Source organism: Coregonus lavaretus (genome assembly GCF_964263955.1).
Source record: "Coregonus lavaretus genome assembly, chromosome: 3".
NCBI lineage: Eukaryota > Metazoa > Chordata > Actinopteri > Salmoniformes > Salmonidae > Coregonus > Coregonus lavaretus.
The window spans coordinates 55,659,169-55,803,347 of record NC_139990.1 but is presented as its reverse complement, the minus strand read 5'-3'; the positions used below and the strand labels follow the sequence as shown (position 1 = coordinate 55,803,347).

Here is a 144,179-nt window from a genome sequence, read left to right as displayed (position 1 = left end):
AGCGAGGTGAGGGTGAAGGTCCCGAGCACCTACCACAACGCCATCTGTGGTCTCTGTGGCAACCTCAATGACAACCCTGACGACGACCTGCTTCTGCCCGATGGGAAAAAGCCCATGAGTCCCAAGGAGTTTGGAAACAGTTACTGGGTAGCTGACGTACCGGGCTGCTCCCATGAGTGCAAAGATTGTGCAGTTGTAGACATCCCCCCTATAAAGCCCAAATATGTCAGCGCCTGTGATGTCATTGTGGACAAGAGTGGTCCCCTCAGAGACTGCATTGGTAGAGTGGACTCTGTTGAGTACAAAGAAGACTGCATCTATGACATGATCCTCAACAACGGCCTACTGACGGCAGCCTGTGACATCATCACCAACTATGTGGAAGAGTGTCAGGAGAAGGGAGGGAAAATCGAGGCCTGGAGGAGTAAAGACTTCTGCCGTAAGTCCTCTGGTTTTGTATCATTAGCCTTCAGGTTTATGATGAGTCGTAATTTGTCAGTTCTTTAAAACAGGAATCTGACAGTGTGTGGGTTTCTTATTTTATCTCTCAGGAATCTGACAGTAAAATAAGACTGCAAATTCGAACCCTACATTTTAAATGAAATCCATAAACTCGAAAATTGTGATTAATTCCATTGACCTCTCTTTCTCCCTGTGTGTTTTCAGACCTCCCTTGTCCAGAGAACAGTGTCTACAGCCTCTCGGCCCCGGGGTGCCCGGCCACATGTTACTCCATGACCTCCGCCCCAGGATGCACCACTCCTCCAGGGGAGGGTTGTCAGTGCAAACCTGGTTTCCTGCTGAGCGAAGACAAGTGTGTCCACATGAAGGACTGCGGCTGTCACCACGAGGGTCGCTACTTTGTGTCCGGCGAGGTCTTCTATGAGGAGGAGAACTGCCACCACCGCTGCAGCTGTAGCTCCGGCGAGATGGCCTGTGAAGTGGCGCCCTGCGGTCCGAAGACCACGTGTGTGGTGGTGAAGGGGGTCAAGGGTTGTTACATTATCAGTAGCAAAGATTCAAACAACCAGTCATGGATTCAAAAACTCCTTAACAAATATGGAAAACCTGTACATATCAAGTTTGGAGGCTAGAGCATTTACATTTTCAAATAAACTCTCATGGCTCTAAAATATCCTTTTAAAACGTCCCTTTCATGTCCAGGCTGTAGCTATTTCAACATAAAATCGTAAAAGTACCTTAAAATTACCTTCTGTATGTGATAACATATTCTGAACTATATAATGTTGTGAGGGATTATGAGTATTTATGCATGGAATTGTTATTGAACTCTGTATTCATTATAATCCAGATATAATCCCAGAATTGTGTATCACTACAACTCAGATTATCTCTGTATGTGTGTATCTCTGTCTATCCTTTACAACTTTGAAAATCCTAATAATAAATATATAGCAGCAAAATAAGTCTGTGTCATCTCTTTATCCAGCATTCAGTAGTAATGGTGGAATTACTACAGTTTTGGTTTAATCAGATAACTCAAAACCTCTCAAGTAATTAATTCAAACAAAACTGTTGAGTATATTAATCTTGAAGTATATGCCATACCATATTATATACTGCCTCTGCCCACTGGGCACAGATGTCAGTTCAACGTCTAGTTTTGAATGAATTACTTGAGAGGTATTGAGTTGTCAGCTAATGTGAATTCAATGTGAAGTCAACAACAAATGTCACCATGTCATTGGATTTAGGTTAAAAAGACAATGCCCTTACATTGATGACTTTTTATAAATCCAATCAGTTTTCCACATTGATTCAATGTCATAACATTGATTTTTGGGGGTTGAAATGACATGGAAACAACGTTGATTCAACCAGTTTTTGCACAGTGGGTGTTATTGCAAAATAACACAAATCAGTTTGGCTGTGGTACTGTTGTGGCTGTTGGAATTTTTTTCTCTCCAAAAAGCAGAAGTTTGACAGTTATAGATGTTTCATGTTGACATCAGTACTCCTCCACAACCCCCTACTCTTCAATAAGAAGAATTAGCCCGGCCACTGCTGGTCAGATAACACATAGCAGAGCTATTGGTACTACGTTCTTGGATCAAAGATTGTATTGATTATATATTTTCTGGAATACAACTCTCCTTCCTACAGGGCTAAAGCCGCTATGCACTGTCAATACATCCTACCGTTATCTCTGTTAACTCTGCTCTCCCTGACAGGTATGTTTTATCTTTGTTTCAGTGAATTATATCCATCAGTGGAAAATGAATAAATCAATGTATTGTGTGGGGGGGGGGGGGGTTTATCACAAGGACACTGATGTTTTCAGTCGCTGTTTTCAGGCACACTGGCCCAGACCTGGTCTGTTTGGTACCGTGACAAGACTGCTGTTATCTGTGCATCAAAAGGCTCATCAGTGGCATTTGACTGTACATACAGCTACCCAGCTACCCAGCAAGTTATAAGAAAGCTATGGTTCACTCCGAGAGGTGGTAAAAAACTAGACGGCTCACAGCAGGGAGATGTAGTGTATGACACATCTAGACTGATTAAGACAAGATACAGTGGAAGAACAGAGTTTTATGACCAAGACAATAACTGCACACTGAAACTCAACAATGTGACTGAAGATGACAGTGGCAGATTTTTCTTCAGATTTCACTCAAATCAGGGATTTACAGGACCAGGGGGTGTAGACCTGAACATATCAGGTAAATCTAGATTTATGTACATGTCATCATACTAAACAATGAAGGTATTACCTAACCTATGGTGGTCAGTTATTAACCCTTCAACATGTCCTATATTTGGTTATACATGTTTCTTCTTCATGTCAGTCTTATCCCTAAAGTTAAATGAAAATGGCCCTGTTAAGGAGAGAGACCACGTCACCCTGGCCTGCACCTCCAACTGTAACCCTCCTCAAATGGAGTTCCTCTGGTTTAAAGATGGCCGCCCACTCCCTGGTGTCTCTGGTGTCCCTGGTGGGCAGTATCCCCTAGGTCCACTTTCCCCTAATGACACTGGGTGCTACACCTGTGGTCTGGGGCAAGGCACATCTACATCAATACTGCTGGATGTGATATGTAAGTCAGCAATAAATGTTGATTTGAAGCTATTTTTCAGCAGTCAGCTATCTTCAAGGTGTTGTCTTCTCTTCGCAGTGGCCAATGTACATTTCAGATGGCTTGGTTGATTCATTGTCTGTATTAACGTATAAATGCAGTACTACTAACATCCAGTCAAATGAATACACACAGAACAATGTTGTTTTCTGTACGTCTGCTTCCAGATGCTCCAAGGGACGTTTCTTTTAAGGCCAGCCCGAGCCCTGAGGTAGTGAAAGGCAGTCGTCTGACTCTGACCTGCAGCAATAACGCCAACCCTGCAGCAGAGACCTACACCTGGTTTCAGAGGACAGGACTGCTAACTTCACTAAGATTAGGGACGGGGAAAGAACACACCTTCAACCAAATGTTATTTCAAAAGATATACCATACTGGCATTGACATCCACCAACTGTTGGTTTGGTTTGGTTTGGTTTGGTTTGGCCCACAGTGGAAAGCATGACAGGCCTCTCGCTTTGTTTTATCATCCACAGACGGAAGTGGATCACGGCCGAGAAGAAGCTTCCGACCAAACCAGTCCCCCAGGTAGGTGATCAGAGGAAAATAAAGTACTAACAGTGGCCTTACTGTGGTTGTCTGCTTCTACAACCCTTCACCAACTCAGTCAGTCTGTTGTCTGAAGGGAAGTTACTAAATGTGGTAACTGTGGAGTGTCACTTCAAAGTGATGCAATGGGCTATGTTGTCATTGCCAAACAAACCTTCCACATGGAATTTATTGTTCTGTTTTTCTTAGATAATAAAAACCAGCTCGTATGAAAGTGAATGGTAAATGTGGAAATCAATCCCATTGAACTTTGAGTTAATTAAAGTATGCCAAAGAGTAGAAAGAGAGTAATTCTATGTCAGGGGCCGGTGCTCAGTATTTTGACTGTATTCTGACTGTTAGATATAGAAAGCAACCTTGTCTACACCAGAGGACATCTATGAAAATATGAGACGGTCAGCCAAGCCGATCACTGATCCTGATGATCTGAACTACGCAGAGCTCAAAATCAGGCCTGCTCCTTCACCCAGGTAAATAACCACAGAGTGAGTGAGACTCTCAAAGTAAATTGCACAAGGATTTTCTTTTGTATCAAAACACTTGCATAATAACTTGCAAAAAACGTGTACGCAATAATGCAATAACAGGCTTACATATCGTAGTGTCTGTTATATAGTAATAACTACTGGGTAAATACAAATGTAGGTCTGCACTAAAACCTGTTCCCCTTAAAAGGAGGCAGCGGAATAACAAGGCAGAGGATGATGATGCAGTTATCTACAGCCAACCACAAACATACTGAGGTGGTCAGAGAACTTTGATATCTAGACCACAAGGCCTACAGTAGGGTTGCCCAACCCTGTTCCTGGAGAGCTACCCTCCTGTAGGTTTTCACTGCAACCCCAGGTGTTACTAACCTGATTCATCTTATTAACCTGCTAATTATTAGAATCAGGTGTGATAGATTAGGGTTGGAGCAAAAACCTACAGGACGGTAGCTCTCCTGGAACAGGGTTGGGCAGTCCTGGCCTACAGTATGGTCATCTCAAGAAAAGTGAATGAAAACAAGCATGTTTTTAAGTCAATTTTTAAAAATAGCTAAATACATAGCTGTTATACTGCATGTGTATATACAAACAATGTACAGTGTACAATATACAAAATAAACAGTATTATACAAATACAAACATAAAACGATTACATGAGCACACAGGGAATGCAATTTAACAACAGATTATTAAAAAAACTAAGCATATCATATTTCTCTGTAATATATAAGAGTTCTGTATATTTGTCATGATTACAATCCTTGAAGAGATGTAATTTTGACACGTTGTTATTTGTTAATGTGATTATGCTGGATACTGTATATTGAATGTGGAAATATGTTAATATGTTAGGATAAACTGTCCTTATTAAATAATGATATGTCACTTACAGATTTTTTGCAGATTAAAGTGAATATAGACTTCAATAAATAATGAGTTATGATTCAATTCATAAACTACGAAGGTCTCCCTGACAATTTACAGCAGCCTTAAAGAGCTGAAATATAACATGAATGTACTGAAATATAAAATCAGGGAAACGTAACACTTAACATGAGATTGCACAGGGTTGGATGAAATTACAACCGTCTGTTGATGTTAGACATTAGAGTTCACAGATAACTTTCCTAATCCTTTTTCTTTCTCAACTTGGACTGTCTTGGGAACTCTCAAAAAACATTTAACTAAGACCCCCAACTCACAATACTTCCTCCTTTCAACTTTGGCATTTACGGGTTCCATTCTTCAGATACTATGATGTCACTTCCTGTTCAGTAACTCAGGCCTCTGTGGCAGGATCTCCATTGGGGGACGTTTTCCTGACAGGAAATGATGGGTCAGGTTAGAAATAAAATACAACTCAATACAGCTAGCCATGGAAATATTTAATGAGTCTTTACCTCAGTAACGAAATACGCACATGCAAATAAGACTGTGTGCCTTCTAATTCTGAGAGGGTATTCCTGTGTTTGTCAGTTCAAGTCATCAAAGACTCTAGCAGTGGCAAGTGGGTGGTGGCTACCTAACAATTAAAATGGGTATCAAAAAATGGCTAAGGGAGTCACTTTGCACATGGTTATATTACTTATAATATAATTAGTCAGTGATCAAACACACTTGCTGACTTATAAGTGCGAAGGTGCCTCTTTTTGCCATTTTTTATGGATCACAGCCCGTTTAGGGCGAGGGTGGGCTGTGTCCACCCCTCTGACATCAACATGGGCCACCTACTCGAATTTGGTGAGGGGCGCTTTGTCGCACGTGACCTCCGCCTGCAACCCATTCTTTGCCACATCTTGTGTCTGCAGTTTTGGGATGCTATCCCTCGGTATGCCTAGCCCATTCAACTTCAAGTCTCTGCATTGAAGGACACACATAAAATAAGGCTCAGGAGGGTTCATATAGAGAAACACACATAACCACACTACAACCCTCTGAATATGTTACGTTGAGGAACAGACAGACAGTAGGCTAGAGAACAGTGTTACCCATTAGAGATGCCGTCACCCTCCTCCACAGTCTTCATCCCAGGGACCTTCTGCCCAAACAGCTTGACAGCCAAGAACATCAGCATGCCGCAGCGGTTGGTATAGCAACAGGTGGCATCCACGGCGATCAGTAGCACCAAGAAGATGAGCATGACAATGCCTGCCACAGCCCCTTTGCCCATCCCACCCTGATTCATCTTGGCTACTGAAAGGGAAGAAGGCAAGGACGGAGTGAGAGAGGGGATGAAAGGGAGGGAGAGAAGGAGAGAGAGACACAGCGAGGGAGAGATAATCATATTTATCCTGCTCTGGCTGCTCTGTTCTGTAATTGTTTTTAGTTCAGAGATATTTTCCTCTCTTTTGGGCAATAGTCCGTTTTCCAGTATGTAACTGTGGTAAAGCTGCACTCACCCTATAATGGTGGGAGGGTGTCATTCGCTGCTGTGTAGGGCTGCCGACGGCAACCAGATAAGAAAGCAATTTTTTGGGTTGTTGCTTAAAGCTAAGGCTACTCAGTGCATCTAAGGTATGTGCCTACTGTCGGCCTGCAACTTGCCATGCCTGCCGTCTCAGCAAGGGTGCACACGCTCAGACCCCACAGGAGCGTCTCGTCAGCTAGACAAGCTAAATGTGTTTAAATATGACATTTAAATGTTTAGTGTCATGTCTGTACCTATTCTGTTGGCTAAGTCCTGTTAAATGTGTTTAGTTGTTAGGAGTAGCTTTTTAAATTACAGCAGGGGTTATGAAGGGCGGGCAGAACAGTTATTGTAGCTTAAGAGGGCTGGGTCCTATATATGCCTTTATCACTATCGTGTGGGTCTTTTGACTGTTTGTGTTGGTCCAAGCACCTGTCTGCAGTGAAGTCGGTCGCATGCTTTAAGAGTATTTGATGTCCAGTTTGCCATGTAACCACATGTTCCTACGTTTGTGTGCAGTGTCACCTCCTAGTGTGTAATTAAGCTCATAGCCTATGTGTACCTTACACCACAGTTTTTGTCTTCCTACTCAGGCTCCAGTTGAGTTGCATAGACTGCATAAATATAGTAGGGCGCCTATCTCAGATAATCCACGCAGTCTTATGAAATTAAATGTTTAATAAAGTATATAATTGTTTGCTATATTGTTGTTGAGTTCTGGTGTGTCCTTGCCTCGGACGCCTGACCATACCGGGCCATACCGGTTAATCGAAAGGTGGTGGCAGCACTACGCTACTCTGCTCAATCCTGTTTTTGTCCCACCTCTCAGATGGTCTCAAGCTTTATTTCACTACTACAGTATGCCATAGCAGCTTACCAGGCTGTGGGATGTTGAAGTTGAGCTTGGCGGGGCTGGAGGAGCCGTTGGGGTTGATGGCTAGCACCTCCATGTGGTAGTCTGAATTATACTGCAGGTCATGGAGGTTGATCACTGTCGAGTTGGATGGCAGGTCCTTCTGCCTCCAGTCCTTGTCCACCTTATTCTAAGACAGAGACAGAGAGTGGGGGGTTAAGGACATGCACACTCTGTAATGTCTTGATCTTTTGTCTTCACTGAAAAACAAAAACGCATGCATACTCACCACTCTGTAGCGGACAATGTAGTGGATAATGGGGGAGCCTCCGTTGTCCAACTGCGTTAAAGGGATTGAGAACATATTGCCCTCAACCTTCCCCTCGCTGGCCACCAGGACCGGGCTATCTGGTTCCCCTGGGGAGGGAGGGAGGGGCAGTGTGTTGGTACAGTAGGTACAGGAGGTCAGGCGTGTTCATGCATCAGTCAGCTTATAACTACACAGTGTTGTAGTAAAATCTACTGTCATTATGGTAGGTTGGTTATCCATGAAAAAACTGTCTTTGTAGAGTTTCACAACACGTGTCAGTACTTTACCTCCTGCGAGGCCGAATGCCAATGGAATGGGATGATGACATCAGGAGTGGGGCAATAATGGAGCATGAGTAGCCGTCAGCGAGCAGGTGATGATGTCATGTGGATGATCATGTGACAGTGGAATGAGTGAATGATGGCAGATGAACATTTCTTCCAGCCAATATAGATAGACACTCAAAACAGTAGACAATATGGATATAGTTTGTATCACAATATGGATATAGCTTGTTAACACAAGTAATGCAGTTTGAACAACGATAGTTGGTGACATTTAATAATAATTATACTGCATTTGCCTAGATATGATGCGATTCGGAGTGAAGAGAGAGAGAGGAGGAAGAGGAGGGTGACACTCACGTATGCCCTGTGTGCGGACGGTGAGCTCGTCTGAGAAACCTGCCTGACCCAGGTTGTTCTGAGGGGCAAATCGGACAGAGTAGGAGGTGTAGGGAAACAGATGTGTGATCACCAGGGGGTCTGCACACAAACAACAGAGTGCATGAACACACACATATCACTTTTATATTTATACACTCAAACTACTCAGTCACATCACTAAAATGGTCATCAGAGGCCTCCCCTGGTTTTAGGGAAATCAGTATTCAGATACGACTTCTAGTCCTCAACGTATTCATTGGATTCATCTTATGTAACTGTCCCAAACATCATCTACAGTATTTCATGAAATAGATTGGTCACTGAGAGGTTTTTACCTGTGGACTGGATGACTCTCTCCTGCCAATTGTTCTCACTTCCTGTCTTCCACTGGAGGATGAAGTTGGTGATGGGAGAGCCCCCGTCCACCAGGGAAGCCCCCATGGTGAAGTGGACCGATGTGGGCCCTGGGGTGCCACTCACCTGGGATGCTTTACCTGGCCAGGCTGGGGGAGGAGAGATAAGAGAAAAATGGAGAACGAGAGGGTGGAAGGAGGGAGGTGCAGAGCAGTTCAAAGACAGAGAGAGGTGAAGAGAGAATGAGCATGTCAGGATGAAAGAAGAAGAACATTGCCATTAGAAACAAAAAAATGTGAAAACTGCTCATGTAAATAGAGTACCTACACTTTAGTTAAAATCTCCCACTGTTTTCAGTTATTTTTTAATTTTATAGTGGTTTGTGGCTGCTTGTCCCTTTATAGAAAGGTGAAAACTGGTTGACTCAACGTTGTTTCCATGTCATTTAAACCAAAAAATGTAATGCGATGATGTTGAATCAACGTAAAAAACTGATTGGATTTGAAAAAAGTCATCAACGTAAGGGAATTTCATATATTTTTTACCCCGTGAATTCAAGGTGACATTGAATTCAAGTTAGTTGACAACTCAACCAACTGTAAATCAAAACTAAACATTGAACGGACGTCTGTGTCCAGTGGGATGTTGTGTTAGCGCTAAGTATTATCATAAAAGAGTAGGAAGGTCAAGAGTGGCCTTACTCTGCAGGCTGAAGTCTGTGGAGGTGTTGCCAACAGGACTGATAGCCATGCAGCTGTATAGCCCTCCATCAGAGGGTGTCACATTGTCAATGACCAGGACATAGCCATCCTCCATTCTCACTCGACCTCCACCAGCGTCCTGTGTCCACACAAACACAACCAGACAGGAATTCCGAGGAGAGAAATATAACAAAAAACTAATTCTCTGCCTGGTTCTCCCCCAATGTTTTTAGTAATTAATGCCACTGTGTGAACGTATCATATCATCAGTCTTTTTAATTTAAAAAAACGTCTGTCTTACCACTTTTATGAGGTGGTCATTGTTGGTCTTCCTGACCCACTGCAGCGCGGGCATAGGGTGTCCTGAGACGTTACAGGACACTGAGAGTGTCTGGCCAGGCTCCACCTCCATCTTCTCCTGGCTCAGCATTGCTCCAGGACGCTCTGGAGACACGTACAGAACAAGAGACAGGAAAAACTGAGTGCTTTGTGTGACAATCACAAACAAATTACATTAGATAAGAATATGTGCAAATTATTAACAATATATATTCATCTTCTGTTAAATAGGAAAAATGATTGTGAGTTGTGTGTTCAGATGGCTTCGAAGACCAGCAAGATATTGGTCTTGTGTATGGTTAAGCCAGCAAGATATTGGTCTTGTGTATGGTTAAGCCAGCAAGATATTGGTCTTGTGTATGGTTAAGCCAGCAAGATATTGGTCTTGTGTATGGTTAAGCCAGCAAGATATTGGTCTTGTGTATGGTTAAGCCAGCAAGATATTGGTCTTGTGTATGGTTAAGCCAGCAAGATATTGGTCTTGCGTATGGTTAGGGAGTGAACGTTATTTATAATAAGGGTTACATGGAGAAAATCGAACCTCTCTGAAATGAAAATGGATGGGCCTCCCTTCAGCAAAATATATTTAACCTAAACCCTCCCTGAACATAAAAAACAAATAACAAGTAACCCTCCCCTATACCCAAAATAATAATGAAAACATAAAGCGGAAAGCTGGGAACATGTCTACTGTTTACCCTCTCTCCTTGGACAGACCGGAGGCTTAGATATGACGTTTTAGAAACTGTTCTTTGTCCTGTAATGGCAACGCAGGAATTTTGATTGCGCACAGGGCTGCGGGCAGGGCCAGAAGGTTATGGGTTTGCAGACCACCGTGGACAAGAGTAGAGGTGGAAAGATTTCCTTTATAGTAAAAGCACTGCATAAATCTATCATCGTATTTGCAGGTCTGAGAAAAAATGTATAAACATTTCATGTAATTCTACGTAATTTTACATATTAGCAGAATCTTTTTTAATACCACACAAATTACCGAAATTACAGGCTAAGAATGGACAGAGATAGGCCTATGTGTTCATCTTATCATACTGTATTTCTCCAATGCCAAATCAGTTTGTCTTGTTTGCAACGAAACTGTCCCTGTTTGTAAATAATTAAATCTGAGACATATGAGGAGTACGCCTACCGACGCAAAAAAATGTAAGCTTTAACTGCTGGCTACTCTTCTTCCATGGTTTAACCCAACGAGAGAAGGTCACAAGTGTTTCCCTAAAAGCTGTCTGGGTTTAAACATATTCTATTGGACAGAAAGTGAATAGCTTAATCAAATGATAGTGACAGAATTATACTGAACAAAAAAATGAATGAATTCATTTGGCCCTAATCTATGGATTTCACATCACATGGTGTTATTAAAGACAGAAATATTCCTCAGCACCCCCCCCTCCCCAAGACTCAAACCGGTGCGCATGGCACCTACTACCATACCCCATTCAAAGGCACTTAAGTATTTTGTCTTGCCCATTCACCCTCTGAATGGCACACATAATTCATGTCTCAATTGTAATAATAATAATAATAATAATCTCAAGGCTTAACCTGTCTTTAACCTGTCTTCTCCCCTTCATCTACACTGATTGAATAACAAGTGACATCAATAAGGGATCATTAGTGTTCACCTGGATTCACCTGGTCAGTCTATGTCATGGAAAGAGCAGGTGTTTTGTACATTTAGTGTAGATCATTTTATATAATCGGATTCTGTTTTATTTTCTTCAAATTCTTAAGTTAACAAGGGGTAGGCCTGTGCTTTTTGTCCTTTTCTTTAATAAAAGGTAGGCCTATGGCATACCCTCTCATACCCCCTCAATTTGAGTCTTGGTTTTAACTTAACAACCCTTCACTGACACGGAGGTGGGCTATTTAAAGAGTGCATGGTGGGTGGAGGAATTGACCGACAAATCTATGGATATAGCAGCCTATAACCTAATTTCGTCTGTCAACCAGGTAGACCTACCTCTTATTTCTTAAATAGGAAGAAATATGCTCCAACACAAAGCCCTCTTGTTGTTAGTAAAGTTGAATTAAAATGAAGAAATACATGGGCAAGAAACATATTGTTTTTAATCAAAATAAATGATAGTAGTAGCAAGCTATCAAAGTTGACCTCCGATCCTCCTTCTCATCTTTGTGCTCTCCTCAAACTGAACAGAACATAGGCTATAGGCTAGTCTGCGCTCAAGATAGTGCATTTTTAGACTAGGCCTAATAAAAAGGACTCTCCTCCTGAACTGCCACCTTAGGCCTACACAGCACAGCCATTGGTTAGGCAGGACACAAAAATGTTTTTGATCAACAAGAGCAGAGGTGGCCGGGGCTCAGGGTTGGAATATCCATTGCAGTGTGTAATGCAGCCTAGTTTTATTTACACCATCCCAGCAGCTATCTTAGGAATATAACTTTGCTCTGTGCTTCTCCGAGCATGCACTTCGTAGCCTTTAGCCTACATTTGATTAAGACCACTCTAAATAGCCTATAGGCACACCTGATATTGTCCAACCAGTGGAGAATCAGAGATGAGGGGTGGCATCAGGCACACGTCCATATATAGTCTAATAAGCAACTCATTCTAAAATACTGAGAAATATTGAAATTTCATCAATTACAAATTACATGACCCTCCCCAGAACTAGATTTTAAAAAATACTAAACCCTCCACTTGACTGAAATTGAAAAACCATGAACCTTCCCCATTTTCCTCCAAGGTACTCATTCTGTGCAGACACCTGAAGATTAACTTTTATTTATTATCTGATGAGAGACACACACTGCTGCTTTTCCCTGGTTTAACGTTCAAATTGAAAATGGTACACAGGTAATGGGTTTGAATGGGATCAAATGGTTTGTTTTCCGAAACAGCTTCTATTGGCTCAGGCTCACTAGACTGTCTGACAGAAAATGGTTGCATACACAGAATCAAATTCTCCATGATATCTCTGTATATCAGGAACGTAAACATCTGGAAGGAAGTATTCAAATAACAAGCTATTTTTAATCTGTTCTTTTGGAGAAAGCTTGGTTTTATGAAGCTAAAGCTGTATGTTTTTCTCTAAAAAACCACACCTGAGACATCCAGCATGATCATGGCACTGCTCTCTGCGATCTTATTCTTGGCCGTGCAGATGTACTCTCCATAGTCACTCCTGACTACGGACGAGATAATCAGCTCACTCTTGTCTGAGTTGTACTTGTAGCGGGACTCATCTGAAGAGTCTGGGCTGAGGAGGGAAGCGCCAACAGACAGACAGACAGACAGACAGACAGACAGACAGACAGACAGACAGACAGACGTGAGGCCTGGTGCTACAGAACATTAGCACGGTGCTGATAAGGAAGCTGACAGGAAGTGAGACACACAGTCAACCTCACAGACAGGATGGCACGCCACATTAGTGGTGCACTGAGACATAGATGACCACATAAATATAGACACACTGGATGCCTTCACCCAAACACACACTTTCCAATACACTGTTTTATTTCTCTCTCTCTCTCTCTCTCTCTCTCTCTCTCTCTCTCTCTCTCTCTCTCTCTCTCTCTCTCTCTCTCTCTCTCTCTCTCGCTCTCTCTCTCTCTCGCTCTCTCTCTCGATCTCTCTCTGTTTTATTGCAAACTGTATCGAGCAGGAAACTCTGGCTTTACACACATGCACATGAGTGGTGTGAGCAAACACACACACACACTCACGTTGTCCAGGTGATGTTCGGTTGGGGGACTCCCTCGACCAGGCAACTGAGGGAGACATTGGTCTCTGGTCCAGCCATGACATTCTTCACCTCCTCATGGATCTTCACTGTGGGAGGAACTACAGCAGGAGGGTCAGAGGAACATGATTTATTATAGTCAACTACAACACCACACCTAATCCTCTGGTCTATACAGAGTTTATATGAAATAAAGATCCTAAAATATCCCTTATTCCCTCCTTCACTTTGAGTAGACCCCACCGTTGACAAAAATGGTGATGACGATCTTTTCGGAAATGTGCCGGTCCTTGATTTTGCCCTCACAGGTATAGGATCCATGATCCTTCCTGTTGATGTTCTTGATCTGTAGAGAGTTGTCTTTCAGTCTTGTGATCCGACCTGCTGGGAGCAAGAGATGGCAACAGGGAAAAGAAAGATCAGCCCCATCTCAGCGTCAGGAACACGTTCTGTCTGCTTCATCATCATTATAACCAAGCTTCAAAAAGCAATCACGCTCTCTCTTTAAGGTTGTCAGATTTTAATCAGATGTTTCCGGAAAATATCCCTCGATTTTGTTGGCAAATCGGATTAGCCTATGAGCTACATGACCCCTCCCGCCCCTCAACAGCGTGTCCACCATCGCCACCTCTCCATCAGTCACAGGCAGGCACGCAGCAGCTAGTGTGAGGAGCTAGGAAGCTAAGAGACCCCCATACCACGTGAACTATCAGAAGTGGCCATTGCGAGGGCACCCCTCCTACCGTCAGAGTGCAGTTTCTGATGGTCCCTCTCCCAGTTGACTTCCACCCCCGGCTTGCCAGTGACCATGCAGGTGATAACCGCATCTTGACCCTCCAGGAACTCATGGTAGACCGGTGTTTGCCCGAAGGATGGCCGCTCTGGGTGAGTTGAGAGAGGGATGGAGAGAGCGAGAGGGTCACTGTGAAAATTTCACCATTCCCCACAAGGAAAAAGGCTATTTTAGGCTTAGGGATTAGGTTTAGGGTTAGAATTAGGGTTAGGGTTAGGGGTTAGGTTTAGGGTTAGGAATTGAGTTGGGGTTTGGGGTTAAGGTTAGGGTTAAGGGTTAGGGTTAGGGTCAAACGTGTGTGTGTGTGACAGGGATATGAGCAATATAGCGTCTTTGATCTTGCAAGCCAACTCTAATTAGCTCAATACTCAAACAATACGAGAAATACCCTTCAACACTGACTCTTGGTCATATTAGCCAGGTGAAAAGTTTTACTTTAAACATCTTACCGTAGACAAAGATGGTCAAGGATACATTATCTCTGTGACCTGTCTCAAATTCACAGAGGCATGTGTACCGTCCTGCATCCTCCATCTTGGCATTCCTGATGAACAGTTTTGACGATGTCTCATCCACTTTCTGAAACTGTTCATCTTCAGCATCCTCTCCATCTTTCTGCCAGGTGATCTCTCCTTCCCCACCAGCTAAGAGGGGTTATGTGTGATTGTGTGTATCATATATTAATAATTTGTTAAGGATATATAAATTCATACAACTGCATATGCCAGTGTACTACAATATGCAGAAGACACTCTACCCTTTACATTTTTCGCATTATATTGTATTTGTTCAAGCAGGGTAAAATGTTGCTCTTATGGAATTGGCCAGAACATTGTACCAACCTTTGCAGAGGAGCATGGAATTCTCACCCAGTAACACATCTGCTGTGTGGGAGATGATTTGCATTTTGGACTCTGAGACAGTGAAGAAGAAGAGCAATTTTATAACAACCTTTTAGACACTTAACAGTAACACCACTTGAAACTTCCATATTCTGGAATAACTATTGAAAATTAGAACCCAGAGCCAAACATTTGGGCCTGCCTATCGAATTGATTAAGAATACATTAGTATGATTAATCAAATACCACCAAACCACACCTGTCATTTATCTACCATCTATGTTCTACACTGTATCTCTACTACAGACTGTAATGGTGCACTCATCAACACTGTACATTTACAAGAGAGATCAGTTGATTGATTTGACCTGGGAAACCTGCTGAAGGAGAGAGGTCTCAATTGCTCCTGTCAATGCTGAAGCCCTGCAGATTGCCATCAGCCATCAGACAGAGCATGTGTGTACCCTATTGTCCTATTGTTTAACTGGAGATAGTAAGATAGGCCTATAAATAGGCTCCTAGGGACTAATTGCAGCACGCTGACAGGCGGCCAGTAAAAGACAAGCAGGGACCTTGGCAGTGGTGGACTTCCTGAGCAGCACACTATTCCTTCCTGTATTGAGGATGAGACAGGCTGCATGGCTGAGGCTGAGACAGGCTATATGGCTGAGGCTGAGACAGGCTATATGGCTGAGGCTGAGACTGGCTGTAGATGAGAGGCTCTGTAGCTGTGGATGAGACAGGCTCTGTGGCTGTGGATGAGACAGGCTCTGTGGCTGTGGATGAGACAGGCTCTGTGGCTGTGGATGAGACAGGCTCTGTGGCTGTGGATGAGACAGGCTCTGTGGCTGTGGATGAGACAGGCTCTGTGGCTGTGGATGAGACAGGCTCTATGTCTGCGTCCCAGTTCTCTTAGATGGCCACATCTCCTTCGCCTCATAACTTACTTTCTTTCTTTATGTCCTTTGTCTCTTTTGGCCACTGAAAGGTGAAATGGTTGGATAGATTTCCAACCTTTTGCTTTCCTATCCCCTATCATCAATTTGGGTGGAAAACAAGGTCAGGGGGCTCTTGGAGCCAAAACCAAATTACAGCAGAGGGAAAATACAGCTTTAACAATCACGTCTGGATTAATTAGGATGAGTTTAGATGTGGGGGAATTAGAATAAGAGTAGTTAGTTGGCATCTCTTCTTCGGCATTTTAAAGATCACTGCCAAATTATGGGCTGGGATGGATTCAGAAAGCATTTATCTCCTAATTACAATTCAGCATCAGGAACAGATGAGCTTGAACATTGCTCTGGGTACACCTCACGCTGATGAAACTCAGTAGAGATAGAATAAATCCAATCAAATTTTTTAACATAATGACCAAACTCAGTATTCTCTCCTATGTCCTAGTATTAGGAATGCTGTATAGATGTAGTACCACATTCATGTACTTGAGGAATGTGTTGAAAATGCTGTATACTGTACATGTAGGGAAAATTGGCAAGGAAAATGTTCACATTAGTTAGCTCTGTAAAGTTGGATTGAATCCCTTAGGTAAGATTAAAAAACATGTAAATGAAAAGTAAGACAAACAAGTCCAGTGAATCTCATGACAGAACACAAACTGTGAACCATGTTCCCTGTGAGAGGAGGCCAGATTGCTACAGCAGGAAAATAATCCTGCAGCAACAGGAAATATGACTTATTATGTGGATTATAATTAATTTACATTTTTGTAGGGGTTGATAAATGTATCTTAAGTGGAAATCAAGTCTGAAATGTCAAAGTGCAAATTACAAACTTCAGAAGCCTTTTTAAACACACACCAAGTTTTAAATGTCCCACATCGCAGGAAAGTTGTCCTGCAACAGGGTGATCAAATTAAGATCCTACATCTGCAGCAGTGATATGATCTTCATATATAGGCTATACCAGCTCTGATATACTGATATTTAAATAGTATATTGGATATGGATAAAAACCATTTCTGCCAAGGATTTTAATGAAGAAAGTCATTACACTGAGGCATACATACCCCATATTCAAACAAATGAACTCCAACAGTGACATTTTGTGTCTATATATGTATATATTATTTAAACTATAGGCAAATGCATATTGACAAATAATTAACAAATAAACAAATAAATAATCGAATAAATACAATTAAAAACAAAAAATAGTCCCACTCCCAACAAATATCAAAGTAGGCCTAATTAATATGATTATTTATAGAAATATTCAAACCTTGAAGAACAGTTTAGGATTTTGTATTCTTACCTGAAAAACCAAGGACCAGCATTATGGAACACATTCTCAAGATGAGCATCGATTCAGCCATTTCTACCTCAACGTTGCCACTTTCCTCAATGAATGGATTGATGTAGTCCTTGACACCTGCTGCATGCAAATGCGCGCGAAATACAACTGTGGTGGAGACATGTGTTTCATGCTTTTATAAGCAAAGAGGGGAGAACCAGGGAGACAAACGGAGATCCCACAATCTCTCAAATCTCTGCACGCCCCCCTCCCCTGCTCAAATCCACACCCCTTAACATTTTCGGTTCAGATCATCCACCGGGGAAGATGAATGCTTGAAAGTAGCCTACCCTACCCTATCAGGCGCCACCGCAGGCCCCTGCATCCCCTCCAAAACACCGGATAAAAGGAACTCCGTACTCCCCACTTCCTCAGGGACGAGATGGAAGAAGATATTTTTATCACTCGACTCCATCAGTTTTAGTTAAAGAGCAAGTTCATCTGAATTCAAAATATGATGAAATTAAGCTATGCAAATAAAACATGTATTCTTGATTTAGTAAAGCCTATTCATTTCTTTCCCATACTTGCTGTATGTAGAAAATGTCACACTTTGTGTCAGATTTCTCTGGATAGCTAATGCAAAATGTTGATAATTTATGTTCTCAGCATAAATGACACTAGGTAAAAAAGAGAAAACAATACAACCAAAGTAGCCGAAATTACAGTGTGCCATAAATGGGAAAATAAAGTGTCAGAATAAAAATATTCAAGATGCAGGGATTGTACATAGTTGCACTTATTTTATGGAGAGCACTTATTTTAATTATCCAACTCCAAAATAAACTGCACAAGTGGCGCAGTGGTCTAAGGCACTGCATCGCGGTGCTAGCTGTGCCACTAGATCCTGTTTCGAATCCAGGCTCTGTCGTAGCCGGCCACGACCGGGAGATCGTCGTACAATTGGCCCAGCGTCGTTCGATTCCCACGTGGAGCCAGTATGAAAAAATAAAAATAATAATAATGTACGCACTAACTCTAAGTCGCTCTGGATAAGAGCGTCTGCTAAATGACTTAAATGTAAAGATGAGTTTCACACTACAGTAATTCTGACGTAGCTGAGAGGTGCAGTATGAGACGTGATAAATCGACCATAGGCTGTATTTTATACTTTTTTTAGGGAGCGCAACAATAAGGTTTCTCCGGCGACATACCCAACGCATTGAGATATTGTGCTTTGCAAGAAAGTTAACAAGGTCCTCTCCCAGAGCATCTGAGTTAAACAATTGATGGAATTTCAAACAATTGATAGTGGCGTATAGTCTATGCATGCCCATCATTCAATACATTTTTCTTTACTCATGATGAAGTAAAAAAAGCAAAATATGTTTTTAATTTCTTTAAAAACAAACTAAATGTAGATAACAAGGCCAAGTAATTGCTAATTTCATGTTTCGAATAATCATGCCCTTTATTGTTTATGAATTGTTTCATTATTTTGATGAGATTGTATAGCTTGGTAAATTCCGGATACAGATGTAGTATCTTCATTTGAGCCAGTTTTCTACAGCAGGAAAATAATCCTGCAGCAACAGGAAATGTGAATGATTATGTTCATTAGAATTGACTGACATTTTTGTAGGGGTTGATACATTTTTCATAAGGGAAAATCAAGTCTGAATTTCAAAGTGGAAATTACTAACTTCAGAAGCTTTTTTAAACCTCAAATAAACTACAAGGTTTACATGTTCTACATTGGAGAAAAGTTATCCTTCAACAGGGTGATCAAATTAAGATCCTACAACTGTACATCAAATTTCCCCATAACATGGCTATATGTCATGCTCACGCCCCTCCAAATAATCGTCATTTATGACGTCTGCCACTCCCCAGATCCCAGTCTGCCATTATGGTATATGCTTTGCAGTGTGGGAAAGAGGGAATGTACAGTGAGGGAAAAAAGTATTTGATCCCCTGCTGATTTTGTACGTTTGCCCACTGACAAAGTCATGATCAGTCTATAATTTTAATGGTAGGTTTATTTGAACAGTGAGAGACAGAATAACAACAATAATATCCAGGTAAACGCATGTCAAAAATGTTTTCAATTGATTTGCATTTTAATGAGGGAAATAAGTATTTGACCCCTCTGCAAAACATGACTTAGTACTTGGTGGCAAAAACCTTGTTGGCAATCACAGAGGTCAGACGTTTCTTGTGGTTGGCCACCAGGTTTGCACACATCTCAGGAGGGATTTTGTTCCACTCCTCTTTGCAGATCTTCTCCAAGTCATTAGGGTTTCGAGGCTGACGTTTGGCAACTCGAACCTTCAGCTCCCTCCACAGATTTTCTATGAGATTAAGGTCTGGAGACTGGCTAGGCCACTCCAGGACCTTAATGTGCTTCTTCTTGAGCCACTCCTTTGTTGCCTTGGCCGTGTGTTTTGGGTCATTGCCATGCTGGAATACCCATCCACGACCCATTTTCAATGCCCTGGCTGAGGGAAGGAGGTTCTCACCCAATATTTGACGGTACATGGCCCCGTCCATCGTCCCTTTGATGCGGTGAAGTTGTCCTGTCCCCTTAGCAGAAAAACACCCCCAAAGCATAATGTTTCCACCTCCATGTTTGACGGTGGGGATGGTGTTCTTGGGGTCATAGGCAGCATTCCTCCTCCTCCAAACACGACGAGTTGATGCCAAAGAGCTCGATTTTGGTCTCATCTGACCACAACAATTTCACCCAGTTCTCCTCTGAATCATTCAGATGTTCATTGGCAAACTTCAGACGGCCCTGTATATGTGCTTTCTTGAGCAGGGGGACCTTGCGGGCGCTGCAGGATTTCAGTCCTTCACGGCTTAGTGTGTTACCAATTGTTTTCTTGGTGACTATGGTCCCAGCTGCCTTGAGATCATTGACAAGATCCTCCCGTGTAGTTCTGGGCTGATTCCTCACCATTCTCATGATCATTGCAACTCCACGAGGTGAGATCTTGCATGGAGCCCCAGGCCGAGGGAGATTTACAGTTATTTTGTGTTTCTTCCATTTGCGAATAATTGCACCAACTGTTGTCACCTTCTCACCAAACTGCTTGGCGATGGTTTTGTAGCCCATTCCAGCCTTGTGTAGGTCTACAATCTTGTCCCTGACATCCTCGGAGAGCTCTTTGGTCTTGGCCATGGTGGAGAGTTTGGAATCTGATTGATTGATTGCTTCTGTGGACAAGTTTCTTTTATACAGGTAACAAGCTGAGATTAGGAGCACTCCATTTAAGAGTGTGATCCTAATCTCAGATCGTTACCTGTATAAAAGACACCTGGGAGCCATAAATCTTTCTGAATGAAAGGGTGTCAAATACTTATTTCCCTCATTAAAATGCAAATCAATGTATAACATTTTTGATATGCGTTTTTTTGGATTTTTTTGTTGTTATTCTGTCTGTCACTGTTCAAATAAACCTACCATTAAAATTATAGACTGATCATTTCTTTGTCAGTGGGCAAACGTACAAAATCAGCAGGGGATCAAATACTTTCTTCCCTCACTGTATAGGAATCCTATAGGAAAACATCATAGTCACACTCTTGGGAGTAGGCTGGGCTACACCAGGGTAGGTCATGTCATATTGATGAGACTACTGTGTCGCCATACACTAGAATAAAAGTCTGACGTTGTTGGACATGGGAAGGGTGGGTGAGGGGGAATGTATTTATAATGTATCATATATGAAAGCATCCTATTCACAGTCTTGGGACTGGCCGACTAGATCAGGATATACCCTACTAGAACTATATGTGATCAGGAGACAACTGTTGCTATACACTAGAAAATAAACTCTAAAATTGTTGTCTCCTGTCATCCTTCATCTCACTAACTACACAGCCACTGACCATCTCTGGTATATCTGAGCTTCACACACACACACACACACACACACACACACACACACACACACACACACACACACACACACACACACACACACACACACACACACACACACACACACACACACACACACACACACACACACACACACACTCCAACAGCATCATCACCCTCCTTTTATCTGGCCCGCCACCCAGTAGGAGCTCAGTATCACTCCAGTGTTGTCAACCAGGCCGCCACACCTCTGAAGCCATATCATTATATCAGCCATGGGGTCCCAGTGCCAGCCAGCCCTTCCCAGCACCTCGACGCTGATAGTGAGTCAATCGCAGGCTCCGGACCGTGGTCCACTCAGCCATTGGAGACCCAGCCCTTCCATTGAGGCTGCCTATCACAGCGATTATCAACAGCCTCTCATTTTCTCTCATTATAGGGGAGCGTGCTCTTTATGAAAGTTGGCACACAACGGGGAAAAAGTGCCGTTCCCAGCTGTGATTATCTTTGTTCCCTCCTCCCCTCTCTTCTTTTCTCACTCCTCCTTCTTGTCATGTTCATCCCTTGATTCAGAGAAGTACAGGGAAGTTTGGCAATGCAGCTAGCTACCAAAACCACTATCATTTTAGGTGAAAAGGAATATGAACTAGCCCTGACTGTTTAGGTGAGTTATCTTGGGTCCAGATCTTAGTTGATGAATAAGTAAAATACCATCAGTCTCAGGTGACAATGGCTAGTCAAGGCACACTCCCCAAAACAAGGACCCCACACCCTCATGTTTTTGGGATGCCACATGACGCCAGTCCCCAAAGTGTAGACCAGGCACGGTTCCCTTCTTTGTCCACCTCTCATGCTGGTTAACAAACAATGGCCAGATGAACAATGGGGTGTTGTTTTGGTGCCAGAATTGCAACACTAGTTTAGATAATAAAAACACAAATACCACCACCCCTCACGTACTGTACACACACACATTCTTAACAGAAGCCCCAGACAGGAGGAGACGGGGACAGACATCAAGGGGCTCTCGTGACACACACCAGAGGAGGCTGGTGGGAGGAGCTATAGGATGACAGGCTCATTGTAATCATTTTGTAGACGCTTTTATCCAGAGCGACTTACAGTTAGTAAGTGCATACATTTTTCATACTGGCCCCCCGTGGGAATCGAACCCACAACCCTGGCGTTGCAAGTGCCATACTCTACCAATTGAGCTACACGGGGCCCCTAGAATGGAATAAATGGAACGAAATCAAACACATCAAACATATTGACTCCGTTCCATTGATTCCATTCCAGCCATTACAATGAGCCTGTCTTCCTATAGCTCCTCCAACCAGCCTCCTCTGCCACACACCCTCAAGTTGCCTTGTAGATGGCTGGACTGGATTGGGGGTTGGAGGCTGGGGTGGAAGATGTTTCCCATGTAGAGTCATAATTATGCTTATGAACAATTCTGTGACTAGAAAGTTTAGACAGGGTTAAGGAACTTGAAAGTCTGGAGAAATATAACAGCTGTTGTTTTCCTTTTTCCCCCTTGTTGCTTGCCCTCACTTGTCTGTCAGTCTGTGAATGCACTCTGAAACGATTTCTATTACAATCTCTACGTAAAATACGTATTTGAAAGGATCCAAGGAGTCTATAGGGCGTTGGTTTTGCCCCATTGGATCCCTTTCGCCCAGATAAAATGATATAAATGTGTAGCACAACATGCCTTGCATTCACATGGAGGGAAAGGGTGAGCTAAGGGTGTATGTCACAGTCCTGCGTGGCCATGAAATATATAACGAGTAGGGACATCTCTAATACTGAGGTCAATGAATGAACCTGTATATAAGGTTTTCAAGCAGAAAATGATTTTATAGCCCAAGCATCATAACACTAAACTGGATTGAACCCTGAGATCGACCACAGGTTTTGGGAACTCCAAGCACATTCCTGTTGACAATAGACAAGATAATTAAATCCTGTTCAGCTGAATTCAATAAAAACTTAATTCCTCTTTATTCTTAGATGTCATTTGTGTGCGTGAATGGCATATAAAAATTTATTCTCAGACTCTCTGGACTAGACCATTACAGATACTTTGACTCGACACTGGAATGATTTAGGTAATTTCTGAAAATGTATCTTGATAGAGCAAACAGCTTTCATTCTCTGTCACATCAGCAATCTATGAGTAACACTCACAAAGGAGCATTTCACAGTCCTTTGTCTTCATTCTTGGCTTGGTTCATGTGAATACTGTAAATAGTTATATTTAGATAGTAAGATAATTATACATTTGAGAGGAAGGAAAGTCTCCCCCTTGTGAGCCAAAAATATCTTAAAGAAAAATAAAGGTACGAAGGCCTGACGTGATGGACTAGAGGATAGGACAAGAATAGAAGGGGGCTGTTTATATTGTTCCATAGACAAATGCATACAATATACAGATACAACATACACTATCTGTTTTAAGGCAACAATTACTTTTCTAAAATGTTAGGTTCACATAGTAGCTTGGAGAGAATCCTAGGTAGTGGACGGTTGGCAGCACTGCTGCAAAGACCTGTTAACTCATATCTACACATCATCCGACAAACCGTAACAGAGATCATGGAAGAAGTCCAGGTTTTACCAAAAAAACACCTAATCGGTGTTGGCATTAAGTTCATGCCCCTTGAACTTACATTACATCTATATTGTTGATTTGAAGAGATTATGATCCATTCCTAGCCTAAACAAAGGTGGATGTTGCAATTAATTAACGAGGGATGTGGCCTTGATCTAAGGATTGTCTGATCTCTCATGTTAAGAATATAAACAATATCAATAGGAGGAAAAGGGGTCCTGTAATCACTAGCAAACATTTGTAAATAAAAAACTTCAAACGGGTAATGGAGGTTGGCAATTAATAGAAGGACAGACAAATAGTGTTATCTGACAATATGGGGGTGTCATAATGACTTTTTAGAATGACTGCCAAAACGATGGATGCTTTTTCATGTAGGGACACGGCACCCCATACAGAGTCAAAGTGTTTAAGTTTGGATTGTGAACAGCAGAGAATATGTTTACTATTTTAATAATGGTATCGCATGTGTCTTATTGAATTGTATTGTTAGGTTCTGAACAAACAGCGTAAAAACTCACAGACGACTAGAAACATACAAGTCACACAAGCACATCTTTATACCTTCCAACTAGGCGGAGTCACCCTCTTGCATGTCTAAGATAACCAATCCTTCTTTGGTGTTAGGCAGAAACACAGTAGGTTCCTCTTACTGGTATTGTCATGGCCCTGCTTAACTCTATGACCTTCATGATCGTAGAAGTGAGTATGTATGTGTGAGATAGGACTGTAATCAAATGTTCTTCAATGTGGGCCCCTATGGACCCCCTTCCAGCAGTATCTTCTCTCTTCAACTGTTGACCTTGTCTCAAGTTAAGTTCCACATCCCTCATGGTCCTGGTTCCGCAGCAAATGGCCTGCCTTATCAAGAAATGAAACTCGACTGTTGCCCATTGCCTCCCACCTTAGGAACATTCATATTCAACAATAATATATCTGAACAGAATATGAACTTTCTGCACTTCCCCTTTTCTCACTCAGTAACTTTCCATGTCACTCAATAACTTTCCACACACCAAGTTCCCCTTTACCCTTCCTTGACCCCTAACATATACATTCCTTATGCATATAAAGTAATTAATAAGTTCTAGTATGGTAAGATGAATAAGTATATTTCAAGCTAGATGTGGTGAATGATGGACGGAGTCAGGTGCAGGAGTAAAATAACCGGATGCAGATTTATTCCTTCCAGACATACAATGTGCCTTCAACGGCAATCGAAACAGGTACAGGGGAAACAATCCTCCCTGACCAAACACAGTCTCAGAAAATACAATAAATGTAATGACACAGGGGAAAATCAACCCTGGCAAAATAAATGAGAGAGTATCTCAACCGAGCTACTCTCCTCCCACATAGAACAATCACTCACAAAGACAAGGGGGCAGAGGGAACATTTATACACAGACTAATTAGGGGATGAGCACAAGGTGTGTGTGATTGACAAGACAAGACAAGTGGAGTGATGAGAATGGGAGCGGCAGTGGCTAGTAAGCCGGTGACGACGAACGCCGAAACCTGCCCGAACAAGGAGGGGAGGCAGCCTCGGCGGAAGTCGTGACACTAGAACCGAATGGTATTGACACAGTGAAGCTAATACTGAGCATCCTAAAGCAAACATTTGGATCACTCTTGGAAAATTGGTAAATGATAATATGATTTTCCATTTAAATCTAGATTAGATGCAGTTAATTTGTCAGAATGGCACAAACATATACAGTACCAGTCGAAAGTTTGGACAACTCTACTCATTCAAGGGTTTTTCTTTATTTTTACTATTTTCTACATTGTAGAATAATAGTGAAGACATCAAAACTATGAAATAACACATATGGAATCATGTAGTAACCAAAAAAGTGTTAAACAAATCAAAATATGTTTTATATTTGAGATTCTTCAAAGTAGCCACCCTTTGCCTTGATGACAGCTTTGCACACTCTTGGCATTCTCTCAACCAGCGTCATGAGGTAGTCACCTGGAATGCATTACAATTTACAGGTGTACCTTGTTAAAAGTTAATTTGTGGAATTTCTTTCCTTCTTAGTACGTTTGAGCCAATCAGTTGTGTTGTGACAAGGTAGGGGTGGTATACAGAAGATAACCCTATTTGGTAAAAGACCAAGTCCATATTATGGCAAGAACAGCTCAAATAAGCAAAGAGAAACAACAGTCCATCATTACTTTAAGACACTATGGTCAGTCAATCCGGAAAATCTCAAGAACTTTGAAAGTTTCTTCAAGTGCAGTCGCAAAAACCATCAAGCGCTATGATGAAACTGGCTCTCATGAGGACCGCCACAGGAATGGAAGACCCAGAGTTACCTCTGCTGCAGAGGATAAGTTCATTCGAGTTAACTGCACCTCAGAAATTGCAGCCCAAATAAATGCTTCACAGAGTTCAAGTAACAGACACATCTCAACATCAACTGTTCAGAGGAGACTGCGTGAATCAGGCCTTCATGGTCGATTTGCTGCAAAGAAACCACTACTAAAGGACACCAATAATAAGAAGAGACTTGCTTGGGCCAAGAAACACAAGCAATGGACATTAAACTGGTGGAAATCTGTCCTTTGGTCTGATGAGTCCAAATTTGAGATTTTTGGTTCCAACCGCCGGGTTTTGTGAGACGCGGAGTAGGTGAACAGATGATCTCCGCATATGTGGTTCCCACCGTGAAGCATGGAGGAGGAGGTGTGATGGTGTGGGGGTGCTTTGCTGGTGACACTGTCAGTGATTTATTTAGAATTCAAGGCACACTTAACCAGCATGGCTACCACAGCATTATGCAGCGATACGCCATCCCATCTGTTTTGGGCTTAGTGGGACTATCATTTGTTTTTCAACAGGACAATGACCCAAAACACACCTCCAAGCTGTGTAAGGTCTATTTGACCAAGAAGGAGAGTGATGGAGTGCTGCATCAGATGACCTGGCCTCCACAATCACACGACCTCAACCCATTTGAGATGGTTTGGGATGAGTTGGACCGCAGAGTGAAGGAAAAGCAGCCAACAAGTGTTCAGCATATGTGGGAACTCCTTCAGGACTGTTGGAAAAGCATTCCTCATGAAGCTGGTTGAGAGAATGCCAAGAGTGTGCAAAGCTGTCATCAAGGGTGGCTACTTTGAAGAATCTAAAATCGAAAAAATATTTTGATTTGTTTAACACTGTTTTGGCTGGATGTGTGTGTTTGTGTTTGTGTGTGCATGTTGCGCGTGTGTACATCATGTGTGTGTGTTACTGTATTAGCCCTCCCTCTCTGTCTCCCAAGAGCAGAGACACTGATTCAATTAAACATTGACCCCTTGTACCCTCTGGGAGCTGAGAGAGACGATGTCGTACCCACCCTATGACACCCACCTTGCCATGACTACAGGATAGCTGCTGGGTCTTCACATGGCATTACACAGGATACAAGTCTAACTTTGATTTCTCTCTCTCTCACTCATTTCATCCTTCTCCCATTAAACAGCTATGTTGTATCTGGTAGCATCCGGTCACACGCACATAGATAGCAGTGATCTAAAAGGCAGGATGTCTCATCCCTTTTACAGTTAACTGAGGTTAATACAAACTTGCGTGTCATTGAGTGTCATTTGTGTTTCTGTCAAGACTTTGGAGACAGTACACGTGGAGAAGCATTTCATGGATGTTTTGCTACTCCCAGGAAGAGGCTTTTTGACGTAACCCACAAACTTTCACTGCCCTCAAGACATGTCATATCGTTCTCTCTCGCGTTCTCTCTCTCTCTCTCTCTCTCTCTCAATTCAATTTCAATTTCAATTCAATTTAAGGGCTTTATTGGCATGGGAAACGTGTGTTAACATTGCCAAAGCAAGTGAAGTAGATAGTAAACAAAAGTGAAATAAACAATAAATATTAACAGTAAACATTACACTCAGAAGTTTCAAAAGAATAAAGACATTTCAAATGTCATATTATGTATATATACAGTGTTGTAACAATGTGCAAATAGTTAAAGTACAAATGGGAAAATAAATAAACATAAATATGGGTTGTATTTACAATGGTGTTTGTTCTTCACTGGTTGCCCTTTTCTTGTGGCAACAGGTCACAAATCTTGCAGCTGTGATGGCACACTGTGGTTTTTCACCCAGTAGATAAGGGAGTTTATCAAAATTGGGTTTGTTTTCGAATTCTTTGTGGATCGCTGTAATTTGAGGGAAATATGTGTCTCTAATATGGTCATACATTTGGCAGGAGGTTAGGAAGTGCAGCTCAGTTTCCACATCATTTTGTGGGCAGTGTGCACATAGCCTGTCTTCTCTTGAGAGCCAGGTCTGCCTACGGCGGCCTTTCTCAATAGCAAGGCTATGCTCACTGAGTCTGTACATAGTCAAAGCTTTCCTTAAGTTTGGGTCAGTCACAGTGGTCAGGTATTCTGCCACTGTGTACTCTCTGTTTAGGGCCAAATAGCATTCTAGTTTGCTCTGTTTTTTTGTTTGTTCTTTCCAATGTGTCAAGTAATTCTCTTTTTGTTTTCTCATGATTTGGTTGGGTCTAATTGTGTTGTTGTTGTTGTTGTTGTTGTCCTGGGGCTGTGTGGGGTCTGTTTGTGTTTGTGAACAGAGGCCCAGGACAAGCTTACTTAGGGGACTCTTCTCCAAGTTCATCTCTCTGTGGGTGATGGCTTTGTTATGGAAGGTTTGGGAATCGCTTCCTTTTAAGTGGTTATAGAATTTAACGGCTCTTTTCTGGATTTTGATAATTAGCGGGTATTGGCCTAATTCTGCTCTGCATGCATTATTTGGTGTTTTACGTTGTACACGGAGGATGTTTTTGCAGAATTCTGCATGCAGTGTCTCAATTTGGTGTTTGTCCCATTTTGTGAATTCTTGGTTGGTGAGCGGACCCCAGACCTCAGAACCATCTCTCTCTCTCTCTCTCTCTCTCTCTCTCTCTCTCTCTCTCTCTCTCTCTCTCTCATTCACACCCACCCACCCACACACACACATATACACACATATACACACAAACCCCAACCTGGGTGTCTTAGTCCCGTCGGCGATTAGAGGAAATTACAGGAAGTTAATTAGTGTTATCAGTGGACGGCGAGGTTGCAGCTGACAGAGCTGTACCCTGCTCAAGTCACGTACGGCCGAGAGCCTTGGGTGATATGCCCAAGGAGGAGAGCACACACACATAGGGACATGATCATACCCATACGAACATTTTGAAAATAATATGCTATACGATTTATCTTCCCAAAAATACTATCAAAATGTACAGGTAACTGCCAAAAATAAAGGAAACACTTGAGTAAATTAGGGATACAAAGTATATTGAAAGCAGGTGCTTCCACATAGATGTGGAATGAACAGTCCATCAGCTTAGGGTCACGTATAAAAATGCTGGGCAGGCCCAGTTGCCCATTATTTTGGCTAACATGTCTAGAAGAAGAGATCTCAGTGACTATGAAAGAGGGGTGATTGTTGGGGCACGTTTGGCAGGAGCTTCAGTGACGAAGACTGCTCAACTTGCTGATGTTTCACGATATGCCATGGCCATCTCAGTCACCAGATCTCAACCCAGTTGTAAACTTATGGGAGATTCTGGAGCGGCGCCTGAAACAGCGCTGTCAACACCAAATGATGGAATTTCTCGTGGAAGAATGGTTTCGTATCCCTCCAACAGAGTTCAAGACACTTGTAGAATCTATGGCTCATGGTGGCCCAACGCACTATTTAGACACTTTGTGTTGGTGTTTTAGCAGTTACCTGTACCTTTGTCATGATATTAATAAGATGATATTATAAAGTACAGGTTAGTCGAGATAATTTGTACATGTAAGTAGGGATAAAGTGACTATGCATAGATAATAAACAGCGAGTAGCAGCAGTGCAAAAACAAAGAGGGGGGGGGTCAATGTAAATAGTCTGGGTGGCCATTTGATTAATTGTTCAGCAGTCTTATGGCTTGGGGATAGAAGCTGTTAAGGAGCCTTTTGGACCTAGACTTGGCGCAGAGAGAACAGTCTATGACTTGGGTGACTGGAGTCTTTGACAATTTTTTGGGCCTTTCTTTGACACCGCCTAGTATATAGGTCGTGGACGGCAGGAAGCTTGGCCCCATGTGGTAGTTATGACGCATGCTCCATATAGGAGGGGAGAAAGCACGTAGGCCTATGCCCAGGCCACACAAATTTGTTCATCCATTACGTAAGGGATACACACTTCCTGTAGGCACTGACTTGATAGATCTAGCGTATAGATTAAATGGGAAAGAGGAAATGCATGAGGTCTGCATATTAAATAGTCAGGAGCGTGTGGCCCATTTAAACCTAAAAGCTACACCACAGATACAGTATTTTAGCATAAAGCATAATCTCACAGTACCTCAAGTAGAATTCCTAGCTTCATTCCAACATAGAAACAGAGTAACAAAGTGACACAGAAACAATTGCCCATGGAAACCCACCTAAACTTAATCAAGGCTCTGTGTATGGCATCAAGTAGGAACAAAAGAAAACCGAAATAAACACAAGAAATCCCGTAACTAACTGAACCATGTTGAGGTTACCACAAAATAGAAGTCATGTATGTATTATCCAGAGAGGCAAGAGTGCAGTAGGGCATGTACTCAACCAAATGTCATACAAATAAATATAAAACAGTTTGGCCATCTATCATACATTTTAGTTATGCAATTAGGAGAAAATATTTCATCCTAGGGTTGATAATAAATGGTAGAGAAAAGCATCCAGCACAGTCCTGTTTTGTCCTCATTTTGGGCCTGCTGTCCATTGAAAACCATATTTGTGATGATGGCCTATGTAAGTTGCTGCTGAGACTCAAGGTACAAAAGGTATTGTTCAACAGCCATGGGTCTTTGACTCAACCAAATAAATAGGTAAGTTAACTGATAAACATATGTTAAGGCCTATTACTTCTTCACGTGTGCCTATTCTGTAATCTGTTCAGAAAAGTGAAGTAGAAACCTTACCCACTGGGCACACACTGGTTGAATCAATGTTGTTTCCACGTCATTTCAATTAAATAACGTTGAACCAACGTGGAATAGAAGTTGAATTGACATCTGTGCCCAGTGGGTACTTGATATCAGAAATGGGAAAAGTATATTTGATACAAACCTTGCAGAGGTAGCCTACTCTATTATCACTGAAAGTACATAGGATTTACACTGGGCATTACACAATATGTTTCTAAAATTGACAAATGTTTTCATTCATAAAACAGTGTTTATTGTTAGTCTTTTCCTATTTCACCACATAATCTCAGACATTTCATTGATAACTAAAACTATCACAGACAGGCAGCCAGCTTAATGATGTGTGTAAAATGAGGGACTGGATGTGTTTTGCAGAAACATCCTAAACGGAAATCCAAGAAAATCCAAGGTAGCAACTGGCAGACCACTGTTGGCCGTCTGCAATGTTTGTGCACCCAGTCATTTAATCAAATGGTGGCATTCAAAATAAAATAAAATGTCTGAAAACAGTCAAATTGTTTCACAAATATGATTTCTTGTCATTGTGCATTATGTTTGTCTATTCAACTAATGACCTGTAGTGCATTTTCAAAATTAGAAGAAAATATAATATAATATAAATTCAATTGAAGACAGCCTGCTTACTAGAGTAAATATATTTGCATTTAATTAATTTATTACAACATGTTCTTTCATTTAATTTATGTAGGCCTATTTTGATTATCTATACATTACATTTTTGTATTGCAAATATTTAGACATATTTTAGGCAAATTATTCAAAATGTACTTTTTATATTTAGTAATGAGTTTGCAAGAAAGGCATTTCACTGTACTTGTGCATGTGACATTAAAACTTGAATAATTGCCTTTGACTATCAAAACAGTTTCATTGATTGGAATGAATCATTTATGTACAAATGTAATGTGCTCAAATCTAGAATCTATCAGAGAATACTTTTCAAGCTCCCACCCAATCTCCCGCAAATCAATCAATCACGTTCGTGTTTAGATTTACACGTAGATTTACACGTTCGTGTATAGAACAATTAACTGCCGTTGCCTATCAACTTCACTGGATGAGGTTGTCAAATTGAGTGATTTCAAATGGAGAAAAAAGAAGGTAAAACGGAAACACATTGTTGAGTACGAACCTGTTGAGTGCTAACAGTAATTGTAAAGTTGTGTGGTTGTTGAAATAAAGGTCCCTTAGGAAGTAATGCTGTAGGCCTACTAGTTAGAGTTCAGCTTGTGATGATGCTGTGGTTAGCAACTGGAATTGAGATTGTAACTAGCTAGATACCTTTTTTTTTTTTTTAGCCAATTATCAATCAAACAAACCCTTTATCGAAGGAAGTACATTTCGAAATATCAAGAGGCTTCCAGATGTTTTCCTCAGACCTGTGCATAAACTTGGGCCTAACGCAGTAAGCTAGATGCCCTATAGATGGCGGTAGAGGAGAACACAGCCAGGCCTAATATAAAAACAACAACAAGAGAGCTCCACACTTACAACCCACTTTCTTTGCTAATTGCCATGATATGTAAAGTTCCTATTAACCGCAGCTCTAGGATAATCATGCCCTGTATTTCAGATGACAGTATCAATTCAGTAATCTACCCTACCCTGAGTGGCGCAGTGGTCTAAGGCACTTCATCGCGAGTGCTAACTGTGCCACTAGAGTTCGAATCCAGGCTCTGTCTCAGCCGGCCGCGACCGGGAGACTCATGGGCGGCGCACAATTGGCCCAGCGTCGTCCAGGGTAGGGGAGGGAATGGCCGGCAGGGATGTAGCTCAGTTGATAGAGTATGGCGTTTGCAACGCCAGGGTTGTGGGTTCGATTCCCACGGGGGGCCAGTATATTATTGTATTCACTAACTGTAAGTCGCTCTAGATAAGAGCGTCTGCTAAATGACTAAAATGTAAATGTAAAATGACCCCAAACAGACAATATTTGTAAAATTTATAGAATATTTAAACAGGGCTCTACGCTGACCATTTGTTACAAGGAGCACGTGTGTGCCTTAGTTGAAAAAATGTAGGTGCACACAAAGAAATTTAGGAGCACAATGAAAAATATTTGAGGTAATAAAGCTAGAATCCTTGATTTTTCTAGGCTCATTGGTGCTCCTAAATTAAAATTCCAGGTTGCACAGCAAAATATTTAGGCGTATATGTGAGTAAAATGGTCACACTGTAGAGCCCTGTTAAATGTTCTAATGATTGCTGCAGGTCCCAATTGTCTTCAACATACCTATACATTTCATATTATTTCAGCCTGCAAATATGGATATGGAGTGTGTGATAGAGCAGTAATGAGTCAACCCAACACTCCGGCAAAGTGGAACTCAAGGATTCTGGACTGTTGCATTGACAGGAGAGTCTGTAAGTGTAGACTGTAATAACAAACATAAACATTATTTAACATCTTTTGATGTCTTCAAATTCATAATAACTTGTATCTTCCAGGTTTGTGTGGCACCTTCTGTTCAATGTGCCTAGCCTGTCAGATGGCTGAGAGGTATGGTGAATGCTTCTGTCTCCCCCTGCTGCCAACAACAATGATGATGATGCGCACATCAATGAGAGAGAGATACAACATCCCGGTGAGATAGCTAGTCTAGGACAGTGCAACAAACATAAAAGACATCTGTGTATTATTGAATAGCTGCTTTTTATCATCACAGTGATATTGCTGAACAACCTCATTGTCAATTTTGATAGCTTGGTTTGACTGTATGATTTATGTGTACTTATACAGTACAGTAGTCACCAAATAAGCAAAATATTATTTTTCTATCATCCCTCTGTATTTCTAGGGCAGCTTAATTGATGACTGGGCAGTGCACATGTTCTGTGGACCCTGTGCTCTATGTCAGATGGCAAGAGAGATGAAACACCAGCTGGGTTGAGATTGAAAGCCAATCAATCCATTTTAGCTTTGGGGATCTGTGCATACCTAATAAAATAAGAAGAAACACACTGATGCATTTATATTACACACAGTATCTGATGAATTCCAAGTGAATAAGTCATGCATGGAATTTACAAAAATACCTAATAAACCTGCATGTACGATTATACAACTTTTGAAGGACAATTAGACTATTGTGCACAACCATAAAACATTTGTTTTAGTTTATATTCTTGCACATGCAGCTGTCAATTTGACTATTGATTATTGTTTGTTGCTAAAACAATGACAAAGTAAAGTACAATTAATATACATGAGGAAATACTCTCACAGACTTGTCAATACATTTCCATAGTAATGGCAATGGATGGAGGCATGATCGTGGCTGTGGAATGCAATTTATGAACCACCGTTGCCTACTAACATCCAAAGCGCCAAAGCGTGCCATAACTGTAAGCTAACTTTCTAGCTAAGTTAGGCTTGTTTGGTAACCTCTAGGTACGTTTTTGAAACGCAAAAGAAACGCAAAAGAAAAGTTTACTAAAAAGTAAACATTAAGAATGTAAATGCATTACTTTGCAGATAATTTTATTTTCTAATATTTAAATTTGCTCAAGTGACTAGCTACTGTTGCTAGTAGCCAGCTAGTTATTGACAGCTAACGTTAGCTAGCTAGCTAGCTATTCGTATGAGCTAGCTAGCTAGAAGTAAAATATAGGCCTGTAATAATTGTGTATTAATTTATATTAATTGAGCAGGGTAGTTACAGGAAATATGTGCAACGTATTTCAAGACGCCACTACAAGCCAACCAAGAACTTTAGCTGGGGGCCAGTTTGCCGGGATCCAGAAAAAGACATGGAGCTCTGGAGTGATGGATTGCTGTGTCGACATAGATGTTTGTAAGTCAAGACTAGTTAGGTTTAACGGCTAGAATGGTACCTACACTTTTTGATTGTTTGCATACTATTTGACTAATACAAGCCAAGATGTACACTCTACATATTTATTTAGACAGTGAAGCTAAAACTTTGAATCTGGCTCTATATTCCAGCATTTAGAATTTGAGATAAAACATGTTATATGAAGCAACAGTACAGAATGTCACCTTCTATTTGAGGGTATTTTCATTCATATCTGTTTTACCATTTAGAAATGAAAGCACTTTATGTAGCCTATCTAGCCCCCATTTGAAGCTGTCATATGTATTTTAACAAATTCCCTTATAGTGTATTACATTTAGTCAAACGTTTCTTATTTGATCCCATATACCTAGCACGCAATGACTACATCATGGTTGTGACTCTACAAACTTGGTGGATGCGTTTGCAGTTTGTTTGGTTGTGTTTCAGATTATGTTGTGCCCAATAGAAATGAATGGTGTGATTTTGGAGTCACTTTTATTGTAAATAAGAATAGAATGTGTCTCTGAACACCTCTACATTAATGTGGATGCTACCATGATTAGGGATAATCATGAATAAATCGTGAATATTGATGAGTAAGAAAGTTACAGATGCATAACTATCATACCCCCAAGAAAATCCTGACTTCCCCTGTTATTGGTAATGGTGAGATGTTAGCATGTTTTGGGGGCATCTGTAACTTTCTCACTCATCCTTATTCGCGATTCATTCATGATCAGGCCTATCTGTAATCATGGTAGCATCCACATTAATGTAGAAGTGTTCTAAACATTTTATATTCTTATTTACAATAAAAGTGATTTCAAAATGACACAATATATTATTCACCATTCTTTTCTATTGGGCACAATACACAGTGCATTCGGAAAGTATTCAGACCCCTTGACTTTTTACACATTTTGTTACGTTACAGCCTTATTCTAAAATGGATCAAATTGTCGTCGTCCCCCCCCCCCCGTCCCCCCCCCGTCATCAATCTACACACGATACCCCATAATGACAAAGGAAAAACAGTTTATTTAGACATTTCTGGACATTTATATATATATACACTACCAGTCAAAAGTTCAGACACACCTACTCATTCAAGGGTCTTTCTTTATTTTTAAAATTTTTACATTGTAGAATAATAGTGAAGACATCAAAACTATTAAATAACACATATGGAATGATGTATTAACCAAAAAAGTGTTAAATAAATCAAAATATATTTTCTATTTGAGATTCTTCAAATAGCCACCCTTTGCCTTGATGACAGCTTTGCACACTCTTGGCAAACTTGTCCAAACTTTTGACTGGTACTGTATATAAAAAATTAAATAATGAAATATCACATTTACATAAGTGTTCAGACCCTTTACTCAGTACTTTGTTGAAGCACTTTTGGCAGCGATTACAGCCTTGAGTCTTCTTGGATATGACGCTACCAGCTTGGCACACCTGTATTTGGGGAGTTTCTCCCATTCTTCTTGGCAGATCCTCTCAAGCTCTGTCAGGTTGGAAGGGGAGCATCGCTGCACAGCTATTTTCAAGTCTCTCCAGAGATGTTCGATCGGGTTCAAGTCCGGGCTCTGGCTGGGCCACTCAAAGACATTCAGAGACTTGTCCCGAAGCCACTCCTGCGTTGTCTCGGCTGTGTGCTTAGGGTTGTTGTCCTGTTGGAATGTGAACCTTCGCTCCAGTCTGAGGTCCTGAGTGCTCTGGAGCAGGTTTTCATCAAGGATCTCTCTGTACTTTGCTCCGTTCATCTTTCTCTCAATCCTGACTAGTCTCCCAGTCCCTGCCGCTGAAAAACATCCCCACAGCATGATGCTGCCACCACCATGCTTCACCATAGGGATGGTGCAAGGTTTCCTCCAGACGTGACGCTTGGCATTCAGGCCAAATAGTTCAGTCTTGGTTTCATCAGACCAGAGAATCTTGTTTCTCATGGTCTGAGGGTCCTTTAGGTGCCTTTTGGCAAACTCCAAGAGGTCTGTCATGTGCCTTTTACTGAGGAGTGGCTTCCGTCTGGCCTCTCTACCATAAAGGCCTGATTGGTGGAGTGCTGCAGAGATGGTTGTCCTTCTGGAAGGTTCTCCCATCTCCTCAGAGGAACTCTGGAGCTCTGTCAGAGTGACCATCGGGTTCTTGGTCACCTCCCTGACCAAGGCAGGAAGATTCTTGGTGGTTAAAAACTTCTTCCATTTAAGAATGATGGAGGCCACTGTGTTCTTGGGGACCTTCAATGCTGAAGACATTTTTTGGTACCATTCCCCAGATCTGTGCCTCAACACAATCCTGTCTCGGAGCTCTACGGACAATTCCTTCGACCTCATGGCTTGGTGTTTGCTCTGACATGCACTGTCAACTGTGGGACCTTATATAGACAGGTGTGTGCCTTTCCAAATCATGTCCAATCAATTGAATTTACCACAGGTGGACTCCAATGAAGTTGTAGAAACATCTCAAGAATGATCAATGGAAACAGGATGCACCTGAGCTCAATTTCGAGTCTCATAGCAAAGGGTCTGAATACTTATGTAAATAAGGTATTTCCGTTTATTTATTTTTATACATATGCTAAAATGTCTAAAAACCTGTTTTCGCTTTGTCATTATGGGGTATTGTGTGTAGATAGATGAGGAAAATATTTGATTTAATCAATTTTAGAATAAGACTGTAACGTAACAAAATGTGGAAAAAGTCAAGGGGTCTGAATACTTTCCGAATGCACTGTAACCCGAAACACAACCAAAACAAACTGCAAATGCATCTAAATGCCTTATAGTGTATTACATTTAGTCAAAAGTTGAATATTTGGTCCTATATTCTTAGCACGCAACAACTACATCAAGCTTGTGACTACAGACTCAATTCAGTTTGCTTCCATATGGCTGGTTTCACATTTGTCTCCAGGGATCATAATAAAAAATAATCTAAAACAATTGCTATGTGTATTTACAATCCCCTTCTCCAATCGGATTATTAATTTACCTAGCTCTTATCAATAGATCTTATCAAGTTGTAAATTACAGTGCATGGAGAATGGTGTTATTTTTATCGCAAAAAAAGTACGTCGATGCTTTTTCCACATGGAACTGGTAGGTTTGCTAGACCTTATTAATGGTTTCTTTGCGCGTAAAGGTGGTGGAATTACAGTTGGAAGTTGTTTTTCAACTACTCCAAAAATTTCTTGTTAACAAACTATTGTTTTGGCAAGTCGGTTAGGACATCTACTTTGTGCATGACACAAGTAATTTTTCCAACAATTGTTTACAGGCAGATTATTTCACTTATAATTCACTCTATCACAATTCCAGTGGGTCAGAAATGTACATACACTAAGTTGACTGTGCCTTTAAACAGCTTGGAAAATTCCAGAAAATTATGTCATGGCTTTAGAAGCTTCTGATAGGCTAATTGACATCATTTGAGTCAATTGGAGGTGTACTTGTGGATGTATTTCAAGGCCTACCTTCAAACTCAGTGCCTCTTTGCTTGACATCATGGGAAAATCAAAAGAAATCAGCCAAGACCTCAGAAAAAAAATTGTAGACCTCCACTAGTCTGGTTCATCCTTGGGAGCAATTTCCAAACGCCTGAAGGTACCACGTTCATCTGTACAAACAATAGTACGCAAGTATAAACACCATGGGACCACGCAGCCGTCATACCGCTCAGGAAGAAGATCTCCTAGAGATGAACGTACTTTGGTGCGAAAAGTGCAAATCAATCCCAGAACAACAGCAAAGGACCTTGTGAAGATGCTGGAGGAAACAGGTACAAAAGTATCTATATCCACAGTAAAACTAGTCCTATATCGACATAACCTGAAAGGCCGCTCAGCAAGGAAGAAGCCACTGCTCCAAAACCGCCATAAAAAAGCCAGACTAAGGGATGCAACTGCACATGGGGACCAAGATCGTACTTTTTGGAGAAATGTCCTCTGGTCTGATGAAACAAAAATAGAACTGTTTGGCCATAATGACCATGTTTGGAGGAAAAGGGGACAGCTTGCAAGCCGAAGAACACCATCCCAACCGTGAAGCACGGGGGTGGCAGCATCATGCTGTGGGGGTGCTTTGCTCCAGGAGGGACTGGTGCACTTCACAAAATAGATGGCATCATGAGGAAGGAAAATTATGTGGATATATTGAAGCAACATCTCAAGACATCAGTCAGGAAGTTAGAGCTTGGACGCAAATGGGTCTTCCAAATGGACAATGACCCCAAGCATACTTCCAAAGTTGTGGCAAAATGGCTTAAGGACAACAAAGTCAAGGTATTGGTGTGGCCAACACAAAGCCCTGACCTCAATCCTATAGAAAATTTGTGGGCAGAACTGAAAAAGCGTGTGCGAGCAAGGAGGCCTACAAACCTGACTCAGTTACACCAGCTCTGTCAGGAGGAATGGGCCAAAATTCACCCAATTTATTGTGGGAAGCTTGTGGAAGGCTACCCGAAACATTTGACCCAAGTTAAACAATGTAAAGGCAATGCTACCAAATACTAATTGAGTGTATGTAAACTTCTGATCCACTGGGAATGTGATGAAAGAAATAAAAGCTGTAATAAATCATTCTCTCTACTATTATTCTGACATTTCACATTCTTAAAAAAAAGTGGTGATCCTTACTGACATAAAACAGGGGATTTTTACTAGGATTAAATGTCAGGAATTGTGAAAAACTTGAGTTTAAATGTATTTGGCTAAGGTGTATGTAAACTTCCGACTTCAACTGTATTAGGGAATTAAGTCAAGGTCAGAATACGGCGTATCTGTAGACACACCTCCGCCGCACCTTCATTTATTCGAGCTCCACCTCAAACGAATAGTGGGTTAATAGCATGCAATTCTCATACTTAAATTCAAGGTCAGAATATGCATAGAGAGAAAAGTGTATAGAGAGAAAAGCGCATAAAAAGATAATTACATTCCATTTACGCACGCTTAAGGGTCAGAATCTGGGCCTGAGTGAATATGCTAAAATACTTATGACACCGTCAAATGGGGGGACTAGATACATAAAATGCATTCATTTCTAAACGGTAAATCGTATATGTATGGAAACACCTTAAAATAAAATCTGACATTATGTACTGTCGCCTCATATAAAACATTTGTTATCTAATCCAAAATGTTGGAGTATAGAGCCAAGTTAAAAGTTTTAGCTTCACTGTCCAAATACTGTACATTTACAGAGGAGTGTAATTGGATCGGTTTCATTCATACCAACAGGTCTCTGTGGATTTTTCTGTCCATGCATTCAGGACGTTAAGATGGCAGAGAAATACGGAGAGTGTTTCCTACTCTCTCATGTTCCATGGACACATTTTATGTTGCGAACCAGCATTCGGGAGCGGTATAACATAGAGGTATGCATATGGCATGTTGCTGATTGTACAGCTGTATTGTTGAACATTTGCATTACCTGTTTCTCCACTACCCCATGCACACTATTCAGCATTATCTTTGTCCAGCATCAACTCAGTCATATAACAAAGCATTTTGGGACGGTGTCCTGGACTAAGATTAAGCTAAATCCTGGACAAGAAAATGCTATTTCAATGGGAATTCTCCATTGGCCATGCTTTTTAATCCAGGACTAGGTGTAATCTGTGTCCAGTAAATCAACCCTTTGTGTTATCTGCCTCATCCTCACCCTGTCAGGGCCAGGGTTTAGGGACTGGTCGTTATAGGCCTACTACATAGGAATGTGAGTAGTTGATATCACCTTAGCCACCCTAATAATATGTCGATTTCTATAGGGAACCATTTGCGATGACTGGTGTATGACTGCTTTCTGCGGACCATGTGTTCAATGCCAAATGGTTCGTGAAGTCAATAAGGAGATTCCTAACTAACAGAGCCGGAAAGTGAATGTTGACCCCCGCAGTGTTGTCTCCCGCACCTTGTTATGAAAATGTTAATTAAATTGTTGCAGTGAGGACCCTCAAGTTTTTGTACAAGAAACGTATTATGGTTACATTAGGACTGCTGTCATCTGAAGACTATGCCTGCAAGTCAACAAATGTTTTATGTTCCTGTGACTCTACAGCACTATGTGAGCACAACCCTTTATCCAAATCCTCAGCAGTATGAAAAAACAAGACACAGTACCATGTGACTCTCAGACGTATACAATGTGTAAGATAACTTACAGTATGTTTCTATTTATGATAACAGTCTGTTATTACCAGATTATGGCTCATTTAAATGTATTCAACTACTAGTTGTTTATATAAAAATGAAAAGAAATGTGAAATAAGTACTATACACAAGAATAGTTCAGAAAGTTTCTTAAAGTCTTGTTTTTTTTACTTTTTGGATTATGTGTGTATTGTTATTGTTATTTTATTGCTAGATATTACTGCACTGTTGGAGCTAGAAACTTAAGCATTTCGCTGCACCTGCAATAACATCTTTAGTTCTGTATACGCAACCAATAAACTTTGATTTGATTTGAAAGTCGGTCTTTGACCTAACCTACAAGCACTGAGTTCAATCAAAATACTAACAAAGTTACAAAATATCCAGTTAACCACAAGTCATTCCTGTGGCAGTAGGACTTTTGGACCATATCAAATCAAATCAAATGTTATTTGTCACATGCTTCGTAAACAACAGGTGTAGACTAACACTGAAATGCTTACTTTACAATGCAGAGAGAAAAAAACATAAAAAAAGATTTGAAAAAGAATAAGAGGAATAAATGCACAATGAGCAACGATAACTTGGCTATATACACGGTGTACCAGTACTGAGTCGATGTACTTGTATTTGGTGGTGTATAGTATAGGTGGTGTATTATATTTGGTGGTGTTTTTAGATCAACTTGACCTGGACTGGGTTTTCGTTCATTTAATTTCAATGGAATTAAGATGATCTTAGTGCTACAATGCTTTTGGGAAACCCAGCCCAGGTGCTTTTTATTGTCAGTGTACTGCTGAGGTTTCAGGGCACGGCTAGTGACGTTAAAGCCTATGATGTGGATGCACAGATGCGTTTAGAAAGTCAATTTGTTTTAATTTCTCCACAGTCTAACTGCCTGCAATGTCAAGAAAACGCTGTCGGTAAATTTTCAGCTGTTCACTCCTCATCCCAAGGGAATTTAATGTTTGTTCCATTCATTTCCTCTTTTAGGACCGCTGTGAATTTGGCATCCTGCTCAGGACTGAAGTGGTTTTTCCAGTCCCCAGCAACCCCTGAAAGAACAAGGAGAATGTGCTTTAATTGAACAGTGAAATACATGGAAGCAAAGAGCGGTTGCAGTAGTGTATCACTGCATGATGAGAGAACATTACACTACTAGCAGCATTCTGGGTTCCTATCCCACTGCAGGGAGTGATTATACCCTGTCTTGCCAGTTTCCACTACCTTTTCTAAGGAAGGGGGACTTGCTGCTATCCATGATCTCCTGTGGCACCAGGGAGTAGTTTGACATTGCGTTTGTCTTCATGTTGCTGAAACAGCAGTGGTTGGCTACACGGTCCAGAGTTTCTTCACTTAGGTCCCGACCAAGGAACCGTGAGAGGCGCTCCAGCACTCCCCGCAGGTCCTTCAGGAGAGAAACAAACATATGTTATCAGTTTGGCCTGGGGTTAGCCAAAGATTTAGCCTAGTTCACTATCCATTAGTCTGGTCAAGCAGCTCTGGGCTGAGGCGGTTTGCATTGATTGGTGTTTTACCTTGACCATTTCTTCATAGGTAATGTATAGGATTCTATCTCCCAGATCTGAATTTCGCCAGCTTTTTACATGGTCTGTCCACTTCCCAAACAACACTGTGTAGATAAACAAATGTTAATTGCAATCAAACCCAGTTACCCTCTTCTTTTAGTATGGACTTATGGCATCAAATGGACCCTCCCCTTTATTTATATTTCCTAGCATTTTTCACCTTGCCCAGAGAGAAACTTGTTTAGAAACTCAGCAAAAGTCCCAGGGTCATCCAGGAAACTGGCCATCTTGTGGAAGTGAAACGATGACACCATAACATCTTTTGGGTTCCGGGTAACATAGATGACCTAAATGAAAACAAATCGAGTCTTAATTATGAGTTCCATAGACAGACTTACAAGTGTGATAGATAAATTATAAGATAATTACATTGCATGTAGGCACATTTTTCCAATTGTTTCATTAATTTGCAATGCTGAAGTCAGTCCATTAAACGTGCTGCAAGAGTCTCTTCAGTTGTTACTGTCTAGTTGCTCTCAGTTCCTGGATCAGGGCCCTACCTTGGCTTTGGAGGGGAAAAATGAGGGAGGCATGAGATGGTAGGGCATATGAGAGACCATTGCCCGTGGTGAGGGCAGACGGTCCAGAACTAGGGCTGCTCTTGTCTCCTCCAGCCAGGGAACCCGGTCCCAGTTGGGAATAGTTTGCACTGGAGTCAGGTCTCCTCCATTTAGGACTAAAGGGAGAATCTCTTGCATCCATGTGGTGCCTGGGAAACATTACCTTAATCAGTTATCTGTATTATTTTTCATTTATTTTTTTAGCTTATGCTATTTCACAAAATAAAATGAGATGATGTTTTGTCATTATTGTGTCATTCATTATTGTGTCAAATTCTCTAGATGTCAGTGATGTCACACAACTGCATGTTTCTCGATTCTTCACTAGTTGGGACTTGCCTGGTCCAAGATCTGTTTGTGCTCTTGCCAACTCATTGCTCAATGTAAAGCTAAACGTGTTTGGCATGATATCATAAGCAGACTGGCAATCAGGCTTTTGGGACAGCTGATCTGTCTAGGTTCTGAAACAAGAAACCTTTGTGTTGCGCAATCAGTGCTGCTGAACTAGAAAATCCATGGAAAAGTGGAAAGTCGGCTACTGCTACTAGGTTACACACCACCAAGATCTGGTCTGAAGTAAGTTCTACTATAGTAATAAAAAACACATTAAAATTTATTTTTTGTCCGACACTGAGCCGCTCATAACTTTTTGAGATGCAATGCCTGGGCGACTAAACTGCATTGGTGTAAACTACTTAAGTAAAAATACTTTAAAGTACTACTTAAGTAGTTTTTTTTGGGTATCTGTACTTTACTAATTATATTTTTTACAACTTTTACTTCACTACATTCCTAAAGAAAATATTGTACTTTTTACTCCATACATTTTCTCTGACAACCAAAAGTACTTCCAACATTTCGAATGCTTAGCAGGACAGGACAATTGTGAAATTCATTCACTCATCAAGAGAACACGTGGCATCCCTACTGCCTCTGGTCTGGCTGACTCACTAAAAAACAAATGCATCTTTTGTAAATAATGTCTGAGTGTTGGAGTGTGCCCCTGGCTATCCTTACATTTTTAAAACAATAAAATGGTGCCGTCTGATTTGCTTACTATAAGGAATTTGGAATGATTTCTACTTTTACTTTCGATACTTAAGTATATTTTTGCAATTACATTTACTTTTGATACTTAAGTATATTTAAAACCAAATACTTTTTGACTTTTACTCAAGTAGTTTTGTACTAGGTGACTTTCACTTTTACTTGAGTAACTCTCTATTAAGGTATCTATAATTTTACTCAAGTATGACAATTGGGTACTTTTTCCACCACTACTAAACTGTAAATGACATGAAGCCAAACCAATTCTTAGCCTATCATTATTTAAATACAGTCAACTACTATAGTACAGTATGTTCTTACCAGACTTTGGGTATGTCACTGTGAAAATATATTCGTCTTCAACTTTCATTTCCTCCGCGTATTTAAAACTTTCAAAAGAGTGAGTTTCTTTCGGACACAAAAGTCCGTGATAAACGATATATTTTCCATCATTCGCCATACTTAAACACAGTTTACAGAGTTAAAGTATGCTACCTTTCGTCGAAAAACAACGTCAGTGCGTCTGTAAAGTGGAGGGGAAGTGCATTATTTTTTGTGCAATTTGTGCGCGGTTGCCAAAAAATTATAATAATTCACTCAGCAGATAGCGGCATAATTCAATGACAATAATGCACTAATAATAATAATAATAATTCATAATAATTAAAATAAGAATTGCTCATACGAATACTACTACTAATAATACAATAATAAACTTTTTGAATAGATAGATTTGGACCCATCCAAAGACGCAGTTACAACACCAAAATTGGTTAAGTTATGTCAGGTTTGAAAATCCTGTCAAGCTGTTCATCCCTGAATTTGAAAAAGGTGCCTAAAAGCTTGCAGATCACACTGAGATATGGAAATCTATTGCATCAATTACCTGATTTGGGGTAAGTAATGGCAAACACATCCCTGTCCTGAACTTTGAAATCGTTGGCATATTTCAGACTCTCCTCATTGTGAACCACAGTTGGTAACAAAAGTCCATGGTGAAGAAAGTACCTGTCTGATGCCATGGCACAACTAGAACACACTCAGGTATAGCCTGCAATAAAGTTCTGCCAGTTCAGCCCTGACCTAGAGGCATGTGTTTAATGCATCAAAGCAAACGTGAGAGCAGAAACTATCCCTCCCTCTCTTGTAGCCATTTCTTGGAATGGGGCCTTTGTCAAGGGCAGAATCTGCCAGAGGAGGGCTTGAGATGGGATGGATGGCCCCCGCAGGAGCAGTAAACCCAATACAAGAAAGGAAGGAGGAGCGTTTGTAAACCTTTTCACTGTCTCAATCTATTCCCCACAGCCATAGGGTATGCAAACAATGAGACATCCCACCTAATGTTGCAACCATTACAAATAGGTCTACCTTGCCATTGAATAACAAGGAGAAGCACAGCACTCTCCATAGTATTTGAAATACCTTTATTGCTATGGGATGATCAGTTGAACAGCTTAAAAAAGTGTGATGTGTTTGGGCATGGCCTTCTACCATGTTGCAGGAGGAGCTACCATTTGGCTGTCCAGAAGACTGAGTTCACCTCACCCCTGTTCCTTCACTTCCTTGCTTTCACTGAGATATGGTAACATTTCACACGATAATGTTATTACGCATGAATTGAACAACTCTTGTACTGTGATGTAATGCACATTTGATACAGCCAGGCCTAACTCAAACTGACTGGCAGATAGGTCAGTCATTGTGACAAGGACTTACTCAATGGAGCCTTTGTCCAGGGCAGAACTGTAAGTCTGGGGCAGAACCCCAGAGAGGGGAGATGGGATATGGCCCTGTGTTTGCCATCCTGTAATTTAGGCTGCATTTAGACAGGCAGCCCAATTCTGATAATTTCCACTAATTGGCCATTTGACCAATCAGATCAGCTCTGAAAAAGATCTGATCTCTAGAGCAGAGTTGAGATGCCACATACCATGACATTCAAATCTGTTGCATGAATTTCCTTGATAACGATATGTAATGGCGTGTAATGGCTTCCTATTTCCATACATTTACAGGATTGACCAAGTGCCTCTTGGCTGAAAAACATGCTACAGTACATGAGTGTAATGCCGGATTAACAAAGTTCTGGTTTAGCAGGGGCCTGTTTAGAAGGGTGTAGTGTACCTTACAAAATAATCCTACAGGAATCCTGTAGGACTTTTAGTTAGGGGTTAGAGAATGTTCAGATAGAAATGTGTTGTGTAAAACAGAAATGATTGAGTCAGGTAGAATGCAATCGTGTTAGCTCAGTTTCTTACATTTATATATGAATGTTTTTCTTCACTGAATACACCCCAAGTCCCCGGTCACCATAGTGGAGCTCCGACCATCACAAAGCATGAGACCTTTTTGAAGTGGGGGAGAAAAACAGGTTTCTATACAGACTAGACTGGTCAACAGGTTTCTATACAGACTAGACTGGTCAACAGGTTTCTTTACAGACTAGACTGGTCAACAGGTTTATATACAGACTAGACTGGTCATTGTAAGGCTAACTACAAGGGGAACAAATCTATTATCTTAGAAGTGGCATTCTGGTGGTAGGTGTGGAGCGCCGATACTTCCGATTGGAAAGGCAACATGTGTGGGAATCTGGACACAATGAGTACTCATCATTCAAGGACAAGTCCACTACTGTGCAGACACCAAGTCGCCATGGAAACCAGCAAAACTGGGCCCACAGTACATAATGGGGTTTGTAGTAATAGTATGCGTGTAAGTCAGCTGTGAAGTTAATTTGATTATCTTCTCCCTAAAACACCACACCATACATAGAGCTCTCATATGAGGAGCCTGAACTACACCTCAAAGTTGAGTACAAATTTGACCTCTATCTCCTGCCTTTTGTAGAAATACTATACAAAATCTAATTAAAACATTGTCTATCTTGTGTAATAAGCACACTGTGCACAATCAAAAGTAGCATATTAAGTCATTTATTGTCCATTCACTCACACCTCACTAAGAAAATGTCCATAGAGTAGGATAACCCACTGCTACCATGTTTTATGTAATCTTACGACAACATAAATAAGCCATTACGCTGCTTCAGTCATGTGACAAGAAGTGCACCAACATTTGTATTTCATCATGTCGAATGAGATTAAGTTAATCTCTTTCATACCTGCAGTAATGCAGCTGAGCACACACAGAGTAACAAAAGTATTGTACCATCAGCTTACATGTCAAAGTAGTTTAGTAACTGTACTACAGCGCTTAAGAGGCATCCACTTGTTATAAATACTCAATCTACCGTACTAATTACAGCACAATAATAAATCATACATAAAAAAAAGTATCATAACATTTAAAAAAGTATAAAATCATGAATGCTCATATTACTGCCGTCTTTCTGAGAGATACAAAATCCATCTGTACAGGCGCAGTCTGGTAGAAAGGCCCTGTGTGTGTGTTAAAGAACCTCTTTGTTTGAGGTCCCAGCCGGTCTCAGTTGCTGTGCACCAGTGTGACGAAGAGGAAGAGGGAACAGAGGGAGATGGATCCAGTGAGCACCGCCTTCACCAGGAGGGCTGTCCAGCTCCCCAGCAGGAACACATGGACAAACAACCTGAGAGAAGTTAGAGGAAATTAGTAGGTGTCTATGAACAATTATTATGACGGTTGTGTAGCTTTGTTTTATACCAATATGTCAGTTGTTGGCTACTATGTAACTGATTGTTGCTAACGTCATATTATTATGATGGATTATGACATGAACTTGGAGGCGTCATTGTTTTCAGTACCATTTCAATAATGTAGTTTCTTCCGAAAAATAGGGGTTGGTCATCCCGACCGTTACACAACTGTAGCCATCAGTGTTTATAATGCTCTCTAGTGGTGTACAGAAAAACCTCAGTCCCCTCCCCAGAAAAGATAAGCACGATGAGCTCAAAACCAGTGCTGTGAGGGTGTCAATTTCTTCAGTATGCAGTTCCACAGTTCCCTTCCCTGGGTACGTTGAAGTATGTGATACTCACTCCATGAGGAAGGCCTTGTATACACACAGCCCAAGGAGTACAGTCACAGGCAGACGGAAGCTCTTCGGGAGGTCGTACCGCGTGAACATCCACACCACTGCTGCCATGGCGATATAGTGCACCTGAAATAGCAGACATGACACCGAATTTCCTTAAAAACTAGACCTCTTCCAAGCCCTCCACCGGAAATGTTATATTGATGAGTATTCATTATCTAAGTATTACCAGGCTGATGTTGGAGTCGAAGCTCATCTGTATGTACTTCCAGTCAAACTCAATGCCTCTGGCACCCACCCATAGAGGTATACACCTGGATGACAGGGCAAGAGGATTAAATACAAGAGACACCATTGCAATTAAACAAACTGCCAACTATACTACTGAGCTTGGGCAGTGAACGACTAATCTTTGCAGGCCTTGGCAGAAATGAATGTGAATCTGGAATGCACCCAATGAGAGAGAAAGAGAAACAGCAGGGGGACAGAGAAAGATAGAGAAAGAGAACGTACCTTGACATAACAAGCTCTGCTGTGGCCCATCCCATCGCTGCCACCATGATCTTGTACTCTCCCTTCCCAGCGTTCCTGGACATGACCAGATGCAGGCCCAGAAGGTCAGCTAGGTCCACCGTGGCCTTCATAAACTCACCAACAAAGTCGTACACGCCAGCTCCTCCCTCCCATGTGGGGAAAAATGTGGCTAGAAACAGCATCTGGAACAGAGATATTGTTAATGCAGTAACAAAAAAAAATGTTTTATTGTCACATACACCGGATAGGTGCAGTGAAACGTGTTGTTTTACAGGGTCAGCCATAGTAGTACGTCGCCCCTGGAGCAAATTAGGGGTAAGTGTCTTGCTCAAGGGCAAATCAACAGAATTTTCACCTTGTCGGCTGAGTATTCAAACCAGCGACCTTTCGGTTACTAACCGCTAGGCTACCTGCCGCCCTAGTAGGACACATTAACTAGTAGACTACATATTAGTAATCAAAGCAGTGTTTAGTCTGCATCCCAATGTGATCATCAGTTCTTTCAACAGAATGATGATACTTTTATTGTTTTTCAGAAAACAGACAGTTTGTTGTCAATGCTCACCTTGCATAGCTGCACAAATAGGTAGGTAGCTCCTGCTTGAACACATCTCCAGAATGCATTGTATTCTGATCTATAATAGGGATAGAGAGAGACATTGTTCAAAACATTCTAGTATACAGACACATGGTTGCCTACAGTGGCGGAGGATTGGCTGACCTCCTCCCAATCTGCAGACATTTCCAAGTAGATTAACATTTCACCCTCTAAAGTAAGGGTGGCTAGCTAGTGAACAGATCATAAAAATGACATGTTCAGTAGCTAAATGTATGGGGTCAATAACAAATTAATCTAATGCAGTTTATATAGCTGGAAAGAACAACCATGAAGACAGAGGTTTACGTATCAGAGGTGCTGATACTTACAATCCACTGCACTTGTAGGTGATAAAGTAGGGAAAATAAGCCAAGGCAATGCAATTCCCGAAATGAAAGAGCGTCATATTGCCAGGGAGTCCAACACTGGCGAATCCTCCAACGACTCTTTGAATGAATGAAGACAAGATAGCTATTAGCTAGCAACATTTATTGACACAACATTAGCTAGCTAGTTATTTCAGATTGACGAAGCATTGTAGCAGTCAATCTGACAGTAGCGTTACTTGCTAGCATCTTCTCCTCCTGCACGCTCAACGGGCTGATTATGTGCAAGGTCTAACATATTTCTTCCACTCGTATTGTAAATTGAAATCTGTTAGATAAATGAAATGCGTAGAAATAACACAGGTCTAAATGAAGATCGGCAAGAACCATTCACAAATACGTGTACTTACTCAGATTGAACGAGGGATTATTGAGATGCTAATGCTAGTTTGCTAACTCGTTGGATGAAGGACGGAAACTAGTTTTCCACTAGTTACCACAGCCACAAAGTCAAAATGGCTATATCGTAGAAAATTCATAAAAACATAAATGTGCCTTTTTGTCTTATTTTAAGGTTAGGGTTAGGCATAAGGTTAGCGGTGTGGTTAGGTTTAAAAACAGATTTTTAGAAGATAAATTGTAGAAATAGGCGGGGTTTATGACTTTGTGCGTGTGGTAACTAATGACGACCCGGAAACTACCAGTCCTACCTTTAAATGATTCCGGTTACCCTTGAAGTCTCCGTCCTATCTTTCCGCTCGTTTGCTTAGCGCCTTAGTTTAGTTATTCAAAGAGGGTCTTGTAAAGCAAATGTACGGAACAACAGAACGGAGTCATCATGGGTAACCGGAATAATTTCAAGTCAAGTTTCTGCAAAGATTGTTTAGTATGAAAAGGTTTTAAAACTTCGGTGGTTTCTTCTCTTCATGCATCGTCTTTCACATGAAAAATACAACTAATGACAATTTATAGGCCTAAGGATATTTGCAGTACTATAGCTAGCCTAAACAGCCGCTAGTGGGCGCTATTCTCCACTGACAAACGACGTGAGGAATAATAGCGCCATCTAGCGGCAGCAGGGCTACATAGTAGTCAAATCTCATTGAGTTAAAGGCAGTGCAGTGCAGGCAAAAACGTGATTTTCTAGCATTTTAAACACATTTCCAAACTATGAGCTTGGAATAGTACGGTGAAATTTTGAAAATTATTGTAGTGCCCTTTTAGTGTAAGAGCTGTTTGAAAAGACTGCCTGAAATTTCAGCCTGTTTTGGTGGGATGGAGTTTTGGCCTGCTGTTCGCTAAGAAGTAATTTTGGTTTCTTTTCGGTCATTTTAATTGAACACAATCACAGTAAGGTACTTAATTGTTACCCAGAAATGATTTGATATTGAGATATAAACGGCTACATTGGACCTTTAAAGAACATTATGGTCATTCAGGCATCCACAATGTGCAGCAGTCTAGGCTACAGTCTAATATAAAAATGTACAACCATGCAGCTATAATGACATTCCAAAATAATGGGTGTTGTGGCGTTTCATGTGAACAGCGTTGAATGCAGAAAATATACCATCTGTCATTTGGTTTACCTTATTGTGTTACAATATTTGCCACTAGATGTGTCCTGGGATTCCCGTTAGGCCAGGGTTAAATCAATTGCATTAGTGGACTTCCAGATAGCTTTCAGAATGCATTTGGATGTCCTTGATGGAGAATTGAGACTTGATTGAGAAACCGTCAGTCCCATGGCCTTACACCGTTCAATTCTGGTAGCAAACCTGGCTGAGAAGCCATCCAGTGCAATGTGCCCAACCAGATCGACAAATTGTATATCAATCATGTTTGAATCCTGGTCCTAGGTACCAACATGGTATGCATACTTTTCTTCCAGCATAGTATTAAAACTGTGCCCTGGCTAAAGCATCAGCTATTAAAACTGAGGTTTAGGGAATAACATTTGTTTCAATATCATTTTCACTAAACTGTGATGTTCAAAAAATGCAAATGTGCATATAAAATAAGTATAATCCTGTCATTAATGTAACAAACACATTATCATACAATTGTCACTTTATAATGCACCATCTTCATGTTCTGCATCCTATTGATTATCCTGAATGCAGATGACCACTTATTTGTCATTGTGTGAAAACATGTTCTTATAACACTGGGCAAACAGGAAACATGATCAACAACAAGGCAAGACAGAGACATTCTTAAAGATTTTCCAGATTTATTACTTTTTTAGTTACAATAGCTTGTCTTTCTCACTTGACTCTTAAACTATAATTCTTTAACACCAATATTACATGGTAACAGCCAGTATGGAAACAACTACGGCAATGCTCTGGGCAGACACAGAAACAAATACTGTCAAGTCAAAACCGTCTCAAAGTGGGACTTTTTCATAAAGGAAAAAACAAATACTCGTACACACAGCCTACGACAGAGACTAACTTTTCTTGTAGAGAGTGATGGAGGGCGGGGGGTGCTAGGGTGTGACACTGTGGCTTGGTTATGGAGGGTGTGAGTGCATGTAAAAGAGGGGGGTGGTCCCATTCCAGCTTTCTGGAGCCGGAAAGTTACTCCTTGGAATGCATGTACAGCAACAGGTCGGCGACACGGTGGCTGTAGCCAAACTCATTGTCATACCTGGGGAAACAGACAGAGATGGGGTCATAGTTTAGTTGAGGGCTGAGAATAACCAAAAAGGGGTCCACCATTAGCAGAGGAGGAACCATAGAATTAGAATGAAGAATTATTGAATATTTACTCTAAGGGAGGAACTTACCAGGAAATGAGTTTGACGAAGTTGTCATTGAGGGAAATGCCGGCGCCAGCATCAAAGATGGAGGAGTGGGTGTCTCCAATGAAGTCAGAAGACACAACCTGGTGGGACAGGAAACATGAGCACTGAGAAACCCACCAACATAACACCTGCAGTATACAGAGATCTATGTAATCTAGGAGCCCTGCTTTTTAACTACAACTTGCTAATAACACATAATACAATTGGCAGTTAAACTGAGCTCTATTGCCACTGCTGCTCATCATTCATGTTGACACATACATATTTTGTAATGAACTTACAGAGTCCTCAGTGTATCCCAGGTATCCCTTCATGGGTCCTTCGGCGGCCTTCTTGACAGCCTCCTTGATCTCAGCGTAGCTGCCGGGCCGGGACAGGCGGCAGGTCAGGTCCACCACCGACACATCAGCCACGGGCACACGGAAGGCCATGCCAGTCAGCTTGCTGACAGAGGAGAGGGAGAGAGGGAGAGAGAGAGAGAGAGCTCACATCCGCATTTATATAAGCAGCCTGTTTCATCAAGCACACATCTGCATTCAGCATCTTTGATAAGTAGTAGGCACAATCACATAAATGTATGCAAAACACACCCACCATATGAGGCTGCTGAGGGGAGGACGGCTCATAATAATGGCTGGAATGGAGTCAATGGAATGGTATCAACCACATGGAAACCATGTGTTTGATGTCATTCCATTCATTCCAACCAACCTCCTGTGACACACACACTCCATGTACTGACCCGTTGAGCTCAGGGATGACCTTGCCCACAGCCTTGGCAGCTCCGGTGGAGGCAGGGATGATGTTCTGGTGGGCACCACGGCCATCGCGCCATGCCTTGGCAGAGGGGCCGTCCACCGTCTTCTGGGTGGCGGTGTAGGCGTGGACTGTGGTCTTGAGAGGACGACCAGAGCGAAAGAGAGAAGAGAAAAGAAGGGAAAGATTAGCATTGGTTCCATAGTGTCAGTGGATGTGTCAATATGGATCATAGGACAAGAAGACATGCAGATGCTCCCTGCATGCTGGTCATGAAGATGCATGGACAGACAGTCTAAGAAGGACACTTACCATGAGGGCCTCCTCAATGCCGAAGTTGTCATGGATGACCTTAGCCAGGGGGGCAAGGCAGTTGGTGGTGCAAGATGCATTGCTGTGGATGACCAGAGAGAATTACAATAGGTCACCAATTCAGTTTAATCAATTATTCTAGCGTTAATAAAGTTGGACTATTCTTGAATATTGTTGTGAAGAGTTTGCCCTTTGATCAGGCAGGTATTGGTAAGGAATAAAGGGACTCACCTGACGATGGTCATGCTGGAGGGGTCGTACTTGTCCTCGTTGACTCCCATGACGAACATGGGGGCGTCGGGGGAGGGGGCAGACACAACCACCCGCTTGGCACCACCCTGGATGTGGGACTGTGGAAACAGAAAAGAAAACACATTAAGAAAGTCTCAAATCTTGCATGCACATGTAATACATCATATTGAATGCTTGTGTCTGGATCTGAGTGACATGTCCTAATACACCTGAGAACTGTTGATTGACTATGTTGATAAAGTCTTTTGAGTTTCATAGGTTTATTTTGACAAAGTACATTAGGGTTACTTATTTGGCTGCTGCAAGGCCTTGGTGAGATCTATAGTTATCAGTGCTTGAGGGGGGACAAGAGTGTCAGTGTTGTCTGTCTGTCTGTCTGTCTGTCTGTCTGTCTGTCTGTCTGTCTGGGTACTGCTACTTACAGAGGCCTTGTCAATGCTGAGGAAGACTCCAGTGGACTCAACGACGTAATCGGCACCAGCTTTACCCCATGGGATCTCATGGGGCTTCATACTAATGGAGAGAGAAGGGGAAGAGTTTTAATTTCACTGCATGAAAAAAAAACTGCATGCGAAAGTGATAGATAATCAAACATCACTATTTTCCTCTCATGACCAAATACCCATCATGTCTATCTCTCTCTTCTGCCTCCCTCCTTAAAGGAAAAATTCACCCATTTTGATTGTTATATCGTATTTGTGCATCTGAGCGATGTTCTATCGATTCCCTTGCTTTCATTCGATGCAACACGATACTGGATTTATTTCTGCCTGCTTGAACGGCAATAGCTCAGATACACATGAAAACATGAAATTACCCTGGGATCAATAAAACATAGCTCAGCGATGTAAAAATACGATATACAGATGTAGGATCTTAATTTGATCACTTTTGTTGATGAGAATTATCCTGCACAGCAGGAAATGTAAACTTGCAGTCTATTCAAGGTTTAAAAAGGCTTCTAAAGTTTGTAATTTCCACTTCAACATTTCAGACTTGATTTGCCCTAACGTAAAATGTATCAACCCCTACAAAAGATGTCTATTAATTAAAATTCACATTTCCTGTTGCTGCAGGATTATTTTCCTGCTGTAGCAAACTGGCTCAAATTAAGATCCTACAGCAGTAACATTCAAAATGGGTGAATATTTCCTTTAAGCCTCATTGTTATCACTGTGAGCTGGGCCTTGCAGACAGGTGGCGTGGCGCCAGCCCTCAAAAGGCCTATAGCAACACTGAGGAGATAATGGCCAGAGGGATTACAGACCACTGAGGTAATACTCTATGAGCCAGGGAGAAAGAGGCATACACATGCTCAATCCCAAATCAACCTAGCCCCATAGAATGGAGCTTCACTCAGACATACAGAAATGCCATTCCAGTGGCCCTCGCACACACACGCAAGCGCGCATGAGCACACGTGATGATGTCATCACTCACCACTGGAATACGGAGATGGAGTGGTCGTCCACAATCAACTTCCCGTCCTCCATGCTCACCTCACCCTTGTAACGGCCGTGGGTGGAGTCATACTTGAACATGTAAACCTGTGGAGAAAGAGAATGTTAGAGAAAAACAAAGGTGACATTGCAAGGTTATCAGTTCATTACACATAACAGGGTAGTTGGTGTGTTATTACAGTAAATAGTACCACGTAAGCACACAGGTAGTGTGGTCTGGCCTCCTCTGCTTAATATGGCAGGGTGACATTTTATATGAAGGCTGTTGATTGAGGGACTGTGAAAGAGACTCAGCTCACCATGTACTGCAGGTCAATGAAGGGATCGTTGATGGCAACAACTTTGATTCCCTTCTGCAGGCAGGCCCTGAGGACCAGGCGGCCGATACGGCCAAATCTGGACAGAGAGAGGGAAAGGGTGGATTCAGTACCCAGACACAGGGCGACATGGGATTGCTCCCCTAAAAACATTCTAAAATTCCCTCGTCCGGCCTCTGTGTATTGGGACTGTTGTGAAAAATTCCAGATGATGCTAAATCAACATGTTTGAGTTAGGATTTACACGTCATGTGGATGTGTGACTGAAGAAATGTGTGTACTTGACCGTGTGACTGTGTTGTACGCGTGTTTGTGTGCTTTCCTTGGGGTGCTAATTTACAGTGTAATCCTCATTATCTGTTAACAGTGCTGTCCTCCTCTTCCCATCTAACACTGACTCCCCTCAACACCACACCTTCTGGGGCCGGTTGCACCAGTTGGCCGTAAGTGGGTCGTAACTCTACATCCGACGTAAAAAGTCAGCCCTTCTATGAGCTATGCCTGGGCGTAGATTCAAAGCCTAGTAGGGAGCAGGCCTATGGTGTAAAATTGGGACGATCTTCTTTCATGATATGCACAGAAAATAATAGCAATCTATATTTTCAAAAGGATGTGAGTGTCGTGTTCATATTACACAGCCTCTGTGGGCTTTCCGAGTTGCCTATGCGCCTATGCGTCAATAATACACTTGATTTATGCTACATACCATGCTAAATGTGTCTGATCAGATATTAGCAAACGAATAGATGAGCTGCCACCTCCACTTATTTGCCCAACCAGAGATCAAATAACCAAATACTGTATACAACGGAGATTCTGTGAAACAAAATCACATTGATTGATTATCAGACAAGTCAAAGGCTTCTGGGTGATCTGAGAAGTCAGTCCCGTGTAGCTCAGTTGGTAGAGCATGGTGTTTGCAACGCCAGGGTTGTGGGTTCGATTCCCACGGGGGGCCAGTATGAAAATGTATGCACTCACTAAGTCGCTCTGGATAAGAGCGTCTACTAAATGACTAAAATGTAATAATAATACTTTTACAATTTGTAGAAACAATGAGAATAGAAGGGTCACAGTACAGTTGAAAAATATATGGCAAATAGAAATCCAATATGGATGGTGTTAAGAGATAGATGGGAGGTGTTGAATGGAGCTGAAGGATGGGACTATAACAACTAACAACAACAAGATAACTAATGTAAAGCATACTGTGTTCATAATAAGTCTATACGTTATAGGTTGAGAGCTTTTGTGAAAGAGCACAGTTAGAAAGATATGGCATATAGAAGCAAACCGGATGGACATCATTAAAATGATCGGAGAGGTTGAGGGTAGAGGAAGTTCAGGAGTAAAAACAAACTAAATTGAATTATTGTAAAATTGACTGTGTCCATGAAATGTACAGACGTGGTCAAAAGTTTTGAGAATGACACAAATACTAATTTTCACAAAGTGCTGCCTCAGTTTTGATGATGGCAATTTGCATATACTCCAGAATGTCATGAAGAGTGATCAGATGAATTGCAATTAATTGCAAAGTCCCTCTTTGCCATGAAAATGAACTTAATCCCCAAAAAACATTTCCACTGCATTTCCGCCCTGCAACAAAAGGACCAGCTGCCATCATGTCAGTGATTCTCCCGTTAACACAGGTGAGAGTGTTGACGAGGACAAGGCTGGAGATCCCTCTGTCATGCTGATTGAGTTAGAATAACAGACTGGAAGCTTTAAAAGGAGGGCGGTGCTTGTAATCATTGTTCTTCCTCTGTTAACCATGGTTACCTGCAAGGAAACACGTGCCGTCATCATTGCTTTGGACAAAAAGGGCTTCACAGGCAAGGATATTGCTGCTAGTAAGATTGAACCTAAATCAACCATTTATTGGATCATCAAGAAATTCAAGGAGAGAGGTTCAATTGTTGTGAAGAAGGCTTCAGGGCGCCCAAGAAAGTCCAGCAAGCGCCCGGACCATCTCCTAAAGTTGATTCAGCTGCGGGATCGGGGCACCACCAGTGCAGAGCTTGCTCAGAAATGGCAGCAGACAGGTGTGAGTGCATCTGCACGCACAGTGAGGCGAAGACTTTTGGAGGATGGCCTGGTGTCAAGAAGGGCAGCGAGGCAGCCACTTCTCTCCAGGAAAAACATCAGGGACAGACTGATATTCTGCAAAAGGTACAAGGATTGGACTGCTGAGGACTGGGGTAAAGTCATTTTCTCTGATGAATCCCCTTTCCGATTGTTTGGGGCATCCGGAAAACACCTTGTCCAGAGAAGACAAGGTGAGCGCTACCATCAGTCCTGTGTCATGCCAACAGTAAAGCATCCTAAGACCATTCATGTGTGGGGTTGCTTCTCAGCCAAGGAAGTGGGCTCACTCACAATTTTGCCTAAGAACACAGCCATGAATAAAGAATGGTACCAACACATCCTCGGAGAGCAACTTCTCCCAACCATCCAAGAACAGTTTGGTGACGACCAATGCCTTTTCCAGCATGATGGAGCACCTTGCCATAAGGCAAAAGTGATAACTAAGTGGTTCAGGGAACAAAACATCGACATTTTGGGTCCATGGCCAGGAAACTCCCCAGACCTTAATCCCATTGAGAACTTGTGGTCGATCCTCAAGAGGCGGGTGACAAACAAAAACCCACAAATTCGGACAAACTCCAAGCATTGATTATGCAAGAATGGGCTGCCATCAGTCAGGATGTGGCCCAGAAGTTAATTGACAGCATGCCAGGGTGGATTGCAGAGGTCTTGAAAAAGAAGGGTCAACACTGCAAATATTGACTCTTTGCATAAACTTAATGTAATTGTCAAAAAAGCCTGACACTTATGGAATGCTTGTAATTATACTTCAGTATACCATAGTAACATCTGACAAAGATATCTCATAACACTGAAGCAGCGAACTTTGTTATGACCAATACTTGTGTCATTCTCAAAACTTTTTACCACGACTGTATATAGTATGTATAAACTGGAAGTAGAGGCCTAAGCGGGAAGGGGTTGGAAACTAATAAAGGGAAATATATTTTTTTTAAAGGATATGTATGTATATATATGTATGTGTGTATATATACAGTGGGGAGAACAAGTATTTGATACACTGCCGATTTTGCAGGTTCTCCTACTTACAAAGCATGTAGAGGTCTGTAATTTTTATCATAGGTACACTTCAACTGTGAGAGACGGAATCTAAAACAAAAATCCAGAAAATCACATTGTATGATTTTTAAGTAATTAATTTGCATTTTATTGCATGACATAAGTATTTGATACATCAGAAAAGCAGAACTTAATATTTGGTACAGAAACCTTTGTTTGCAATTACAGAGATCATACGTTTCCTGTAGGTCTTGACCAGGTTTGCACACACTGCAGCAGGGATTTTGGCCCACTCCTCCATACAGACCTTCTCCAGATCCTTCAGGTTTCGGGGCAATACGGACTTTCAGCTCCCTCCAAAGATTTTCTATTGGGTTCAGGTCTGGAGACTGGCTAGGCCACTCCAGGACCTTGAGATGCTTCTTACGGAGCCACTCCTTAGTTGCCCTGGCTGTGTGTTTCGGGTCGTTGTCATGCTGGAAGACCCAGCCACGACCCATCTTCAATGCTCTTACTGAGGGAAGGAGGTTGTTGGCCAAGATCTCGCGATACATGGCCCCATCCATCCTCCCCTCAATACGGTGCAGTCGTCCTGTCCCCTTTGCAGAAAAGCATCCCCAAAGAATGATGTTTCCACCTCCATGCATCACGGTTGGGATGGTGTTCTTGGGGTTGTACTCATCCTTCTTCTTCCTCCAAACACGGCGAGTGGAGTTTAGACCAAAAAGCTCTATTTTTGTCTCATCAGACCACATGACCTTCTCCCATTCCTCCTCTGGATCATCCAGATGGTCATTGGCAAACTTCAGACGTGCCTGGACTTGCGCTGGCTTGAGCAGGGGGACCTTGCGTGCGCTGCAGGATATTAATCCATGACGGCGTAGTGTCTTACTAATGGTTTTCTTTGAGACTGTGGTCCCAGCTCTCTTCAGGTCATTGACCAGGTCCTGCCGTGTAGTTCTGGGCTGATCCCTCAACTTCCTCATGATCATTGATGCCCCACGAAGTGAGATCTTGCATGGAGCCCCAGACCGAGGGTGATTGACCGTCATCTTGAACTTCTTCCATTTTCTAATAATTGCGCCAACAGTTGTTGCCTTCTCACCAAGCTGCTTGCCTATTGTCCAGTAGCCCATCCCAGCCTTGTGCAGGTCTACAATTGTATCCCTGATGTCCTTACACAGCTCTCTGGTCTTGGCCATTGTGGAGAGGTTGGAGTCCGTTTGATTGAGTGTGTGGACAAGTGTATTTTATACAGGTAACGAGTTCAAACAGGTGCAGTTAATACAGGTAATGAGTGGAGAACAGGAGTGCTTCTTAAAGAAAAACTAACAGGTCTGTGAGAGCCGGAATTCTTACTGGTTGGTAGGTGATCAAATACTTATGTCATGCAATAAAATGCAAATTAATTACTTAAAAATCATACAATGTGATTTTCTGGATTTTTGTTTTAGATTCCGTCTCTCACAGTTGAAGTGTACCTATGATAAAAAAATTACAGACCTCTACATGCTTTGTAAGTAGGAAAACCTGCAAAATCGGCAGTGTATCAAATACTTGTTCTCCCCACTGTATATAGGCCACTCCATCTGGCCTTGATTATTATTGCCTTCCTCCTCTCAGGTAAATAGGCCACTCCATCTGGCCTTGATTATTACTGCCTTCATCCATCCTCTCAGGTAGATAGGCCATTCCATCTGGCCTTGATTATTACTGTATGTGTCCATATCCTCTGTCACTCCTCCTGAGTCATGTTCATTTGAACAAGGCCTATCTGTGTGTGATGATTAATATCTGGCCCCTTCTGTCTCCTTCCAACTGTGATTGATTATTACTGTCTTCATCCTGTTTCAGCCTAGCCCCTCCATCATTGCTCTATTTTTAGGAGACTTTCTGATGTCTCCTGTGCTACCTGAACAGTGAACAGGGTCTGACCATTATTACCGCAAATAATATCTCTGAATAAGGTCAAGTTGAGCAGAACAGTCACTGGTGTCATCAAAAATTACAGACCTCTACATGCTTTGTAAGTAGGAAAACCTGCAAAATCGGCAGTGTATCAAATACTTGTTCTCCCCACTGTATATATATTTGCGAGAAAAAAACACATATGGGGGATTGGAAGTGATGCAGACAATTACATTGATGGAAGTTACAATCTATCTGCAATATTAAAGCTGATCTACCCCCTAGAACAAAATAAAGAAAAAAGGCAAAGGCTTTTAATTGGGATATAGCCTAGGCTACTACGCCAGTGAAGAGCTAAATAATCCACCTGTTATACTAGGCTAGTGTAGGCTACATAACATGCTAGCAAAATGTTCTGATAACACTGTTAGATGAGCACTCACCTCAACTTGGCTAACATTTTCCCAGCCTAATTGTCACCAAATATCTCAATGGAGATTCAGTGAAAACAAAAATCTGACATTGATTGATTTATCAAGACGAGTCCCGACGCTTGTCTCAAAGCAGTGCGATGGCGCGGTCCCAATCATAATGGTGCTGAAGTTATAGTTGACCACACACGGCTATTACTTTAAAGTATTTCAAATGGTTGAATGACTTTGGGAGTTTCAGTAAGCAACAATATGATAAATACCTTCAATGGCATTAGCCTACTTTTTTCCAATAGTTTCATCATTCAGTGATATTCATTCCCACAGTAATTATTGATTAACCCATCCAGATGTGGTTAAGAAAACGTGCATGCATAGTGGTGGGCTTTGTGAAGAGATGGGACATGCCTCGCAAAGTTTAGAACTGTCACGAGGATGGTGACAGCCTCGTAACGGGCGCTGCCTAGCAACCATCATTATGAAGCATCAAATCTCATGAACGCGCACTGCTTACACCAGACTTAACTACGACTAGTCTTATTTTTGGTTGGTGCAACAGGTGTAAATTCTGATCCCAACGTTGGACGTAGCTAAGCCCGAACTAGCATTTAAGACCAACTTTATGCCCAACTGGTGCAACTGGCCCCTGATGACAACAACAGGCTCTGTGGGGGCCGACTGATACCCAGAGGAAGACGACCAATGTCTGTTCAGTGTTCATTGTTTGCTGCTCCCAAATGCGATTTACACTATAGAGCCTTCAGTTATCAGTGTGTTTTGCAATTGCATTGCACCTTTATATTGCTTCATAGCCTGTTATTATTACATAACTAGTGTTAACTGGGGCTGGATGTCTTTGTTGGTGCACATGATGGGTCATTTCCCATTTTTTGAATGGCAGTGTTTAACACGGTTTTTGATAAATATGCAACAATTTGTGTATTAAAGGTGAATGTAACGCTAACCCGTTGATTCCAACACAGAGGTCTGACATAGTTGCTGTTGATTGGGTTGTAGTGGTGAACCTGAAACAAGAAGAAATGAGAAAACATTAGGAAGCTTATTGCAACAAAAGCGTCTCTCCCTGTAGAAACAGCAAAGTCTTGCAAATGTACAGCTTTCACAAAGAGGGTAGGACTAACTAACACTGAAGTTTCCCAGGCCGTCTATTCCCGCAGAGCACAGTGCCTAGAATCTGCAATCAATCTTTTTTTCTATAACCGCAGAGAAAGTAGTGCCACAGTTTAATCTGTCGAGTTACGTAACAGCAGTTAGCTCAGTCAAACACTTGTTCTGCTACGTAGTGCAGGACTAGGTGGCCTAGTGCTGGAAGAGAGAGGGAGGTGTAGTGGCGCAGTGGTCTAAGGCACTGCATCGCAGCGCTAGCTGTGCCACTAGAGATCCTGGTTCGAATCCAGGCTCTGTCGTAGCCGGCCGCGACCGGGAGACCCATGGGGCGGCGCACAATTGGCCCAGCGTCTGCTAAATGACTAAAATGTAATGTAAATGTGTAGGCTAGATTTGTGTCTCTAACTTGGCTATGGGAGGCTCCATTGTCTCTGGGCCTGTTTAACATGCCAGACAGAGAGTTGAGGAACTGAAGCAACAGGCCCAGACTTCCTATTCAGAGGACTTCCTTTCTGTAGACTCCATGGGAAACCAGCCCAGTATGGAACAAACACTGGGTTCTAGGCTCCTCCCTTCTAGCCTGTCTGAATCCACAAGGGACATAAATCAGTAGCTCTCCTCTCCTCTGCAATGTTAACTCTCACTGTATTACAGGCCTGTGGTGCCAGGCCAGTCTTATTACTTTACAGAGGCTGTGGTGTGTAAGGAACGATAAAACACAGCCTTCCACTTTAACATTCTGGTTTAATAGGAGACTAGGCTATTCGTCTACTTTGACTTCTCCAATGGTCCCATATTGGAGGATTGGACACGGACATGCTTATCTGTTATCTCAGCTCAACTGAGCAGGTAGCTTAGTGGTTAAGCGCGTTGTGCTAGTAACCGAAAGGTTGCTGGTTCTAATCCCCGAGCCGACTAGGTGAAAAATCAGTCGATGTGCCCTTGAGCAAGGCACTTAACCCTCATTGCTCTGGATAAGAGTGTCTGCTAAATGACAAAAAAATAAAAACTTGCATGGAAACGTATAAATATGAGCCTTGGGTAGGGTCTAGTTTTCAGTGCCAATCTGACATATACATATTACTTTATGGGCAAGCTGCTGCATGTTTGGTATTTCTGACAGAGTGAGTGGCAGTGCAGGAGCATGTTTGGAGGTTTCTAGAAACACTGAGATAGGCTACTGAGAAAGGAGGGTTGGAACATAGTCAAGTATATAACCTCATCGGCCCTATAAGGACTGGGGAGGGAGAGGAGTCAAACAGAGAGACGTGTGTAGGAAGGGGGAAGATGACCATTAGCCAGAGACACAGGAAGCAGATGTGTGTGAACAAGATAGATATGAGACACTTCCTGTTACTAGAAAGCAATTTATTACAGCTGAGACTATAAAAATAAGGCTTTAATTATGTCTTTACAACCCGTTTGAGCAAGTCAAAGATACATGTTCAACCAAATTATGTAGCCTAGCCAAAAAAGTGTTGGTTAGCAATGCTGAAGGTCAGTTTTTGAGGTCGGGAGAGGTTTTAACAAATTTTTTAGGCAAGACTTGCAAAATACAGTTGGCCAATAACATCACTGCCAGGTCTGTTGGAGGATGGACCACATAACTGTAAGTTACTACCCTTGGCTATCACAAAGTGATGCAACAATCAGGAAATTCCTGCTTTTTCATTTTGCAGCCATGAAAACGTTTGTTGGAAATTGATGTGGCAAACTCTTGTGAATATCAATGTAGAAACACTGTTGTTATAAACAAGTCATAGCCCTAGGCTATAGATCTATCTCTGCATCATATTTACCATAATCTGTATTGCTTTATAGGTGACATTTAAACCAATAAAGCAAATGACAGACCCATTATTAATCAATTTCAACTGAAAAACAAACAGATTTTTTTTTCAACAAAGGAGACAATTGATTTGTCCTAGTCTGCCATGATGACAGATAGTGATTTTGGCTGCACATGGAGGTCCAATGAGGTCCAATCTAACAGGACTAAAATAACATTTAGGTCTATAAAAAATCCATCACCATGCCCAGTTCAAAGGAAAGGTAAATGTAGTTTGTTTCTTCTCTCAAGTTAGGATAAATGATTAGGCCATAGCCTAGCCTTGCTGTAACCTTACCTAAATAAAACTATAATCTGAAATTACATGGTTATTAACACATCAGCAACTGACTGTAAGAGCAGATGTTATGCCTAAAATTAGTCCTTGAAAAAGCCTGAGTGCCTTTTTGTAACCTTATCAACAAGTGAAGGGGTCACCATAACCTCTACACCAGATATACTGATATAAAAACCCTGGAGAGATAGGCTATATTGGGTCATGTCTAGAAGGGATCCAGCTTTTGTCAAATTAACATACAAAGTAGATAGTTTTTTGCATTTTTGCTAACTCTAACCCTTTTTCTAACCTTAACCTAATTCTCCTAACCTGCTATGTTAATTATCCTAACATGCTACAAAAAGTCAAAAGCCGGAACCCTTCTAGTCATGACCCTATATGAAGGGAGTGCCAGTTATCATCCATTACCTTTTCCACTCCGAGCTGAGGGTCATCGAAATGGATGCACAGAAACAATCCATACACGGAACAGAACTAGTACTGAACTCTCTGGGCATTAGGCTAGACTAGTGGGGACAAAGCCCTTGGGGCTAAAACACCTCAGACCAATCGAAGCGACACTTTGGGCAATCAACTCGAAATAGCTATAAATAGGCCTAGGTTTTTCCAACGGATTGTCTTGGTTGTCTAATGTCTAGCACCCGTTTCAAACTGTCACGCCCTGACTCTGAGGACTTGTATTTGTTGAGTCAGGGTGTGTATCTTCTGTGTTGGGTTTGCTAGTTTGTTTTCTATGTTTTAGATCTAGAATGTGTAGATCTATATTGGCCGTGGTGGTTCCCAATCAGAGGCAGCTGTAGCTCGTTGTCTCTGATTGGGGACCATACTTAGGCAGCCGTTTGGCACCTGTTAGTTGTGGGATCTTGTTCCGTGTAAGGTATGTTTGTGTGTTACCTTGGACTTCACGTTTCGTTTGTTGTTTTGTCGCGTGTTCATTCGTTAAATAAACATGTATGCTTATCACGCTGCGCCTTGGTCCTTGTCGTTCGTAAATGATCGTGACACAAACTGTCTGGGTGTAGGCTATAACGTGAGGGTTATACAAAAGCAACATACAACATATCCTTAATATATTATTTATTTACTTGGTTAACTAAGTGTAGTAAGCTATGCAAAACTACATACAGTGGATTGCGAAAGTATTCACCCCTCTTGGCATTTTTCCTATTTTGTTGCCTTACAACCTGGAATTAAAATTGATTTTTTTGGGGGGGGTTGTATCATTTGATTTACACAACATGCCTACCACTTTGAAGATGCAAAATATTTTTTATTGTGAAACAAACAAGAAATAAGCCAAAAACAGCAAACTTGAGCGTGCATAACTATTCACCCCCCCAAGTCAATACTTTGTAGAGCCACCTTTTGCAGCAATTACAGCTGCAAGTCTCTTGAGGTATGTCTCTATAAGCTTGGCACATCTAGCCACTGGGATTTTTAACCATTCTTCAAAGCAAAACTGCTCCAGGTCCTTCAAGTTGGATGGGTTCCGCTGGTGTACAGCAATCTTTAAGTCATACCACCATGACTAGGCCATTCCAAGACATTTAAATATTTCCCCTTAAACCACTCAAGTGTTGCTTTAGCAGTATGCTTAGGGTCATTGTCCTGCTGGAAGGTGAACCTCTGTCCCAGTCTCAAATCTCTGGAAGACTGAAACAGGTTTCCCTCAAGAATTTCCCTGTATTTAGCGCCATCCATCATTCCTTCAAATCTGACCAGTTTCCCAGTCCCTGCCGATGAAAAACATCCCCACAACATGATGCTGCCACCACCATGCTTCACTGTGGGGATGGTGTTCTCGGGGTGATGAGAGGTGTTGGGTTTGCGTTTTCCTTGATGGCCAAAAAGCTCAATTTTAGTCTCATCTGACCAGAATACCTTCTTCCATATGTTTGGGGAGTCTCCCACATGCCTTTTGGCGAACACCAAACGTGTTTGCTTATTTTTTTCTTTAAGCAATGGCTTTTTTCTGGCCACGCTTCTGTAAAAGCTCAGCTCTGTGGAGTGTACGGCTTAAAGTGATCCTATGGACAGATACTCTAATCTCCGCTGTGGAGCTTTGCAGCTCCTTCAGGGTTATCTTTGGTCTCTTTGTTGCCTCTCTGATTAATTCCCTCCTTGCCTGGTCCGTGAGTTTTGGTGGGCGGCCCTCTCTTGGCAGGTTTGTTGTGGTGCCATATTCTCTACATTTTTTAAAATAATGGATTGAATGGTGCTCCGTGGGATGTTCAAAGTTTCTGATATTTTTTTATAACCCAACCCTGATCTGTACTTCTCCACAACTTTTTTCCCTGACCTGTTTGGAGAGCTCCTTGGTCTTCATGGTGCCGCTTGCTTGGTGGTGCCCCTTGCTTAGTGGTGTTGCAGACTCTGGGGCCTTTCAGAACAGGGGTATATATACTGAGATCATGTGACTCTTAAATAAAGTCCACCTGTGTGCAATCTAACTAATTATGTGACTTCTGAAGGTAATTGGTTGCACCAGATCTTATTTAGGGGCTTCATAGCAAAGGGGGTGAATACATATGCAGGCACCACTTTTCCGTTATTTACTTTTTTGAAACAAGTTGTTTTTTTTCATTTCACTTCACCAATTTGGACACTTTTGTGTATGTCCATTACATGAAGTCCAAATAAAAATCCATTTAAATTACAGGTTGTAATGCAAAAAAAATAGGAAAAAAATGCCAAGGGGGATGAATACTTTTGCAAGCTACATATTTAATTGTACTAGTATCATAAGGTCAAGTCAAGTACCTTACTGAATATGCTTAGGATCTGTAGTATCCTCCTATGAGCAATAAGTCTTAGGACTCCTCACAACTCCCCTCTCCACAGCTTGCAGGCCTCCATGTAAGACTGCTGTGCTGCAGCAAGGTAGGATTTGGCGCAGTCTTTGAAAGGACACACAGGATTGCCCTTGCATCTGGTTGGTGTAACGTTAGACAATTTGATAATCTGTGCCTGTGTGAGTATGTTGTGTGTGTGTGTGTGTGTGCCTGTATGCCTGTGTGTGGCTCCCATTGCACCACAACTAACCCAGCTGGCTTATCCTAATCTGCTTGTTCCTCCAGTCTGTGGTCTTTTTAAAGAGCCCCAGAATGCATTGCGTATGCTGCCTGGATTGACTGGCCTATAATGAACCAACTGGGCCAAGCTCACAGTGAATCCTCCTCACATAATGCAGTCACACTGACTCCCAATGAATAGCATCTGTCCCTCAGCTCCATTCACTGCACCAGTGGGGAATTGAAACTACCAGTCTGGAGCTTGATATTTACAATTTAATTTATTCAGTAAAATTATATTTCAGTAACATTGAACGTTTGGATAAGGACATTAAAAAGATGTCATCAAGTTAGACTGTCTGGCCATCTTCAATTCTCCTTGCCACACAGGCATCACAGTATGCCCGAGTGGCGCAGTGGTCTAAGGCACTGTATTGAAGTGCTAGCTGTGCAGTGGTCTAAGGCACTATATTGCAGTGCTAGCTGTGCCACTAGAGATCCTGGTTCGAATCCAGGCTCTGTTGTAGCCGGCCGCGACCCATGGGGCGGCGCACAATTGGCTAAGCGTCGTCCAGGGTAGGGGAGGGATTGGCCGGCAGGGATGTAGCTCAGTTGGTAGAGCATGCAGGGTTGTGGGGTTGATTCCCACGGGGGGCCAGTATAAAAAATATATATATTTAAAAAAAGATGTATGCACTCACTAACTGTAAGTTGCTCTGGATAAGAGTGTCTGCTTTAATCCAAGATGGCGTAGTAGTGCAGTCCTGTTTTTGTCGTGTCTGTAAATAGCCTGTAAATACCCTGTTTTTTTGTATTTTTCGTACATATTTCCCTATCAGACTTTTCATCCTTCTACCAAATATACTTTCCTGCAACCCGCCTCACTCAATGTGGAACGGATTCTATTATTGACTTACCTTTTATCTAGAATCTCCAGTTGAAACTAGCTAGCCAGCTAACTAGCTACTTGCTATTAGCCACAGTTAGCGGTATTTCACCCAGAACATTGGATTTTTCTGCCGGAATAATTTAATCACTGGACATTAATCACAGGATCGCAACTAGTAGCCGCAACCGAATGGATGTTGCTGTTTGGCTAATCACCACTGCCCCCGATGCAAGCACCAGTTAGCCTCGAGCTAGCCTAGAGCCAGGCCCATATCCCGGCTATCTACCTCTCGGTCTACCGGACGGGAGTAGCCAGCTAACTAGCTACTTGCTATTAGCTACCGTTAGCAGTTTTTCACCATTGTCCGTGGCCTGCACCACCTACCGGCCAGCTCTAGCCTGGACTCTACCGGCCAGTCTGCACTGTCTGCACAGCGCGTTATCGACCCAGAACATATCAGTTTTTCTGCCGGAATCACTGAATCACTGGACCTTTAACTCCGGATTCATCGCTACCAGCTAGCTGCAACAAAATGGACGTTGTGGTTTGGCTAATCATCCTGAGCTAGGCCCATCTCCCGGCTATCTACCTCTCTGTCAACCGGACGGGACCACCTAGTGTTGACACGGAGCCCCGCCGATCCTACACGACTGGTCTGCCGACGAAATCGTCTGATGTGGTTCCAACAGGCTTCCCGTTACGACGTCGACCACGAAGATTCCATCTGCTAGCCCCGGCCCGCTAGCACACGCTAGCCGTGGCCTCTTGCTCGCTAGTGCTTTAGCAGCCCCCGAACTACCTCCGAACTATCCTATTGCTGTTCACCGGACCTTATGATAACTCAGCTATACAGCTGATGCCTGCTGGACTGTTCCTTTTTACGGTACCGCATCCTGTTTATGTTTAGCCTCAGCCCAAACTGTGTCGTCATTACCAGTTGTTGTCTTAGCTCTCTCAAATTACACCTGTGATTGCTTTATGCCTCTCTCCCATGTCAATATGGTTTGCTTATTGCTGTTTCGGTTATTTTTAATTGTACTATTTCACTGTAGATCCCCCAGCCCAGCTAAACCTGCCTTAGATAGCTCCTTTGTCCCACCCCCCATACACGCGGAGACCGACTCAATCATTGCCTCCAGTGATGCCATCTCTTTCATTGTTACCCAACGCTTAGGTTTACCTCCACTGTACTCATATCCTTCCATATCCTTGTCTGTACATAATGCCCTGAATCTTTTCTACAACGCCCGGAAATCTGCCCCCTTTATTCTATGTACCCAACGCACTAGAAGACGAGTTCTTAAAGCCTTTAGCCGTATCCTTATTCTAGTCCTCCCCTGTTCCTCTGGTGATGTAGAGGCTAACCCAGGCCCTGCAGCCCTCAGTATCACTCCTACTCCCCAGGCGCCATCATTTGTTGACTTCTGTAATCGCAAAAGCCTTGGTTTCTTGCATGTTAATATCAGAAGTATACTTCCTAAGTTTGAGTTTTTCACTGCGTTAGCACACTCCGCCAACCCTGATGTTCTAGCAGTGTCTGAATCCTGGCTTAGGAAGGCCACCAAAAATTCTGAAATGTCCATCCCCAACTATAACATTTTCCGTCTAGATAGAACTGCCAAAGGGGGTGGAGTTGCAATCTACTGTAGAGATAGCCTGCAGAGCTGTATCATACTATCCAGGTCTGTGCCCAAACAGTTTGAGCTTCTACTTCTAAAAATCCACCTTTCCAGAAATAAGTCTCTCACTGTTGCCGCTTGCTACAGACCCCCCTCAGCCCCCAGCTGTGCCCTGGACACCATATGTGAATTGATTGCCCCCCATTTATCCTCAGAGTTCGTACTGCTTGGTGACCTAAATTGGGATATGCTTAACACCCCGGCCATCCTACAATCCAAACTAGATGCCCTCAATCTCACACAAACTATCAACGAACCTACCAGGTACAACCCTAAATCCATAAACATGGGTACCCTCATAGATATCATCCTGACTAACTTACCCTCTAAATACACCTCCGCTGTCTTCAACCAGGATCTCAGCGATCACTGCCTTATTGCCTGCGTCCGTAACGGGTCCGCGGTCAAACGACCACCCCTCATCACTGTAAACGCTCCCTAAAACACTTTAGCAAGCAGGCCTTCCTAATTGACCTGGCCCAGGTATCCTGGATGGATATAGATCTCATTCCGTCAGTAGAGGATGCCTGGTTGTTCTTTAAAAGTAATTTCCTCTCAGTTAGGAACCAATATACACAAGCAGTCAGGAAAGCAAAGGCTAACTTTTTCAAACAGAAATGTGCATCCTTTAGCACTAATTCCAAAAAGTTTTGGGACACTGTAAAGTCCATGGAGAATAAGAGCACTTCCTCCCAGCTGCCCACTGAACTGAGGCTAGGAAACACTATCACCACCAATAAATCTACAATAATCGAGAATTTCAACAAGCATTTTGCTACGGCTGGCAATGCTTTCCACCTGGCTACCACTACCCCGGCCACCAACTCTGCACCCTCCGCTGCAACTTGCCCATGCCCCCCCCCCGCTTCTCCTTCACACAAATTCAGACAACTGATGTTCTGAAAGAGCTGCAAAATCTGGACCCCTACAAATCAGCTGGGCTAGACAATCTGGACCCTTTCTTTCTAAAACTAGCTGCCGAAATTGTCACAACCCCTATTACTAGCCTGTTCAACCTCTCTTTCGTAACGTCTGAGATTCCCAGAGATTGGAAAGCTGCCGCGGTCATCCCCCTCTTCAAAGGGGGTGACACTCTAGATCCAAACTGTTACAGACCTATATCCATCCTGCCCTGCCTTTCGAAAGTATTTGAAAGCCAAGTTAACAAACAGATCACCGACCATTTCGAATCCCACCGTACCTTCTCCGCTATGCAATCCGGTTTCCGAGCTGGTCATGGGTGCACTTCAGCCACGCTCAAGGTCCTAAACGATATTATAACCGCGATCGATAATAGACAGTAATGTGCAGCCGTCTTCATCGACCTGGCCAAGGCTTTCGACTCTGTCAACCACCGCATTCTTATTGGCAGACTAAATAGCCTTGGTTTCTCAAATGACTGCCTCGCCTGGTTCACCAACTACTTCTCAGATAGAGTTCAATGTGTCAAATCGGAGGGCCTGTTGTCTGGACCTATGGCAGTCTCTATGGGGGTGCCACAGGGTTCAATTCTTGGGCCGACTCTTTTCTCTGTGTATATCAATGATGTCGCTCTTGCTGCTGGTGACTCTCAGATCCACCTCTACGCAGACGACACCATTTTGTATACATCTGGCCCTTCATTGGACACTGTGTTAACAAACCTCCAAACGAGCTTCAATGCCATACAACACTCCCTCAGTAGCCTCCAACTGCTCTTAAACACTAGTAAAACTAAATGCATGCTCTTCAATCGAACGCTGCTGGCACCCGCCCACCCGACTAGAATCACTACTCTCGACGGGTCTGACCTAGAGTATGTGGACAACTACAAATACCTAGGTGTCTGGTAAACTCTCCTTCCAGACTCACATTAAGAATCTCCAATCCAAAGTTAAATCTAGAATCGGCTTCCTATTTCGCAACAAAGCCTCCTTCACTCATGCTGCCAAACATACCCTCGTAAAACTGACTATCCTACCGATCCTCGACTTCGGCGATGTCATTTACAAAATAGCCTCTAACACTCTACTCAGCAAATTGGATGTAGTCTATCACAGTGCCATCCGTTTTGTCTCCAAAGCCCCATACACTACCCACCACTGTGACCTGTACGCTCTTGTTGGCTGGTCCTCACTACATGTTCGTCGTCAAATCCACTGGCTCCAGGCCATCTATAAATCAGGCAAATACCCGCCTTATCTTAGCTCATTGGTCACCATAGCAGCACCCACCCGTAGTCTGCGCTCCAGCAGGTAGATCTCACTGGTCATCCCCAAAGCCAACACCTCCTTTGGCCGCCATTCCTTCCAGTTCTCTGCTGCCAATGACTGGAACGAATTGCAAAAATCTCTGAAGCTGGAGACTCTTATCTCCCTTATCTCCCTCACTAACTTTAAGCATCAGTTGTCAGAGCACCTTACCGATCACTGCACCTGTACACAGCCCATCTGAAATTAGCCCACCCAACTACCTCATCCCTATATTGTTATTTATTTTGCTATTTTGCACCCCAGTATCTCTATTTGCACATCATCTCTTGCACATCTATCATTCCAGTGTTAATACTAATTGTAATTATTTTGCACTATAGCCTATTTATTGCCTTACCTCCATAACTTGCTACATTTGCACACACTGTATATATATTTTCTGTTGTATTTTTTGACTCTATGTATTTTTACCCCATATGTAACTCTGTGTTGTTGTTTTTATCGCACTGCTTTGCTTTATCTTGGCCAGGTCGCAGTTGTAAATGAGAACTTGTTCTCAACTGGCTTACCTGGTTAAAGGTGAAAAAATAATAATAAATGACCCAGCAATTAGTGATGCAGGCAAGCAGGCTGGGAGGCAGTCAGAGAAGGCTCCATGTTAGTATCGTGTTCTCACATTCCTCCTTTATATTCTGTTCACACCTTCCCTCTCTCCCCTTCAGCTGTAGTCTGGTCAAATCCACTGCACAAGTTCTATCACCTCCATTTTGTTTCTTGAGAAAAACAGAGTAGACAAGCCTCACGCCTGTCTCTTCAAGGCCGCTGTGGTCTTCAAAAGAAAATGTTGGCGGGTTCTGTTATTGTGCCTGTGTGTGTATTATTGTCTAAAGTACCACCACCCCTCCTCTTTTGGTCTCAGAGTACGCAAGTGGGCTGACAAATAGAATTCTTTGTCGAGTGGACCAATCAATACTGGACTTGTGTTCTGGATGCCTCAAGATGTCAAATGGCTCTCAATTAAGAGCTGAACTGTGGAGGAATTCAACAGGCGCAGGCTGCTGGCAACATGGTGGTGACTCTTATTCAAGCCCAGCACAGACAAATGGCCACTGTGTTCGTACAGGCCTATAGGATTCACCTCTGCATCTGACTCAACCTCAATCTGCCTGTTCTACTGCAAAGTGTCACACAACACCAGGTGAAAATTAACCACATGCCTGCTTACCAACACCCCATGATCAGGTCCCAAACACTGAAAAGAGTAGGCCCATGTTTTTCTGCAGTTTTTGTGATTGTGTCATTCAAGCAAAGGCGTGAGCATGAGCCATGTTATATTTAGGGCAGGCACAATTACTGAATAATGTTTTAACCAATGGTTATGGATGAAGACGTCATGAAAATAAAATCATAACCATTAAAAATATATATATACTGTATATATTTATATTTTTTGATGTGTGGAAAGAACAGCTGACTGAAAACGGGAGAGAGGAATTTGTGCGGTTGTGTCCGTTTCTGCTGTATCATTGACTCTACAACTTGATTAAACTTTGTTGCTCCTTTCTGAAACAAGCAAGATGCTGTAGCAATCTAATCTTCGGTTGCCTAGGCAATGCCCCCCTCCCTGCAGCAGCACATGCAATCAGGAGCGGAGAAGAAAATGTGCGCCGTAATTTTCTTTTTGATATTACGGTGACCGCGGTCATTTGGCTGACCAATAACCGCCATCCAAAATTCCATGACATGACCGTCACATCCCTAGGTATATTGACCATCATACCAGTAATATTTCATAGCAAGGTATTAAAAATTCATGGGGTAATAAAGCTCAATAATTCAATAATGACTACTTTGTTTCAAACATCCACCATGGTAGTTGTCTGTTCCAAGTCTGTCTAGACAATCAGTCAAGTGCTATGGGGCTACTCCTCTGTTGGGGTGCAGCCGCCCACCCCTCCACTCACCCAGAGGGGCACTGGTCCACAGCTACAGCACCAACCTAATTACTGGGGAGAAACAGGGTGCCTGTAGTAAGTAGGTCATTCGCCACCAGGGGCATACAGATACCCACCCAGGCAGAAAATGTCCCAGACAATGGGATAAAAAAAACAGGGTGCCTGTAGTAACTAGGTCATTCGCCACCAGGGGCATACAGATACCCACCCAGGCAGAACATGTCCCAGACAATGGGATAAAAATAAAGTGGGTGCAGTGTGGGAGCGTCTCAATATGGAAGCGTTTATGAGCGGGTTGGCCTTTTACTACGGTATTCATTAAAATGCTGGCATCAAGAAACAAAGCAAAAATCAGCGTGTGGCTGTGTTGAGGGATGAGGCAGATGGAGACCATTCCTGTAAGCAGAGGTGAGCCTGGGAGCCATTTTGAGGAAGTGCTGTGTCATACCACCACGTCCATTTCCTGTGCTGCACACAGGAAGAATGACACACAACCAGGCAAATATGATGCAAGAGGCTGGCTGAGTAATTGTAGGTAATAATATATAGATATTTACAATGTAATAATAACAATAAATATAGTATAATTTCCATGACCAGTGTTGTCATTTGCATAGAGAGAGAGAGAGAGAGAGAGAGAGAGAGAGAGAGAGAGAGAGAAAGAGCACACACACACCGTAACCTCCATTGACCTCTACAAGCTGTCTTAACAGGAGAGAGAGAGAATGAAAACGTGCTGCCTCACACACTCACCCTCTCACTGGCACTTTCTACATTCCCAGGCATGTCTTGTATTGATTGTAGCTCAGTAGTTTTCCACTGGTGAGACCTGAGCCATGAGGGGCAGGCCCTGAGACTAGAGACTGAACACAGTTCAGTATTCACCATTCAACCTGCTCACTGACTGCCACGCCCCTTTGCAAAATAAACTGCATTAAGTCTCACGCAGCCCTACATCTAGAATATTATTTTCAGTAAATCAATGTATCAAACCGTATCTGTATTTATGAAACATGTAACGTGATTACATAAAAAAATTAACTTATGGTCAAAAGCATGTTTTTGGGAGAAACGCACAATGACATCCATGTCATAATTTACTGATGTCATCTTTAGGGCAGTGATAGCTATCTCTAACCCCAGCATCAAGAGAGGACTCTCAGTCAGCACATATCAAAAGAAAAAGTCAAGCCTAGTCGAGCCAGGAGGTGTGGTTAACTATTAACCCAGGCAGTTACACAGCTAGTGATGGGCTGCATGTTGCATCAGCATCAGCAGTGCTTATCAAGTTCTCACCACTATACAAGTCGGATCTGCACAAAACTTGACCTACATAAGGCAGGTAAAGAACAATGAATGTTCCCTTTCACAGATAAAACTGATTCAACAGCCTTACACTGTAATAATACAGGTATAAAGAACACACAGATAGGATTCTTCACACACATGTACTGTAAATAATGGTGGGGGAAATATCTCCATGGTAACCTCAAGGTGATGGTAAGTGCATACCAAAAAAAGGAAAGCGCATTGAGCAGGTCAGAAAGAGGGAGTAGAGAGTTTGAGGGAACCACCTCTTTTTACACAGCAAGAGACTGGCCGCGTTCGACATTGCAGCACACTTTATAGGAAAGTCGAGACTGGCTGATTAACTTGCATCATAAATAACTATTCAATATTATTTGTAGATCAGTCAGTCTCAATTTTCCCATGATACATCATGGTTTCGAAGCTCTCGAACACGGCCATTGAGTCAGAGAGAATCTCTCAGCTGCAGGCACATTCAGGCCTAAAACAGGAAAATAGGACTAGGCCCTATTTATAATCACACGACCAAACCAGTACATCAGCTCGTTTACATTAGGCCTATGCATGTGCAATCAATGCCCTTAGCAGTTCATCTTCCAGAAGGATACTTGACACAGTGTGCATGCATATAAGCAGGCCAAACTAGATAAATGAGCAGTTTACTAATGATGAGGATGATGATATGCATTACATATTGGTCACTGAATACATTTTAACTTTAAAATCACTTCATTTTGAAATATATAATTATTTCACCTATTCTAACATGTCATTTTTCTGTCCTTGTAGATGAGGAATCATTTTATATCCAGAATCTGATAATAAGTGGTTTATGCTCGAGCCAGCTAATGCAGCAGGGAATCAGTCAATCTTTATGGCATCTCCTGGACAATAGACCGGGTCTGTAAAATGACCTTACAGTATGATACGACCTTCACCATCGCAGTGATGAAAAAGGCCCATCATCTGGAGATGGCTGCCTCTCCATCCTCCATAGTGACACCGAGCCGGAACCTGTTGTTCCTGTCTTTGCAAACGGTTGACATCTTGATTAAAGTATACACACAAGTATATTTTAGCAGCTAATACAATTAGCTACAATTCGGACAGAGTAACCTAATCGGTACACATTGATGCGACACACCACACCATGGCTTCCCCCTTCAGAGAGAGAGAGAGCATCACTGGAATCATACAATTAATCTCCAATCATCATTAATCTCATCCCCCAAAATGAAAACTCTCAATTATAATTCAACATCCACTTCCTTAAAAAAGTGGGCTCGGCTTAATTTGGCTACATTTATTTGTTTCGATTTTTCATCATTGCGACGGTAACGTTCTAGAATGCTATGACGCAATCAAAAGAATTCATCATGAGTATGTGCTGAGACACGTAGCTAGCTAGAGCAACATTTCTGGGATTTCCTGTCCAGTCATCCATGCCAGAACTCTTGATTTACACCGACCATTTGATACAACTATTTAGGTTCAGATGTTGGGAAAAGGATTAACTGGTTATTCATGGCATGAAGACATAATCTAAATGTTGCATGAAGCCACAATATTCGTTCTCAACAGTCTTCCGCAAAATGCACCGTCGTTCGAGCTACTGTGTCACGTAACCTCTGCACATTTTGCCTTCTAATGAATGAATAATGAATTATCTTGTTGTTCTCAGCTAAATGCTCAACTCGTGTTTTAATAAACAAGATGTGTATGTGCTATGCATTAGTTAGCAAACTACACGTCATATTTTCAGAAATTATGTTGTACAGAAACGCGAATTATTACACAAGGCCATGGGCGCATCCTTTCCCCGCCTCCATCATTTATTTCCTGGCTTTGTAATGTTAAAGAGAAAGGAGAGGCTCAGAAGTAGCTACTGCTACACTATTACAACGGCATTCTTAAACACAAAGAAGACACATATAGAGCGATAAGTATTACAATTATTGCTGTACATTAACTCCTTTGTCGTTCATGCCTACCTTGAGGGGAGATGCTGCAGCGTCTGTGCAAGCTGAGCGTACAGACTTCCGAATTTATAGCAGACAGTGACACGTGCATTGGGCTAATCGCCCTGGAAACATGACGTCACACGATCTTCTGCTGGGGCACGGCTGCTATGGAAACCATAGAGCAACTGGGGGGTGGTTGCCAACCCAAGGGCGGAAGGGGAGGATACAACAAGCTGATGATGCCCTATACATCCAACCAAGCATCAATAGAGTATTTAGAAATATAATCAAAATAGGCTACAATTTTTTTTTTATGGACAGAAATCGAAATGAGTATTTTATATTATTTTCACACACAGAACCATAACCATTATAACGGATCAATAATGGCAAAGTCGTTAATTTGCATAATTTTATGGAAAAATCTGAGAGTACTGCATTTATCAATGAACGCTCTAAAATTCCATATGCTGCAGCACGTGACTATCTGGGCTAGTGTTCTGCAGAGCGTCGGGCTGCTGGGCTACGTGAGATATGATGCGTACTTCTGTGGAAACCCCATGGACGAAAAGCGTATGAGACCACATTGTGGTGAATCATCATCCATCCATTGTACTTACACACGATCTCAATGTAATAGCGAATTTAACTAATCTAGTTTCTCAGTGTAAAATAATATCTCTGGGGAAAAAACATTGAAAATATATAATTATTTTATGGAAAGGGGGATACCTAGTCAGTTGCACAACTGAATGCATTCAACCGAAATGTATCTTCCGCATTTAACCCAACCGCTCTGAATCAGAGAGGTGCGAGTTCTGCCTTAATCGTCATCAACGTCATCGGCGCCCGGGGAACAGATATTGTTGGGGGTTAACTGCCTTGCTCAAGGGCAGAACGGCAGATTTGTCCACCTTGCCGGCCCGGGGATTCGAACCTGCGACTTTTCGGTTACTGGCCCAAAGCTCTTAACCGCTATGGTGGTATGCTACCAAAATCAAATCAAATCAAATGTTATTTGCCACATGTGCCGAATACAACAGGTGTAGACATTACCGTGAAATGCTTACTTACAGCCCTTAACCAACAATGCATTTATTTCTTAATAAAATAAGTAAAATAAAACAACAACAACAAAAAAGTGTTGAGAAAAAAAGAGCGGAAGTAAAATAAAATAACAGTAGGGAGGCTATATACAGGGGGGTACCGGTGCAGAGTCAATTTGCGGGGGCACCGGATAGTTGAGGTAGTTGAGTTAATATGTACATGTGGGTAGAGTTAAAGTGACTATGCATAAATAATTAACAGAGTAGTAGCAGGGTAAAAAGATGGGGTGGGGGTGCAAATAGTCTGGGTAGCCATGATTAGCTGTTCAGGAGTCTTATGGCTTGGGGGTAGAAACTGTTGAGAAGCCTTTTGGACATAGACTTGGCGCTCCGGTACCGCTTGCCGTGCGGTAGCAGAGAGAACAGTCTATGACTAGGGTGGCTGGAGTCTTTGACAATTTTGAGGGCCTTCCTCTGACACCGCCTGGTATAGAGGTCCTGGATGGCAGGAAGCTTGGCCCCAGTGATGTACTGGGACATACACACTACCCTCTGTAGTGCCTTGCGGTCGGAGGCCGAGCAGTTGCCATACCAGGCGGTGATGCAACCAGTCAGGATGCTCTCGATGGTGCAGCTGTATAACTTTTTGAGGATCTGAGGACCCATGCCAAATCTTTTCAGTCTCCTGAGGGGGAATAGGCTTTGTCGTGCCCTCTTCATGACTGTCTTGGTGTGTTTGGACCATGATAGTTCGTTGGTGATGTGGACACCAAGGAACTTGAAGCTCTCAACCTGTTCCACTACAGCCCCTGTCGATGAGAATGGGGGCGTTCTCAGTCCTCTTTTTTTTTTCCTGTAGTCCACAATCATCTCCTTTGTCTTGGTCACGTTGAGGGAGAGGTTGTTATCCTGGCACCACACGGCCAGGTCTCTGACCTCCTCCCTATAGGCTGTCTCATCGTTGTCGGTGATCAGGCCTACCACTGTTGTGTCGTCGGCAAACTTAATGATGGTGTTGGAGTCATGCCTGGCTATGCAGTCATGAGTGAACAGGGAGTACATGAGGGGACTGAGCACGCACCCCTGAGGTGCCCCAGTGTAGAGGATCAGCGTGCTAGATGTGTTGTTACCTACCCTTACCACCTGGGGGCGGCCCGTCAGGAAGTCCAGGATCCAGTTGCAGAGGGAGGCATTTAGTCCCAGGATCCTTAGCTTAGTGATGAGCTTTGAGGGCACTATGGTGTTGAACGCTGAGCTGTAGTCAATGAATAGCATTCTCACGTAGGTGTTCCCCTTGTCCAGGTGGGAAAGGGCAGTGTGGAGTGCAATAGAGATTACATCATCTGTGGATCTGTTGGGGCAGTATGCAAATTGGAGTGGGTCTAGGGTTTCTGGGATAATGGTGTTGATGTGAGCCATGACCAGCCTTTCAAAGCACTTCATGGCTACAGACGTCAGTGCTACGGGTCGGTAGTCATTTAGGCAGGTTATCTTAGTGTCCTTGGGCACGGGGACTATGGTGGTCTGTTTGAAACATGTTGGTATTACAGACTCAGTCAGGGACAGGCTGAAAATGTCAGTGAAGACACTTGCCAGTTGGTCAGCGCATGCTCAGAGTACACGTCCTGGTAAGCCGTCTGGCCCTGCGGCCTTGTGAATGTTGACCTGTTTAAAGGTCTTACTCACATCGGCTACGGAGAGCGTGATCACATAGTCATCCGGAACAGCTGGTGCTCTCATGCATGCTTCAGTGTTGCTTGCCTCGAAGCGAGCATAGAAGTGGTTTAGCTCGTCTGGTAGGCTTGTGTCACTGGGCAGCTCGCGGCTGTGCTTCCCTTTTGTAATATTCATATGTGTCAGCATACTGAATTGTAATTGGATTCATTATACTGTCATATCATACTGTGCTATGATTGGTTAAGACCACCCAGGTGGTGAGGGCATTCTAAAGATGATCATGGCCAGAGACACATGGACATGCCAGTTACAGCTAGTTAATAAAGAGCTACGTTTATAAATATCCTGTCATCCTGCATTTTATTATTTTGTACAAAGCATACAAAACAAGACATGGTGTCAGAGTAAAAGGACTGAAATATGGATTTTGCTGGAGTTCCTTCACCTCGAATGGATTGGGGGTCTACAAATCTACCCGATGCATGGCGTAAGTTCAAACAGCATGTGGAGCTGATGTTCACGGGTCCTCTGAAGGAAAGAGGAGAAGAGGAAAAGTGCAGCTACCTGCTCCTCTGGATCGGTGAAAAAGGGAGAGACATTTACAACACATGGACACTTACCGAGGCTGAATCAAAGGTACTGAAAACATACTACGATCGTTTTGAAGCATATGTTGTGCCAAAGACCAATAAAATTTTCGCTAGGTACAAATTCCATGAGAAAGTACAAGGCGCTAGCGAATCGTTTGAACAGTTTGTCACTGAGCTGCGTCTGCTTGTGAAAGACTGTGATTATGCAAACAAGGATGAGATGGTCAGGGACCGTATTGTATTTGGAATACACTCACCGCGAGTGAGAGAGAAACTTTTGAATGTTGGATCAGAGTTAACGCTGGACAAAGCTATCGACATAGCCAGATCTCACGAGCTAGCACAGGTTCAGATGAAAACCATTTCAGGCGGCAGCACGAGCGCATCACGTGAACAAGCAGTGCACGCAGTCAGGCAGACATCAAAGCACACCTCCAGTGCCCAGAGAGCATGTTTCAGAACGGAGACAGACAGAACTCCAAAACAGAGCGACACAGACTCCAAACGCCCCAAAACATGTGGATATTGTGGATACAAAGTGCATGGCGAACAGGGGAATTGCCCAGCTAAAGGCAAACAGTGTACTAAATGTGGAAAATGGAATCACTTTGCAAAAGTGTGCAGAGTTTACCGTGGAAAAACAGTACATACAGTGAGTGAAGATGAAATGTCAATCAAAGAGTCAAATGCTGATGAACTGTTTATTGATTCAGTGACACAGAAAAGTCAGATATCAGAGACAGAGCAAGCCTTTGCTGACATTGAGATAGGAAGACAAGGCACAGAGCTAAAATTCAAACTAGACACTGGTGCACAAGTAAACATTATTCCTCTGAGTAAGTACAGAAGCTTGACATCTGAGTGTGAGCTACAGCCCACCACGCGCAGACTGACTGGTTATGGTGGTGAACAGCTCCCAGTAAAAGGCACATGCACTCTCAAATGCAAATACAAGGAAAGGGACATGATGTTGGACTTTTACGTTGTTGACACTCGAGCACCTGCAGTGCTAGGTCTTAAAGCATGTTTAGACATGGACCTTATCAAGCTAGTTTTATCAGTGACAGCACCAGTAGAGATAAAGAATGTCATGGAGGAGTTTGCTGATGTTTTTACAGGAATATGACTATTCCCAGGAGAATGTACCATTCACCTTGACCCAGACGCAACCCCTGTGGTCTACCCACCGAGAAAGATTCCACTTGCTCTCCGCGCCCGTCTGAAGAAAGAGTTGGAGAGCATGGAGCAATCTGACATCGTCACCAAGGTTACAGAACCGACGGATTGGGTCAACGCGTTAGTGGTGGTGGAGAAACCACGCACAGGCAAGCTCAGAGTATGTCTCGACCCAAGAGACTTAAACAAGGCTATCAAACGCCCCCATTACCCCTTACCGACGCTAGATGGCATCACACACAAGCTAGCGGGCGCACGCTACTTCAGTGTCATGGACGCCAGATCAGGCTACTGGGCTATCAAGCTCACAGAAGAGTCATCTAAGCTCACAACGTTCAACACACCGTTTGGACGCTACAGGTTCCGTCGCCTGCCTTTTGGGATTATCTCAGCCCAAGACGAGTTTCAGCGAAAGATCGACGAGGTGTACGAAGGCCTCGACGGAGTCGTGGCAATTGTGGACGACATCCGTGTCTATGGTCGAACCAAAGAGGAACACCACAGAAACCTCAACGCGATGCTGCAAAGGTCCCGCGAGAGAGGAGTCCGGCTCAACCCCGAGAAGAGCACAGTCGGCGCTACAGAGGTCAGCTACTTTGGACATCTTCTCACAGCGAATGGAATCAAGCCAGATCCGCAGAAGATCTCAGCCATAAAGGAAATGGAGCCACCAAAGAACCGCGCAGAGCTGGAAACAGTGCTTGGCATGGTCAACTACTTAGCCAAGTTCGCACCCAGCCTCTCCAATGCTAATGCACCCCTGCGTCAGCTGCTAAAGCAGTCCAGTGAGTTCCTCTGGGACAACCAACACGACATCGCTTTCCAGAAAGTGAAAGACTTGATCACGAGAGAACCAGGACCAATCCTTGCCTACTACGACCCCAACAAAGAGCTCAGACTCCAGGTGGACGCGTCAAAGTATGGACTAGGCTACGCTTCCAAATCTCTCACAGACTGTGAAATCAACTACGCTCAAATCGAAAAGGAGCTGTACGCCATTCTGTTCGGATGTAAGCGTTTCCATCAGTATGTCTATGGACGACAAGTCATTGTGGAATCAGACCACAAGCCCCTCGAGTCAATCATGAGGAAACCGTTAGCCGCAGCCCCGCCAAGGCTACAGAGAATGATCCTTCAACTACAAAAATACGACTTCACAATCACTCACCGTCCAGGCAAAGACATCCCTGTCGCAGACACACTCTCCAGGAAGTTTCTTACCTACAAGGACAGCAGCCTCAGTGAAGGCATGGACATGCAGGTGCACACTGTGTACAGCAACTTACCAGTTAGTGACACAAAACTGAAGGAGATCCGAGCAGAAACAGAAAAAGACACACAACTCACACAGCTGAGGAAAGTCATACAGTCAGGATGGCCTGAGGAGAGGAGAAAATGCCCTCAGAGCGTCTCAGAGTTCTGGAACCATCGTGACGAACTATCACAGATCAACTGAATAATTTTCAAAGGAGAGAAAATCATCATTCCTACCAGTCTCAGAGAAGAGATTTTGACAAAGATCCATGCTGGACACATGGGCATGGAAAAGTGCAAACAGAGAGCACGGGACATTTTGTTTTGGCCCGGAATGTGCAAACAAATAGAGGACATGGTTGGTAAATGCCCCACCTGTCTTGAATGACGCCCCTCAAACACCAAAGAGCCAATGTTACCTCACCGTATCCCAGACCGACCCTGGCAGGTCGTGGCAACAGATCTGTTCACGTGGAACAACGAGGACTACATTATAACAGTGGACTACTACAGCAGATACTTCGAACTCGACAAGCTTCACAGCACCACATCTGCAGCTGTGATACACAAGCTGAAAGCAGCCTTTGCCAGGCATGGCATTGTAGAGACTTTAATATCTGACAATGGGCCCTGTTACAAATCAAATGAGTTTGAATCCTTCACAAAAGCATGGGAGTTCACACACGTCACCACAAGCCCACATTACCCTCAAAGTAATGGCCTTGCTGAAAAATCTGTGCAGATCGCTAAATCACTCATGGACAAAGCAAAAGCAGACAAGAGAGACCCCTACCTTGGTCTCCTTGAATACCGCAACACTCCAGTTGACAACTTCAAATCACCAGCCCAGCTGTTGATGAGCCGCAGACTTCGCTCAATCCTTCCCAGCACCAACCAGCAGCTGCAACCTGAGGTCGTCAGCTACAAGGAAGTGCATGCAAAACGTGCACAGAGACAACAACAGCAAAAGCGATACTACGACAGGTCAGCCAGACCACTGCCACCACTGAACGATGGAGAGTCAGTTAGAATCCAGGAGCACGGCTACTGGAAGCCAGCAGTCGTCATCCAACCAGCTGACACTGAACGTTCATATCTCGTTCGCACCGCAGAAGGAGCGGTGTACCGCCGCAATCGTCGTCACCTACTGAACACAAAAGAACAACACACTGACGAGATGAACTGTTCCCCTGAAAGAGAACGGGGTGGACTAAACACAGACACAACACAACATACACCATACTTACCTGCAACACCACAATAACTGTTGACTGACACAGAAGCATGCTCAGCTTCATATCACACAAGGTCAGGAAGAGAGGTCAAGCCTAGAGCTGTCCTAGACCTGTGAAATGTCAAAGGGTGTAGGCGGATCGCTGCCCTAAAAGAGTTCCAGACTGTAAACTTGTTATTGAAAGTTAACTTGAAATGCTTTGGTATGGTATTTGTTTGATATGTTGAGATGTCATTGCTACAGTGAAAAGCTGAGTTGCTGAGAAATATTTGTTCTAAAAGTAACAGTATGCTGAATCATTGTTTGTCTGTTATGTTGATGCAGTTGGTGCAGTTTAAATGGTTACTTACCTCGAGTTCAAACTACAGAGCATATATTCAAAAGAAACGCTTTATTGTTCTACATATTTTTTCTTTTTTTTAAAAGAAGGGGGATGTAATATTCATATGTGTCAGCATACTGAATTGTAATTGGATTCATTATACTGTCATATCATACTGTGCTATGATTGGTTAAGACCACCCAGGTGATGAGGGCATTCTAAAGATGATCATGGCCAGAGACACATGGACATGCCAGTTACAGCTAGTTAATAAAGAGCTACGTTTATAAATATCCTGTCGTCCTGCATTTTATTATTTTGTACAAAGCATACAAAACAAGACACCTTTGTAGTCTGTAATAGTTTTCAAGCCCTGCCACAGCCGACGAGTGTCAGAGCCAGTGTAGTGTGATTCAATCTTAGTCCTGTATTGACTCTTTGCCTGTTTGACGGTTCGTCGGAGGGCATAGCGGGATTTCTTATAAGCGTCCAGGTTAGAGTCCCGCTCCTTGAAAGCGGCAGCTCTACCTTTTAGTTCAGTGCGGATGTTGCCTGTAATCCATGGCTTCTGGTTGGTGTACGTACGGTCACTGTGGGGACGACGTCATCGATGCACTTATTGATGAAGCCAGTGACTGATGTGGTGTACTCCTCAGTGCTATCTGAAGAATCCCGGAACATGTTCCAGTCTGTGCTAGCAAAACAGTCCTGTAGCTTAGCATCTGCGTCATCTGACCACTTTTTTATTAACCGAGTCACTGGTGCTTCCTGCTTTAGTTTTTGCTTATAAGCAGGAATCAGGAGGATATAGTTATGGTCAGATTTGTCAAATGGAGGGCGAGGGAGAGCTTTGTATGCGTCTCTGTGTGTGGAGTAAAGGTGGTCTAGAGTTTTTTTTCCTCTGGTTGCACATTTAACATGCTGGTAGAAATAAGGTAGAACGGATTTAAGTTTCCCTGCATTAAAGTCCCCGGCCACTAGGAGCACTGCCTCTGGATGAGTGTTTTCCTGTTTAGTTATGGCCTTATTCAGCTCATTGAGTGCAATCTTATAGACAGCTATGAAAAATATAGATAAAAACTCTCTTGGTAAATAGTGTGGTCTACAGCTTATTAAACGTTGAGTTTTGAAGTTGACTAGATTCATCTCTAATCTGACTGAACAGGGTGTATATTAAATGTTACATCACATATGGTGAGTGGCGCAAAAATATCTAAATGTATAGGAATAATAATATGTGAAGCCAATTAGCTGTCAAACCATAGTCATTGTGTCAAACCAAGAACACACTGTAGTCTACTTTCCTCAATGGCCCCATCGTGTGGTAGTGCGTTGAAATGACCCAAAGGAAAGGAAGTACATCAATGACATCATATCCCTCAAGCTTTTTTCACTGTGGAGGTGTCAAAGCTATATTATGGATTTGAGAATTAAAAAAATGCTTAAAGGTACCACTCATTCTGGCGGGCACATTACTGTTGCATACCGGTGTTGTTAATGCACAGAAATAGGGAAAGGCCAATAACAAGGATAATGAGCCTATCAGCTACTTGATGAATCTAATTATTTTCTTTCACAATATCGTTCTCCTAAGGAAAGCAGCAACATCAATGGAGTCAGGAAGTGAATTCTGTAAAGTCATCCTGGAGGGAGGGGAGTAGCCTACCCACAACCCAGCTCAGCCAATGGCAGCCCAGCTCAGCCACCCACAGCCAAGCAGACGGTCTGATGCTGTGTGGACAGATGTAGGACAGGATAAGATTAGATCAACCAGAGGTAGACTGAGCTACACAATGGACAAACCCCTGAGTGTCTCTGGCTTTTAATAAAAGTGATTCATTAATTTGAATTGAAATTATAATGGTGGAGAAACATTTCAGGTATCTCTCTAGAATATGAAGTCATACAATACATTATATTTGACACACTTTATTCATACAAATACAGAAATACAATGCATATAGGCTACTGTATCACCAACATTATCACCAAGAAAGAACCCTTGATGGCAAATATGTTTGATGTTATACATAAAAAGGCAATGGAATTCAGAAGCAAAGGAAAGGATTCTAGTGGGTTGGATCCCCGGGACCACCCATACACAAAAATGTATGCACGCATGACTGTAAGTCGCTTTGGATAAAAGCGTCTGCTAAATGGCATATTATTATTATTATTATTATTATTCTAAATTAAATTTGACATGACAAACTCACATCAAGCATTCTATTTTTTGTATTAGAACATGGAGGTGTCTTTAAAAACATATCACATAAGAATTTATGGTTATTGTTTCAATGTATAAGATTTGGTTCCATATCAGAAATGGTTTAGGATATTCAGAGCTATACTTGAACAGAGTTTGGCAAACCTTGTTTGATATTTAAATTCTAATGGACACCATGGCACCAATGTTTGTAATGGAATGTTTGGGGCCAAGACGGAGGATAGTTTGCTAGCCAGACTCCGTCTGTATAGCAGGTTTACGTTTATTGTCATGAGTCTTGTCCTAGAGGCAGAACTGAGCGATTTCCTCTTAGGGCAGCTTTAAAGTCAAATTGGCTATATTGTAAAAGTTCATGAAAACAAAAATAAGTTTAGGGTTAGCCATTAGCTAGGGTTAGCAGTGTGGTTAAGGTTAGGGTTAAGGTTAGGGTTAGGATTAAAAACTGATTTTATGACTTTGTGTCTTTGCCAGCTAGTGACCACTCTGCAGAGCAGAGCTGCCTCCAGAACAAGATTCATGATGAAAAACGCTAACCTGCGTCTGTCTACCAATGGCTCTGGTCTAGATATCTGCCCTCTTCTCTCAATAATACAGCTCCTGGTCCCACCAACCTGTGAGAGGGAATGGAAATAATCAGAATTAGGGTGGACTACTGCAAGAAATGGATGGATAGATGATAAATAGATGGATGGATGGATGGATGGATGGATGGGTGGGTGGGTTGGTGGGTGTGTGGATGGATGGGTGGGTGGGTGGGTGGATGAATGGATGGATAGATGCATGGATGAATGAATGGATAAGACAGAGGCAAGCATGGTTACTTACTTCCTGGATGTCTTCTGACCCCCAGCTTCCTGATCTCGTCATAGACGAAGATTAGAATTCCGTACGGGATTGGAACGAACCACCATTGGCCCCTGTAAGGGGGAGTTACACGCATGAACAAACCAACATGAAAGCCATCAAAACAATGACAGAGAAGATGAATCGACAACCATTTAAGTAAAAAAGAGTGTAACAGTACCTAATGGGCATGAAGTTGAAAATGTTAGGCATCCCTGGGCAGTAGCACAGCAGGTTACCCAGTAACAGCTGGAAGACGATGGCACTCACCAGCACCTTGTTCCTGCACACAAAGGGAAAACATGGAGGATGATCAAACAATGTTTTATTAGCCCCATTAAGATTGACACATCCCAAGTTATTTTGTTGGAAGCCTTCTCTGCCACCATCCTTTCATGAACGAGACATAAAATGGAGTATATGATTGTATGTAGGGAGTAAGAGACATTTGTTCCCTGCAGTCACCATCCACTGACCTAAAGAAGCCCTGCTGGAAGATGGACAGACGGCGGGTTTTCCTGATCAACACGTCAGCAATCTGGCAGATCTCGATACTGATGAAGAAGACAGTGTAGCAGGTGTACTGCTGATACAGACGCTGGGCATATGTCTGCAGAACAGACAAGACAGGAGATTTTCAACAGGCATTTCCAGGAGGTACAGGTAAGTGAGGGCGCTGTAATGCCACACGCACTCGCCACCCCTGGCCATAAGACACACACACACTAAGCCCCTCCTGGCCATATCTATCCTACAGTAAGCCACACACACTCACCCACTCCTGGCCATAGCTGTCCTGCAGGTCCTGCAGATGGACGTTCTCCCAATGGGACCTGAGCCCCACACACAGCAGGGGATACCAGCCCTCCTGGGCCATCGCTGTAAAGTAGTCTGTGAAACCAGCGAAAGACTGGATCGCTCCTGGAGAAGGGAAGAGGGGGAAAGGGGGAGAGAGAAACAAAAAGAGAGGGAGGGAGGAGAAAATTGAACATGAAAAATGTACTATTAGACTATTTGTAGATTATCACCTTGAATATTGGTCAATAAACCATTCAGCTTCAAGGATCAATCGAGCTCAAAGGACCTAGTGAAAAAGCAAGGCCTCTTCCAGATATTTACATACTACAGGAACAGACATGAACCCTCACCAATCTGGAAGTAGGAGTAGGCAGCCAGAGCTTCATTCACCAACCTATCCTTACGCGGGTTCCTGGGTTTCAGATGCATAATATCACTCTCTGCCTTCTCATAGGCCAGAGACACAGAGGGAAACTGTGGGATAGAAGAAGAAGAATCGGCATCATTCTAGAGTGGTCTTAGAGAGCAGGGAGATGAGGGGTGAGGAAGAGGAGGAGACTCACGATGTCAGTGGCCAGCTCGATCATGAGGATGGTGATGCAGCCCAATGGCAGAGGAACGCTGACAGTGATGTAGATGAGGTAGGGCGTGAGCTCCGGAATGTTCTTAGTCAGCGTGTACGCAATGGACTTCTTCAGGTTGTCAAAGATCAGACGGCCTGGGTGTCAAATATGGTCGAAATCATTCCCTCAATATCATTATTACTTAGTATCATGAAGGCTTAACTTTGTGAAACCAAATATTGGTTCACAGGATACATTTAAATTGTAATCAGCCTGTTAAAATGGCAATTTTTTTGTGATTTGCTAAGACACTCTCACTCACCCTGCTCCACCCCTGTGACGATGGAGGCAAAGTTGTCATCCAGCAGAATCATGTCAGCTGCATTCTTGGCTGCGTCAGAGCCAGCTATGCCCATGGCAATACCGATGTCTGCCTTTTTCAACGCAGGGGAGTCGTTCACCCCATCACCTGTCACAGCCACAATGGAGCCCTTAGTGAGAGAGAAAGTGAGAGAGTGAGAGAGAAAGAGATGGGATGAGAGGGTTTGAGAGAGATAACATGACAAAAAAGAAGGGTAAGCAAAACCAAAAACCTCTCTGGAATGCAGTGTGACTAAAGTCTTGGTATTGGTGTGGGGGGGGGGCTCACCAGGCGCTGGCAGCTCTCCACGATGATGAGTTTCTGCTGGGGGGAGGTGCGGGCGAACACCATTTCAGGGTGACTCCTCAACGCTTCGTCCAGCTCCTCACTGCTCATGTCCTTCAGCTGACCGCCACTGATCACACAGGCACGGGCATCCCTGAAGACCACATAGAATAGATTAGATTAGAATATGATAGATTAGAATAGACATGTCAAATCCACTGACAGGGCGATATTACCTCCAAGAAGTTTTAGGAGTTCTCACTCCTTCTTATTTGATATACAAACTCTGTATAAATAGTCAAATCTGTCACAGGAGATGAATCAACCACAGTGAGAGTCAGAATCCTAACCCTGCCATACCGTGTTGGTGTTGGGGACCAAGACCCACCTCCTGTTGACCTGCTCCACGGGGATGCGTTTCCTGGTGGCGATGTCCTCTACTGTCTCACTGCCCTCTGTGATGATGCCAACGTTGGCTGCGATGGCTCTGGCCGTGATCGGGTGGTCGCCCGTCACCATGACTACCTGAGGGAGTTCACAGTGGAATGAGTTGATGTAGGTTGATGTGACACAATGAGAGAGACTGTGAGGGTCTGTTACCTTGTATTAGCTATGTTCTAACTCTCTCTCTCTCTCTCCCTTTCTCTCTTTCTGTCTTTCTCCTTTGCTCAATCTCTCCCCCATTTGACCCTCGTACCCTTATTCCAGCCGTGCGGCACTTCATGACAGCGTCTGGCACAGTGGCGCGGGGCGGGTCGATCATGGAGATGAGTCCAGCGAAACACAAACCAGACGTGGTGAAGTTCATCTCATCAGAGTCAAACTTGTAACCACGACGGAACTCATTCTCATTCAGATAGATGTGACAGAAACCTGGAGACAAATGTTTGGACAGATTGGAGGGGTTAATGGGTTTTTATGGGCCCATAGAAGAGACACCATTAAGGTACCAATTTCCCCTGAGCTTCTGTGGTACTATTTTGTATTTTCACATTATTTAGATGTAATTTTTCTCCCCTCATCCTCTCTTGTAGTCAATTGATCCTGTTGCTTTTCTCTCTTGGCTTGTTCCTACAGCATTCCTGCATGGTTTCCTATAGCCTTGTATGGTCCCTTACCACTGTTGGGGAAGCTACTCTGAAAATATAGCTTATCAAGCTACAAATTAATTCACACTGGAAGAATTAATTCACACGGCCCCGTGTAGCTCAGCTGGTAGAGCATGGCGTTTGCAACAGGGGGCCAGTATGAAAAATGTATGTACTCACTAACTGTAAGTCGCTCTGGATAAGAGCATCTGCTAAATGACTAAAATGTAAGAAGTTAAGCTACACTAAAGCTACCATTAAGAAAAACATAGTTTACTTAACTAAAGTTACTTAGAAAAAGTAGTTCACTACATCCAAACTCACTTTGTGTTAAATTATTATATCTGAAACGTCATAGACTACAAATTGCAAGAACAGATCATTCTGCAGTCAGATGAGTGGCGCAGTGGTCTAAGGCACTGCATCGCAGTGCTAGCTGTGCCACTAGAGATCCTGGTTCGAATCCAGGCTCTGTCGTAGCCGGCTGCGACCGGGAAACCCATGGGGCGGCGCACAATTGGCCCAGGGTATTGGAGGGAATGGCTGGCAGGGATGTAGAGCATGGCCAGGGTTGTGGGTTCGATTCCCATGGGGGGCCAATATAAGTCGTGTCTGCTAAATGACTAAAATGTAAACACAAAACATTAGGCAGGTCTGATGCCAAAAAAATTTAAGAAAATTCTTGCCTACTTCACCGGTCACCCATATTTTATTTTATTTTAGCCCAAAAAAGTAGTGTGTAGTTCCAGTAGTTAGCTACAATGCTACATGGCAAAAAAGTAACACTAAAAAAGTAAAACTACTGAAAACACTTCCAAGATTTGAATTTAATTCAACTACTACCAAGCTACTAAAAAAATTACTAGTTGAATTACATTTACATTTTAGTCATTTAGCAGACGCTCTTATCCAGAGCGACTTACAGTTAGTGAATACATATTTTTTTTATACTGCCCCCCGTGGGAATCGAACCCACAACCCTGGCGTTGCAAACGCCATGCTCTATCAACTGAGCTACATCCCTGCCGGCCATTCCCTCCCCTACCCTGGACGACGCTGGGCCAATTGTGCGCCGCCCATGAGTCTCCCGGTCGCGGCCGGCTGCGACAGAGCCTACATGTAGTTCACTACTCCCCAACACAGTCCCTTACCCAGCACTCTCTCCCCCAGGCTCCCCAAGTCCATGTATGCGGTTTGGAAGGCCTCTCTCCACTGTTCGTCCAGGGGCAGCTCCTGGCCCTTGATCAGGATGGTGGAGCAGCGCTCCAAGATCCTCTCTGGCGCCCCCTTCATCACCAGCAGGTAGCGCAGGTCCATGGGGTCCTCCAACTCATGCACTGACAGCTTCTCGCCACCGGGGGAGAGAGAGTATAATTCAAACACAAATAGCTCATTCTGGTAACGCCATTAAGGTAATTCTAATGGTCACATGATACACCTATACAACATACTATAGATTATATAACACACTTTCAACAGACTGACTTGAAATCAGATCAGAAAATCAGGCCTCTTACCTGGAACTTGTTGGTGGAGTTGAATGGTACTTCAACAACCTTTTTGAATCGCTCCCTGTATTCCATCATGTTCCCTATGGCCAGCTCAGTGAACTTCAGCAGAGCCGTCTCTGAGGCGTCGCCCACCACTATTCTCTGTTGCACATAGGTGTATATGAAAAAAGGTGTTTACATCATAAATCATCTAGTTTTTAATTGATGCTGTGTTTGAGAATGAATATGTTTGCCAATGTGTCTGTTGAGGCTGGTATCGATCTGCTCACCCTAGGAATAGGTAGAGACTCCTGGTTGGGTTTGAAGATGGCCCGGTTACAGAGTCCTGCCACTCTTGCCAACGATCGCCATGTCTCGGATGATTGGTCAAAGCTCTGACCTGATTGGTCCTCTGTGGTGTCTGCGGCATGGACCACATTGTCGAACCACAGGTGGGCAACGGTCATCCTGTTCTGGGTCAGAGTGCCCGTCTTGTCGGAGCAGATGACCGAGGTGGAGCCCAGGGTCTCCACAGCCTCCAGGTTCTTCACCACACAGTTCTTCCTGGCCAGTCGCTTGGCCGTCAGCGACAGACACACCTGGGGGGAGAGAGAGGGAGGAGGTGGATGAAAACTGTTAATAACCAACTTGATGAAGGCCTAGACAGACCAGAGCCTCAGTGTTGACTCACAGTGACAGTAGCCAGCAGCCCCTCAGGTACATAGGCCACCACGATGGCCATGAAGAAGATCATAGCCTCCAGGAAGGCATAGCCAATAAACATGGCCACCACGAAGAAGGTGAATCCAAAGAAGATGGCCAGCCCAGCAATGATGTCAACAAAATGCTCAATCTCTATGGCAATTGGTGTCTTCTCATTGCCTACGCCTGACGCCAAACTGGCAATGCGGCCAATGATGGTGCGGTCACCCGTGTTGATGACCGTTCCTGTGGCCACTCCTGGTAGGGGCCAAGCAGAGGAAAAGGGATTTTAGATTACATTGTGATTATGATGTTGATGTTTTTGCTAATTTGTGTTGTTATGAGTGTAAGTGTTTCTGTGTGAATATTTTCTGTGTGTGATTGAATAAGGGGTGTGTGTCTGTCAGAGGAGGCTGGAATATATGGAATGGTACCAATACTACCAAACACATCAGACTCTGTTCCATTTATTCCATTCCAGCCATTAAAATGAGCCCGTCCTCCTATAGCTCCTCCCACCAACCTCCTCTGGAGTCTGTCTGTAGTACCTTTCAGGCAGTGGTGGCAGCGTGTATGTGTGTCTGCATGCCAGTGTGTGTGTGTATGTGTTTATGTGTGTGTGTAGCTCAGGAGGTTGGTGGCAACTTAATTGGGGAGGACGGGCTCATCGTACGGAATAAATGGAATGGTATCAAACTCATCAAACACATTGTTTCCATGATGTTTGATGCCATTCCATTGACTCCATTCCAGCCATTATTATGAGCCGTCCTTCCCTCAGTGTCTACCTTCCAGGCAGGTGGTGGAGAAGAAGGCGATGTTCTTGGTCTCTAGGGGGTTCTCGTGGGTACACTCTGGGGTTTTGCTCTGGGGCTCTGACTCTCCTGTCAGGGATGAGTTATCCACCTGGAGGGGATGATGAGATCAAGGAAATCAGGGTTATAACATATGAAATCAACCAGGGTTCAAACCGAGGTCTTCTGCATAACCTAACCCTAACCCTAGCCCTAACTTCATGTTCACATCCCGAGTCAACCCTAACCCTAACTATGGCTTCATGTCCACATCCCGGATCAACCCTAATCCTAGCTTCAGCCCTAACCCTAACTCTATAACCCTAATATTAATCCTAGCCCTAATCCTAGCCCTAATCCTAGCTCTATGTTCACATTCCTGCTCAACCTTCATCAACACCCTTAGCCATTGAAACTGTGTTAGTGGTCTATAATGGGAACTGGTGGCCTAGTGTACCTACCTTACAGCCCTGGGCAAAGATGATGCGGATGTCAGCAGGCACACGGTCGCCGCCCTTGATCTCCACCAGGTCTCCCACCACCAGGTCCATGGCATTGATCTGGTTCTTCTGCCCATCACGGATCACCAGGGCTTGCTAGAAAGAGATAGATGGTTATACCAAATCCCAGGATTTCAATGATTGATTGATGGACTGACTGCCTTGGCTCAGTGCTGTAGTGAGTGGATTATGATCTGTCTTGATGAAAGGAATATATTTGTCATGAAAGTAAACAGTTTCTTACAATAACAAAGTAACTGTTGTATGGGTATTCAGGGCCAGGAGTTTTTCCTGGTCTGGTAACATGTTCAGGAAATACTCATGGCCCTAGTTATAATGTATTTCTTTAGTTATAATGTATTTCCCTAGTTATAATGTATTTCCCTAGTTACAATGTATTTCCTTAGTTACAATGTATTTCCTTGGTTATAATGTATTTCTCTAGTTATAATGTATTTCCATATCTTTACCTGTGGCACTAGATTTTTGAAGCTGGCGATGATGTTGGTGCTCTTAAACTCTTGGTAGTAACCGAAACAGCCAGTCACCACAACAACAGTGATCAGAGTGATGGCGAGGTACAGCTGTAGACAGGTGTGGTCACAGAGAAATAGTGATGAAACAAACAGTCACAATATGTTGAAGCTGTAATACATGTTGTTATCGTATATATTCCCCTTTCTTCACATTCAGTACTTGCTCCTTCAGCCTCCCAGTGCAACTTTAGCCTCTCCTTCACCCTCTCAGTGTAACTTTAGCCTCTCCTTCAGCCTCCCAGTGTAACTTTAGCCTCTCCTTCACCCTCTCAGTGTAACTTTAGCCTCTCCTTCAGCCTCCCAGTGTAACTTTAGCCTCTCCTTCACCCTCTCAGTGTAACTTTAGCCTCTCCTTCAGCCTCCCAGTGTAACTTTAGCCTCACCTTCACCCTCTCAGTGTAACTTTAGCCTCTCCTTCACCCTCTCAGTGTAACTTTAGCCTCTCCTTCACCCTCTCAGTGTAACTTTAGCCTCTCCTTCAGCCTCCCAGTGTAACTTTAGCCTCTCATTCTGCCTCCCAGTGTACCTTTAGCCTCTCCTTCACCCTCTCAGTGTAACTTTAGCCTCTCCTTCACCCTCCCAGTGTAACTTTAGCCCCTCCTTCATCCTCCCAGTGTAACTTTAGCGGACGCTTCAACTCTCTCCTTATCCATCTGTCAACAATCCTTTCCTCACTATTCTAATATTGTTCAACATTCCTGCCCTATAGTCTCGTACTCCACCTCTTCCTCCACCTCTCTCCTCCCCCTACTCCTACCCTTCCTCTCTCCTCCTCTCCTCCCCCTTTTTCTTTCCCCGCTCCCTCCTCCTCACATCGTCAAAGCAGCCGAGGGTTCCCCTGGAGAACTCGATGCCGAAAGCAATGAAGCAGATGACGGCTGCCACCCACATCAGACACTGCAGCCCTCCGGCCAACTGGCGGGCAAACTTGACATACTCTGGGGTCCCTTTGGGGGGAAGCAGTTCGTTGGGGCCATCCCGCTCCAGAACCTCCACGGCTTTGCTGGAGGTCAGGCCCTGAGGGGAGGGAAGGTGAGGAGGAGGGGGGAGAGAGTGAGAGAGAGGGAGAGGGAGAGAGCGAGCATTTACTCTATATTAGCAGCAGTCTGTTTCATCACAAAGACAGACAGACAGACAAACAGACACAGACAGACAGACAGACAGACAGACAGACAGACAGACAGACAGACAGACAGACAGACAGACAGACAAAGACAAAGACACAGACATAGACATAGACACAGGCACAGACAGAAACCCCATGGTAGTTTAGTTACCTTGGTAACACTGGTGGTATACCTCATCTCTAGCTCTTCTATTGTGATCTCGTGGTCATCCTGTAAAGATTGACAGACTGTAAAAGCTACAATGTATTTATGCTGCAATTCTGTCCCATTTCATTTCCTTTTGGTCTTGTGAATTACACTCACAATGTCCATCTCCTTCTTCATGCCCTCTAGCCTATCCTTTTTCTTCATCTTCTTCTTTTTCTTCATCTTGATGTCCACCTCTCCATTAATCTCAAACATGTCGTAAGAGTCCTGAAGACAAAGAAATGACATCCTGTATCATCTTGCCAGGGGGTGAATAAACAATATCCTTGATCATTGAAGGAAAATCACATTTAATTTATGGCAATTTGATCAGCGCTTTGATTAATCACATAAATGGGTCACCTACCCCTTTACTCATGGTGGAGGGCCTGCCCAAATCAATTGAAGTCCAACGCTCAGTCCTCTTTTCCCCCGAAATCTTGGAAGCGTCTTTATATCCACACTAGGGACGTTCCTCACAGTAAAATCCCCAACCTCCAGAGCAGGACCAGACTGTTGGCTCAGCTTTATATACTACTGCACCACCTTCACCTTCTCTACCCGCCCCAAAATGGCAGTGCCATTTTAAGTGCAGCCAATGTCACCCCTATTAAGGTTAGTGGCAACGCGTCCCCTACCCACTTTGGTGGCTCTTTCATATCAGTGCCAATGGCCTTGTGCGTAGGGCTTGTACCAGTCTTATCAGAATACACACTTTCTACATTCCCTGATTAACTGTAAAGCTACCAAGAAGGTCAATGCCATTCCAAAGTCACAACTACTTCTTTCACTTGTGATAGGCCAAATCTGTATTACATCAAGGATGATTTTCTTCTCAACTCAGATACCCATTAATTGACTGATACATTGACACTGAGACAATGACTGGTACAGATACAGAAGACATGAATTGGATGAAACACATCTAGTGAGAAGTAGATTCAAATGCCTTCTATATACTATAGTTCATTATCTGCCCTCAGGAGGGCTTAACTTACAGAATATATCACTGTAAAAAACTGTAATGGTCAATTCAAATAAAATACAGTGGTATGGTCATGCCAGGGCTATAAGCATTTAGAAATGGGGACCGTTTTTCTACATTTCCTGCTTAGGGGCCAATGTGAGAACACCTTATCAGTGGAAGAGTGTGTAAATACTTATTTGTGCCTCAGACTGCTGAAAGTCTCCTGAGTGGTGCAGTGGTCTAAGGCACTGCATCGCAGTGCTAACTGTGCCACTAGAGATCCTGGTTCGAATCCAGGCTCTGTCGCAGCCGGCCGCGACCGGGAGACTCATGGGCGGCGCACAATTGGCCCAGCGTCGTCCAGGGTAGGGGAGGGAATGGCCGGCAGGGATGTAGCTCAGTTGATAGAGCATGGTGTTTGCAACGCCAGGGTTGTGGGTTCCAAATCCCAAGGGGGGCCAGTATAAAAAATATATATATGTATTCACTAACTGTAAGTCGCTCTGGATAAGAGCGTCTGCTAAATGACTAAAATGTAAAAATGAAAGGTGTGATGGTGGCACACCATTGGCATCACTGCTGCGTCATCTGCCCTTATAAGGAAAGGACAGTTGAACATAAAAAATGCATTGACACTCACAACCTCTTATGTACTGCAACATGTTCCCATCACAAAGACACCAGTGGGCGGGAGATGAACTGACGTAATACTTTTAGAACTGTAATTGATATACCGCTATGCCTATTATAACTTTTATTGAATTAAGTGAAATAATGTTTATTCACCGGGCAATTTCCATCTAGTGAACTCTGTCATCTGCCAAATTATCAATCATTTTCCATCATGTTTGTAAGACATGTACTGTAAGCACCCTGAACAGGTGATTTTTATAACTAACCCAAGATAGACCAAAGCCTGTTGTTTCCAATTGGAGCAAATTAATCATCACGGTCAGAACAAGCAAGGAGGTGGGCAGAGTCAAGCACGAGCTAGTGAGATCCTATTGGCGCGTTCTAGCATTTAATTGCATATTTCCGTTAGGGAACACCTACTCTGTGAAGTGCGCATGTGTAATAACTCCATTTGCCCAAAACCATTTTTAGAAACTTTGGCAAAGGGTAAAGTCTACAAAACGCAATCCACTCTGTTTGTTACAGATTATAGTTTTGGAAACAGAAAACTGTATGGAGATCAAATATTTAATTGACAGTGGCGTGTATTCATGGATGCCAAGGGAAGCCAGGCTTCCCAGAAACATTTACCAATAATAAAATAAAAAACATACAATAATTTATCTTTCGTCTCTCTGTGTTTCACAACTGAGTGAGCTCAACTGTGAGTGGTCCTGGCGCACCCCAAAAAAGTGTCAAGGGAAACCAGATTGGATTTTGGCGTCACTCCTATCAAATCCCATTGAGAGCATAGGTCATTGACAGAAAAACTTGAATTGTTGCATCTTGTTGTGTTGTTGTCCTCCGATGGCTAGCTAGCTAGCTAAAATTGCCCTTTCCTAAATTAGCCATGGATGGAGATAGGGATTTGGACTTGTGGGGTTACTTAATTCTCTGTGCTGGCCAATGACTATAACAGCGATTCTGATCCAACCATTAATTCACACATTGTTGAGCCCCTGGCCTGAGAGGATGGAAGTTCAATATGTACAGTGCATTTGGAAAGTATTCAGACCCCTTGACTTTTTCCATATTTTGTTACATTACAGCCTTATTCTAAAATTGATTTTTTTTTTTTATCTTCATCAACCTACACAATATACCCCATAATGACAAAGCACATTTTTTTTTCTTCACATTTACATAAGTATTCAGACCCTTTACTCAATACTTTGTTGAAGCACCTTTTGCAGCGATTACAGCCTCGAGTGTTCTTGGGTATGACGGTACAAGCTTGGCACACCTGTATTTGGGGAGTTTCTCCCGTTCTTCTCTGCAGATCCTCTCAAGCGCTGTCAGGTTGGATGGGGAGCGTCGCTAAACAGCTATTTTCAGGATCTCTCTGTACTTTGCTCCGTTCATCTTTCCCTCGACCCTGACTAGTCTCCCAGTCCCTCAGCCAAGACCTCAGAAAAGAAATGGTAGACCTCCACAAGTCTGGTTCATCCTTGGGAGCAATTTCCAAACACCTGAAGGTACCACGTTCATCTGTACAAACAATTGTACGCAAGTATAAACACCATGGGACCACGCAGCCGTCATAACGCTCAGGAAGGAGACGCATTCTGTCTCCTAGAGATGAACGTACTTTGGTGCGAAAAGTGCAAATCAATCCCAGAACAACAGCAAAGGACCTTGTGAAGATGCTGGAGGAAACAGGTACAAAAGTATCTATATCCACAGTAAAACGAGTCCTATATCGACATAACCTGAAAGGCCGCTCAGCAAGGAAGAAGCCACTGCTCCAAAACCGCCATAAAAAAGCCAGACTACGGTTTGCAACTGCACATGGGGACAAAGATCATACTTTTTGGAGAAGTGTCCTCTGGTCTGATGAAACAAAAATAGAACTTTTTGGCCATAATGACCATCGTTATGTTTGGAGGAAAAAGGGGGATGCTTGCAACCCGAAGAACACCATCCCAACTGTGAAGCACGGGGTTGGCAGCATCATGCTGTGGGGGTACTTTGCTGCAGGAGGGACTGGTGCACTTCACAAAATAGATGGCATCATGAGGAAGGAAAATTATGTGGATATATTGAAGCAACATCTCAAGACATCAGTCAGGAAGTTAAAGCTTGGTCGCAAATGGGTCTTCCAAATGAACAATGACCCCAAGCATACTTCCAAAGTTGTGGCAAAATGGCTTAAGGACAACAAAGTCAAGATATTGGAGTGGCCATCACAAAGCCCTGACCTCAATCCTATACAACATTTGTGGGCAGAACTGAAAAAGTGTGTGCGAGCAAGGAGGCCTACAAACCTGACTCAGTTACACCAGCTCTGTCAGGAGGAATGGGCCAAAATTCACCCAACTTATTGTGGGAAGCTTGTGGAAGGCTACCCGAAACGTTTGACCCAAGTTAAACAATTTAAAAGCAATGCTACCAAATACTAATTGAGTGTATGTAAACTTCTGACCCACTGGGAATGTGATGAAAGAAATAAAAACTGAAATAAATAATTCTCTCTACTTTTATTCTGACATTTCACATTCTTAAAATAAAGTGGTGATCCTAACTGACCTAGGACAGGGAATTTTTACTACGATGAAATGTCAGGAATTGTGAAAAACTTTGTTTTCAGTTTTTTATTGTTAATACATTTGCCAAAAACATCTAAAAACCTGTTTTCGCTTTGTCATTATGGGGTATTGTGTGTAGATTGATGAGGATTTTTAAAAAAAGAAATCCATTTAAAATAAGAATGTAACTTAACAAAATTTTGGAAAAGGGAAGGGGTCTAAATACATTCTGAATGCACTGTAGCCATCACGATCGTCGGATATAGAGGACCAAGGCGCAGCGTGGAAGGTGAACATACTTATTTATTAAATGATACACGAACAAAACAACAAATCGATACGTGACGTCCACAGGTGCAAAACACAAACCAACACGGAACAAGATCCCACAAACACTGTGGGAAAACCACCTGACTAAATATGGTTCCCAATCAGAGACAACCAGCAACAGCTGATACTCGTTGCCTCTGATTGAGAACCACTCTGGCCAACATAGATATACAAAAACTAGACTAGACACAACGAGCACAAAACATAAACTCTACACACCCTGGCTCAACTTAAAAGAGTCCCTAGAGCCAGGGCGTGACAGTAGCCCTGGCTCTAGTGGTCAGAATATATGGTCAGAATATCCTGGCTAAAGTGGTGGTGACCCCTCCCATACAGGCCTACGGGGGCTCCTTTAGCCCACATACTGTGGATAAACAGATTTACAGTAGGACCTGGACCTGAGTTCGTTAGTCCACCAGATACTTTGTCCTGCTATCTGATCACAGAGGTTGTGTTATCACTAAATGAGAGAGAGAGAGAGAGAGAGAGAGAGACAGAGAGAGAGAGAGAGAGAGAGAGAGAGAGAGAGAGAGACTATTTGCACATTGTTACAACACTGTACATATAACATTTGAAATGTTTACTGTTAATTTCTGAGTGTTTGTTTCACTTTTGTTTATCTATTCCACTTGATTTGGATCTTTACTGCTCCCAAATACTATTTTCCTCCTTGTTACTGTAGATAGTATTACTGCAGTAAGTATTGTTCTTAGCCATGTGTCTTTACATAAGTCTGGCAAGCTAAGCTATACAGTTGGCTACACTAACCAACAGAGGGCAGCAAGGTGACACTGATAAACCAGGACACGCCCATCCAAGGCAGGTCAATGGACCCCCTGAGCAAGACTTTCTGCCATTGACGCTGTGTGGGTTTGTGTGTAAATAGACTCTTTCATGTGGGTGAGCAGACTTACTGGCTTTGACGCTGTGTGTGTTGTCTACCATTATGTTTTGGTTCTCCTTTTTGGTTCAGTTCATAGAGCATAAATTTTAATTTTAGATATGAATTTCCTTTTGTATTTTCCAACCATACTCAATAGGAGGACCAGAACGGGTCAATACGGACCGCGGGTCCCGAAATAAATCATTAAGGAACTCAGTTGGGCTTTCAACTTAGTCTTGATTTTGATGTAATGTTTGAGTCACTCTGATAAATAACATTATCCATCCGGACCTTTGCCACCTATCAAATTGGTGTGACCGGACTTTCACAAATTGTATTTGAGTACCCCTAACCTGGGCTAACAAGTTGAGGGATTTTCAGTAGGCCTACAATATAATGTGATTTCTTGTAAACTAAATCTATGCTAATCAATAAACATCCTAAACTACAGAAATCAGTAGCCAAAGATAGATACAGCAGCACTTTACATTTTACATTTTTAGTAATTTAGCAGACGCTCTTATCCAGAGCGACTTAGAGTTAGTGAGTGCATACATTTTTCATACTGGCCCCCCGTGGGAATCGAACCCACAACCCTGGCGTTGCAAACGCCATGCTCTACCAACAGTTACTGTTTATTCTCATTGTTTTACAATTATTGCTTTTAATGGTCATTCTCAGTGAAAGTGGGAAGTCTGCTCACCGTAACTGGTTAATTGCATTATACTGTGTTGAAATAGTCAAATACTGCATTTCCTGCTAGACACTCAGAGTAAACATCAAGAGGAACATTAATGAGATTGCGAAACCCATGCCATGTATTAACCTGTCGGTGCAATAAACATGTCTGTGTTATAACACAGATGGTTCATATTAAATGAAGAGCAAGGACCAGTGTTACTTATCGTAAGCTTTTCATAAATTCTCTAGACATTCTTATTCAAACTGCTGATAAACACTGATGTTTCTTGCCCATTGATTCCTCAAAAAGCTCATCAATAGGGAAATATAAACAGGGTAATTACAGTGCATTAACTGATTGACTGTTCAATCCTAAAAAGGATTCAAACATAAAAACAGGATATTGCTCTTTGGGTTTCATGATGAGGTTCAAGGATTGCAGAGGTAGCGTTTGTAGGGGAGAGTGGGGTAAGTTGAGCCATTTTTTACATTCAGCATCACTCCATCAAGTGAAATATAGTATTCTTTGTATCAAATATATCTACATATATTTCAGGATGTTGTGTATCCCTGGAAATGATCAGAATTCATGTAAACATTACAGTTTTGAAAACATAGCTTGTCCAGAAAAAATAGTCTCTTGGCACAACTTAGCCCAGGTATGGGGTATGTTGAGTCATGGGACAGGATATGTTAAGCTGCCTACATATTTATGTACTGAATTAAATATTACCAATACCTTTTTAAAACCATGTATATCTTTATTTCCCAAACACAATTCAACACAATCACAATCGTTTTATGTCTTTATTGTAAGCATCTTTTAACACAGGCTTAACACCTAACAAATACTTTGTACATTTTTTTAAACACTTGCCATTGGCTCAACCATTGGCTCAACTTACCCCAAGGCACACAGCTACAAGGAAGCTTATAGAGACCCCAACTAATGTATAGAACAATCTTAAAATTATCTACTTTGGTTTAGATACAAGCAACATGAAACCTCTAACACAATACATTCATTTGACTTGGTGATTTTTTGTTTTTTGTTTAACTAAATTGCTTACCATGTGGTTTTCTTCCTTCATAGACTCCATGAAATGATGACCTCATCCTGAATATTTGGTCAAATGATTAACTTTGTGTATGGTTTCCGAGAAAAAGGCTGGCTCAAATTATCCCCTTTTCTCAATTTACCCCACTCTCCCCTACTTTGTATCCACTTCAGTATGGTAATGAGACTTCTTTATGCATAATGAGGTGTGGCTCCAGCCGGAAACCTGTGGCGACTGAATCCTAAAAGTGACAGTTGAATCACTCAGATACGTTTACATTCTACTGTTCAATACCAATACCGCACCTTACTAAACTATGGGAAAGAAAATAACTAGCTAATGCAGTCTTCTGCTACCCCCTGCTTACTCTTTCACCCTGAAGGCGGCACGGCAGACAGCACCGCTTGGACAGCGACTGGTGTGTAACGGACATGCACCATCTTTCAGGAAAGATTAAGAAACATGAGCTGTCAAAGACCCACATGGATAGCTGTTTGAGATTGTCTGCTTTGGGGAGAGTGAACATTCCCACTCAACTGGATGAGGGATACAGGCTAGCTGTCCGCCGCCACAACGATGAGGTTAGTGTTGATAATCACAAGTTTACTGGAGAACTGAAACTGACAAGGCTGACAAGATAGGACCCTTTTGTCCATTGTTATTGGATAGGAACAGAACTTATAACCAGCTCCTGACCTAAATAGATCTTAGCACAACATTTTACTCAACATATCATATTCCATATTCACTATAACAAATATATTTACTACGACATTAGCAAGAACCGCCACATCCTCAGCCGGCTAATCCAGTGTGTGAAGTTTTGCGGAGTGTTTGAGTTAGCTTTGCGAGGCAAAGATGAAACTGAGGGCTCCACCAACCCTGGTAAGCCAACACTTTTGAGATCAGTCAATAAATGCTTCTGGTATTGACTTATATGCTGCCCCTGTCTTCATGTTGTTGCTGGACATATCTTTTTTTAAATGTGTGTAGGTCACCTAAATCATCAGAAAAATTGCCCCCCCTGAGAATTTTTTCAGGAGCCGCCACTGCAGTAGGCTATACACTGGCTGAAGAGTCCTGACCTAAACTAGTGTCCTTGAAATGAACAATACAACAATGTAGCTTAATAGACTACAAGTAACCTCCGGTAAGGGGAGAATTTAGGGCATGTACACCTACAGTATATGTGGGGATCTATACATAGTAGATAAAGGCATAAAGGATCAAGACAAAAATTATACTGTATTCCTACTCTTATTCAGACATTTCATAGGGAAGGTTTCTTAGTTCCTAATAAAACATTTGAAGAGTCAAAATGTCAAGAATAACTTTCAGCCAACAACCATGACACATATTTTCTATATTTATATATTTTAAGAACTTACTTCATCCTCTGCCACAGTCCCATTCTTGCCCTGGTTTGGCAAGGCTTTCACATACACAGCAGAAAATGATTAGTGGAAGGAATGTAAAATAACTATCGATGGCTGGTGGGAGGAGCTATAGGAGGACAGGCTCATTGTAATGGCTGGAATGGAGTAAATGGAATGGTACCAAACACAGCGAACACATTGAAACAACATGTTTCACTCCGTTCCATTGATTCCATTCCTGCCATTATAATGAGCCTGTCCTCCTAAAGCTCCTCCCACGAGTTTCGTCTGATATTCTGTTGAGGGTATTCAATTGAGGGTGTTCAATATATATATATATATATATATATATATATATATATATGATACAAATGCTAATATACATAAATCAGAGGGTAAAGAGAGAAATGTTCAGTGTTTAGATTAATCATGCTTTTTTTGTTGATCAGTTGGAGGTGGATTATTAATTGTACCCTGCTGCCAGCCAAAAGGCTTTTCGATCTAAATGTGTCTGAAATTAGAGTTTGTGATTTATTTACCCTTTGAACTTTAAAAAACAACAAATTTGGTTTACATATCTGTATTCTTATAATGGTCTCTTCTTTTGTGTTTTCACAAACATGCATGAAACAAGGAAAACACATTTTCCATCAACTACACACTTTAGAGAAGGATAAAGTTCAACCCCTTGGTAAATAAAAGTTCAACCCCTTGGTAAATAAAAGAGGTAAGCAACACTGAATACATAGTAAAATAAAATATATATCTAACATATCTGGCAATATGTGACTATAAATTACGTTGATAGTGTGGACATTTTTACCAAATTAATCAACTGTAATGCCTAACTGTAACAGAGCTGCAATTGCTTTTGACTTCTAGAGCTAGATTCAATCCGTAGCGCAAAAGGAAATGTTCCTGCGTTCGAGGAGACCGTATTCACGGTAAATGTTACATATGTCGACTCAATCGGAAATGACCTTTAAACTTCCATGCTTCAGATTGAATGTAGGCCTTAGTCTCCACGGTTGTCTAAAATAAGTTGAATTTAGTATTGCTTGTGCCATTGCTGACAGCACAGAACACTGAATTGAGGAAATGGAGACATTTCTGACATTGAGTTGTTTACTCTTGTGAGTGGTAACCTTTAAGAATAGTCTCTTTCTGCTGCATTCTCATAACATTGTAAAATCTGTCATAAGTAAAAATACTTTAAAGTACTACTTAAGTAGTTGTTTGGGGTAATTTACAACTTTACTTTTACTCCACTACATTCCTAAAAAGAATGATGTACTTTTTACTCCATACATTTTCCCTGACACCCAAAAGTACTAGTTACATTTTGAATGCTTAGCAGGACAGGAACATGGTCCAATTCACTCACTTATCAGGAGAACATCCCTGGTCATCCCTACTGGCTCTGATCTGGCGGACTCACTAAATGCAAATGCTTCTTTTGTAAATTATGTCTGAGTGTTGGAGTGTGCCCCTGCCTATCCGTAAATTTTAAAAACAAGAAAATGGTGACGTCTGGTTTGCTTAATATAAGGAATTTGAAATGATTTATACTTTTACTTTTGATACTTAAGTATATTTTAGCAATTACATTTACTTTTGATGCTTAAGTATATTTAAAACCAAATACTTTTAGACTTTTACTCAAGTAGTATTTTACTGGGTGACTTTCACTTTTACTTGAGTCATTTTCTATTAAGGTGTCTTTACTTTTACACAAGTATGACAATTGGGTACCTTTTCCAACACTGTCTGTCTCTAAACTCTGATATGACTTATCCATACACACTGAATACACATACACTATCCTTAAGACTATTATTAGAAATATTCCAAAATACAATTAGTATCCATAATTTGGTGTTTATTTATGTCTATTAAACTTAAAATTACATGGGCAAGAGAATCAATGGCTTAAACTAGCCGGTCTGCAGGTATACAAAAATGTAAGTAATTATTACTCCCAAATACTATTTTCCTCCTTGTTACTGTAGTTAGTATTATTGCAGTAAGTTTTGTTCCTAGCCATATGTCTTCTACATACTGTAAGCCTGGCAAGCTAAGCTATACAGTTCGCTACACTAACCAACAGAAGGCAGTAAGGCAACACTGATAAACCAGGACACACCCCCATCCAAAGCAAGCCAATGGACTCTCATGTGAGTAGACTTACTGGCATTGACGCTGTGTGTCATCTACCGTAAATTGTGTTGTGGATAATTTAGAAAGTCTGGAAATCCTGGAGGAAGTCAAGTTAATAAATCAAGTGTTAGTTTTCCTTTTTGGTTCAGGTCATGTGGCACTGTCTCAAAACAGTGGTTTATAGAGTACTGATTTCTCAGGCAGCATGTTATTTTCAAGAGATAATACATATATCTGTAACATAACTCATGTAGATATGAATTTCCTTTTGACCTAGGCCAGCCATACTCAATAGGCAGACTCTGATCCAGAACGGGTCCCGATTTAAAAAATAATAAAAATAAACTCAGTCGGCCTTTCAACTTACTGTTGATTTTGTTGTCATGTTTAAGTCACTCCAATAAATAACAATATCCATCCGGATCTTTGACACCTATCAAACTTGTGTGACTGAACCTTCACAATTAGCGTTTGTGTACCCCTGACCTAGTCTAACAAGTTGAGGGATTTTCAGTAGGCCTACAATATAAACATTTAATGTCTGGTAGGCAACATCTATGCTAGTGTAGTGTCTGAGGAATTATGACTTTGCTAATGTTTTCAAAGTGGAACCTGAGAGGATGGTTATTCAGTTGTAGAGGGAGCAGTTTTAGAGGGACACCCCATAGAACAGAAGTAGTCTGTTGTGTGGAGACAGGGGATTGGTCTGTAGGGGAACACCCATATCAGATTACATAGAATATATACCACAGTTGGGACAAAGGACGACAGAATAATCAGATTTGAGATGGGGCGATTATTCTCCGGGTATCTGCAGGTATCTGTAAATCGACACTGTAACCCTTTGTTATGAATAAACCTTATGATGAAAATACAGCGTCAGCGGTTCTCCTTGGTCATCACAGCATAATTAGCAACGTTTGCTCGACACAACACTAGTCAACAAACATCCTAAACTACGTAAATCAGTAGCCAAAGATAGATACAGCAGCACTTACTGTTTACTGTCATTGTTTTACAATTATTGCTTTTAATGGTCATTCTCAGTGAAAGCCGGGAAGTCTGCTCACAGTAACAAGTTAATTACGTTACACTGTGTATACTGTGTAAACATCAAGAGGACCATTAACGAGATTGTGAAACCTGCATGCCGTCACACTGCTTCAAGTACATTAGGCAGCCATGTATAACCTGTCTGTGCAATAAATATGTCTGTGTTATAACACAGATGGTTCATATTAAATGAAGCGCAAGGACCAGTGTTACTTATCGTAAGCTTTTCATAAATTCTCTGGACATCCTTATTCAAACTGCTGATAAACACTGATGTTTTTTTGCCATTGATCCCTCAAAATGCTCATCAACAGGGAAATATAAACAGTGTAATTACAGTGCATTAACTGATTGACTGTACAATCTTTATATATATATATAAAAATGTTACCAGCCTACATGGAAGGATTCAAACAGGATATGGCTCTTTCGGTTTCATGAGGTTCAACGTTGCAGAGGTTGGGTTTGTAGGGGAGAGTGGGGTAAGTTGAGACATTTCTTACATTCAGCATCACTCCGTCAAGGGAAATATAGTATTCTTTCTAACAAAGATATTTAAATATATTTGAGGATGTTGTGTATCCCTGGAAATAATCAGAATTCATGTAAACATTACAGTTTTGAAAACATAGCTTGTCCAAAAAAAGTGGTCTCTTGGCACAATTTAACCTGGGTATGGGGTAAATTGAGCCGTGGAACAGGGTAAGTTAAGCCCTTCAAATATCTGTACTGAATGAAATATTACCACTACCTTTTTAAAACCATGTCTAGCTTTATTTCCCAAACACAATTCAACACAATCACTTTTTTTTGTATTTTAATCATTCTACTTAAGCATCTTTTAACACAGGCTTAACACCTAAATGAACACTTTGTACTTTTTTAACACTTTTAACAATGGCCAGGCCCTGTTCTTACATCATATACCAGCGATAATGCCTTGCATTATGCCTTGGAAGAAAACACTTACATTTGCTCAATTTGCCAATGGCTCAACCATGGGCTCAACTTACCCCATGGCCATTGGCTCAACATACTCAAAGGCAAACATTTTGACTATATTAGCCCACACAGCTCCAAGGATGCACTTTCATGCTAGGTTTAGGACCTCATATTGAAGCTTATAGAGACCCCAACTGATGTATAGAACAATCTTTCAATTATTTACTTTGAAGAACCCTTTTTGGTTCCAGGTAGAACCCTTTTGAGTTCTATGTAGAACCCTTTCCACAGAGGGTTCTACATGAAACCCAAAATAGTTCTACCTGGAACCAAAAAGGGTTCTCCTCTTGGGGACAGCCGAAGAACCCTTTTGGAACCCTTTCTTCTAAGAATGTACATTTACATTCTACTGAGATTAACTGTTTAATACCAATACTGCACCTTACTAAACTATAGGAAAGAAAATAGTGGCCATACATTGAACTGTTGGGAGGAAGAGGAATCAAGCAAGTGGGCGATGTTGTTAATTATTCACAAAGGAACCATATGCGCACACTCATTTCCTCATTCCATCAAATAAGTGAAATCTCACCTTCCTTTATTGGTTTAGATGACAAGTAAGGCCTCCTGTAGCTCAGTTGGTAGAGCATGGCGCTTGCAACGCCAGGGTTGTGGGTTCATTTCCCACGGGGGACCAGTACGAATAATGTATGCACTCACTAACTGTAAGTCGCTCTGGATAAGAGCGTCTGCTAAATGACGTAAATGTAAATGTAAAGTTCCGCTTTTTGGTTGTTCTAGCCACACCACTCTCAGAGTAAACTACATGCAAAGCAGAAGTTTTAGGTCACAATGCTCCCACATTGTCAACTGGCAACCCACTAGGCAAAAACGGGTTCAATCAACGTTGTTTCCATGTCATTTCAACAAAATAATGATATGTGAAGACATTAAATCAATGTGGAAAACTGATTGGATTTGAAAAAAGTAATAAACGTAAGGGAATTTCAATTTTTTTCCACCCAACTTTTAACCTAAATCCAATGACATAGTGTCATTTATTGTTGGTTTCACATTGAATTTACTTTAGTTGACAACTCAACCAATGTAAATCAAGACTAGACGTTGAACTGACGTCTGTGCCCAGTGGGAACTGTGTTGTGGATTTCCCAATGCATTTTTTCCCAATGCATCACCGCTACTAAGGTGCAATAGCAGACTACTTAGTGCTAAATGTCAAGCCACTCTATCAAAATCTGGTCCAGTCTAAAACGTCATGGGTAAAAGATGGTTAAGAGAATACACCGGCAGGTACCTGCAAAGAAATAACATGAGTATGTTGGTTGTAATAGATGTTATTATGTCAGCCTTATCTTCAGTCTCTCATGTTAAATCAGTAGGCTATACACTGGCTGAATAGTCTTGACCTAAACTAGTGTCCTTGAAATGAACAATACAACAATGTAGCTTAATAGACTACTTCAAAATATCAAATTACATGTACCGGTAACCTCCAATAAGGGTAAATTGCCCGCGCTGAAGACGTCTATATTGGTCCACTAATACAGGACTAGTGAAGGCCCAGTGCACTATTTTTGTGAAAACAGTTAAACTAAATGTATTTGTGTGTTGACCAGCATTTGTAACTTCAGTTTGATAATTATCTGTACAAAACAGTTAATCTGATAATACTTGTGGAATATAAAAATACCAGCTTGATATACAGTGGGGAAAGAAAGTATTTAGTCAGCCACCAATTGTGCAAGTTCTCCCACTTAAAAAGATGAGAGAGGCCTGTAATTTTCATCATAGGTACACGTCAACTATGACAGACAAATTTAGATTTTTTTTCTCCAGAAAATCACATTGTAGGATTTTTAATGAATTTATTTGCAAATTATGGTGGAAAATAAGTATTTGGTCACCTACAAACAAGCAAGATTTCTGGCTCTCACAGACCTGTAACTTCTTCTTTAAGAGGCTCCTCTGTCCTCCACTCGTTACCTGTATTAATGGCACCTGTTTGAACTTGTTATCAGTATAAAAGACACCTGTCCACAACCTCAAACAGTCACACTCCAAACTCCACTATGGCCAAGACCAAAGAGCTGTCAAAGGACACCAGAAACAAAATTGTAGACCTGCACCAGGCTGGGAAGACTGAATCTGCAATAGGTAAGCAGCTTGGTTTTAATAAATCAATTGTGGGAGCAATTATTAGGAAATGGAAGACATACAAGACCACTGATAATCTCCCTCGATCTGGGGCTCCACGCAAGATCTCACCCCGTGGGGTCAAAATGATCACAAGAACGGTGAGCAAAAATCCCAGAACCACACGGGGGGACCTAGTGAATGACCTGCAGAGAGCTGGGACCAAAGTAACAAAGCCTACCATCAGTAACACACTACGCCACCAGGGACACAAATCCTGCAGTGCCAGACGTGTCCCCCTGCTTAAGCCAGTACATGTCCAGGCCCGTCTGAAGTTTGCTAGAGTGCATTTGGATGATCCAGAAGAGGATTGGGAGAATGTCATATGGTCAGATGAAACCAAAATAGAACTTTTTGGTAAAAACTCAACTCGTCGTGTTTGGAGGACAAAGAATGCTGAGTTGCATCCAAAGAACACCATACCTACTGTGAAGCATGGGGGTGGAAACATCATGCTTTGGGGCTGTTTTTCTGCAAAGGGACCAGGACGACTGATCCGTGTAAAGGAAAGAATGAATGGGGCCATGTATCGTGAGACTTTGAGTGAAAACCTCCTTCCATCAGCAAGGGCATTGAAGATGAAACGTGGCTGGGTCTTTCAGCATGACAATGATCCCAAACACACCGCCCGGGCAACGAAGGAGTGGCTTCGTAAGAAGCATTTCAAGGTCCTGGAGTGGCCTAGCCAGTCTCCAGATCTCAAGCCCATAGAAAATCTTTGGAGGGAGTTGAAAGTCTGTGTTGCCCAGTGACAGCCCCAAAACATCACTGCTCTAGAGGAGATCTGCTTGGAGGAATGGGCCAAAATACCAGCAACAGTGTGTGAAAACCTTGTGAAGACTTACAGAAAACGTTTGACCTGTGTCATTGCCAACAAAGGGTATATAACAAAGTATAGAGAAACTTTTGTTATTGACCAAATACTTATTTTCCACCATAATTTGCAAATAAATTCATTAAAAAACCTACAATGTGATTTTTGTCTGTCATTGTCTGTCATAGTTGACGTGTACCTATGATGAAAATTACAGGCCTCTCTCATCTTTTTAAGTGGGAGAACTTGCACAATTGGTGGCTGACTAAATACTTTTTTTCCCCACTGTATGTTTTCCAGTTTCTTTAAATACTTAGCAAATGCAACTTATTTCTATGTGAAAACTGAAATGGTCTATTCATTCCTTTTCCATTTTAGTAGACGCTCTTATCCAGAGCAATTTACAGTAGTGAGTGCATACTTTCTCGTACTTGTCAACTGAGCCACATCATCACATCACAGCACCACAAACCACTTGATGTCTCAATGTACTTAATTACTGTATTGTGCATTGTTTTTCTTCATGGTGATGGAAAGTATACAGGTACAAATCTAGATGACCAAACTATGTACAATACAATAATGTAAATTGACATTAAGTGGTTTGTAAGGATGGTAAATTAATACTGCACCAAAAGTGGTTGCTTTCCATGTTATTTGATCAAGAAAAATATTTAATTTGATGTGGATGTTTTGTGTCTTTGCCCATAACTTTGCACCTTTTTATGTAAATGTTTGAGGACAGGGTTTTGTTCTTTCTGGATTCCATTAGAATGACAATCGCAGAGAAAGGGAAAGTGCAACAACTCTTACAATTCCAACTATTTATTCATGCTAGATACTGTTCTTAATTATACAACTACCTTTTTTGCCAAAGCTGAGATGCTGAACATTTTTTTTTGCCTGCGCTACAGACATCTATATCGGTCCATTAATACTAAAGGCCCAGTGCACTACTTTTGTGAAAAATAATATATTTAGTTATTAATACAAAATAATATTCAGATTTTTCAGGGGGTGCTGCAGCTTCCTCAGCACCCCTACTTCCCGCAGCTATGTATATATGTAATGTATGTATATACAGTGGGGAGAACAAGTATTTGATACACTGCCGATTTTGCAGGTTTTCCTACTTACAAAGCATGTAGAGGTCTGTAATTTTTATCATAGGTACACTTCAACTGCGAGAGACGGAATCTAAAACAAAAATCCAGAAAATCACATTGTATGATTTTTAAGTACTTAATAATAATAATAATATGCCATTTAGCAGACGCTTTTATCCAAAGCGACTTACAGTCATGCGTGCATACATTTTTTTTTTTTTGTGTATGGGTGGTCCTCGGGGATCGAACCCACTACCTTGGCGTTACAAGCGCCGTGCTCTACCAGCTGAGCTACTGAGAACCACACTTCTTAATTTGCATTTTATTGCATGACATAAGTATTTGATACATCGGAAAAGCAGAACTTAATATTTGGTACAGAAACCTTTGTTTGCAAATACAGAGATCATACGTTTCCTGTAGGTCTTGACCAGGTTTGCACACACTGCAGCAGGGATTTTGGCCCACTCCTCCATACAGACCTTCTCCAGATCCTTCAGGTTTCGGGGCTGTTGCTGGGAAATACGGACTTTCAGCTCCCTCCAAATATTTTCTATTGGGTTCAGGTCTGGAGACTGGCTAGGCCACTCCAGGACCTTGAGATGCTTCTTACAGAGCCACTCCTTAGTTGCCCTGGCTGTGTGTTTCGGGTCGTTGTCATGCTGGAAGACCCAGCCACGACCCATCTTCAATGCTCTTACTGAGGGAAGGAAGTTGTTGGCCAAGATCTCGCGATACATGGCCCCATCCATCCTACCCTCAATACTGTGCAGTCGTCCTGTCCCCTTTGCAGAAAAGCATCCCCAAAGAATGATGTTTCCACCTCCATGCTTCACGGTTGGGGGTGTGTTCTTGGGGTTGTACTCATCCTTCTTCTTCCTCCAAACACGGCGAGTGGAGTTTAGACCAAAAACCTATATTTTTGTCTCATCAGACCACATTACCTTCTCCCATTCCTCCTCTGGATCATCCAGATGGTCATTGGCAAACTTCTGATGGGCCTGGACATGCGCTGGCTTGAGCAGGGGGACCTTGCGTGCGCTGCAGGATATTAATCCATGACGGCGTAGTGTGTTACTAATGGTTTTCTTTGAGACTGTGGTCCCAGCTCTCTTCAGGTCATTGACCAGGTCCTGCCGTGTAGTTCTGGGCTGATCCCTTACCTTCCTCATGATCATTGATGCCCCACGAGGTGAGATATTGCATGGAGCCCCAGACCGAGGATGATTGACCGTCATCTTGAACTTCTTCAATTTTCTAATAATTGCGCCAACAATTGTTGCCTTCTCACCAAGCTGCTTGCCTATTGTCCTGTAGCCCATCCCAGCCTTGTGCAGGTCTACAATTTTATCCCTGATGTCCTTACACAGCTCTCTGGTCTTGGCCATTGTGGAGAGGTTGGAGTCTGTTTGATTGAGTGTGTGGACAGGTGTCTTTTATACAGGTAACGAGTTCAAACAGGTGCAGTTAATACAGGTAATGAGTGGAGAACAGGAGGGCTTCTTAAAGAAAAACTAACAGGTCTGTGAGAGCCGAAATTCTTACTGGTTGGTAGGTGATCAAATACTTATGTCATGCAATAAAATGCAAATTAATTACTTAAAAATCATACAATGTGATTTTCTGGATTTTTGTTTTAGATTCCGTCGCTCACAGTTGAAGTGTACCTATGATAAAAATTACAGACCTCTACATGCTTTGTAAGTAGGAAAACCTGCAAAATCGGCAGTGTATCAAATACTTGTTCTCCCCACTGTACATAATCTGACAATATGTGACTATAAATTAAGTTGATAGTGTGGACATTTCACCAAATGAATCAATTGTAAGGCAAAACTGGAACAGCGCTGCAATTCCTTTTGACTTCTAGGGCTAGATTTAATCCATTGCGTGGATTTGTGTAAAAATAAGTTAATATTTGACATTGAGTTGTAAAATGGTTATTCTTGTGAGTGTCCTCTCAGACTTTAAGAATAGGCTCTTTCTGATGCATTCTCATAACATTGTCAAATCTGTCTCTAAACTCTGATATGACTTATCCATACACACTGAATACACATACTCTATCCTTCAGACATTTATTAGAAATATTCCAAAATACAATTAGTATCTGTAATTTGGTGTTTATTTATGTATATTAAACTTAAAATTAAACAGGCAAAATAATGAATGGTTTAAACTATCTGGTCTGCAGGTATTTTAAAAAGTAAGTCATTAGACATACAGTTTAAAATAAAGCAACTACACACTTTAGAGAAGGATAAAGTACAACCCCTTGGTAAATAAAAGAGGTGAGCAACACTGAATACATAGTAAAATAAAAGATATATCTAACATATACAGTGTTATACATAATCTGACAATATGTGACTATAAATGACATGGAATAGTGTGAACATTTCACCAAATGAATCAACTGTAAGGCCAAACTGGAAGAGCACTGCAATTTCTTTTGACTTCTAGAGCTAGATTCAATCCGTAGCGTGGAAGGCAATGTTCCTGCGTTCGCGGAGACTGCATTCACGGAAAACGCTGCATATGTTAACTCAATCGGAAATTACCTTTAAATTTAAATCGTGCTATACAGCGGATCTTCTGCGCTACAGATTGAATCCAGGCCTTAGTCTCCACAGTTGTCCAAAATATGTTGAGTTGAGTCTTGCTTGTGCCATTGCTGACAGCACACAACAGTGAATTGAGCAAATTGATACATTTGTGTAAAAATAAGTTAATATTTGACATTGAGTTGTAAAATGGTTACTCTTGTGAGTGTCCTCTCAGACTTTAAGAATCTGTCTCTAAACTCTGATATGACTTATCAATACACACTGAATACACATACACTATCCTTAAGACAAATATTAGAAATATTCCTAATACAATTAGTATCCATAATTTGGTGTTTATTTATGTATATTACAATTAAAATTAAACAGGCAAAAGAATGAATGATTTAAACTATTCGGTCTGCAGATATTTCAAAAAAGTAATTCATTAGATGTATTGTTTTTTAAAAAGCATGTCATAAACATTGATGAATAAACAGCATTATGATGTATCCCACAGGGCACAGGCGTCAATTCAACGTCTATTCCACGTTGGTTCAACGTCATTTCATTGAAAGGACGTGGAAACAATGTTGATTCAACCAGTGTGTGCCCAGTGGGATATATCTCTTTGGAAAGTGCCTGTCACCGGCACCTATTGTTGGTGGTCAAGGTCAGGATGATTTTGGGGGTTGGGGTTGAGAGAAGCGGAGGCTGTGGTGTTAGCCGGTGTTGAGGTGTCAGATCAGTTGATACTGCTGGCCAGGATGACGGCGTAGACGATGTACAGGATGATGACGGTGATGCCGATACCCAGGGCAGCGTGGTTCAGTATCCGTGCTAGACGAGAACTCCTCTCAGCAATCTGCTGGTGACCCTGGTTGTTGGCGTCTCGAGTCTGAGAGCAGAGAGGGAGGGAGGAAGTCAAGGACGGAGGGATGGAGGGAAGGAAGGAAGGAAGGAAGGAAGGAAGGAAGGAAGGAAGGAAGGAAGGAAGGAAGGAAGGAAGGAAGGAAGGAAGGGATGGAGGGATGGAGGGAGAAAGTGAGACAGAGAGAGTTGTAATCGTTGTAATCATCATTCAGGAAAGAGAGAGAGAGACTTCAACGGAGAGAGTTCAATGATGATTCAATGCCATGCTCATATTTGATTCGAGTTATTTCAGGAATGCTCATTTCCTGTGGCCACACCCCAAGCAGCACTAAGTTTAAACAGCTGTGGATGGAGCACAAACAGTACCTGTGTGCCAGATTCACTCTTGTAGCTCTCTCCCCTAGCTACAGTCTTAGGAATGGTGCTATATTGTGAGATATATTTTGACACCTGTTATGTTTTCTCTTGGGGGAAGAACAAGGGTTGACAGGCGATGCTAAACATTGAGTCAATGTCATGTGAATTTCTATCTCTAATTCAACCTAAGCTTGAATCATTACCAGAGGTTGTAAGGCTCTGGTTTTAATCATCAATGATTCAAGGTCCACAACCCACAAGTCTTATCTGTATTTTTATTCATGGAGAGAGCTCTCCTGCCAATGACACAAACAGACGGTTTTATACCTCCTGGACTTGACTCCTCCCACCTTTAGGTGACTTTTCTAAACAGTTTCCGCCTTCCCCCTTGAATGGTTAGTACCGCCCCCTCTGTTAGTGGGTTGACACTACATGATAATTCTAACATTTATACTGTGTTTGGGGTGAAATCCTTTAGTCATTATTCTTAAAATCCAAATTAATCTAACAGTCAACTAACTGAAGTCTCAGTGTCTGTGACTCATCACTCCTTGCCATGGACTTTACACCATAGATTGAGCAGCTGACTACCAGAGTCAGTATGAGTCACACACTAAGCAACAGTAAAGCTCTAAGCAAAAGTTGAACAGTACATGTGTGTCACATGCGGTCTTTGATGACTTTCTGTCTCCAAGTCAGGAAGAGTCTCGAGCCAGACAGGAAGTGCCTGTAAAACACAAACAACAGGCACCAAAATACCCACTCTGTCACGCCCTGGCTCTGGGGACACTGTTATGTTGAGCCAGGGTGTGTAGATCAATGTGTTTTGGTTCTATGGGTGCTGTTTCTATGTTGGCCAGAGTGGCTCCCAATCAGAGGCAACGAGTGTCAGGTGTTGCTGGCTGTCTCTGATTGGGAGCCATATTTATACAGTCTGTTTTTCATTCGTGTTTGTGGGATTTTGTTTCTAGTCTGTTTATGGTAGACCGTGAACTGGCACGTATCGTTTGTTGTTTTGATCGTGTCTCGTAATAAAGAGTATGTTTGCCTGCAACGCTGCGCCTTGGTCCTCATCTGTTCTAGACGATCGTGACACACTCGATGCATTCTTGGGTTAGCAGCAGAAGCTCAAATTCTCAGAGTGAAATAAATGTAGCATTTCTGCCACTTTAGTCCATGTTTAAAAAATAACAAGATGTGCTCCCACCCCCCTATAAAATCTATCCCACTCATTTTAGTCATTTCACTCAACAGTGAATGACTCAAGTCTCAATTTAATAATTCCTCCCCCTAGTCACATGACATTGTTAACATAGCCTCCATCTGTTTCTGTCCTCTGGTGAAATATGCTAGTTGGCTTCCACAGCAGGGAGAGGGTCTGTTTTGGTTTAGGGTAGTGTGGCGTGAGAAGGCCTGCCTGCTATTGTAAACCTGATTACTGACAGCTGGTTCATAATTGTTTCTACACGGCAAGCTAGAGGAGAAGGGCTCGTTGGCTCTCTTAGCACTGGACAGTTGTTGTGTTTCTGAGGATCTGTGTACTTGCGTGTCTTGAATAATTATCTGGGCACTCCACCAAATGGTTTTCTTCCATTTCCTTGAGGTTCACAATATTTCCTCCATCCCATCTGTCTGTCTGTATGCTCTGTTTGCCATGATATTATAAAACTTGAAAAACATATAGCCTATCCATTTACTAGGCTACTAGGTCCAATTAAATGATAGATGTGCGTGGTAATTTGTTGTATGTCATATGAACCCATCACAGCCAGAAAAGGTGAGGATTACTGTATATTCTGCAATAAAATAAATAGGAAAAAGATTCCTATGTCTAATTATGAGATTCCTATGTCTAATTATTTTAGATCCAAAAATAAAACATACATTTTCGCTCTTCTCACTGATGACAAATAGATGTATTCTTCTTAATATGTCTTCCTGTTTCTTTTTTCTTTATTTTCATCATGTCCCCCATTCGCACAAAAGACTCACTTGCCAGCTTGCTATACAATATTTCAACCACTAGCAGATGTGCGTACGCATGGTCTAAAGGTTGCGGGGAGGTGAGTACATTCTCACGTCAAGTAAATTTTTTATAAAACTGGCACACACACATTTTGGGGTATATTTTGTATGTACGCACGGTTTATAAATGAGGCCCCAGAAACCTACTGGAAGCCTGATTCCATTCACTTACCCACGTAATACTCCATTGCTGATTTCCCAATGGGCCTCTATCAGCACTGCAGCATTTTGTCCATATGACTCATCATAATATAATCTGTCGGGCCAGGCTCCTTGAAAACCACATTACATTCAATAACAACTAAAGCCTAAATAAAATATTCTTAACAATTACCTGAGGAGTGGTTATTCTACTGTTTTATAAAATATAAAATACTGAATCTGCAATTTGTTCTAAACAATATGGGGAGTGCAATGGGATGACTAAGAGAAAATGACATGAATTGTCTTTGTGGAGGATCTACAACAGAACACATTGTATGGTGTTTGTGTGTGACCTCATGGAGAGTGAGGGGCAGGATGTGAGAAAATCCCCAGATTGAACCGAATCAGATTGTTGAGGGAGTCTGTCTTTCTAATCTCTGTGACATAAAGGGCCTTCTCAGTGACAGTACAGAAATACTGGTGAATGGGCCATTCACTGAGCGCTAAACATTTTTTTGTCATTTAGCAGATAAGCTTATCCAGAGCGACTTCGTACTGGTCCCCCGTGGGAATGGAACCCAGAACCCTGGCGTTGCAAGCGCCATGCTCTACTAACTTAGCCACACGGGACCACTATTGATTTACAATGTCAACAGATTTATGCTCTTCTCTGTGACTGAAGAGCAGGTTGACGTAAAGTGTAGTCAACTTTGTTCTAAGGGCAGAATGAATCTGATTGGTTTAGGGAAGAACAAATCCGATTGGTTTCTAAAAGTTAAATGGGCAGAGTTTAACAGATGCACAACTTTCGAAAACATGGCGGAGGTTTGAACTGAGAATCTTGTAAATTAAACTTTGAGTTAAAAGTTGTAATAATTATTGTGATAGTAGTCAGTCAAATGTGACAGTATCTCCTAGATACAACTGGTCTCCTGACTTGAAGCAAAGAGGGAAATTTAGCAAGCTAGCAGCAACATGCTAAGCTAATCAGAGCAAGCTAACTAGCTAAGCATTTAGCAACCTCTTAGCTACTTATGTTGAATTAATAGATATACAAGTAAGTCAGCTAACCTTTGTTTTGTTGAAATGTTAAGTTGAATGAGCTATTTGAAAAAAAATGGGATGGACAGTTATGCTGCCCAAGGTGAAGCAAGGTAAAATGCTAAACTAAACAGAGCTAGTTGGCTAGCAGATATCTATCTCTTACTAATGTTAAGTCATGGAATAGAGCTAACTGGCTAATCTGTTTTCCTGGAAGGTAACTACATCATTTCTTATTCCACTATGATATAATCAATGAAGCAATATTTACAAGACTAGACCAAAAACAAACTCTACCAAATTCTACCTAATATACAGTACGTACGTGAGGGTAGAGTAGGGTACTGTCAGTAATGTGAATAAGAGGGATGAATGTGTATAAACAATGGGTGGATAGATAAAGGGGCTATCGAAGGGTTAACTGAAACAATGATGTTGCTATTTTCAATGACAGCTAAGTCTCTACACTTCACCTAAGATATGACAGAAAAATTTGTGTGTGGACTGTAATAATTTTATAATTACTGGGAGTGGAACACAGAAGTTGTGTGGTTTTGTGCACCTGGGCTCTCCCTTCAATTATTATTTTTGAAATATGAAGAGTCTCTATACTTATCACTTTAGATGGCTTGGAGAACTTGCATCACACCTCATTCTCAGCCACTTTCCCTTCACCGTACGTTGGTTTTAGGTTCAGCTTAACACATGCAGGATCCATGCCACTAATGGTCCTGCTTACAGAGGAGCTATGTTCGACAATGTTTCAAATTCATAGATTTATTGGTTGTGGGGGCCATGATTGTTTATGCTTTTCTAGTCTAAGGCATGGCCACTATAACTTATTTTCCAAATTTCTGCTTCCTCAAAGTGCACTCAAAATCAGAGCCTAAAAGACAGTCTACGAACAGATAATAAAAACATGTCATAAACAGATGTCTGAGATAAAGCAAACAGCTTCATCTCAAACATTGCCAAATATTGAAGTACCATTCACAACATATCGTGACAGTCACAATAAAGATAACATTCACAATGAAGTTCAGGTTTTAGAGCAAATACCAACAGCATGAGCAACATCCTATTTGGACCTGTGGTAATGACCCTATTCAATCCCAGCAACACATGGGGCCCAGACAGGAGGCGCTTCATAAAAGGAGGCTGGGGTATCCTAGCAACTGGTGTTAATAGAGTTAGTGTATGTAATCATTTTCTGATAATGCCACAGTATAATATAAATAATATTCAAATAATAACTGTCTAAGCACCGTTTTCTTCAGAATGTTACAAAGACATGAAAATAGGCGTAATGGATGACTAAATGAACTTGAAACTTGTCAAGGGAAGCAAAAGACAAGTGACTCCTTTTGAAGACAATTGCCAGGAAATTGTGTGCAGTCTTCAAAAGGGATCTGTTCATTGTCCTGTCCTTCTTTCACAGCAAATCACTCTAAAAGACTTCAAAACATACTGACTGGTAAAGACACAGCCTGCGACACGCAGACACAAATCTAAAAACACTTTCAGGAACAGACACACAACCGAACACAAGCACGAGCACGCATACATACACACACACACACACATAAACACACAACTGTAAATAGCTTCTTTCTGCTCTCTGACTATGCCCTCTTGTCCGCCATGTTAGAAAGGCCCCACTGTGTGAATGTTGAATTGCCAAGAGGCAGATTCCTGTTGCCCTCCCCTCCCCTGGCCTGTACCCCTGTTGACCCTCCCACAGGCCTTTCCCCTCCTCCGACCCCTCCCAGACAACCTTGCACAAATCCCAAACACAACAGAAACTCAGCTCAGCTATAAGGCGACTCCCCCTCTCGTGGGTTAGGCCAGGAAAAATGTGGAAAGTCCTATCAATCACTAAATAACAATATCCTTCATAAATCTCAAACTATCTGAAAACAATCCAAACTCAATAAAATAGGGAATCTACAGTGCATTTGGAAAGTATTCAGACTCCTTCCCTTTTTCCACATTTTGTTACGTTACAGGCTTATTCTAAAATGGATAAAATCCCAATTTTCCCTCATCAATCTACACACAATACCCCATGACAAAGCGAAAACAGGTTTTTAGAAAAGTTTGCAAATGTATTATAAATAAAAAACTGAAATACCTTAATTACATAAGTATTCAGTCCCTTTGCTATGAGACTCCAAATTGAGCTCAGGTGCATCCTGTTTCCATTGATCATCCTTGAGATGTTTCTACAACTTGATTGGAGTCCACCTGTGGTAAATTCAACTGATTGGACATGATTTGGAAAGGCACACACCTGTCTATATAAGGTTCCACAGTTGACAGTGCATGTCAGAGCAAAAACCAAGCCATGAGGTCGAAGGAATTGTCTGTAGAGCTCTGAGACAGGATTGTGTCGAGGCACAGATCTGGGGAAGGGTACCAAAACATTTATTCAGCATTGAAGGACCTCAAGAACACAGTGGCCTCCATCATTCTTAAATGGAAGAAGTTTGGAACCACCAAGACTCTTCCTAGAGCTGACCGCCCGGCCAAACTGAGCAGTCGGGGGAGAAGGGCCTTGGTCAGGGAGGTGACCAAGAACCCGATGGTCACTCTGACAGAGATCCAGAGTTCCTCTGTGGAGATGGGAGAACCTTCCAGAAGGACAACCATCTCTGCAGCACTCCACCAATCAGGCCTTCATGGTAGATTGGCCAGACAGAAGCCAGTCCTCAGTAAAAGGCACATGACAGCCTGCTTGGAGTTTGACAAAAGGCACCTAAAGGACTCTCAGACCATGATAAACAAGATTCTCTGGTCTGATGAAACCAAGATTGAACTATTTGGCCTGAATGCCAAGCGTCACTTCTGGAGGAAACCTGGCATCATCACTACACTGAAGCATGGTGGTGGCAGCATCATGCTGTGGGGATGTTTTTCAGCGGCAGGGACTGGGAGACTAGTCGGGATCGAGGGAAAGATGAACGGAGCAAAGTACAGAGAGATCCTTGATGAAAACCTGCTCCAGAGCGCTCAAGACCTCAGACTGGGGCGAAGGTTCACCTTCCAACAGGACAACGACCATAAGCACACAGCCAAGACAACGCAGGAGTGGCTTCAGGACAAGTCTCTGAATGTCCTTGAGTGGCCCAGCCAGAGCCCGGACTTGAACCCGATCGAACATCTCTGGAGAGACCTGAAAATAGCTGTGCAGCGACGCTCCCCATCCAACCTGACAGAGCTTGAGTGGATCTGCAGAGAGGAATGGGAGAAAGTACCCAAATACAGGTGTGCCAAGCTTGTAGCGTCATACCCAAGAAGACTCGAGGCTGTAATCGCTGCCAAAGGTGCTTCTACAAAGTACTGAGTAAAGGTGTCACGGATTCTGCCGAGGCTGCTCCTCCTCCTTGCTCGGGCAGGCTTCGGCGTTCGTCGTCCCCGGAGTACTAGCTATTGCCGATCGATGTTTCGTTGTTTGTCTTGTTTTGTCTTGAGTAGTTACACCTGTTGTCTATTATGTTTGATTGTATAGCCTATAATTACCCTTGTCTCACGTTTGGTATTTGTGTGTTATTGTTTTGTGTCTAGTCGGTATTCGGCATTGCTGTATTTTCCATATTACGTGTATGGTGTTTTTCCCTCCAGGTTCGGAGGTTTTGTTTTGTGCTTTACATTCAGTAAAGTAAGTCTGCTAGTATCTCTGTGTCCTACGCTTGACTTCACTCGCCACATACACATCGCACCTTGACAGAATAACACACCTCACCATGGAGTCAGCAGGATCAGCGGTACCAACGGGATCATTGGAGGAGCCATGATCCAGAGACTGGGCACCGCCATGCAGGATGTTATGGACACTTTGAGCCGATGGGAGAGAGGAGGTTTATCCACACCTCCTCCAACAATACCACCACCCTCGGCCATACCCATCGTTCCATCTCCGGAGTCCAGTGGGATTCGGCTCTCGCTCCCGAGGGCTTATGATGGCACTGCGGCCGGGTGTCAGGGTTTCCTGCTCCAAGTAGAACTCTATCTGGCAACCATTCACCCGGTGCCCTCGGGATACGAGAGCGTTTCCGCCCTCATCTCCTGTCTGTCCGGCAAGGCACTGGAGTGGGCCAATGCCGAATGGAGGGGAATAGACGCCGCTACAGTCAGTTATGCGGAGTTCTCCCGCCGCTTCAGGGCGGTTTTCGATCATCTCCCAGAGGGGAAAGCGGCGGGGGAGCGTCTGTTCCACCTCAGACAGGGGAAGAGGAGCGCGCAGGAATTCGCACTGGATTTCCGGACTCTGGCGGCCAATGCGGGATGGAATGAGAGGGCCCTCATCGACCACTATAGGTGCAGCCTACGGGAGGACGTTCGCCGAGAGTTGGCCTGCAGGGACACCAACCTAAGCTTCGATCAGTTGGTGGACATGTGGATTCGTCTGGATACCCTGTTGGCTACCCGCGGACGTCCAGAGCTGGGGCCGTCCATTCCATTCCTCAGCACCTCCGAGCCGAGCCCTATGGAGCTCGGGGGTGCTGGTGCTAGAGAGAGGAGGAGAGAGACCAGGAGAGAGGCTGTCCCCTGCACCAACTGTGGCCGCAGAGGACACACTGCGGTTCGGTGCTGGGGAGGGTCTCCTAGGGATCGAGGCAGCAGGTCACGCACTGATGAGTCATTCCAGGTGAGTAAGCGCCCAACTCACCCAGAGCTCTCTGTTGTCCACATGTGTATCCAAGTTGTGTTTCCCGAGGTTTCTTCTCACTCCCAGCATAAGGCGCTAGTCGATTCAGGCGCAGCTGGGCATTTTATTGATCGCAGTTTCTGTTATAAGTTAGGGATTCCCCTCATACCAGTTGATGTGCCCTTCCCTATCCATGCCCTAGACAGCCGCCCTTTGGGGTCGGGATTGATTAGGGAGGTCACAGCGTCACTTAAGATGAAGACGCAGGGGGGTCATGAGGAGATTATACCGTTGTATTTGATCGACTCTCCTGCGTTTCTCGTGGTGTTGGGGCTTCCTTGGTTAATTTCTCATGACCCCAACATTTCATGGCAACAGAGGGCTCTCAGGGAATGGTCTGATCAGTGTGTCGGGCGGTGTATAGGTGTTTCCGTAGGGGCGACAACGGTGGAAAGTCAGAACCAAATGCCCGCACTGCACATTCCCCCTGAGTATACTGATTTGGCACTCGTCTTCAGTAAGAAGAGGGCGACTCAATTACCACCTCATAGAAAGGGGGATTGTGCGATAGACCTCCAGGCAGGTGCTGCACTTCCGCATAGTCATGTGTATCCTCTGTCTCAAGAGGAAACGGCGGCTATGGAGACATACGTCAACGAATCTCTGGGACAGGGATACATACAGCCCTCCACTTCTCCTGCGTCCTCGAGTTTCTTTTTTGTGAAGAAGAAGGATGGAGGTTTGCGCCCGTGTATTGATTACCGTGGTCTCAATCAGATTACCATTAAATACAGTTATCCTCTCCCTCTGATTGCGAGTATGACGGAGTCATTACACGGGGCGCGATTCTTCACAAAAATGGATCTCAGGAGCGCTTACAACCTGGTGCGCATTAGGGAGGGAGATGAATGGAAAACAGCATTTAGTACCACCTCGGGTCACTATGAATATCTCGTCATGCCCTACGGGTTAATGAATGCTCCTTCAGTCTTCCAATCATTTGTGGACGAGATTTTCCGGGATTTGCATGGACAGGGTGTAGTGGTGTATATTGATGACATTCTAATATACTCCGCTACACGAGCCAAGCATGTGTCCCTGGTGCGTCGGGTGTTGGGTAGGCTGTTGGAGCATGACTTGTATGTGAAGGCAGAGAAATGCCTGTTTTTCCAGGAGTCCATCTCCTTCCTGGGACATCGGTTGTCCGCATCAGGGGTGGAGATGGAGATTGACCGCGTTTCAGCCGTGTGTAATTGGCAGACTCCCACCACGGTTAAGGAGGTGCAGCGGTTTTTGGGTTTTGCCAATTACTACCGGAGGTTTATCCGGGGTTTTGGACAGGTAGCAGCTCCCATCACCTCCCTGCTAAAGGGGGGCCCGGTGCGTTTGCAGTGGTCGGCTGAGGCGGACAGGGCGTTTAGATGTCTGAAGGACTTGTTCACCTCAGTTCCGGTGCTGGCACATCCGTCCCCTCTTTGGCGTTCCAAGTGGAGGTGGACGCGTCAGAGGCGGGGATTGGTGCTGTACTGTCTCAACGCTCGGGCACGCCTCCTAAACTCCGTCCCTGTGCCTTTTATTCTAAAAAGCTCAGTCCGGCGGAACGTAATTATGATGTGGGGGACAGGGAGCTGCTAGCGGTGGTTCAAGCCCTAAAGGTGTGGAGGCATTGGCTTGAGGGGGCTAAACACCCTTTCCTCATTCTGACTGACCATCGTAACCTGGAGTACATCCGGGCAGCGAGGAGACTGAACCCTCGTCAGGCTAGGTGGGCCATGTTTCTGGCCCGGTTTGTATTTCAGCTCACGTATATACCAGGGTCACAGAACGTGAAGGCAGACGCCCTGTCCCGGCGATATGACACAGAGGATAGGTCCATTGAGCCCACTCCCATACTTCCGGAGTCTTGTCTGGTGGCACCGGTGGTGTGGGAGGTCGATGCGGAGATCGAGCGGGCGTTACTTACAGACCATACTCCTCCTGAGTGTACAGAGGGGCGGAAGTACGTGCCGCTCGAGATCCGTGATCGACTGATATATTGGGCTCACACGTCACCCTCCTCTGGTCATCCTGGTATTGGCCGGACAGTGCACTGCCTTAGTGAGAAGTACTGGTGGCCAACCTTAGCCAAGGACGTGAGGGTTTATGTCTCCTCCTGCTCGGTGTGCACCCAGTGTAAGGCACCTAGACACCTGCCCAGGGGGAAGTCACAACCCCTACCCGTTCAACAACGGCCGTGGTCTCACCTATCGGTGGACTTTGTCACGGACCTTCCCCCCTCCCAGGGGAATACCACGATTTTGGTCGTTGTGGATCGGTTTTCTAAGGCCTGCCGTCTCATTCCAATGCCAGGTCTCCCTACTGCCCTACAAACTGCTGAGGCCCTGTTTACACACGTCTTCCGGCACTACGGGGTGCCTGAGGATATAGTGTCTGATCGGGGTCCCCAGTTCACCTCTAGAGTCTGGAGGGCGTTTATGGAACGTTTGGGGGTCTCGATTAGCCTTACCTCGGGTTTTCACCCTGAGAGTAATGGGCAGGTGGAGAGAGTAAACCAGGATGTGGGTAGGTTTCTGAGGTCCTATTGCCAGGACCGGCAGGAGGAGTGGTCGGGGTATATCCCCTGGGCAGAGATTGCCCAAAACTCACTTCGCCACTCCTCCACTAATCTTACTCCTTTTCAGTGTGTGTTGGGGTATCAGCCGGTCCTGGCACCCTGGCATCAGAGCCAGATCGAGGCTCCTGCGGTGGATGAGTGGTTTCGGCGCTCGGAGGAGACATGGAACGTTGCGCATGTCCATCTGCAGCGGGCTATCAGTAGGCATAAGGCGAGCGCCGATCGCCACCGCAGTGAGGGTCCAGTTTATGCACCTGGAGATCGAGTCTGGCTCTCGACTCGAAACCTGCCCCTTCGCCTGCCCTGCCGGAAGCTGGGTCGGCGGTTTGTGGGGCCATTTAAAGTCCTGAGGAGATTGAACGAGGTATGTTATAGGTTACAACTGCCCATAAATTACCGCATTAACCCCTCGTTCCATGTGTCTCTCCTCAGGCCGGTGGTAGCTGGTCCACTCCAGGAGAATGAGATACGAGAGGCTCCTCCGCCCCCACTGGACATCGAGGGGGCTCCGGCGTACTCAGTCCGGTCCATCGTGGATTTGAGACGTCGGATGGGGGGTCTGCAGTATCTCGTGGAGTGGGAGGGGTACGGTCCGGAGGAACGGTGCTGGGTCCCTAGGAGGGACATCTTAGATCCCTCCCTCTTGACGGAGTTCCACCAGAGTCATCCGACTCGCCCTGCTCCGCGTCCTCCTGGCCGTCCCCGAGGCCGGGGTCGATCCTCCCCCTTGCTCGGACAGGCTTCGGCGTTCGTCGTCCCCGGAGTACTAGCTATTGCTGATCGATGTTTCGTTGTTTGTCTTGTTTTGTCTTGAGTAGTTACACCTGTTGTCTATTACGTTTGATTGTATAGCCTATAATAACCCTTGTCTCACGTTTGGTATTTGTGTGTTATTGTTTTGTGTCTAGTCGGTATCTGCTGTATTTTCCATATTACGTGTATGGTGTTTTTCCCTCCAGGTTCGGAGGTTTTGTTTTGTGCTTTACATTCAGTAAAGTAAGTCTGCTAGTATCTCTGTGTCCTGCGCTTGACTTCACTCGCCGCATACACATCGCACCTTGACAAAAGGGTCTGAATACTTATGTAAATGTGATATTTCCGTTTTTTATTTGTATTACATTTGCAAAAAATTCTAAAAATCAGTTTTTGCTTCTTCATTATGGGGTATTGTATGTAGGTTGATGGGGTGGAAAAAAAACAATTTAATCAATGTTAGAATAACGCTGTAATGTAACAAAATGTGGAAAGAGTCAAGGGGTCTGAATAATTTCTGAATACACTGTATGTATTCCAAGGGAATCATTTTCACATCAGTAGCCGGCAGGAAACAGGAAGTCATAATTTCACCAGCTTTCTCATACAGGACATAACTCCATACCTCCTTTTCTTTCTATATGTATTTTTAAGGAAGAAACAGTGTACTGTAACACATTCTTTGGAACATAAATTGACCTAGATACATAACTCCTTTGTATCTCTCCCTGTCTGGGAACAGTTTTAAGATGGGCCGGTAGTGTACTCTATGTGAGTGGGCATTAAGTCTATGTGCCAGTCAGACAGTGCTGCTGACCGGGAGAGACAGAAGAGAAAACTGTCTGTGTTTGCAGTGCGGCTTGTCTCCTTTGTACGCAGTGCCACTCCAAACACAGGCAGGGTGGGAAGGCTTCGGTGTGGGATAGAGATGCCCAAGCCCTCTGGCAGAGCGTCAAGTAGCCTCTTAGAGAGATAATACACCCCTCACCCATTATGCCTCCTCCAGTTCTGAACTGGGTGCTGTCACGCCTACTCACGGTCTCCTGCTCCCATCGTTATGCACATCTGGACTTCATCAGTACCTTGATTACTTCTCCTTTATTTAGCCCTCAGTAGCCTCAGTCATCAGGCAGTATTGGTTTGTTTTCATTCATGGTCTGTACGCTTCTCATGTTTTGTTTATCTGCATTCTTCATTATTAAACTCACCTTCTGCACCTGCTTCCTGACTCTCGGCGTATACGTGACAGGTGCTCAACTGTTTACAGTAGCTGAGCTATATGGAGGCCATTATCCCATTATATTTATCATGATTTCTATTCTAGTTAATGTAACATAGGTTTCTTTCAGTGTTGTGTTGATAAAATATGGCCAAATGACAATCTATGGTGCACAATATATACACAATATTTACAGTCCATGACATTAAACATTTAAGTTATACTTTTGACTCATCTGTCCATAGAACATTCTTCCAAGAGTCTTGATGATCATCCAGGTAATTCCAGGTGCTTTTTGGCAAACTTGAGTCAACTTTTTGGATGAGATGGGTCCCATTATGTCTTGCAAAAACCAAACAATGCATTCCACAGTAAAAACCTCATGCCAATGGTCAAGCATGGTGGTGGTAGTGTGATGGTTTGGGGATGCTTTACTGCTTCAGGACCTGGACGACTTGCCTTAATAGAAGGAACCAGGAATGATGCTCTATATCAGAGAATTCTAAAAGGAGAATGTCAGGCCATCTGTCTGTGAGCTGAAGCTGAAGCGCATCTGGGTCATGCAGCAAGACAATGATCCAAAACACATAATCAAGTCCACATGAAAATGGTTAAAAAGCTACAAATTTGAAGTTTTGGAATGGCCTAGTCAAAGTCCAGACCTAATCTCAATTGAGATGTTGTGGCAGGACTTAAAACGAGCAGTTCATGCTTGACAATCTACAAATGTCACAGTTAAAGCAGTTCTGCATGCAAGAGTGGGCCAAAATTCCTCCACAGCTATGTGAGAGACTGATCAACAACTACAGGAAGCATCTGATTTCAGTCACTAAAGCTAAAGGTGGTTATTGAGTGTAAGGGCGCAATTACTTTTTCACACAGGGGAATTGGGTGTTGCATAACTTTGCTAATTAAATAAATAAAATAAGAATCAATTTGTTTTCTTATTCGTAAACTCAGGTTTCCTTTATCTAATATTAGGTTTTGGTTGAAGATCTGATAACATTCAGTTTCAAAAATATGCAAAAATAGAGAAAATCTGAAAGGGGGAAAACACTTTTTCACGGCACAGTAGAATTTTCAATATGGAAAAGGAATGATTACCTAATATCATGTCCAAGTAAACTGCTCCTATTTGTAAGGAATGAGGGATTCCATAATGGATGAAAGACCCACTGGACATTCTAGTTGGTTCCCTACATGTAACCACAAGGAAATTAACCAGAGACATTTCAGGTCATTTGCACATGATTATGCTGCATGGGACAGCAAGCCAAAGATGTGTTTACTAGCTAAGTAAACATGTCATACAACCTGCATTGTGTCTCCATAACTCTACTCAACTCTGTTTATGTTAGCCCGGGGTTACCTCATCAAAAAGAGTGATAGTCTTACTGTAAAGTGTGAGGAAGTTGCCAAATGATGGCCTTAAAGTGTCCTCGTGGCAAGCTAACATTCTCACAGGTGATGTCAAGTTCTGTTTCAGGGCATGCCCACCACAGGCTGCTGGTGGCACCTTAATTGGGGGGGACGGGCTCATAGTAATGGCTGGAACGGAATCAATGGAATGGTAATCGAACTTATCAAACACATGATTGTCACGACTTCCTCCGAAGCTGCCTCCTCTCCTGGTTCGGGCAGATTTCGGCGTCCGTCGTCACCGGCCTTCTAGCCACTGCCGCTCCTCATCTCATCATTCCATTCGTTTTGTCTTGTTTATTACACACACCTGGTTCATATCCCCTCATCATTACCTGTATAAGTGTTCCCTCTGCCACCTTGTCTTTGTGTGTGATTGTTATTTGTGAGGATAGTGAAGCTTTGTATAGCACCTTGTATTTTGTATTCGCCGGGTTAGTTACACTGTGTGCCTTGTTTGTTCCAGTGCGCCTGTTTTGTGCACTGGATTGTGTTGACGCTTTACTGCGTACTCTGTATTCTGGAATAAATCATGTTATCCCGTGATATACCCTCCTGCACCTGACTCCTTCAAATCACCCATCACAGAATCACACACCGCCATGGAGTCAGCAGGAGAGGAGTTTTGGCACGGGTCCGGGAGCATTCGACGATGCTAGCCAGCTTGGGAGAAGCGATGGATCGGGTTCTCCAGGTCGTCCAACGCCTGGAGAGGAGAGGACCCGATCTGTCGGGACCAGCTGGGCGACCGGATCCAGCCACCCACACCCCAGCAAACAGAGGGATCCATATATCCCGACCACGGGATTTCGACGGGACAGCTGCTCTCTGCCAGGGATTCCTCCTACAACAGGAGCTATATTATTCGAACAACAGCCCGGCCCCATCGGAGCAGGAGAAAGTGTCCGCCCTCGTCTCCTGCCTCTCGGGGAAAGCCCTGGAGTGGGCCAACGCGGTCTGGAGTGAAGGAGGAGCCGCGTTGGACAACTACGGGGAGTTCGCTCGCCTCTTTTGGGCCGTCTTCGATCACCCGCCCGAGAGTAGAGAGGGGCGGGCGAGTGGCTGGTCTACCTGAGGCAGGGGACAAGGACCGCGCAGGACTTCGCCCTGGAGTTTCGGACTCTAGCGGCTGGGTCTAGCGGGCCCTCATCGACCACTTCCGGTGCCATCTACCTGTTGGACAACCTGCTGGCTGCCAGAGGACTTTCTGGAGGGGGCCTGCCCGTTCCACTCCCCCCCAACCCGGAGGACCAGTCACTATGATTTCCCTGTTGTGTTAGCTCTACCCTGGTTAGCACTACAAAACCCCACCTTTTCATGGCTGCAGAGGGTTCTCACGGGGTGGTCGCGAGAGTGTCAAGATAGGTGTCTAGGTGTTTCCGTTGATGGAACCACAGTGGAAAGTCCAGACACTACCTCCACCATGTGCATTCCCCCCGACTACCTCGATTTGGCGCATGCGTTTTCCAAAACGTAGGCGACCAAATTACCACCTCATTGGGCGGGGGATTGCGCGATAAACCTCCAGGTCGATGCTGTGCCTCCCAGGAGTCATGTGTATCCCCTGTCGCAGGCTGAAACTGAGTCTATGGAGACACACGTCTCCGAGTCCCTGCGCCAGGGTTTTATATGTCCCTCCACTTCGCCCGCCTCCTCTAGTTTATTTTTTGTGAAGAAGAAAGACGGAGGTCTGCGCCCTTGCATTGATAACCGATCACTGAACAATGGGACAATACGATTTAGCTTTCCTCTACCCCTCATTCCATCTGTGATCGAGTCAATGCATGAGGCGCGTTTTCAGTGTGGAGGCACCGGCTCAAGGGGGCAAAAAACCCTTTCCTCATCTGGTCGGACCACCGTAACCTGGAGTACATCCGGGCAGCGAGGAGGCTGAACCCTCGCCAGGTGGGCCCTATTCTTCACCTGGTTTGATTTTACACTATCATACATCCCGGGTACGAAGAACGTGAAGGCAGACGCACTGTCTCGGCTGTACAACACAGAGGAGAGGCCCATAGACAACACCCCCATACTCCTGGCCTCCTGCATTGTGGCGCCGGTAGTATGCGCGATGGACGCGGACATAGAGCGGGCGTTACGCCCAGAGCCATCTCCACCGCAGTGTCCAGCTGGGCTGCAGTACGTGCCTGCTCTTGTCCGTGACCGTCTGATCTATTGGGCACACACGTCCCCATCCTCTGGTCACCCAGGTATTGTTCGTACAGTGCGCTGTCTGACCGGAAAGTACTAGTGGCCTACCTTGGCTAAGGACGTGAGGGTGTATGTCTCCTCCTGCTCGGTGTGTGCCCAGAGTAAGGCACCTAGGCACTTGAGTATTGACTTCCTTACTGATCTTCCCCTCTTTCAATGTAACACCACCATCCTGGTTTATTGTGGACCGGTTTTCCAAATCCTGCCGCCTCCTTCCTCTGCCCGGTCTCCCCACGGCCCTGCAGACTGCAGAGGCCCTGTTTACACACGTCTTCCGGCACTACGGGGTACCAGAGGACATAGTGTCTGACCGGGGATTCCAGTTCACATCCAAGGTCTGGAAGGCGTTCATGGAACGCCTGACCTCTGGTTTTCACCCCGAGTCTAATGGGCAGGTGGAACGGGTGAATCAGGATGTGGGTAGGTTCCTGCGGTCCTACTGCCAGGACCGGCCGGGGGAGTGGTCGGTGTTCTTGCCATGGGCCGAATATGCCCAGAACTCTCTCCATCACTCCTCCACTAACCTAACACTATTTCAATGTATTTTAGGTTATCAGCCGGTTCTGGCACCGTGGCATCAGAGCCAGACCGAGCCTCCTGCGGTGGATGACTGGTTTCGGCGCGCAGAGGAGATGTGCAACGCTGCTCACGTCCACCTCCAACGCGCCATGCATCGTCAGAAGGCCAACGCTGACTGCCACCGCAGTGATGCCCCGGTCTTTGTACCGGGTGATCGGGTCTGGCTCTCAACCCGGAATCTGCCTCTCCGCCTGCCCTGCCGGAAGCTGAGCCCGCGGGTTTGTGGGGCCGTTCAAAGTCCTGAGGAGAATAAACGAGGTTACCTATAGGTTATTACTCCCTCCAGATTATCGTATTAACCCCTTGTTCCATGTGTCTCTCCTCAGGCCGGTGGTGGCTGGTCCGCTCCAGGAGTCTGAGGTGCGGGAGGTCCCTCCAACCCCTCTGAACATCGAGGGGGCCCCGGCGTACTCCGTCCGTTCCATCCTGGATTTGAGGAGTCGGGTGGTGGGCCTTCAGTACCTTGTGGAGTGGGAGGGGTATGGTCCTGAGGAGCGGTGCTGGGTCCCGGTGAGGGATATCCTCAATCCCTCCCTGTTGCGGGATTTCCACCGTCGCCATCCGGCTCGTCCTGCTCCGCGTCCTCCTGGCCGTCCCAGAGGCCGGTGTCTGCGCACTGCTGGAGCTGCACGTCAGGGGGGTGGGGGGTACTGTCACGACTTCCTCCGAAGCTGCCTCCTCTCCTGGTTCGGGCAGGCTTCGGCGTTCGTCTTCACCGGCCTTCTAGCCTCTGCCGCTCCTCATCTCATCATTCCATTTGTTTTGTCTTGTTTATTACACACACCTGGTTCATATCCCCTCATCAGTACCTGTATAAGTGTTCCCTCTGCCCCCTTGTCTTTGTGTGTGATTGTTATTTGTGAGGATAGTGAAGCTCGGTGGAGCACCTTGTATTTTGTATTCGGCGGGTATATTTTCCCCGTCTGTTTTGCGCACTGGACTGTGTTGACGCTTTACTGCGTACTCTGTATTCCGGAATAAATCCTGTTATCCCGTGATATACCGTCCTGCGCCTGTCTCCTTCAAATCACCCATCACAATGATGGATGTGGATGAAGTTAATTCACCAGCACATTGTTCAAACTCAGTTGATGTTGTTATTACATTAGAAGTCATCCACTAGATAAAAAGCCACTGTCTCATTGTGAAATAAATATGTCCATAATAACATCATAGAAGTCTTCAACCTCCTTTCTCTCTTTACCAGGCTTTGACCCGGATGTTTCCACCATTACCCACATTGATCTATATGAGTCATACCCGGTCAACAATTAGCTGTCCATCCTGATATGTGTTTGTAATCCCAGGAAGTAAGTAAAGACACTTGGGGCTTGTAGGGATAGCTCAGGGTTTCCATCCCTTTTCTAGCCCTCTTCTCAGTGTGTCTGTCCATTCGCGAGTGAGGTTTGGCAAAGGACAAGGGAAAGGGTTGTTGGAGTTCTGCTTTTGTCTTCCCCGAATACCTCCTCCTCTTACGTCACTCACCCCTATTTTTACCGCCCATATTCCGGGAAGGGTCCCTCCCTTTCTTACACACACTCTTCCCGAATCCCACTCCTTACCCCATCTCCCCTCCCCGATCCCCTCAAACCACCCTATCCTGAGGACCTTATCCAAAACAGAACTCAAGACTGTGAGACACCCACAGTGTAAGGCCAAAACGAGCACAAACATGCCCCTCTTCCCAGCTATGCAGCTCACTGCCAAGTCAAAAGTCAGTTCCCTGCTGACTAAAGAGAGAGAGAGAGAAGGGCCCTTACTTAAACAAAACCGGTAACTGGGTTTCTTGGATAATTCTAAAAAAAGACTAGAGTGAGAAATACACTACTGACTACTCTACAAAATGAAAGAAGTTATGTTCTGTGGATTTTTTGGGATACATCTCTACTAGAAACACATTAGTCTACATTACATTTGAAATCTCTTAAACAGCAATAAAAGTCCCACTCACCGAGATGGAGTAGATAAGTGCAGCGATGCCAAGTGGCAGGCAGCAGCACAGCATGGTGAAGATGGAGTAGCCCAGGTAGTCTGGCAGAGGGAAAGGCAGAGCTCCCTGGGTCACAAACACCGTAGGCTGAACTGTGACGGTGGACTGGGTGTACTGTCCCGGGGGGAACTGTCCCTGGGGGTATGTCTGGCCGTAAGGGGCCCCGGGAGCTCCTCCATACTGGGACGGTTGTGCATAGCCCTGGGGATTCGGGGGGTAGCCTGCTGGTGCAGGGTATCCTGCATTGGGGTACTGGGGGTGGTCCTGGTAGGGTGGAGGAGCTGGTTGTCCTATCCCAGACTTCTCATCTGGGTTCCAGCCTGGTGGTGGGGCACTTGGCATCTTGTTGGGATCCATTTTGTTGTGCTGTTGGTGATTTGTTTCCCTTTTGTCTTACTTTTCTCTCTTTTTCTTTATTTTGTGCCTCCTCTCAATCTCTCCAAGCGTTCTTCTCAGTGTCTCTCTGCCTAAACTGCCTGCCTGCCTATGAGCTGCGTAAAGCAAGCAATTATGCATTATCTTACCCTCCCCCATCCAGCCCTGACAGGGAAGGGTTAGGGGTGGGGAAAAGACTGAGTAGCTGACCGGAGTCAAATAACAAATCCAGCATTTAAGCAGAAATCCTGTCCATCTAATGCAGATGTACCGTAGCCTAGATAGGAGTTGGGCGCTACCCCATGGGGATATTTTGAACTACACCAATAATAGTCACATTTCATTATTGTACTTATTGATGACTCTTCAATGCAGAACTTTCAGAGAAATGTTCTTTGTTATGATATAAAACTGTATATATGATACTGTAATAAGATAAAACTATGTCAAAAGTGATGCTTAAAGGATTTATTTATGGTAAGTGAACACAGGAAAAATGATTGAAGAGTTGATTGAAGAATAAGAAGATAAAGTAACAAAGATAATGTAACAAATTATAATGTAACAAGATAATGTAACATAAATAATAATGCAACAAGATGATGTATCATAATGACAATGTAACAAGATAATGTAAAACAACAATGCAACAAGATAATGTAACATTGATAATGTAACAATCTAATATAACATAATTATGGTATAGCAAGCTAATGTAACATAAATTATAATGTAACAAGATAATGTAACATAAATGAAAATGCAACAAGACCATGTAACGTTATGATAATGCAGCAAAATAAGGTAACATGGATGATAATGTACCAAGATAATGTAACATAAATAAAAATGTATCAAGATAATGTAACATGATAATGCAGCGAAATAATGTAACATTCGATAATGTAACAAGATAATGTAATACAAATGACAATTCAACAAGATAATGGAACAAGGTGATAATGTAACAAGATAATGTAACATAAATGTTATGGGGTCCACAAGAAACTGCAGAGAGAATGATTCATGCAACCAGTATACATATTCTGAGTACAGAATTATTGCATGGAGCTGCTATCTCCATGATAACACGTGTTTGACAATTTAAAAAAGTATTGTTGAAAAACAGTGGCTTGTCCGCTGTGGTACCAGGAAGGAAGTAGTCCGGTACTCTTTGTTCCACTCATAGTTGCAGGTTCCAAGAAGCCTGTAGAACCCTCCTCCGTGCCAATAACCATTACATTTACATTTTACATTTTAGTCATTTAGCAGACGCTCTTATCCAGAGCGACTTACAGTTAGTGAGTGCATACATTATTTTTTATTTTATTTTTCATACTGACCCCCCGTGGGAATCGAACCCACAACCCTGGCGTTGCAAACGCCATGCTCTACCAACTGAGCTACATCCCTGCTGGCCATTCCCTCCCCTACCCTGGACGAAGCTGGGCCAATTGTGCGCCGCCCCATGGGTCTCCCGGTCGCGGTCGGCTACGACAGAGCCTGGATGGAACATGGTCCTAAAGCGCGACAAACCACATTTCTCCCTTTTACTGCGGCTCAAGCGGCATCTGTAAAATATGGACATTTAGGGCTGGTTTCTCAGACAAATATAAAGCCTAAAAAGCATGATCCATTAAAATAACTTTTTAGTCCAGTACTAGCCTTGTTGATCTGTGTCTGGGAAACCAGCCCTTACAAAGCCCTACAGTGGAGGTGTCATAATACCCATAAAACCTATCGGTCAAACAGGGAAATGGTTCCAATCGTTTTTCCACCATTCATTTTTCCCAAAGGGAATTTTAGAAACACTTAAAATAAGGACTGTGTTTCATGTAGGCTTACCCTGGCGTGAAGTTTTGATAATCATGTAAATCTCTCTTGGACAAGGTGACTTTTATCAATATATTCAGCCAGATGGAACCAGTCAGCCGGCCGGCCAGATAGTGTCAGTCGGCCGGCCAGATAGTACCAGTTGGCCAGCCAGATGGAACCAGTCAGCCGGCCGGCCAGATAGGTCCAGTCGGCCTGCCAGATTGTACCAGTTGGCCAGCCAGATGGAACAAGTCAGCCAGATAGGTCCAGTCAGCCGGCCAGATAGAACCAGTTGGCCAGCCAGATGGAACCAGTTAGCCGGCCTATCTGGCCAGATACGACCAGTCGGCCGGCCAGATAGGTCCAGTCGGTCTGCCAGATAGTACCAGTCGGCCAGCCAGATTGGATCAGTTGGCTGGCAGACAGATAGGGTCGGCTGGAAGGCAAGATTGGACCGGTCGGCCAGCCAGATAGGATCGGTCGGCCGGCCAGATAGCAACAGCCAGCCTGCCAGATAGGTCCAGTCGGTCGGCCAGATAGGACCGGTCGTCAGGACAAAGTCGACCAGCCTGAAAGGACAAGTCGGCCGACCAGAGAGGTCCAGTCGGCCGGCCAGACAGGTCTAGTCGGCTGGCCAGATAGGTCCTTTTGGCCTGCTAGATAGTACCAGTCGGGCAGCCAGATGGAGCCAGTCAGCCGGCCAGCCAGACAGTGTCAGTAGGCCGGCCAGATGAGACCAGTCGGCCATCCAGCCAGATGGGACCAGTCGGCCAGGTAGGTAGGTCCGGCCAGCCGGCCAGGTAGGTAGGTCCGGCCAGCCAGCCAGGAAGATAGGTCCGGCCGGCCAGCAAGGTCGGTCCGGCCTGGTAGGTAGGTCCAGCCGGCCAGGTAGGTAGGTCCGGTCAGCCAGCCAGGAAGGTAAGTCCGGCGGCCGGCCAGGTAGGTATGTAGGTCCGGTCAGCCAGCCAGGAAGGTAGGTCCGGCGGCTGGCCAGGTAGGTAGGGTCAGTCAGCCGGCCAGGTAGGTAGGTCTGGCCTACCAGCCAGGTAGGTAGGTCCGGCCGGCTGGCCAGGTAGGAAGGTCCTGCCGGCTAGGTTTGAAAGAATTTGGTGTGGCTGCGTTCAGTCATTATGGTACAGCATTTCATATTATTCTGTAAGTAAATCCGAGACACTCAATTTAGTATGATATGTTACTTTTTGTATTGTATGTATTTCTGGATGTCCATCACTCATTTCGTATGATACGTTACGAATTACAATTACAATTATATGTTACGAATTTGCAAAATATAGAATATGTTACAAATTTGCAAAAGGTATGAAATATTACGAATTCTATCTAGCTGGCTAACGTTAGCTAGGCTAGGGGTTAGGATTAGGGGTTAGGGTTAAGGTTAGGATTAAGTTTAGGAGTTAGGTTAAACGTTTAAGGTTAGAGGAAGGGTTAACTAACATATTAAGTAGTTGCAAAGTAGCTAAAAAGTATTAAGTAGTTGAAAAGTTGCTATTTGTATGCTGTCAGTGCTTAAGGATTACATCCTGGAGGAAGTAAAGAGTGCTGATTTTATCGCCATTCAAGCTGACGAGACGACTGACGTTTCCACCCACTAACGTGTTTCCAGACCATCAGAGACTCTGGGAACTTTGATGCCCCGACTGTCAGAGAGGCGGGGGGCTTTGTGAGGATGCTCGAAGACGAGGCTTTCTGTTTTTTCCTGGCACTGTTCCACAAGATCATGCCAAATGTGGACATGCTTTTCAGCCAGCTGCAGAAGAGGAACATCGACCCTGTCTTCATTAAAGCACTTGTCCAGAGGTTCACAGACAGCATGCTAACAATCAGGTAAATAACTATATTTACTATTGGCTGATAAAGATGTTGTTAGAAAGATGAATAGTTCACTTACAACAGTTTAAAAGCCTAAATGTGTCTGGTCATCAAAGTGAGTGATTATCATAGAGCCGTCACAATTATATTTGTTTTAGTATTTTAAAAGGAAAGAGAAGACACAATCAGACGTTGATAATAATGCAGGAAAGTACTACACAGTTTGTAATAATTATTCAGGTGTCCACCAGGTCAATTTCTAGAAGAGGCCTAGTTGTTATTGAAGATTAACTTTATTGCTAAGTGCACAGCAGAACAAAATGATGTTGCATCCCTCTCACAAATGTAATAGAAAAAGGCTTTAAAACGTAATAACATCAGTTAATTATGTACATCACAGGTTAAAAGCAGTTACTAGACATAGTTTGTGTGTATATACACACTATCTGTCTGTCTGACTGTCTGTCTGTCTGTCTATATATATATATAAAATTCCTGTACAAATAAGATGACAGACACACACACACAGAGCAGCTCTGGCCGCATGTTTCTTTGTATATAGTTGACCTTAGCATAAAAAATCCAGTTATATATGGTACTCTAGAAAGTCTTAATAGTGTCTTTGCTAATATTACTGTATATATGTTGTTTTGTATCAATTAATTGTTGCAGTTCTGGAGCACATTAACAATTAGTCACATTTAGTATGATCATAAAATACTGTATGCTATTCTTCCAGTCAAAGGTTTGAGTTCATCCACTTGATATCCATTTCTATATTATACATCCTTTTATACAGTGTAAGATTTCCTATAAACTTTATAATAATTTCATGTTATTGTCCACTTTCCACTCTGTTCTGACAACATGCCTGTTGCGTTGCCTGTTTACTACCAATGGTGAAAAGTTCACTTTAAATGCAAATGAAAGGCTTGGGTTTGTGTAATATGTTTTTGTGTAAGAATGCCTCAACTTTTTAATATTGGCATTAAATAATTACTGAATGTTTCACTGAGCACTGCTGTCCTGCAGTTTGTGTTAAAATATATCGCGATGGTTACAGGAAAAAAAAAGTATGGCACAGCCCCACCGAGAATATTTTTCACCAGCCGCCACTGCTTGTCAGGCTGATATTTGCAAAAGCCTGCCGCTTTTCAGGGCACACAATCTCCGCTGCCTTCATCATGCATGTTTTTACAAATTCACCCTCACTAAATGGTTTTGAAGCCACTGCGATTTCATTAGCAATGAGGTAGCTAGCTTTCACTGCAGCGTCACTGATGTCTCGGCTGTGAGTAAACACAGACTGCTGTTTCTTCAGACCCGCCAACAGTTCATTCACCTTCTCTCATCTCCGCTGTCCTTGAAAGTTGTCATATTTGTCGGCATGAAGACTCACATAGTGGCGACGAAGGTTATATTCTTTCAGCACTGCAACATGCTCTGAACACACCAAACATACAGCTTTCCCATTCAATTCCGTGAATAAATAGGATGACCATTTGTCTTGGAACACTCTGCACTCTGCGTCCACTTTTCTCTTTTTTGACAGAGACATATTGGGGCAATGAGGGTGCCAAAGCACATAATGTTAAAAGTAGAAGCCGTAATAAATATCGCGGGCAAAACAAAGTAGCTCATTGGCTGCACGTGCTTGACCTACTTGCTCTGCCCCGGTATAAACAGTTTGCTTGCTTAACACAATTGCTATTGCGCCATCCAGTGGACGCAATTGGAACAGCAGTTTATTTTATTGAAAAATTGCAGCCATTTTTATACTTTAAAAAAATAAAAAAAATAAAAAACTTTTTTTTTCTTCTTTTTTTTTAAATCATCTCGCGGGCCGGATTAAACCCGTTTGCGGGCCTGATCCGGCCCGCGGGCCGTACGTTTGACACCCCTGATTTAGACAGACTAGAAAAAGGAGGGGCAGTAAGATGGTACATTCCTTTGGAATTTTACCCACTCAACCACACTGTAAGAAATTATTCTGGGGTGAATCAAAAAAACACACAAAAAAAACAGATACTTGTTACAGGCTTTGGTTTTTCCATTTATATTTTGAGGTTGGACATTAGCACAAATAGCTCGTTAGCATGTAGGGCGCACCGATTGGTGTCACCTCGTCAGTCAGTATTTGTTGCACCTGTGATGGTTGCCATCTCATTAGTGGGAAGTTGTTTCACCTGTGTTGGCCCATGTGCACAAAGTAGATGTCCTAACCAACTTGCCAAAACTATAGTTTGTTAACAAGAAATTTGTGGAGTGGTTGAAAAACAAGTTTTAATGACTCCAACCTAAGTGTATGTAAACTTCCGACTTCAACTGTACATGTGCATAAGCACAGAGATTACATTTAGAACAATATCTAGCCTAATAGAAAGAAATATGGCATAACCCTCAACCTTTGCACAGTGACCAGACCGTACAAATGTACCTAGGTAGGTAGGTATGCAATATCTAGCTACAGCCATGTCTAACAGGCATGCTTCGGCAAATATTTTTATAGTAAAACCAGCTTATCATTTTTAGAGATTTACAACAGTTAAATTGTTGTATTATTGTTTCTCCTCACTGTTAGCTAGTAAACTTAGCTTGCTTGCTAGCCAATTATTATTATTTACATCTGTTTGGAATCCTATCTTGAATCAGCCTTCTCCACAATGAACTTTATTATAAACAAATACCGTACCAGGCTCACCACTGAACACCTGCACCAGTGTCTCAGAGTTGCTCTCACACCATTTGTGCCAACATTCACAGCATTGGCAGGAGACAGAAAGTGTAATTTCTCTCATTAATGCAGGGCAAGGCCCAGAGTAACTTATACATGAATGTTGCATGGCCCGCAGTGACGTTCTGTGCATTCAGATTATTATTTTTGTTCAACTCTCCTTTGTTCTCCAGAAAACATGCACTTTATTTTTACATTTTAGTCATTTATCAGACGCTCTTATCCAGAGCAACTTACAGTTAGTGAGTGCATACATTTTCATACTGGCCCCCCGTGGGAAACGAACCCACAACCCTGGCGTTGCAAACGCCATGCTCTACCAACTGTGCTACACAGGACATTTTAATAAAATATTTTTTTTGAACAATGGTTCACAGTGCACTTTTTGCATAGACAGTTATGCAACTACTTTTGTTCTTCTGCAATGTTGATGCAATGTTGCACACGTTTACATTCGAAAGAAGTTGTAGTTAATTCAAATTCTTAGTCTCACTTAATTTATTTAATGTACATTGTATATAACAACAGGTTTCCTAAGTCGTAGACGACTATGTTTGTTACTACGCTGTACCACAGCGCCGATAAAGGACAATATCCATCCGGACCTTTGCCACCTAGGAAATTTGTGTCACTGGACCTTCTCAAATAGTAGTTGAGTACCCCTGGTCTAGAATGTCATTGTATGCTGTAGCATTAAGAGTTCCCTTCACTCGAACTAAGGGGCCCAGCCCGAACCATGAAAAACAGCCCCAGACCATTATTCCTCCTCCACCAAACTTTACAGTTGGCACAATGCATTGGGGCCAGATTCGTCCCTCGGACTGCCAGAGGGTGAAGCGTGATTCATCACTCCAGAGAACGCGTTTCCACTGCTCCAGAGTCCAAAGGCGGCGAGCTTTACACCACTCCAGCCGATGCTTGGCATTGCGCATGGTGATCTTAGGCCTGTGTGCGGATGCTCGGCCATGGAAACCCATTTCATGAAGCTCCAGATGAACAGTTCTTGTGCTGACGTTGCTTCCAGAGGCAGTTTGGAACTCGGTAGTGAGTGTTGAAACTGAAGACAGATGATTTTTACTCGCTTCAGCACTCGGTGGTCCCATTCTGTGAGCTTGTGTGGCCTACCACTTCGCGGCTGAGCTGTTGTTGCTCCTAGATGGTTCCACTTCACAATAACAGCACTTACAGTTGACCGGGGCAGCTCTAGCGGGGCAGAAATCTGAACGAACTGACTTGTTGGAAAGGTGGAATCCTATGACTGTGCCACGTTGAAAGTCACTGAGCTCTTCAGTAAGTCCATTCTACTGCCAATGTTGGGCTATGGAGATTGCATGGCGGTGTGCTCAATTTTATACACCTGTCAGCAACGGGTGTGGCTGAAATAGCCGAATCCACTAATTTTAAGGGGTGTCCATATACATTTGTATATATGTAGTGTATGTGACTGTATTGACTCACTCTTATCACATTGTTTGAAGAAATGCAATTGAGCATTGGAAACACAAATAATACCAGTCTCCCGGACCCAGATTAAGTCTACTTCAGGACTAAACTGCCTATTTAGGCCAGGAGTAGGCTTAACATGGGTCCAGGTAATCTACTCTTGCTCTAAACTTTGTAGGTCTAATGTTCTTCTTCAGCTTGTTTCTTCTTGTCTAACTCACAAACCCTCTGTGACCTTCTGGTTGTATCATACAATGATACACTCTCCACAACTTTGTTTCCGCTGCCCGTATCAGCTGACGCTCATATCTCAGTTACCATGGCAACACATGACCTGCCATGACCACTTTTGAATACAATGTAACCCATGAGAAGGTGATTTTGTTATCATGGCCATACTCTATTCATGGTAGAATGCCTGTGGGTAGAGTTTTGTTTGTTGCATGAATCTTGCAGTGCAAGATGAAAGTGGATTTGGACTGTTGCTCGGAAACTGGCAAGGACATACTTAATTATGCTAGAGGATATTTTTGACCTTGACACACTTTCACTTTAAAATAATGCTATAAGCTAGTGTTCATACCATAGACCGTATGGTTCATATTGTAAAGGACTGTTTCCCTGTGCAGTCCAGATGATCTTACAGTTTTTCTCTATCGCATACAAGCAATTTTGGGATCTGTGTTGAAACGTAGCTACACTGAGAATACAAAACATTAAGAACACCTTCCTAATATTGAGTCGCAGCCCCCACCCCCTTGCCCTCAGAACAGCCTCAATTCGTTGGGACATGGACTCTAGGGTTGGGTTAAATGCGGAAGGCACATTTCAGTTGAATGCATTCAGTTGTACAACTGACTAGGTATCCCCCTTTCCTTTCCTTTCTACAAGGTGTTGAAAGCATTCCACAAGGATGCTGGCCCATGTTGACTCCAATGCTTCCC

At 43.1% G+C, this 144,179-nt stretch overlaps 6 protein-coding genes across 10 annotated transcripts; all 6 read right to left on the bottom strand.

Moving 5' to 3' along the window:
• Window positions 1-4,665: 4,665 nt before the first annotated feature.
• LOC311116313 (neural cell adhesion molecule 1-like) lies at window positions 4,666-17,456 on the bottom strand (the record flags this gene model as incomplete). Its single annotated transcript, XM_084157400.1, has 16 exons — window positions 4,666-5,454; window positions 5,867-5,992; window positions 6,124-6,328; window positions 7,420-7,585; window positions 7,685-7,812; window positions 8,350-8,469; window positions 8,706-8,873; window positions 9,426-9,564; window positions 9,727-9,869; window positions 12,849-13,003; window positions 13,473-13,590; window positions 13,733-13,870; window positions 14,233-14,370; window positions 14,732-14,926; window positions 15,125-15,196; window positions 17,396-17,456. 16 exons carry the CDS (start codon window positions 17,454-17,456, stop codon window positions 5,415-5,417), a joined length of 2,112 nt encoding a protein of 703 aa, XP_084013526.1. The 3' UTR covers window positions 4,666-5,414.
• A 23,227-nt stretch (window positions 17,457-40,683) lies between these two features.
• On the bottom strand, window positions 40,684-45,045 carry LOC311116390 (sulfotransferase 2B1-like). Of its 2 annotated transcripts, none has more exons than XM_084157410.1 (6): window positions 44,331-44,554; window positions 42,903-43,111; window positions 42,563-42,689; window positions 42,352-42,446; window positions 42,041-42,221; window positions 40,684-41,868 (listed from the first exon to the last, which is right to left on the bottom strand). In XM_084157410.1, exons 1-6 carry the CDS (start codon window positions 44,467-44,469, stop codon window positions 41,753-41,755), a joined length of 867 nt encoding a protein of 288 aa, XP_084013536.1. In that variant the 5' UTR covers window positions 44,470-44,554; the 3' UTR covers window positions 40,684-41,752. The 2 variants fall into 2 exon arrangements, with proteins under 2 accessions (XP_084013536.1, XP_084013535.1); XM_084157409.1 differs by lacking the exon at window positions 44,331-44,554 and adding an exon at window positions 44,896-45,045 and having other exon boundaries at window positions 40,736-41,868.
• A 1,884-nt stretch (window positions 45,046-46,929) lies between these two features.
• Window positions 46,930-50,131, bottom strand: LOC311116412 (BOS complex subunit TMEM147). Its single transcript, XM_084157412.1, has 7 exons — window positions 49,851-50,131; window positions 49,444-49,560; window positions 49,082-49,151; window positions 48,496-48,698; window positions 48,212-48,296; window positions 47,987-48,108; window positions 46,930-47,577 (listed from the first exon to the last, which is right to left on the bottom strand). The coding sequence occupies exons 2-7, from the start codon at window positions 49,518-49,520 to the stop codon at window positions 47,457-47,459; spliced, it is 678 nt and encodes a 225-aa protein (XP_084013538.1). The 5' UTR covers window positions 49,521-49,560; window positions 49,851-50,131; the 3' UTR covers window positions 46,930-47,456.
• A 1,520-nt stretch (window positions 50,132-51,651) lies between these two features.
• Window positions 51,652-80,429, bottom strand: LOC311116365 (glyceraldehyde-3-phosphate dehydrogenase). 2 transcript variants are annotated; one of them, XM_084157406.1, is made up of 11 exons: window positions 80,386-80,429; window positions 61,759-61,818; window positions 55,329-55,425; window positions 55,010-55,116; window positions 53,992-54,082; window positions 53,549-53,667; window positions 53,318-53,399; window positions 52,992-53,143; window positions 52,531-52,693; window positions 52,232-52,329; window positions 51,652-52,092 (listed from the first exon to the last, which is right to left on the bottom strand). In XM_084157406.1, the coding sequence occupies exons 1-11, from the start codon at window positions 80,412-80,414 to the stop codon at window positions 52,023-52,025; spliced, it is 1,068 nt and encodes a 355-aa protein (XP_084013532.1). In that variant the 5' UTR covers window positions 80,415-80,429; the 3' UTR covers window positions 51,652-52,022. The 2 variants fall into 2 exon arrangements, with proteins under 2 accessions (XP_084013532.1, XP_084013533.1); XM_084157407.1 differs by lacking the exon at window positions 80,386-80,429 and adding an exon at window positions 77,073-77,252.
• A 5,821-nt stretch (window positions 80,430-86,250) lies between these two features.
• On the bottom strand, window positions 86,251-104,411 carry LOC311116260 (potassium-transporting ATPase alpha chain 1-like). Of its 3 annotated transcripts, none has more exons than XM_084157394.1 (22): window positions 104,346-104,411; window positions 95,959-96,336; window positions 95,806-95,865; window positions 95,342-95,545; window positions 94,463-94,576; window positions 93,954-94,088; window positions 93,487-93,604; window positions 92,688-92,956; window positions 92,287-92,595; window positions 92,024-92,158; window positions 91,658-91,850; window positions 90,116-90,291; window positions 89,807-89,943; window positions 89,422-89,572; window positions 89,095-89,263; window positions 88,773-88,927; window positions 88,560-88,683; window positions 88,187-88,332; window positions 87,888-88,021; window positions 87,593-87,694; window positions 87,394-87,485; window positions 86,251-87,179 (listed from the first exon to the last, which is right to left on the bottom strand). In XM_084157394.1, the coding sequence occupies exons 2-22, from the start codon at window positions 96,088-96,090 to the stop codon at window positions 87,151-87,153; spliced, it is 3,084 nt and encodes a 1,027-aa protein (XP_084013520.1). In that variant the 5' UTR covers window positions 96,091-96,336; window positions 104,346-104,411; the 3' UTR covers window positions 86,251-87,150. The 3 variants fall into 3 exon arrangements, with proteins under 3 accessions (XP_084013520.1, XP_084013521.1, XP_084013519.1); XM_084157395.1 differs by lacking the exon at window positions 104,346-104,411 and having other exon boundaries at window positions 95,959-96,069; window positions 96,209-97,113; XM_084157393.1 differs by lacking the exon at window positions 104,346-104,411 and having other exon boundaries at window positions 95,959-97,113.
• Window positions 104,412-114,726: 10,315 nt separating this feature from the next.
• Window positions 114,727-135,633, bottom strand: LOC311116424 (uncharacterized protein). The gene is made up of 2 exons (XM_084157413.1): window positions 135,000-135,633; window positions 114,727-116,063 (listed from the first exon to the last, which is right to left on the bottom strand). The coding sequence occupies exons 1-2, from the start codon at window positions 135,393-135,395 to the stop codon at window positions 115,911-115,913; spliced, it is 549 nt and encodes a 182-aa protein (XP_084013539.1). The 5' UTR covers window positions 135,396-135,633; the 3' UTR covers window positions 114,727-115,910.
• Window positions 135,634-144,179: the final 8,546 nt, after the last annotated feature.

Excerpts from the sequence above, each read along its gene's own strand:
- LOC311116390 (XM_084157410.1), bottom strand. The coding sequence starts at position 44,469 with ATGGCGAATGATGGAAAATATATCGTTTATCACGGACTTTTGTGTCCG. Across the intron at positions 42,690-42,902 it reads TTTTCCCCTCCAAAGCCAAG|GTCATCTATGTTACCCGGAA; the intron begins GTAGGGCCCTGA and ends GTTTTCATTTAG. Across the intron at positions 42,447-42,562 it reads CAAGTTTCTCTCTGGGCAAG|TGTTGTTTGGGAAGTGGACA; the intron begins GTGAAAAATGCT and ends TTATCTACACAG.
- LOC311116412 (XM_084157412.1), bottom strand. The coding sequence starts at position 49,520 with ATGACGCTCTTTCATTTCGGGAATTGCATTGCCTTGGCTTATTTTCCC. Across the intron at positions 49,152-49,443 it reads ACCTACAAGTGCAGTGGATT|ATCAGAATACAATGCATTCT; the intron begins GTAAGTATCAGC and ends TCCCTATTATAG. Across the intron at positions 48,297-48,495 it reads GCAGAGCTTGTTATGTCAAG|GTGTATACCTCTATGGGTGG; the intron begins GTACGTTCTCTT and ends CCTGTCATCCAG.
- LOC311116365 (XM_084157406.1), bottom strand. The coding sequence starts at position 80,414 with ATGTTTTCAGTACCTTTGATTCAGCCTCG. Across the intron at positions 55,426-61,758 it reads CTCTGTGTTGGAATCAACGG|ATTTGGCCGTATCGGCCGCC; the intron begins GTTAGCGTTACA and ends CTCTCTGTCCAG. Across the intron at positions 53,144-53,317 it reads GCATTGAGGAGGCCCTCATG|ACCACAGTCCACGCCTACAC; the intron begins GTAAGTGTCCTT and ends CGTCCTCTCAAG.
- LOC311116260 (XM_084157394.1), bottom strand. The coding sequence starts at position 96,090 with ATGTCATTTCTTTGTCTTCAGGACTCTTACGACATGTTTGAGATTAAT. Across the intron at positions 91,851-92,023 it reads ACTCCACCAACAAGTTCCAG|CTGTCAGTGCATGAGTTGGA; the intron begins GTAAGAGGCCTG and ends GGTGGCGAGAAG. Across the intron at positions 87,486-87,592 it reads TTCAACTTCATGCCCATTAG|GGGCCAATGGTGGTTCGTTC; the intron begins GTACTGTTACAC and ends TCCCCCTTACAG.
- LOC311116424 (XM_084157413.1), bottom strand. The coding sequence starts at position 135,395 with ATGGATCCCAACAAGATGCCAAGTGCCCCACCACCAGGCTGGAACCCA. Across the intron at positions 116,064-134,999 it reads CACTTATCTACTCCATCTCG|ACTCGAGACGCCAACAACCA; the intron begins GTGAGTGGGACT and ends CTCTGCTCTCAG.